Source organism: Macaca mulatta, chromosome 1 (genome assembly GCF_049350105.2).
Source record: "Macaca mulatta isolate MMU2019108-1 chromosome 1, T2T-MMU8v2.0, whole genome shotgun sequence".
NCBI lineage: Eukaryota > Metazoa > Chordata > Mammalia > Primates > Cercopithecidae > Macaca > Macaca mulatta.
In genome coordinates this window covers 224,385,756-224,528,469 of record NC_133406.1, presented here as the reverse complement: position 1 = coordinate 224,528,469, position 142,714 = coordinate 224,385,756, and the positions used below count along the sequence as shown (strand labels likewise).

At 46.3% G+C, this 142,714-nt stretch overlaps 2 protein-coding genes, 1 long non-coding RNA gene and 3 pseudogenes across 15 annotated transcripts; 3 read left to right on the top strand and 3 right to left on the bottom strand.

The window, feature by feature from the left end:
• Positions 1-2,737: 2,737 nt before the first annotated feature.
• LOC106996736 (NBPF family member NBPF1-like) lies at positions 2,738-32,062 on the top strand. 4 transcript variants are annotated; one of them, XM_077972714.1, is made up of 24 exons: positions 2,738-4,062; positions 4,165-4,374; positions 6,150-6,252; positions 7,085-7,299; positions 8,359-8,431; positions 8,892-9,103; positions 10,153-10,362; positions 12,113-12,215; positions 13,046-13,260; positions 14,302-14,347; positions 14,836-15,047; positions 16,093-16,302; positions 17,523-17,625; positions 18,461-18,675; positions 19,721-19,793; positions 20,258-20,463; positions 21,763-21,814; positions 25,330-25,382; positions 26,536-26,587; positions 27,233-27,405; positions 28,110-28,158; positions 28,781-28,953; positions 29,656-29,707; positions 30,307-32,062. In XM_077972714.1, the coding sequence occupies exons 2-24, from the start codon at positions 4,200-4,202 to the stop codon at positions 30,548-30,550; spliced, it is 3,219 nt and encodes a 1,072-aa protein (XP_077828840.1). In that variant the 5' UTR covers positions 2,738-4,062; positions 4,165-4,199; the 3' UTR covers positions 30,551-32,062. The 4 variants fall into 4 exon arrangements, with proteins under 4 accessions (XP_077828840.1, XP_077828833.1, XP_077828834.1 ...); XM_077972707.1 differs by having other exon boundaries at positions 2,753-4,062; positions 25,330-25,493; XM_077972708.1 differs by having other exon boundaries at positions 4,004-4,374.
• Positions 32,063-57,760: 25,698 nt separating this feature from the next.
• On the bottom strand, positions 57,761-58,416 carry LOC144335974 (keratin, type I cytoskeletal 19 pseudogene; annotated as a pseudogene).
• Positions 58,417-69,086: 10,670 nt separating this feature from the next.
• LOC106995464 (NBPF family member NBPF3) lies at positions 69,087-115,037 on the top strand. Of its 8 annotated transcripts, none has more exons than XM_077972741.1 (25): positions 69,087-69,226; positions 74,057-74,155; positions 87,182-87,391; positions 89,165-89,267; positions 90,098-90,312; positions 91,372-91,444; positions 91,905-92,116; positions 93,155-93,364; positions 95,114-95,216; positions 96,046-96,260; positions 97,302-97,347; positions 97,836-98,047; positions 99,093-99,302; positions 100,520-100,622; positions 101,453-101,667; positions 102,712-102,784; positions 103,249-103,454; positions 104,754-104,805; positions 108,292-108,455; positions 109,496-109,547; positions 110,197-110,369; positions 111,074-111,122; positions 111,745-111,917; positions 112,618-112,669; positions 113,282-115,037. In XM_077972741.1, the coding sequence occupies exons 3-25, from the start codon at positions 87,217-87,219 to the stop codon at positions 113,523-113,525; spliced, it is 3,330 nt and encodes a 1,109-aa protein (XP_077828867.1). In that variant the 5' UTR covers positions 69,087-69,226; positions 74,057-74,155; positions 87,182-87,216; the 3' UTR covers positions 113,526-115,037. The 8 variants fall into 8 exon arrangements, with proteins under 8 accessions (XP_077828867.1, XP_077828862.1, XP_077828876.1 ...); XM_077972736.1 differs by lacking the exon at positions 69,087-69,226 and adding an exon at positions 85,477-85,790; XM_077972750.1 differs by lacking the exons at positions 69,087-69,226; positions 74,057-74,155 and adding an exon at positions 85,600-85,790 and having other exon boundaries at positions 108,292-108,344.
• Positions 78,860-82,576, bottom strand: LOC100423473 (profilin-1 pseudogene; annotated as a pseudogene).
• Positions 100,804-132,807, bottom strand: LOC114675795 (uncharacterized). 2 transcript variants are annotated; one of them, XR_013407373.1, is made up of 4 exons: positions 132,585-132,807; positions 127,532-127,802; positions 122,603-122,701; positions 100,804-102,337 (listed from the first exon to the last, which is right to left on the bottom strand). It is a non-coding gene; the product is annotated as an uncharacterized LOC114675795 (long non-coding RNA). The 2 variants fall into 2 exon arrangements; XR_013407374.1 differs by having other exon boundaries at positions 101,073-101,157.
• A 5,863-nt stretch (positions 132,808-138,670) lies between these two features.
• On the top strand, positions 138,671-139,996 carry LOC698425 (keratin, type I cytoskeletal 19 pseudogene; annotated as a pseudogene). The gene has a single exon (XR_010456.5). The product of XR_010456.5 is annotated as a keratin, type I cytoskeletal 19 pseudogene (transcript).
• The last annotated feature ends 2,718 nt before the right edge of the window (positions 139,997-142,714 follow it).

Genomic DNA, 142,714 nt, shown 5'->3' with positions numbered 1-142,714 from the left:
GTGAATTTTGTGATATATGAATTATACTATAGAAATAATAACAGTAATAAAGCAAGGTGTCTTTCCACATCTCCATGTCCTGTATTTTCATTAAAAAAAAAAAAAAAAAAAGGGAAAAAAAAGGAAAAAGCATTTCAGGCCAGGCTCAATGGCTCACTCCTGTAATCTTTGGAGGCCTAGTTGGGAGGATCGCTTGAGGCCAGAAGGTCAAAACCAGCCTGAGCAACATAGCAAGACCTTGTCTCTATGAAAAATAAAAAATTAGCCAGAAATGGTGATGTGTGCCTAGAGTTCCAACTACTTGTAAAGCTGAGGTAGGAGGATCGCTTGAGCCCAGTATTTCGAGGTTGCAGTGATCTATAATCACCGGTGCACTCCAGCCTGGGTGATAGAACAAGACCCTGTCTCAAAAAGGAAAGAAAAAAAAAAAAAAAAGCATCTCACTTTAATAGTAAGTGACCAGAATGTGATGCTGGCAGCATGTTGTGAGGAAATGTATTAGATGAAAGAAGTTAAATTCCAGAAGTTTTCCTCTTTTCAGAAATGAGATATGGGGGAGAGAAACATGCACTTGGAAGGAACTGACCCGGCTGAATTGGAAAATGTGAGAAGGGAGTGGGGAAGAGGCTGCTCCACCTGAGATCTGGCTCCAGGACTTATAGCAAGGGGAACTTGGGCAAGTTACAGACTCTCTGTGCCTCAGTTTCTTCATCAGCAAAACAGAAAGAATCATCCCATCAACTGTAAGGTCAGTGCTATCAGTGGGTCCCCAAATTCAGTGCACATCCGAGTCATGTTAACAAACACATTCCAGGCCCCACCTGAGCCCTCTGAATCAGAATCCCTGCAAGGAGGACACTGAACTTGTATTTGCACTGACTTTCCCAGCTGTTTCTTACTTTGATGAAGTTGGGGGTAGGACCCATTGAGCTGCATCACATCATTCCGAAGCCAATACACAACAGCAGAACAAGAATATTTTCAGTGCAGTCTCTAAAGCAGAGGAGAAACTATTGAGGGAACCTAGAAGTAAAGGAGAAGGAGATCTGGTTTGCTGGGCTCCATTTAAACTTTATTTTGAGTACAGCAGAGCCACGAGCCCTTCGGGACACATGCCTGAGGCAGTGACCGTCCAACTTTGGAAGAGTGGAAGCCCTAGTTTCAAATTCAAGCATGCTTTGAGTAGAAATTCAGTTGACCTCTTTTTGCACAGCCACATGGCCAATCTTGCCTAAGCTGCTCCCCTTACAAGAAAAGGAATCATCCTGCTAGGAATTCAAACTTCAGCAGTCATGGGTAAGTAAGGAAGTCTTATGAATCTATTCTAGCCACCTAACAAGAAACCAGAAATTTAGCAAGCTCTTTCCATTTCAGGACAGTTATGTTCACTAGATCAGAGGCATGAAGAACAGACCCCTAAAAAGGGAAAGTGTTCCTTTCAGTTTTAGGACATCACTGGAACATTCGGGAAGTGGAAACACAGCTGCCTGCTCTACAGTATGGGTTGCCTTTGTGTCTGGAATGTGTCTGACGTCCTGATCCCTGTGTCCATTTCAGGGAGCCTTGGGAGGAGCCTGAGTCACTGATGGAATTGGACAGTGCATGGAGATGCTTCAGCAGGACGCGGGTAAGTGCAGGGGCAAGTCCAGGTCATACTGAGAGAGAATGAGTGGTGTTGATGGGGACAGACAAAGGTAAAATCCAAAGTTTGTGCTTCATCTTCAAAAACTCAAACTAATAACAAACTTGGCCTTATGAGAAATCATAAGTATTTTTCTATTTCCATGAGAATTTAATCTCAAAACAGGAATCAGAAAAATATTAAGTCCAGGGCATAAAACCTAAACCGTTGCTCATATTTATTCTTTCTAAATAGAGAAAAGTATAAAATCATCTCCGTAAAACATACACTGTGGATATAAAAAGGCAAAAGTCTTAGTGAGAATCATTGGTATTCCATAGAAGACTGAATTAAACACAGCCAAGGGAAGACCCAAGTCTCATACTTCTCTTGTATATTCCAAAGTTTCAGGGAAATTCCAGGTGATAGAGGTTATTTCCCATAATGTTAAAGCAAGGTTTCAGACACTTGAGAATTTTGGTCCCAGTACTCTAGGAGGGCACACCTCTGTCCTGGAAAATAATCCAGGTATGTATACTCTTCCTGTGACTCATTGTGGTCATTCTTCCAGCTTCACAGAAACCAAAAAATAGAAATATGTCCAAAGACATGATTTGCTATCCCTCTTCTTCAGGTTTCTTACCTGTTACATATGGATAATAGCATTACCTTAAGGATTATGGTGAAGATACAACATCCAAATATGAGCACAGTTTTGAGCAAAATGCCTTGTACAAATTCATCAGTGAATATCTACTAATTATGTGAATATTTACTGAATTATATGGATCCTAGGAATAATGACTGAATAATGACTGTGATTGCTTTTATTGGCAGTGCTGAAAACTCATCCCTGTGTGACCTCAAGTAAGCCATGTAACTTTGTGAACCTGCAGTTTTATCATTTTTAAAATGAAGAAACTTGACAGATTTTCATCATGACACAGAACGTCAGGTCTCCCAGACCCCGGAAAATACGTTAACTTAAAGCTGTTGATACATCTCAAAGCAGTATCCTTACAGTGTCATTGGAGGACAGTGCGGGCTGCAGTGAGGCACGCCTTCAAATGGGATTGATCCAGTCCTCGTTCCTTCACTTCCACATGAATGCTGAGCGGCCCAGGATCACACCCAGTGCACCCACAACTCAGGCAAGTCCAGCAGCCAATCCTAGGAGACCTGGGCTACAGAACAGTCTCCCAAGTTCCAGGCTCACAAAACCTTGGTGGGGATGGAAGCTGAGAAAGTGAGGAGGTGGCTCAGGGGATTGCTCTTTCCTACTCATTCCTCTCATCTCAAACTCACCTTCTGCTGCACCACTGAGGATCACCAGCCAACCCTGACCATAACCTTGACCTTGCCATGTTCTGTTAGTGAAATGAAACCAAAAATGAATGATGTTAGTCCAACTCAACAAAATATATATAAAAACATATTCCATAAGAGCCTCTCATGGCCCTGTTCTTTCCAGTATATGGGAAAACAAAAGGGAAACAACCAAATAGCATCAGGTTTATGAAACTTCCTAAGATAGATGGTCATACATGTTTTCAGGAGATCTCTATATACATGAATTTGATCACTTGATCCCTTGAAAAGAGCTCTTGAGGCACTAGAATGACATCCACAATTGACAAGTATGAAATGTGGTGCTCAGTGCCATGAAAATACAAATCAACCCACATAGAGGAAGAGCTTTGGACATAGGGATGTCAAACTGGTCTAGAGTGTAGTGAAAGCCAAGATGCTTTTCTTACTGGTGCCCCAGTAAGAAAAAAGAAATCAACATAACAATGAGATGCAGCAAGAAGAATACTGAGACAGGAAAGAAAACATTTTTAAAAAATGAATTATTCATTCACTTTCTAGTGGATACAGAAAAAACTGCAGAAGATGCAGAGGATATCAGTGCAGGCTAAAAGTTTCATATCTTACACTTGCAGAAAAGGCTTAAGATCTGTTTTAACTGGGAGCAGGTGGGGTGACTTCATGACTGCCCTTAAGAAAATATAACCTGTTGGGAAACTGTTTCTGACTTGATGATGTTGTACAGACAAGAGATAAACAGTGAGGAATGTGCTTAGATGTATTGGGAAAGAGACGGTCTGTGGCATTGTCACAAAGGTACATGAATATTGAGAGTGAATGCTGAAGGAATGAGCCCATTGGTGGTGACCCTCAGGTGAGACCAGGGTGCCTGTGTTTCAGCCAAGCCAGTGCAATTGGAACGCAGGCTCCTAAGATTCCATGACACCCTCACCTTCTAATTCTGTTATTGCAACTGCAGACCGTTACCTGGCACGCTGGCCACAATCTTCCTCACTCTTGTGAGACTCTGAGCGACTGGCAGTGCCTTAGCTCTGAACTCAGACACCTCGAACCTTGTTTTTGTGGTTAAGGATCCTAAAGTGCTGTGGGGACTGATCTCGTTTTTCTCAACAGTAAGTTAAGAATTTCAGTTACTGCCATCCCTCAGTCCTGATTCAACCTATTTGATTTCACCGGTTTGTAACCCATCATGTGTTTGGGTTTCTTCTCCCCAGTCCCTGACTCCACGTCTTCTGCCACACACGTCAGCATGGTGGTATATGCGGGCCCTTGGTCCAGTAAGAAGGCAGAGATGAACACTCTAGAAATCAATGAGAAATTGCGCCCCCAGCGGACAGAGAACAAACATCAGTTCCTAAACACCAAGGAGAAATATCTTGTAACTCAAGTGGCCTACTTTCTGACCAAGGGGCAGAACAGTTACAGTAAGTTCCATAGGCTCACCATCACAAAGGTGATGGATGATGTCCTGTCTTCTCTCTGAGAAACTGAATTCTCTCTCCATCAAAAATAATTTAATCCTTCCCTTACTTCTAGGAAAATAGAAATGGGTATTTTCACATTTTGTTAATATTAGAAGACAGAGGTACCAAAGTATTTTGAAACTTTCCCTGTTTGCTGTCAGGTGGGGATGGACCTAGAGGTAGAATAGCAGTTATTGATTTCGGACACAGGCACGGAACCACCTGTTTTCTCCAAGAGGCTAAATCATGTTTTCAAGAATCCTCTCTGTACCATATAAGATCCGGCAGACAAATGACATCTAGTCTGTTGTTCTAAATGTCTGGGACTAGTGAACTTTTATTCAGTTCAAGCTTCTGTTGAGGCCCAATAGGCAAATCTCTGTTCTAGGGACCCTGAGGGAAATTTGTTGATAGTACACAGTACCTGCTATGTGGGGCCTCAAGAGGAGTCTGCTTCTAATAGAACCCGTGGTATCTATAACCGACAGCATCAAGAGCAGGGAGTAGGGGCCGTGCAAGGTGGCTCAGTCCTGTAATCCCAGCACTTTGGGAGGCTGAGGCAGGTGGATCACGAGGTCAGGAGTTTGAGATCAGCCTGGGCAACATGCAGAAACCCCGTCTCTACTAAAATTACAAAAATTACGTGGGAAATGTTGGTGGGCACCTGTAATTCTAGCTACTCGGGAGGCTGAGGCAGGAGAATCCTTTGAACCCAGGAGACAGAGGTTGCAGTGAGCCAAGATCACAGCATTGCACTCCAGCCTGGGTGACAGGGCAAGACTCGTCAAAAAAAAAAAAAAAAAAAAAATTAAAGAAAAGAAAAGAAAAAGCAGAGAGTACCCTGGTGAGAGGGAAGTCCTGCTTCCTCGGGCACAGGCTTTTGTTCCTAAAAGGAAGAAAGATCGCACCCAAGAATGTGTGGAAGTAGTAGTGCAGTGTGCAGAGCAGGAACCCTGAGTCTGTCTCCTGGGCTGCATGCAACTTGCTTGTCCTGTCTGTCCCTCAGTTTCCTCATCTGTTCATAGGGTGCTACAGTAATACCTACCTCTGTAAATTGCTGCAATGAGTTACATGAGTTATTTCTTGTCAATCTCCTAGAACATTTATGGGCACAGATTAAACACTATCTATTAGTTCCTCATTCTACTGTTTGTAAATTAACACAAACTTTGTTAGTATTAGGGCATATTTTCTTCATGGTCTTGTGGTCTTATGTCTCATACTTTATGTTTCTGTTATGATTGTTAAAATCATATCTGCAGATACGATTTAAAAATCAAAGATTTTTAAGATCTTTGACATATTTGTCCTTGAAATTCCCAAATGGAAACCATCAGTCCCATAGTCCTAGGGGCCTTCCCAACTGTCCAAGAAATCTCTACTTCATGCCCCAGTGCAGTGTTTTAGATGAGAGGCTGCAAGGCTTGTGGAAGTGGCCCCGCATGCAGAGTCACACCTCAGGGGCTGTGAATTCTGACTCCACTTTATTGTGATTGAATCATCTTGTCAACTTCCTTGATGTGCCCTTGAGTTTCGGTTTGTTTGTCTCTAAATTTTGGAGGATGAGATGCCAGAAAGTCGGGAGACTGAAGAGTAAAGAGCTGCAATTCCCTGCCTAGAGCCTGGTACTGGGGTCAGTTATGTCCTTGGGACGGACCTGGCTCCTGCCCTGTAGGCAGTGACCACCACTCTGTGTCCAGCTTTTCACTGAGGCCAGTGTGTCTGTCTTTTCTCAGACTATGAAGAGTGCAAAGACCTCCTAAAATCTATGCTGCGGGATGAGCTTCAGTTGAAGGAGGAGAAGCTTGCAGAGCAGCTCGGGCAAGCTGAAGAGCTCAGGTGAGGGGGCCCTATGCAGGCAGGTGGGCAGGTGTGTAAATCTCTGAAGTACAGCCGCTCGGCGAGGTGAAGTAAGAGCTAAGCTGGGTCTGGGGAAGGGCAGGAATTGCCATGGCAGGCTCACAACACACAAAGATTTATGAAACAGAGAACAAGGATAATAATAAGTTATGGGTTGTAGTTGTTTCTCAGAGCCATGATTTCTCTTTCTGAAAGAAGTAATTGTTGAGGTAAAATTTGCATAACACAAAATTAACTAAAGGAGTGGGAACCACCCAACAGCATTCAGTGTACTCAAAATGATGCACCATCACCACCCCACTTACCCTTAGTCAGAATCACCTCCTGACTGACTGTGGCTTCTCATCCTTTCGGTCAATCAGTGTTGCCTTCTGGAGCCTGTCATTCTTTCCTTCTTTCATCTTTTCGACTGGTCCCCTCTGCACTGGGCCTCATTTCTGTCCATGGCTTTGCATCTAGAGACTGCGAGATGCACTATGTGTATTTCCACATGGAAATGTCCATGGCCAGAGTGAGGAACTGAAAGGATGAATGTCTTTTTGAAACTGAATAAGGAAGGCACCTACTTTTGTTTACAGAAGGGAAAGATGAATGGAACATTGTCGAGGATCTTACAGGAGCCCTCTCTGATACAGACGAAGCCTGTAAACCATTTTTTGTTCTTTCTCTTGGCCACAGACATTTGAAATATGTGCTGACCTTCTCCTTGGAGGTCTCCTTGAGAACATTGTCTCAGAAATCTCTGTCGCAATATTGGAACTGATCACTCACCCCTTTCCACTGTTCAATTTTCTCTACTATGTCACCTTAGGCAATATAAAGTCCTGGTTCAGTCTCAGGAACGAGAGCTGAGCCAGTTAAGGGAGAAGTTGCGGAAAGGGAGAGATGCCTCCCGCACATTGAATCAGCATCTCCAGGCCCTCCTCACTCTGGATGAGCCGGCCAACTCCCAGGGGCGGGACCTCCGAGAACAGCTGGCTGAAGGCTGTAGGCTGGCACAGCACCTGGTCCGAAAGCTCACCCCAGGTAAGGTTTCCATAGGATCTGATGACCCAGAACCCCAGGCTTATGAGAGACTCCAGACCTTCGTACTTTCACAATGACAGTTGTATCGGTGGTGTTTTTTTCCACTAAACATATGTGGCCATGACATGACCAGGACTTCCTGGGTGAGATCAGAGATGGGAAACCCTGCAACCCATGGGGTTGGAGGTCACAGTATTGGGAATGTCCCTCCTTCCTTGATGGAAGATGGTCTTTGGAGCCAGAGGCAACATCTCTCTAGTTGTAAAGGAGAGGAAGGAGGCTGTGACAGGAGGGTGCTTGTTAGAGTGAAAAGAGCTCTGGACTAAGAATGAAGGTTCCCAGGCTGTCTCTTTGGCAATGTTCTTAGTAAGTGTCGGTGAGTGAGTGATTTTTCCCTCGTTAGATTCTCTCTCTCCATCTGCAAAGGCAGGCACATTGTCTCTTGCAAGGTTCTGAAGCATCCAAATGTGGGAACACTTATGACTGCTTTTGAAAATGAGATAAAGCCCTTCGCCGTGTGGTGTTGGGGAAGTCACTTGATGTGGGAGCATTTGGTTTTAGGAGGTGCTTCAGACTGGAGCACTCCCCATGGAGAGCATGTCCCTGAATAACACAGGAGAAGCCACATGGAGGGCCTGTGAAGTCTCCTGATACATAGAGGACTGTGGGGCCAGTTTGTCCTCTCCTAAGAGAAAGAATTAGGTTCGAAATGCAAACTGTGACAGGACACCAAGCCTGTGCCTGGGAATCAGATTTCTGGTGGGATGATGGAGACAGCTGCCAAAGTCCTGAGAGAGGCTGTGCAAGTCCCCAGTGATATAGGCAACAAAGGGTCTTTTCAATATTTGGCCACATCTTGATGGTGGCCCTCCAGAGCAGAAATGCATTGCCTGATGGAACAAGAAACCATGCCAGGGCATTTTGTTAAAGTAAAACCTGAGGGCTTTCAGTTGAATGGTGACCCATGCCTAGATGTTCATGTCTCTGTGCACACTGGGCTGACTGTGCTTATAGAGTGTGAAGTGTGAAATATCTGAATGAACACTTCTGTATTCACAGAAAATGATGAAGATAACGATGAAGATGTTAAAGTTGAGGAGGCTGAGAAAGTACAGGAGTCGTGTGCCCCCAGGTAACCCTGAATAATCAGGAGCAAGTAATGGATTTTGACATATGAAAAAGGTCTAAGAGGCACACCCTCTCTGGCATCTATGATGAGCCAAAAGTCTGTATTCCCTTGGCCACAGTATGTGAAATTCAACCCAACTTAGACACAGGGTGTGGCAGCTGTTGTGTTTCTCTGTGTGTGGTGAGTGTCATATCTGTACCGAACAGGGATAGCTGAGTCTTCATCTTTCTCAGCTCCTATCTCTCCAGTGAAATGAACACCGGTTGGTCTCTTCCTCTCTGTCTCCCGTGGCTGCCATGCTGTGTTGCAGAGAGAAGAGGATTGCCTGTTCCCTCTTAAAGGGAGCCTCCTGTTTGCTTTCTGTGACCACTCTCCTAATGCCTCCTGTCAAAACCGGCTAGGTCTCCCTGGGGTCCAATCCCTCTGTGTTTAATCTTCTGGCATCTCTATCTCACCTCATCAGGGAGGTGTGGAAGGCTGAAGAAAAGGAAGTCCCTGAGGACTCAGTGGAGGAATGTGCCGTCACTTGTTCAAATATCTATGGCCCTTCTGAGTCCAACCAGCCTCACAAGAACTCCAAAATCACATTTGAGGAAGACCAAGTGGACTCAACTCTGCTTATAGACCGTGGATCGTCTCCAGATGGATGGCAGGATGCTCTAAACCTTGTCCCAGGTAGCCTCTATTTTCCTTGTGTCTCATACCTCTGTCTAGGCTATGGAAGATCCATTCTGAGTACAGGCCGTATAGGTACATATTGGTTTACTCAGAAACTAGGATGAAGCTAGCTGTGGTGACTGACATATATATTTGCAGCACTTTGGGAGGCCCAAGTGGGAGGATCATTTGAATTCAGGAGTTCAAGAGCAGACTGGAGAATATGGTGAAATCCATCTTTACAAAGAATACAAAACATTAGCCAGGCATGTTCCTTTGCCCCTATAGTCCCAACTGCTCAGGAGGCTTAGGTGCGAGGATTGGCTCAGATGATCCTCCCACCCTCATTCACTTTTCTCAGGCTAGACTCTCTCCTTTTCATTGGCTTGTCTTAGCTGTTAATAAGAAGTCTCTGGCCAGGGTCGCTGGCTCACATCTGTAATCCCAGCACTTTGGGAGGGTGAGGTGGGCAGATCACCTGAGGTCAGGAGTTCGAAAGCAGCCTGGCCAACATGGCGAAATTGCATCTCTACTAAAAATACAAAAAATAGCTGGCATGGTGGTTTGTGCCTGTAATCCCAACTACTTGGGAAGCTGAGCCACGAAAATCACTTGAACCCAGGAGGTAGAGGTTGCAGTGAGCTGAGATCGTGCCACTGCACTGCAGCCTGGGCGACAGAGTGAGACTCCCTCTCAAACAAAACATAAAAAACCAAAACCAACCAACCAGTCAAACGAAAAATTTAATGAAACAAAAAACAATCTCTTGAGCTACACAGAAACATTCGCCTCTCATGGGGTAAAAAGCTCAGAGCCCAGCCTTGCTTTATGGAAACTTTTAAGCAAGAAAAGGGTGGAAGTGTTTGTGTCCTGGTTTCAAGGTGACTGCGTAGCTCAGACACGTTGACTTAAAGGAGATCAAGAGTGGGGATGAGAAGAGTGAAACCAGGGAAACAGCATCTTCAAATCAGTGGACGAGGCTGTCAGTGACATCCCTCAATCCTGATTCAACCTATTTGATTTCACCAGTTATTAGCCCATCATGTGTTTGGATTTTTTCTCCCCAGTCCCTGGCTCCACCTCTTCTGCCGCAAACATCAGCATGGTGGCATCTGCTGGTCCTTGGCCAAGTGAGAAGTCAGAGATGAACACTCCAGAAATCAACGAGAAACTGCGCCCGCAGTTGGGAGAAAAGAAAGAACAGTTTAGAAACACTAGAGAGAAATTTCTTGTAACTCAAGTGGCCTACTTCCTGGCCAACCAGCAGAACAGTTATAGTAAGTTCTATAGGCTCACCATCACAAAAGTGATGATGTCCTGTCTTCTCTCTGAGAAATTTTGATCTTCTCCATCAAAAATAATTTAATCCTTTCCTTCCTTCTAGGAAAATAGAAATGGGTATTTTCACATTTTGTTAAAGTTGGAAGACAGAAGTACCAAAGTATTTCATAACTTTCCATGTTTGCAGTCAGGTGGGGATGGGCCTAGAGGTAAAATCTCAGTGATGGTTTCAGACACAGGCACAGAATGACCTGTTTTCTCCAAGAGGCTAAATCATGTTTTCAAGAATCCTCTCTGTACCATATAAGATCCGGCAGACAAATAACATCTAGTATGTTGTTCTAAATGTCTCGGGCTAGTGAATTTTATTCAGTTCAAGCTTCTGTTGAGGCCCAATAGGCCAAGCTCTGTTCTAGGGACCCTGAGGGAAATTTGTTGATAGTACACAGTACCCGCTGTGAGGGGCGTCAAGAGGAGTCTGCTCCTAATAGAACCTGTGGTATCTATAACCGACAGCATCAAGAGCAGGGAGTAGGGGCCGTGCAAGGTGGCTCAGTCCTGTAATCCCAGCACTTTGAGAGGCTGAGGCAGCTGGATCACGAGGTCAGGAGTTTGATTCCATCCTGGGCAATGTGGAGAGACCCCGTCTCTACTAAAGTTAGAAAAATTAGCTGGGTGTGGTGGCGGGCGCCTGTAATCCCAGCTACTCGGGAGGCTGAGTCCAGAGAATCCTTTGAACCCAGGAGACAGAGGTTGCAGAGAGCCAAGATCATGCCATTGCACTTCAGCCTGGGCGACAGGGCAAGACTCATCAAAAAAGAAACAAACAAAAAAGGCAGAGAGTAGCCTGGTGGGAGGGAAGTCCTGTTTCTTGGGGCACAGGCTTTTGTTCCTAAAGAGGAAGAATGATGTACCCAAGAATGTGTGGAAGTAGCAGTGCAGTGTGCAGAGCAGGAACCCTGGGTCTGTCTCCTGGGCTCCATCCAATTTGCTTGTCCTGTGTGTCCCTCAGTTTCCTCATCTATTCATAGGGTGCGACAGTAATACTTACCTCTGTAAATTGCTGCAGTGAGTTACATGAGCTATTTCTTATCAATCTCCTAGAACATTTATGGGCACAGAGTAAACACTATCTATTAGTTCTTCATTCTACTGTTTGTAAATTAACACAAACTTTGTTAGTATTTGGGCATGTTTCCTTCATAGTCTTGTGGTCTTATGTCTCATACTTTATGTTTCCGTTATGATTCTTAAAATCGTATCTGCAGTTATGATTTAAAACTCAAAGATTTTTAAGATCTTTGACATAGTTGTCCTTGAAATTCCCATTAAAAGGGAAACCATCAGTCCCATAGTCCTAGAGGCCTTCCCAATTGTCCGTGAAATCTCTACTTCATGCCCCAGTGCAGTGTTTTGGAGGAGAGGCTGCAAGGCTTGGGAAAGTGGCCCCGCATTCAGAGTCAGACCTCAGGGGCTGTGAATTCTGACTCTACTTCATTGTGGTTGAATCATCTTGTCAACTTCCTTGATGTGCCCTTGAGTTTCGGTTTGTTTGTCTCTAAATTTTGGAGGATGAGATGCCGGAAAGTCAGGAGACTCAAGAGTAAAGAGGTAGAAATCCCTGCCTGGAGCCTGGTATTGGGGACAGTTATGTCCTTGGGATGGACCTGGCTCCTGCCCTGTAGGCAGTGACCTCAGCAGCATGTCCAGTCTTTCACTGAGGCCAGTGTGTCTGTCTTTTCTCAGACTATGAAGAGTGCAAAGACCTCCTAAAATCTATGCTGAGGGATGAGCTTCAGTTGAAGGAGGAGAAGCTTGCAGAGCAGCTCGGGCAAGCTGAAGAGCTCAGGTGAGGGGGCCCTATGCAGGCAGGTGGGCAGGTGTGTAAATCTCGGATGTATAGCAGCTCGGAGGGTAGAAGTAAGAGCCAAGCTGGGCCAGGGGAAGGGCAGGAATTGCTATGGCATGCTCACAATACACAAAGGTTTGTGAAACAGAGACCAAGGACAGTAATAAGTTATGGGTTGCAGTTGTTTCCTAGAGCCTCGTTTTCTCTTTTTGAAAGAAGTAATTGTTGAGGTGAAATTTGCATAAGACATGATTAACCAAAGGAGTGGGAACCACCCAACAGCATTCAGTGTACTCAAAATGGTGCGCCATCACCACCCCACTTACCCATAGTCGGAATCACCTCCTGACTGACTGCGGCATCTTATCTTTGACCCAATCAATGTTGCCTTCTGGAGCCTGTCATTCTTTTCTTGTTTAATCTTTTCAATTGGCCCCGTCTGCACTTGGCCGCATTTCTGTATATGGTTTTGTATGTAGTCACTGCAAGATAGACTATGTGTATTTTCACATGGAAATGTCCATTGCCAGAGTGAGGAACTGAAAGGATGTCTTTTTGAAACTGAATAAGGAAGACAACTAATTTTGTTTAGAGAAGGGAAAGATGAATGGAACATCGTCGAGGATCTTACAGGAGCCCTCTCTGATATAGAGGAAGCCTGTAAACCATTTTTCCTTCTTTCTCTTGGCCACAGACATTTCTTTAAACGTGTGCTGACCTTCTCCTTGGAGGTCTCCTTGAGGACATTGTCTCAGAAATCTCTGTCGCAATATTCGATCTGATCACTCACCCCTTTCCACTGTTCAATTTTCTCTACTATCTCACCTTAGGCAATATAAAGTCCTGGTTCAGTCTCAGGAACGAGAGCTGAGCCAGTTAAGGGAGAAGTTGCGGGAAGGGAGAGATGCCTCCCGCGCATTGAATCAGCATCTCCAGGCCCTCCTCACTCCGGATGAGCCGGCCAACTCCCAGAGGCGGGACCTCCGAGAACAGCTGGCCAAGGGCTGTAGGCTGGCACAGCACCTGGTCCGAAAGCTCACCACAGGTAAGGTTTCCATAGGACCTGGAGACCCAAAACCCCAGGCTTATGCGAGACTCCCGACCTCCATCCTTTCACAATGTTGTATCATTGGTGTTTTTTTCCACTAAACATTTGTGGCTCTTCCAGGACTTCCTGTGTGATATCAGAGATGGGAAACCCATGGGTTTGGAGGTCACAGTATTGCAAATGTCCCTCCTTCCTTGGTGGAGATGGTCTTTGGAGCAAGAGGCAGCATCTCTCTAGTTGTAAAGGAGAGGAAGGAGGCTGTGACAGGAGGGTTCTTGTTAGAGTGAAAAGAGCTGTGGACTTAGAATGAAGGTTCCCAGGCTGTCTCTTTGGCAATGTTCTTAGTAAGTGTCGGTGAATGAGTAATTTATCCTTCTTGAGTTTCTCTGTGTCCATCGGAAAAGGCAGGAAAATTGTCTCTTGCAAGAGTCTGAAGCATCTAAATGTGGGAACACTTATGACTGCTTTTGAAAATGAGATAAAGCCCCTCACCATGTGGTGTTGGAGAAGGCACTTGACGTGGGGGTATTTGGTTGTAGGAAGTGCTTCAGACTGGAGCACTCCCCATGGAGAGCATGTCCCTGAATAACACAGCAGAAGCCACATGGAGGGCCTGTGAAGTCTCCTGAGGCATAGAGGACTGTCGGGCAAGTTTGTCTGCTCCAAAGGGAAAGAATTAGGTTCCAAATGCGAACTGTGACAGGACACCAAGTCTGTGCCTGGGAATCAGATCTGTGGCGGGATGCGGGAGACAGCTGCCAAAGTCCAGAGAGAGGCTGCAAAAGTCCCCAGTGATATGCGGAGCAAAGGGTCTTTTCAATATTTGGTGACATCTTGATGGTGGCCCTCCAGATCAGAAATGCATTGCCTGATGGATCAGGAAACCATGCCAGGGCATTTTATTAAAGATAAAACATGAGAGCTTTCAGTTTAACGGTGACCCATGCCTAGATGTCCATGTCTCTGTGCACATTGGACTGACTGTGCCTGCAGAGTGTGAAGTGGGAAATATCTGAACGAACACTTCTGTATTTACAGAAAATGATGAAGGTGAGGATGAAGATGTTAAAGTTGATGACACTGAGTAAGTACAGGAATCATGTGCCCCAGGTAACACTGAATAATCAGGTGCAAGTAATGGGTTTTAACATAGGAAAAAGATCTAGGAGGCACACCCTGTCTCTGGCATCTACAATGGGCCGCAAGCCTGTATTCCTTTGGTCACAGTATGAGAAATTCAACCCAGCTTAGACACCGCGTGTGGCAGCTGTTGTGTTTCTCTGTGTGTGGTGAGTGTCATATCTGTACCGAACAGGGATAGCTGAGTCTTCATCTTTCTCAGCTCCTGTCTCTCCAGTGAAATGAACACCGGTTGGTCTCTTCCTCTCTGTCTCCCATGGCCGCCATGCTCTGTTGCAGAGAGAAGAGGATTGCCTCTTCACTCCTAAAGGGAACCTCCTGTTTGCTTTCTGTGACCACTGTCTTAATGCCTCCCGTCAAAACCTGCTAGGTCTCCCTGGGGTCCAATCCCTCTGTATTTAATCTTCTGGCATCTCTATCTCACCTCATCAGGGAGGTGCGGAAGGCAGAAGAAAAGGAAGTCCCTGAGGACTCAGTGGAAGAATGTGTCATCACTTGTTCAAATAGCTATGGCCCTTCTGAGTCCAATCAGCCTCACAAGAACTCCAAAGTCACATTTGAGGAAGACCAAATGGACTTGACTCTGCTTATAGACCGTGAATCGTCTCCTGATGTACGGCAGGATGCTCTAAACCTTGTCGCAGGTAGCCTCTATTTTCCTTGTGTCTCATACCTCTGTCTAGACTACGGAAGATCCATTGTGAGGACAGGCTATATAGATACATATTGGTTTACTCAGAAACTAGGATGGAGCTAGGTGCGCTGACTGACACATATATTCGCAGCACTTTGGGAGGCCCAAGTGGGAGGATCATTTGAATTCAGGAGTTCAAGAGCAGGCTGGAGAATATGGTGAAACCCATCTTTACAATGAATACAAAACATTAGCCAGGCATGTTCCTTTGCTCTTAGAGTCCCATCTGCTCAGGAGGCTTAGGTGCGAGGATTGGCTCAGATGATCCTCCCACCCTCATTCACTTTTCTCAGGCTAGACTCTCTCTCCTTTTCATTGGCTTGTCTTAGCTGTTAATAAGAAGTCTCTGGCCAGGGTCACTGGGCTCACATCTGTAATCCCAGCACTTTGGGAGGACACGGTGGGCGGATCACCTGAGGTCAGGAGTTCGAAAGCAGCCTGGCCAACATGGCGAAATTGCATCTCTACTAAAAATACAAAAAATAGCTGGCATGGTGGTTGGTGCCTGTAATCCCAGCTACTTGGGAGGCTGACGCATGAGAATCACTTGAACCCAGGAGGCAGAGGTTGCAGTGAGCTGAGATCATGCCACCAGCCTGGGCGACACAGTGAGACTCCCTCTCAAACAAAACATAAAAAACCAAAACCAACCAACCAATCAAACAAAAAAATTAACGAAACAAAAAACAATCTCTTGAGCTACACAGAAACATTGGCCTCTCATGGGGTAAAAAGCTCAGAGCCCAGCCTTGCTTTATAGAAACTTCTAAGCAAGAAAAAAGTGGAAGTGTTTGTGTCCTGATTTCAAGGTGACTGCATAGCTCAGACACGTTGACTTAAAGGAGATCAAGAGTGGAGATGAGAAGAGTGAAACCAGGGAAACAGCATCTTCAAATCAGTGGACGAGGCTGTCCGTGACATCCCTCAGTCCTGATTCAACCTATTTGATTTCACCAGTTATTAACCCATCATGTGTTTGGATTTTTTCTCCCCAGTCCCTGGCTCCACCTCTTCTACCACAAACGACAGCATGGTGTTATCTGCGGGCCCTTGGTCCAGTGAGAAGTCAGAGATGAATACTCTAGAAATCAACGAGAAACTGCACCCCCAGCAGGCAGAGAACAAACGTCAGTTTATAAACACCAAGGAGAAATATCTTGTAACTCAAGTGGCCTACTTTCTGGCCAAGGGGCAGAACACTTACAGTAAGTTCCCTAAGCTCACAATCACAAAAGTGATGAATGATGTCCTGTCTTCTCTCTGAGAAACGGAATTCTCTCTCCAAGAAGTAATGTAATACTTTCCATACTTGTAGGAAAATAGAAATGGGTATTTTCACCTTTTGTTAAAGTTGGATGGGAAAGGTACCAAAGTATTTCAAAACTTTCCATGTTTGCAGTCAGCTGGGGATGGGCCTAGAGGTAAAATCTCAGTGATGGTTTCAGAGACAGGCACAGAATGACCTGTTTTCTCCAAGAGGCTAAATCATGTTTTCAAGAATCCTCTCTGTACCATATAAGATCTGGCAGAAAAATAACATCTAGTCTATTGTTGTAAATGTCTCGGGCTAGTGAACTTTTATTCAGTTCAAGCTTCTGTTGAGGCCCAATAGGCAAATCTCTGTTCAAGGGACCCTGAGGGAAATTTGTTGATAGTACACAGTACCCGCTGTGAGGGGCGTCAAGAGGAGTCTGCTCCTAATAGAACCCGTGGTATCTATAACCGACAGCATCAAGAGCAGGGAGTAGGGGCCGTGCAAGGTGGCTCAGTCCTGTAATCCCAGCACTTTGGGAGGCTGAGGCAGCTGGATCACGAGGTCAGGAGTTTGAGACCAGCCTGGGCAACATGGAGAAACCCCATCTCTACTAAAATTACAAAAATTAACGGGGCGTGGTGGTGGGCACCTGTAATCCCAGCTACTTGGGAGGCTGAGGCAGGAGAATCCTTTGAACCCAGGGCAGAGGTTGCAGTGAGCCAAGATCACACCATTGCACTCCAGCCTGGGCGACAGGAGAAGACTCCTCAAAGAATAAACAAAAATGCAGAGAGTACCCTGGTGTGAGGGAAGTCCTACTTCCTGGGGGAAGAGGCTTTTGTTCCTATAGAAGAAGAAAGATCGCACCCGAGAATGTGTGGAAGTAGCAGTGCAGTGTGCAGAGCAGGAACCCTGGGCCTGTCACCTGGGCTCCATCCAAGTAGCTTGTCCTGTCTGTCCCTCAGTTTCTCTTTCTTCCTCTCTAAATTTTGGAGGTTGAGATGCCATAAAGTGGGGAGACTGAAGAGTAAAGTGGTGGAAATCCCTGCCTAGAGCCTGGTACTGGGGACAATTATATCCTTTGGATGGACCTGGCTCCTGCCCTGTAGGCAGTGACCACCGCTGTGTGTCCAGCTTTTCACTGGGGCCGGTGTGTCTGTCTTTTCTCAGACTATGAAGAGTGCAAAGACCTCCTAAAATCTATGCTGCGGGATGAGCTTCAGTTGAAGGAGGAGAAGCTTGCAGAGCAGCTCGGGCAAGCTGAGGAGCTCAGGTGAGGGGGCCCTATGCAGGCAGGTGGGTAGGTGTGTAAATCTCTGATGTACAGCCACTCCTCTGGGTGAAGTAAGCGCTAAGCTGGGTCTGGGGAAGGGCAGGAATTGCCATGGCAGGCTTACAACACACAAAGATTTATGAAACAGAGAACAAGGATAATAATAAGTTATGGGTTGTAGTTGTTTCTCAGAGCCTTGATTTCTCTTTTTGAAAGAAGTAATTGTTGAGGTGAGATTTGCATAACACAAAATTAACTAAAGGAGTGGGAACCACCCAGCAGCATTGAGTGTACTCAAAATGGTGCGCCATCACCACCCCACTTACCCTTAGTCAGAATCACCTCCTGACTGACTGTGGCTTCTCATCCTTTCGGTCAATCAGTGTTGCCTTCTGGAGCCTGTCATTCATTCCATCTTTCATCTTTTCAACTGGCCCCGTCTGCACGTGGCCTCATTTCTGTCCATGGCTTTGCATCTAGTGACTGCAAGATGCACTATGTGTATTTTCACATGGAAATGTCCATGGCCAGAGTGAGGAACTGAAAGAATGAATGTCTTTTTGAAAGTGAATAAGGAAGACACCTACTTTTGTTTACAGAAGGGAAAGATGAATGGAACATCGTCGAGGATCTTACAGGAGCCCTCTCTGGTATAGAGGAAGCCTGTAAACCATTTTTCATTCTTACTCTTGGCCACAGACATTTCTTTAAACATGTGCTGACCTTCTCCTTGGAGGTCTCCTTGAGAACATTGTCTCAGAAATCTCTGTCGCAATATTCGATCTGATCACTCACCCCTTTCCACTGTTCAATTTTCTCTACTATCTCACCTTAGGCAATATAAAGTCCTGGTTCAGTCTCAGGAACGAGAGCTGAGCCAGTTAAGGGAGAAGTTGCGGGAAGGGAGAGATGCCTCCCGCGCATTGAATCAGCATCTCCAGGCCCTCCTCACTCCGGATGAGCCGCCCACCTCCCAGGGGCGGGACCTCCGAGAACAGCTGGCCGAGGGCTGTAGGCTGGCACAGCACCTCGTCCAAAAGCTCACCCCAGGTAAGGTTTCCATAGGATCTGATGACCCAAAACCCCAGGCTTAGGAGAGACTCCCGACCTCCATACTTTCACAATGACAGTTGTATCGGTGGTGTTTTTTTCCACTAAACATATGTGGCCCTTCCAGGACTTCCTGGGTGAGATCAGAGATGGGAAACCCATGGAGTTGGAGGTCACAGTATTGCAAATGTCCCTCCTTCCTTGGTGGAGACGGTCTTTGGAGCCAGAGGCAGCATCTCTCTAGTTGTAGAGGAGAGGAAGGAGGCTGTGACAGGAGGGTTCTTGTTAGAGTGAAAAGAGCTGTGGACTTAGAATGAAGGTTCCCAGGCTGTCTCTTTGGCAATGTTCTTAGTAACTGTCGGTGAGTGAGTGATTTTTCTTTCTTGAGTTTCTCTCTCTCCATCAGAAAAGGCAGGCATATTGTCTCTTGCAAGGCTGTGAAGCATCTAAATGTGGGAACAGTTAGGACTGCTTTTGAAAATGAGATAAAGCCCCTCGGCATGTGGTGTTGGAGAAGGCACTTGACATGGGGGTATTTGGTTGTAGGAAGTGCTTCTGACTGGAGCACTCCCCATGGAGAGCATGTCCCTGAATAACACAGCAGAAGCCACATGGAAGGCCTGTGAAGTCTCCTGATGCATAGACGACTGTGGGGCCAGTTTGTCCTCTCTTAAGAGAAAGATTTAGGTTTGAAATGTGAACTGTGACAGGGCACCAAGCCTGTGCCTGGGAATCAGATTTGTGGTGGGATGATGGAGACAGCTGCCAAAGTCCCGAGGGAGGCTGCACACGTCCCCAGTGATATGGGGAGTAAAGGGTCTTTTCAATATTTGGCCACATCTTGATGGTGGCCCTCCAGATCAGAAATGCATTGCCTGATGGATCAGGAAAGCATGCCAGGGCATTTTGTTAAAGATAAAACATGAGAGCTTTCAATTGAACGGTGACCCATGCCTAGATGTCCATGTCTGTGTTAACATTGGGCTGACTGTGCCTGCAGAATGTGAAGTGGGAAATATCTGAATGGACACTTCTGTATTTACAGAAAACGGTGAAGATGAGGATGAAGATGTGAACGTTGAGGAAACTGAGAAAGTACAGGAATCACATGCCCCCAGGTAACACTGAAAAATCAGGAGCAAGTAATGGGTTTTAACATAGGAAAAAGATCTATGAGGCACACCCTGTCTGGCATCTAGGATGGGCCAAAAGCCTGCATTCCTTTGGCCACAGTATGTGAAATTCAACCCAGCTTAGACACAGGGTGTGGCAGCTGTTGTGTTTCTCTGTGTGTGGTGAGTGTCATATCTGTACTGAACATGGATAGCTGAGTCTTCATCTTTCTCAGCTCCTGTCTCTCCAGTGAAATGAACACCGATTGGTCTCTTCCTCTCTGTCTCCCATGGCAGCCATGCTGTGTTGCAGAGAGAAGAGGATTGCCTGTTCCCTCCTAAAGGGAACCTCCTGTTTGCTTTCTGTGACCACAGTCTTAATGCCTTCTGTCAAAACCAGCTAGGGCTCCCTGGGGTCCGATCCCTCTGTGTTTAATCTTCTGACATCTCTCTCCCACCTGGCTCATCAGGGAGGTGCAGAAGGCTGAAGAGAAGGAAGAACCTGAGGACTCACTGGAGGAATATTCCATCGCTTGTTCAAATAGCCACGGTCCTTGTGAGTCCAACCAGCCTCACAGCAACACCAAAATCACATTTGAGGAAGACCAAGTCAACTCACGTCTCATTGACTCATCCTCTCATGATGAATGGGAGGATGCTGTATCCATTATCCCAGGTAGCCTCTATTTTCCTTGTGTCTCATTCCTCTTTCTGTGCTGAGGAAGTATAACCCCGAAGACAGACTCTATACACACAAATTGGTTTACATAAAAATCTGCGATGGGATTCTAAACCCAGATATCAGGGAGGTTTTCTGTCCTTCTCAGCTCATGTCATGCCTTTGTCTCCCGGTCCCCAGTGTGAAGTTACTGGACCCCAGGCAAGTGTGACAACCTCATAGTCACCTGAGTGCAGGAGGTGCATGGGAAGTAACTGTGAGGCTTCCTAGCTTCGATTCAGTATCTCTTGTCACCTGTGATTAAGTCATGTGTCCCTGAACAATGTCCATGGAGTTTCTATGCCTTTTGAAGGAGACTGGCAGCCTTGCCTTTGTATTTGGATATATTGCTCCCCAGGCTTCACTACTCTCAGCTTTAATCGTGATCTCTTTTAAGTCAGCTTGGTTAGCTGCACAGTCCCATTGAAATGTGGACGGAAACTTTTCTTGTTTAGTTTGCTGATACAGTTCCATAAAGCAAGGCTGGACCCTGGTTCTCCACCCCATCAATGCAATAGCTGATCCGATGTTTCTTTGTCGCATCATAGATTGTTGTTGTTGGTGGCGGTGGTGGGATTTTTTTGGCGATGGAGTCTTGCTCAACCACGGTGGAGTGCAGTGGCACCATCTTGGCTTGATGCAACCTCCGCCTCCCAGATTGAAGTGATTCTTCTGCCTCAGCATCTTGAGTAGCTGGTACCACAGGTACACACAACCACATCTGGCTAATTTTTGTATTTTCAGTAGAGATGGGGTTTCCCCGTATTGGCCAGGTTCATCTTGAACTCATGACCTCAAATGATTCACCTGCCTTGGCCTCCCGAATCCCAGATTCTTTTTAAAGCAAGAGTTGTTAGAATGCGTCTATCAGTTGGGTTTCATGTACAGATGCCTCTGAACATTTAATGTCCATGGTACCTGATGATATAAGTCAGTATTGCAGCAACACTCCTAGAAAATTGTTCGACTAATTTTTGGAGATTTTGGGGGGAAAATTTTATTTTCTTTGCATAGACGCAGGCAGGGAATATGGCATTATAGTCTACCCACAGAGGGAAATTTTGGCCTGTGGGACTGGAAAGCAGGGTCATCTACTTCTCACCAGACTTAATCTAGACCACCCTAGAATATTCATGTCAGAATCCATGTTCTTGCCCTGAGAATAGTTGGGTCCTTGTGCTATGACTGGACAGTGATTTGGTCATATGTGAAGTGTGAATTGCTTAATGTGACCTGCTTCTCTGAATGTATTTACAGAAAATGAAAGTGATCATGAAGAAGAGGAAGAAAAAGGGCCAGTGTCTCCCAGGTAATGCTGTGGAATTGTGAGCTGTGAATTCAGTAGTGACACCTGGAGATTGTAGATTTCGGGAAAATGAGGAAGCGATGAATAGAACGATTTCTTTCATTCACTCAGCTACAAATTGTCCTTATTAACAATGTTGTGCATGATTTGTGGCACTTGTATTGGTTTTAATTTCATAGTCCTCTGAAGATAAGTACTTGCAATCAGTTGAGCCAGGTGAACTAGCCAAAGAGGGATATCTTGTTCATCTTTTCAAGAAACCAGCTCCTGGATTCACTGAGTTTTTTTGTTTTTTTTTTTTTTTTTTTTTTTTTTTTTTTTTGAGACGGAGTCTCGCTCTGTCACCCAGGCTGGAGTGCAGTGGCCGGATCTCAGCTCACTGCAAGCTCTGCCTCCTGGGTTTACACCATTCTCCTGCCTCAGCCTCCCGAGTAGCTGGAACTACAGGCACCCGCCACCTCTCCCAGCTAGTTCTTTATATTTTTTAGTAGAGACCGAGTTTCACCGTGTTAGCCAGGATGGTCTCGATCTCCTGACCTCATGATCTGCCCGTCTCGGCCTCCCAAAGTGCTGGGATTACAGGCTTGAGCCACCATGCCTGGCCCATTGATTTTTTTGAAGGATTTTTTGTGTCTCTGTCTCTTTCAGTTCTGCTCTGATCTTAGTTATTTCTTGCCTTGTGCTAGCTTTTGAATTTGTTTGCTCTTGCTTCTCTAGTTGTTTTAATTGTGATTTTAAGGTGTTGATTTTAGATCTTTCCTTTCTCTTGTGGGCATTTAGTGCTAGAAATTTCCCTCTCCATACTGCTTTAAATGTGTGCCAGAGATTCTGGTATGTTGTGTCGTTGTTCTCAATGGTTTCAAAGAACATCTTTATTTCTGCCTTCCTTTCATTATTTACCCAGTAGTCATTCAGGAGCAGGTTGTTCAGTTTCCATGCAGTTGTTCAGTTTTGAGTGGGTTTCTTAATCCTGAGCTCTAATTTGATTGCACTGTGTTCTGAGAGACAGTTTGTTGTGATTTCTGTTGTTTTACATTTGCTGAGGAGTGCTTGACTTCCAACTATGTGGTCAATTTTGGAATAAGTGTGATGCGATGCTGAGAAGAATGTATATTCCGTTGATTTTGGGTGGCGAGTTCTGTAGATGTCTGTTAGGTCTGCTTGGTGCAGAGCTGAGTTTGCGTTCTGGATATCCTTGTTAGCATTCTGTCTCATTGATGTGTGTAATATTGGCAGTGGGGTGTTAAAGTGTCCCATTATTGTTGTCTGGGAGTCTAAGTGTCTTTTTAGGTCTCTCAGGAGTTGCTTTATGAATCTAGGTGCTCCTGTATTGGGTGCATATATCTTTAGGATAGTTAGCTCTTCTTGTCGAATCGATCCCTTTACCATTATATAATGGTCTTCTTTGTCTCTTTGGATCTTTGATGGTTTAAAGTCTGTTTTGCCAGAGACTAGGATTGCAATCCCTGCTTTTTTTGCTTTCCATTTGCTTGGTAGGTGTTCCTCCATCCCTTCATTTTGAGCCTATGTGTGTCTCTGCACGTGAGATGCATCTCCTGAACACAGCACACTGATGGGTCTTGACTGTTTATCCAATTTTCCAGTCTGTGTCTTTTAATTGGGGCATTTAGCCCATTGACATTGAAGGTGAATATTGTCATGTGTGAATTTGATCCTGTCATTAAGATGTTAGCTGGTTATTTTGCCTGTTAGTTGATGCAGTTTCTTCCTAGCATCGATGGTCTTTACAATTTGACATGTTTTTGCAGTGGCTGGTACTGGTTATTCCTTTCCGTGTTTAGTGCTTCCTTCAGGAACTCTTGTGAGGTAGGCCTGGTGGTGACAAAATCTCTCAGCATTTGATTGTGTGTGAAGGATTTGATTTCTCTTTCACTTATGAAGCTTAGGTTGGGTGGATATGAGATTCCGGGTTGAAAATTCTTTTCTTTAAGAATGTTAAGTATTGGCCCCCACTCTCTTCTGGCTTGTAGAGTTTGTGCAGACAGATGTGCTGTTAATCTGATGGGCTCCCCTTTGTGGGTAACCCGACCTTTCTCTCTGGCTGCCCTTACCATTTTTTCCTTCATTTCCACCTTGGTAAATCTGACAATTATGTTTCTTGGGGTTACTCTTCTGGAGGAGTATCTTTATGGTGTTCTCTGTATTTCCTGAATTTGAATGTTGGCCTGCCTTGCTAGGTTGGGGAAGTTCTCCCGGGTAATATCCTGAAGAGTGTTTTCCAGCTTGGTTCCATTCTCCCCATCACTTTCAGGTACACCGATCAAATGTAGATTTGTTCTTTTCACATAGTCCCATATTGCTTGGCAGCTTTGTTTGTTTCTTTTTACTCTTTTTTCTCTAAACTTTTCTTCTCACTTCATTTGGTTAATTTGATCTTCAATCACTGATACCCTTTCTTCCACTTGATCGAATCAGCTACTGAAGCTTGTGCATGTGTCATGTAGTTCTCATGCCGTGGTTTTCAGCTCCATCAGGTCATTTAAGGTCTTCTCTACACTGTTTATTGTAGTTAGCCATTCGTCTAATCTTTTTTCAAGGTTTGTAGCTTCCTTGCGATGTTTTCGCACATCCTCCTTTAACTCGGAGAAGTTTGTTATTACCAACTTTCTGAAGCCTGCTTCAGTCATCTCGTCAAAGTCATTCTCTGCCCTTTTTTGTTCCGTTGCTGGCGAGGATCTCTGATCCTTGGGAGGAGAAGGGGCGCTGTGGTTTTTAAAATTTTCAGCTTTTCTGCTCCGGTTTCTCCACCTCTTTGTGGTTTTCTCTCCCTTTGGTCTTTGATGCTGGTGACCTAGAGATGGGGTTTTGGAGTGGATGTCCTTTTTGTTGAAGTGGATGCTATTCCTTTCTGTTTGTTAGTTTTCTTGTTAACAGTGAGGTCCCTCAGCTGCAGGTCTGGTGGAGTTTGCTGGAGGTCCACTCCAGACCCTCAAACAGGGATTTCTTGGTGTCGCCTGTTCTCTCCCCTGCGTTTAAATCCAGGGAGAGAATGTACATATGCTTTCTGCTTATGTTTTGTTAGTATGTTTTCCAGTATTTGTGCAAGAAAAGAAACTGAAAAAATAAACATATTCTATCAAAATATTGGGAAAATGGGGCCCTTAGCACACAAGATCTGTGTCTGCACTGCCGCAAGAGCTCTGTTCACTTGAATGCTGCATGGAAAATTCAACGCAATTTATGCAAAGTAGTTGAAATCTTGTGTTAGTGTCTGTGCTGCAAGTCATGAGGGTAGTTTACAGGGAGAGTCGGGGTGCCCTACATTGGCTCATCTGTGGCAAGTGTACTGAGCACGTGCAGCCCATTTTTGGTCATTCCCCAGGGCAGTCACCCTCTGCCCTGCATTTAGAAGGATACTTTTATTTCCGTGGAAGGAAAACTGGCTTTGGTTTCTGTGACCACTCCATTCTGCCTCCCATCAGATCATCTGGGAGGTTTTGCTGTCTAATCTCTGTCGGTTAAATCTTCTGTCATCCCTGTCCTGCCTGTGTCATCAGGAATCTGCAGGAGTCTGAAGAGGAGGAAGCTCTCCAGGATTCCTGGGATGAAGGTTATTTGACTCCCTCAATTCCTCCTGACGTGTCTGCCTCATACCAGTCTTATAGCAGCACCTGTCACTCATTAGAGGAACAACAAGTGGACTTGGCTCTTGACGTGGGCAGTGAGTACTCCATTGTGAAGGTGATAAAGCTCCAGTTCATGTCCCAAGTAGACCCCGTAATCTTGGGGCTTTCCGTCCCTGGTTGGGCTGAGAGTTGCCATCACTGTGGGTTTAACCTATATATCAATGTAGATTTCAAGCACTCTAGAGTCGAGTCTGAAGTACAGGCATGGCGTGGTTCAGTGAGCTGTAATATCTTCCTAGTCTCAGGCCATGCCAGTGCCACCCTAGACTGACTGTCAGGACATTGAACTCAAGGCAGGTGTGGCAAACTCACACCAAGCCATGCAGCACATGCCCAGGTGTTGTCTGTCAGATCAGTTCATGTGAATTAAATGTGTCTTGCCAGCTACAAAATTCCTCATGAGTTTTGTTCCCAAAGCATTTCTGTGTGGTTCTTTACCTGTCCGAGGCCAGTGTCACCCTTGTCTGCCTCTGAATCGGAGATGTGACCCAGGTTTCACTGAATTTATCCCCATTTTCTATGTCTTCTCAGTTGGCTTGTTTTAGCTCATCTGTCCATCGTCTTGCTAGTATGTTTTCTAGATAAATGACTGACTTTTCACCCACAAAAGCCATATAATAGCTGATGCTTCTGTGTCGAACCAAGTCTCGTTGTAACAAGAGCTGGAATATTACACCCCTACATGAAATCTCAGTGTCCACAATCTCATAAACTATCAAATCCTGGGTATTTGATGTGAGAAACCTGAATATTGCAGTATCTCTCCTACGAGGTGTTAGAAGTATTTGCCTAGAATCTATTGGGAAAGTCATTCCTCATTTGTGTACACAAACCTAGGACAGATCACATTGGGAAGATAACATTCCAAAACAGGAGAATTTTGCCCAAGGCTCATGAAAGGAACCAAGTCAGTTCTCTCAAGACTTGACCTCATGCCTCTGGTTATGTTTCTCTCAAAGTCTTCTGTTCCCACACTGAGAAGACTGATGTCCCTGTGTTAGGATTGGACAGAGGAATGTTTCTGTGTGCAAGGAAGAACTGCTTCCTGTAAGAGGCCCCATCTGAATTTATTTGCAGGACATTGGTGTGATGAAGTGAAAAAGGAGGACCAAGAGGCCACAGGTCCCAGGTGAGTCTGAGAAATTGTGGACAGTTCATTTGCTGTTGACACCTAGAGACGCCAAGTGCAGGGAAAACAGTACATGCTGAAAAGAGTGATTTTGCCTTATCAGACAAGTCTGAATTATGCCTACTAATATTGCTTTTGGTTTTCATTACAGTAAATATTTAGGTTTCCATTTTTTCCCACCCTTATCATTTACTAACCTACTGAAGGTTGACCATGCCTCAAAAGCTGTATTCTCATGGTGACTGCAGGGAAACTTGAGCACATTTTATGCAAAATTATTGAGCCCACTGTTTTCATGATCACTGTTCATTGTTCGTCCTGAGGGCACAAATACAAAGTGTCCTTTGACTGCCTCATCAGTGTGTCACCTGGCCGATTCACTGAGCTCTTGCTCTCTCTGTCTATATCTGTCTCTCTCTGTGTGTGTGTGTGTGTGTGTGTGTGTGTGTGTGTGTGTTTCTTTCTCTTTCATCCTTTTCTACCTGGCCCTGATTGTGCCAACATTAAGGCAATAATCTGTTACCTCATTAATAGAGCTGTCCTTTTTCTTTCCAAACACTTCCTTATGTTACCTATGAAATCTAGCTGGGGCTGTGTGGTTTCTGATTCCCCCTGGCTTATTCTTTACTTTTCCTACTTTTCCAGGCTCAACAGGGAACTGCTGGATGAGAAAGAGCCTGAAGTCTTGCAGGACTCACTGGATAGATTTTATTCAACTCCTTGCGGGTATCTTGAACTGCCTGACTTATGCCAGCCCTACAGAAATGCCTTCTGCTCGTTGGAAGAAGAGCACTTTGGCTTGGCTCTTGATATGGACAGTGAGTTCCTTACTATGAAGGTGATAAGGCTCCACCTGGTCTTCCAGATAGGGGTGATATTCCTGTTCCAAGTGACCCTTCCTGACCCGAGAGATGTCATTGCTGCTGGCAGGACCAATGGACACATATAGGTTGTAATGCAACTGTAGTTTCAGTTGGAAGCCCAGATATGAAATGGGTCAGTGAGCATGGCTCTATTCCTAGTCTCCAGTCATGCCTGTGGCAACCTGAACCCACTCTCAGCACATTGGACCGAGGCAGATGTAAAAAATTCACAGAACTATGATTCGGACTCAACGTTTGTAGATTTCCTCCTTTATTCTAATTTCAGTGTCTTGCGACCATGAACGAGTTGGGAATTTGATGAGACAGGGCTGAATACAGCAGTTTTCCTCCTAGAAATCATCTGGGGCATTTTCTTTGAATTGATGGGAACAATAAGGCATAACTATTTGCACAAATTTGGGATAAATGATTTTGGGATAACTGTCTACCAGAATAGGGACATTTGACCCTTGGTTCTGAGATGTAAATCAAAGAATCTGTATCATGACCGGCTTTGAGGCCTCCTGCAGTGTATCTCTCACATTATCCTGTTCTCATGCTGAGGAGCCTGTGATCCCTGTGTGGGGATTAGACAGTGGACTGTTCTGGGTGTAGGTGAATTGGCTTATTTTGCCTGTCCCTGTCTGATTTTATTGCAGGAATTACAAAGGAAGAAGAGGAAGAAGACCAAGGCCCACCATGCCCCAGGTAACTCTGAGCAATTGACAGCAGCTAATTCTGTGTTGACACCTGGAGACTCCTGGTTCGGGGAAAACAGAGCGGGCCGACATTATTGATTACATCTTTTCAACCAAGCCTGAATTATTCCTACTAACATTGCTGTTGGTTTTCATTGCATTACATATTTAGGTTCCCATTTCTTCCTCCCCTTATCATTTACTAACCTACTGTAGGTGGACCATATCTCAAAAGCTCTATTCTCATGGTGACTACATGGAAACTTGAGCACATTTGATGGAAAATTATTGATCACAGCGTTTTCATGATCACTGTATGCTATGTGTCCTGAGGGCACTAACTCAGAGTGTCCTGTTACTCCCTCATCAGTGTGTCACCTGGACAACTCACCAAGCGCTCTCTGTCTCTCTCTGTCTCTCTCTCTGCCTCTGTTCTCTGTCTGTCTTTCTCTTTCATCCTTTTCCATTTGGCCCTGTTCTGTCCCAACATGAAGGCAATAATTTGTTACCTCATTCATGGATCTATCATTTTTCTTTCTTGACCACTTCCTTGTGCTACCCATGAAATCTAGTTGGGGCTCTGTTGTGTCTGATGTCTCCTGACTTATTCTTTACTTTTTCTGCTTTTCCAGGCTCAGCAGAGAGCTGCTGGGGGTAGTAGAGCCTGAAGTCTTGCAGGACTCACTGGATAGATGTTATTCGACTCCTTACAGTTATCTTGAGCTTCCCGATTCATGCCATCCCCAGGGAAGTTCCCTTTACTCATTGGAGGAACAACACGTTGGCTTTTCTCTTGGCGTGGATGGTGAGTACCTTTCTCTGAAGCTGATAAGGATCCACTGAGTGTTCCGTATAGAGATCATATCCTGTTCCAAGTGGCCGTTACTGAGCTGAGAGATGTCACTGCTGCAGTGAGGACCTATAGGCACATGTAGGTTCAATGAAACTCTAGTTCCACCTGGAAGCCCAGACATGGGATGGGTCAGTGAGCATGGCTCTCTCCCTAGTCTCAGGCCATGCCTGTGGCGCTCTGATTCTACTCTCAAGACATTGGACCTGGGCAGATGTGACAAATTCAGAGAACTATGATTTTGACTCAAGGGTTTCCAGATTTCCTTTCTCACTCTAATTTCAGTGTCTAAAATCCTCACAACCATGAACAATCTGAGGATTTGATGAGACAGGGCTGAATATTGCAGTTTTTCTCCTAGAAATCACTTGAGGGCATTTGCTTTAAATTGATTGGAAAAATATGGCATAACCATTTGCACAAACTTGGGACAAATGATATTGGGATAACGATCTACCAGAAAAGGGACATTTTACCCTTAGTTTCTGGGACAAAAACCAAGGAATCTCTATCATGACCAGCCTTCAGGCCTTCTGAAATATATCTCCACAGTGTCTTATTCTTATGCTGAGGAGCCTGAGGTCCCTGTGTAAGGATTAGACAGTGGATTGTTATGTGCGTAGGAGAATCAGCTTCATGTGTCTGAATTTATTGCAGAAATTGAAAAGTACCAAGAAGGGGAAGAAGATCAAAACCCACCATGCCCCAGGTAACTTTCAGCAATTGTGGACGCTTAATTCTTTCTTAATACCTGGAGACGACAGATCCAGGGGAAAGCAGTGTGTTTGGTTTCATGTTTACAACGAAAGCTGAATTACTCCTACTGACATTGCTGTTGCTTTTCATTGCAGTAGAGGTTTAGGTTTCCATTTCTTCCTCCCCTTATCATTGACTAATGTACCATAGGTTGACCATACCTCAAAAGCTGTACTCTCATGGCGACTGCATGGAATTTCAATCACATTTTATGGAAAACTATTGAGCTCACTCTTCATAATCACTGTTTGCTGTGTGTCATCCAGGCACTAACTCAGAGTGTCCTTTTACTCCCTTATCAGTGTGTCACCTGGCCAATTCACTCAGCTCGCTTTCTCTCTCTCTCTCTCTCTCTCTCTGTGTCTTTCTCTTTCATTGTTTTCTACCTGGCCCTGTTCTATCCCAACATAAAGGCAACAATGGTTTACCCGTTAAAAAGATGTATCCTTTTCCTTTTTTAACCACTTCCCTATGTGACCCCTGAAATCTAGTTGGGGCTCTGCAGTGTCTGATTTCCCCTGGCTGCTTCTTTAGTTTCATCTCCTTTTCCAGGCTCAACGGGGTGCTGATGGAAGCAGGAGAGCCTGAAGTCTTGCAGGACTCACTGAATGGATGTTATTGGACTCCTTCAAGTTACTTTCTACTACCTGACTCATTCCAGCACTACACAAGTGGCTTTTACTCACTTGAGGAACAGCACGTCAGCTTGGCCCTTGACGTGGACAATGGGTTTGTTACTTTGACGATGATAAGGTTCCACCTGGGTTTCCAGATGGGAGTCCTATTCCCATACTAAGCAGCCCTTCCTAAGCTGAGAGATGTCATTGCCGCAGGCAGGACTTACAGGCACATGTAGGTTTGAATGAAACTGTAGTTCCGTTTGGAATCCCAGATATAGGATAGGAAAGTGGGCAGAACTCTATTCCATTCTCAGACCATGCAGTGGCAACCTGTGCTCAGTCTGAAGACACTGGACCCAAGTTAGGTGTGACACGTTCACATAACTCTGCAGCACATGCCGGGAGTGAATGTGAGATATTCTGATTTGAACCAGGTATCTCTGGGTAGCTACAAAGTTCCTCAGGGATTTCATTTTACGCGCATGTCTCTGAGCTTCTATGCCTGCTCAAGGTCAGTGTCATCTTTGTGTTTAAGTCATCCAAAGGTGTTACCCTGGTTTCAATGAACCTCCCCCCATTCTTTGTATCTTCAGTGTTGGTTTGTTTTAGCTGATCCATCTGTAACACAGGAGGGATCCTTGGCTGAGGATTGTATTTCAGAACCACTGACCGCTCTTGACAATTGTTAACCCACTAGGCTCCTTTGGTTAGAGAAGCCACAGTCCTTCAGCCTCCAATTGCTATCAATACTTAGGAAGACCACAGCTAGATGGACAAACAGCGTGGAGAGCCCTTAGCCCTGCTCCTCTCAATTCCATCCTGTAAAGAACAGGAGCCAGGAGCCGCTGGCAGGAGACAGCATGTCACCCGGGACTCTGCTGGTGCAGAATATGAACAATGCCATGTTCTTGCAGAAAACGCTTAGCCTGAGTTTCATAGGAGGTAATCACCGGACAACTGCAGAATGTAGAACACTGAGCAGGACGACTGGCCTGTCTCCTTCACACAGTCCATGTCACCATGAATCTCACAACAAAAAGGAGAAGAGATATTTTGGGTTCAAAGAAAGTAAAAAGGGACTGTAGCTACATTTCTTTATTTTGAACCCCAAATATTTCCTCATCTTTTTGTTGTTGTCATTGATTGTGGTGACATGGACTCGTTTGTAGAGGACAGGTCAGCTGTCTGGCTCAATGATCTACATTCTGAAGTTGTCTGAAAATGTCTTCATGATTCAATTCAGCCTAAACGTTTTGCCAGGAACACTGCAGAGTCAATACTGTGACTTTCCAACCTCAGCCTGTCTATCTGCGGGCATAGAAGGTCTAGTTTGTCCATCACCATTATCATGATATCAGGACTGGTTACTTGGTTAAGGAGGGGTCTAGGAGATCTGTTGCTTTTAAAGACACCTTACTTATAATGAAGTATTTGAGAAAGTGGTTTTTAAAAGTATAAACGTCATGTATTCCAATCATCATCCTCTAAACACATAATCGTTTATTAATCATCCCTGTCTGTGTCTATTATTATATCCATATCTCTACACTGGAAATTTTCTGTCTCAATTTTTACTCTGCCTCTGTTTTGGCTAGTGTCTGCTGTTGAAAAAAAAACCATTCTCTGCCTGAGTTTTAATTTTTGTCCAAAGTTATTTTACCCTATACAATTAAAAACGTTTGCCTATCGCTCTGGACTGTTGGATTGTTTTTTACATTCAGTGTTAGAATCTTTTATTATGCTGATTGGTTTTGGTGGGTTCTGATACAAATTAGTAAAAAATTTTTCATTTCCCTGTTTATTTTCTAATCTCTTCCACATTGTAGACTATGTTTATCATATGTAGCAGAATATATTTACTATATTTCTTGATTCTAATTTTTTTATTCTTTGTGAGTGTGTGTGTGTGTGTCTGTGTGTCTGTGTGTGCCTTTGGCATTTAGGAAGGGTTGCATAGCTCCTGTTTAATATTGCACTAAAAATGTTTTTGATAGTTTTCCCCCCTTTGAACTAGACACACTTCTAATATTTGTTTTATATGTTTTAAATTATGACTTTCAACCTCAAAGATTTCCATAAGACAGCAAATTACATATGCGTTATCTTTTTTCTACCTCCCTTACATGCCACTTCTTTTTTTTTTTTTCTTTGTACTTTTTAGTAGAGACAGGGTTTCACCGTGTTAGCCAGGATGGTCTCGATCTCCTGACCTTGTAATCAGGCCGCCTCAGCCACCCAAAGTGCTGGGATTACAGGTGTGAGCCACCGCGCCCGGCCTGCCACTTCTCATAATAGTATTTGAACCTAAACATACACCAGTGACATTCTGTGATTGTCATCTTGGCCCCACCTTGGTTTTTGGTTAGATCCACAATTAAATATATTAATGCTCATGAGCTATTCAAAAGTGAATGTCACAGTCATCACTTGCTGAGTGGCACTCATCCTTAACAGAGTCCTCCTGAGGGAATCAGGTCTCGCTGAGCTTAGCATGTTTAATAATCTTTTCTCATGGTCTTGTATGGATCGCATGACTGGATATAAGGTACTTGCCCAAAATGATTTTTCTTGAGTTTTTAGGAGATAGTGTGTTCCCTAGGGGCATACACGGTGTATATTCTCATTGTGGGATTCAATTTTGTTCTACCAGGACCTCTAATTTCTGCCAGTTACTTCGTTCATGTGTTCTCTTCACCACGAGTCTCCAGAGGATGCTTCCTCTGTTCCTGCCTCCCCATCTCCCAGCAATTCTGCGTTTCCAAGATTGGCACCTCTGGTCCTCTGCACGGTGAAGCCCCTTCCTTTCAATTCCCCAGTAGCCAGTGCTCTAATCCACCAGGTCTGAGGCATGATCTGTTTCTCCACACGCTCTTTCTGAGGGTAGTTTTACCTGTGTTCTGTCATGAACAGGCCCGCCCTGCTGTTCTGGCCTCGATTTGCATAGTGTCTCCTGCTCCCTGTGCAGTTGTGTGGCTCTCAGACCCAGCTAAAGACAATCTCCTGAGGGCCACAGTGTTCCCTAGCCCAGGTGTTTAGGGCCAGGGTTACAGGTGGGAGTTTTGACTCTCTAACCCGTAGGGCTTTGAAGTGTCTGTTGAGAAATTCAGCGGTCATCATCCTAGGTGGACTTGCTCTCTCCTATCCTCCTACTTCTGCTATGCTTTTCTAGTATTATAGTTTATATTTAGTTGCATAATCCATTTTGAGTTAGTTTTTGAGTGAGTATTGAGGTTCAGGTGAATTTTTTTCCTTTGGGGATATGCATGTCCAGTTGTTTCTACAAAATTTGTTGACAAGGGAGCGCCTTCTCCACTGAATCATATCTGGAGGTTTGTCAATCCATTGGCTGGTTGAGACTGGTGAGAGGACTGTCCTGGTGTTTGGACAGAGAGACAGGGCATGAAGTCGGGTGGTTCTTAAGGGAAATATTAAGGAAGGCCCATTGTTGTATGAGGCATAGGAAAGCCCCAAGCACAACTGGGGTGCCATCTACCAGCATGTTGCAGCACACTCATCTCTGCTCTCTCCACCTCTCCTGTTGCAAAAGCTTGGGTGTGCACAGACACTGGGGTCGAGTGGTGTCTTTGGGCAGTTTTGAGCATTGACAGCGAAGCTCCAGCATCAAATCTTAGAATATCAAGCAGCCGGGTGGATCGCCTGAGGTCAGGGGTTCACGACCAGCCTGACTAGCATGGTGAAACCCCGTCTTTACTAAATCCAAAACAAATTAGCCGGGCATGGGGGCGCATGCCTGTAATGTGAGCTACTGGGGAGGCTGAGACAGGAGAATCGCTTGTGTACCTGGGAGGCGGAGGTTGCAATGAGCTGAGATCACAAAACTGCACTCCCGGCTGGGTACGAGAGCAAAACTCCGTCCCCCCAAAAATAAAGAAATAAAAATAAAAGAATATCAAGCAGCCAAAGAAGCAGGAAAACATGACACATAATGAAGAATCTAATGATCTAGTTGAAATTGAGACACATGTTGGAAATAGAAGAAAAGGACATTAAAACAGTATAATTTTATTTTAATTAAGTGGAGAGATTGAAGATTTTTTAAATATAAAATTCTCTAGATAAAAACTGATTTACAGTCTGAAATGGAGGAAGGCACTGGATTAAACATTGCGGAAGGGAAGATTATTGAACTAGAAGGAATAGAAGTTGGAACTAACATAAATGAAACACACAGTCACAAATGACTTGAAAACATAAAAAGACCATCAGTATAAAAACTTTAAACACCCTCTAGAGGGCTAAATGGAATCCCTGAAGGGCGTGTAGTGGAGAAGAGAGACAAAGATATTTAAAACATTGGATGGAAGATATAGAAGCTCCATGGAAAGCATAAACTTCCAATATTACAGAAATACAAATATTCTAAGAACAAGAAACATGAAGAAAAGTTCACCAAGGAACACCTGAATCAAATCCATCAAAACCAGTGCTCAAAAGGAAATCCTAAAAGTAATCAAAGGTGAAAGAACATGTTCCATACAGAGCACTGCCTAGAAGGATGGCATAAGATTTCTCATAGGAAACTTTACAAACAAGAAGTTTGCAATAAAGCACTTAGAAAAACTGTTGCCTTCAATTCTACACCTAGTCAAATGATCTTTCAAATATAAACATGAGATAAAATATTTTTGAACAGAAAACAAAACGATCTCAATTTGCAGATGGTGTGATCCTATGGATAGAAAATCCCAAATAATAATTACAAAGGCAAACACACATACATGCTCACAGACACCACACACCCACAGAGTTAATAAGTGAATTCAGCAAACATTCAGCAAACAATCCATTGTGTTAGCAATGAACAATCTGAGAAGAAAATTGACACAATGATTTCATTTATATTAGCATCTATAAGAATAATACACCTGGGAATAACTTTGTTTAAGAAGCTGCAGTAATTGTACACAGACAACTCCTGAACATTGCTCGAGGTCACGTGGTCCTGCACCCATGGGCAAAGTGATGGTCTGGGCTCAAAACACAGCCCCGCCCGTCCACACCAACCCATGAAATTGGTAGGAAACCTGACAGCCAAGTGGTGGATTGGCTTTTTTTCCCACTCTTCTTTTTCCTGGTGACCTTCCGTCACCAGGAAGCCGGCTTCCTGGGAAGAAAAGCAAAGTAAGGGAGGGGATTCCCAAACAACCTCCCTCCCTGGGGTCCAGGCAGCATAGGTCTAGGTCCCCCCAATAACGGAGGTCTCCTCTGAGTGAGCGATGTGAGCACATGAGCAGACCTGCTGGCAAAAGGGGACCAGCCTGGAATACCAGCACTTTGTTAGGCCGAGGCAGGAGGATCGCTTGGGCACAGGAATTTGAGACCAGCCTGGGCAACATAGAGACTTTTTTTGTAGAGACCCAGTTTCTACAAAAAAATTAAATAATAAAAAGAAATTAGCTGGACTTGGTTGAGCCTGGGAGGTCGAGGCTGCAGTGAGCCATGATCGTGCCACTGCACTCCGGCCTGGGTGACGGAGCAAACCAAAATGAAAACCAAAAAGAAGGACAGAAGATGCAGAGAAGATCCAGCACCATGCTAACCTCAGAGGCGGCGGCACAGGTTGGTGACCATCCCCTGTAGTTTTTTTCTTAAAGACCCTCATTCAGTCCAGGCACGGTGGATCACGCCTATAATCCCAGAGCTTTGGGAGGCCGAGGCTGGTTACCTGGCTTTGGGGTGATCGAATCCCTGCAGCACTAGGGGGCTGGAGCATCCTCAAGGGCAGCCTCTCTTTCAGCCCATTAGCAGCTCATGCATTTTGCTCTTAGATGACTCAGAGGCAGGAAATCAAATCATTTCACTAAAGTCACTAAAAAACTGTCGTTAAACTGGTAAAGATGCTGTGCTTTCGATCAGAGGACAGTGCATTTCTTCATTCACTGAACCCTGGCTGAGCCCTCCTGCTGTGGGAGGCTGCCCCTACAAGAAACGGAGCTCCTGCCCCCAGGTTCCCCTGAGTAGCTGAGGGACGAGGACAGGAAACCAGGCCTGCAGAGTGGAGGGTTCTGCAGAGAGCAGAGTCATCACCACAGCCCGTCCCCAGGGAGCCCCCCATGGAGGCTGCATAAGCAAACATGGCCCATGGCAGGCAGGATGTCCTCACACAGGCTTGAAGAAGGGGCTGGGGGCTGGGATGCCTGTGCCTTTAACAGGGCATGTAGCCCACCCCACACCTCACTCTCTTGGGTCTAGCTGCTGAGCTAACTTCCAGAATTCCAGAATCACAAACTCAACTCGGGTTGGAAACACTGCAGCGACTCAGTCACTGGTTCCATGAACTTGGGGTGGGGTCCGAGAATCTGCATTTCTCACAAGTCCCAGGTAACGCTGATGCTGGAATCCCAGGGACCATGCTTTGAAGACCCCTGGCCTGGAGGCGAGGTCGAGGGCCAGGAGTCTAAGCAGGCCAGAGCCAGCCTGCTGCCTATTTTTGTAAATCAAGTTTTGTTGGAACACCTCCATGCCCGTTTGTTTACAAATCCTCTCAGGCTGCTTCTGAGCTCCAAGGCCAGGGCTGAGGAGCTGCAACAGAGACTGCTTGGCTGGCAAAGCCTAAATTATTTACTATCTGGTCCTTTACAGAAAGAGTCTGTGGGCACCTGCTCTACGCCATCCTCTCTCCCAGGTTCAGGGGACACCTGGCCACTCCTCCCTTCCACCTCACCCTCAGCTGCCACTGCTGCTTCCCAGACCCCTGAGAAAACACAAGCAACCAAAAGTCACCTTCCCCACACAGGGACACGATCTATGTTCAAAGGCACCTTCCTTCCTGTGGCTACCCAGTGAACCGGCCCCACAGTGTCCCTGGCCACATGGCTGCTCCCAGCCCCACGCCCACTCAAGGGCATCCCAAGCCCATTCCTCCTTCTTCAGGAGGCACTGCCAGCTGCACCCAATGAGTTATTATTTCTCTCATCGCCCAAATAAAACAAAAAGCACAGTTGCTTTTTTTGTGTGAGACAGAGTCTCACTCTGTCGCCTAGGCTGGAGTACAGTGGCTCAATCTCGGCTCACTGCAACCTCCGCCTCCTGGCTTCAAGTGATTCTCATGCCTCAGCCTCCTGAGTACCTGAGATTACAGAAGTGTACCATCACACCTGGCTAATTTTTTTATTTTTAGTAGAGACAGGGTTTCACCATGTTGGCCAGGCTGGTCTAGAACTCCTGACCTCAAGTGACCCGCCTGCCTAGGCCCCCCTAAATGCTGGGATTACAGGTGTGAGCCACCTCACTCGGCCTAAAAAGCACAATTTCTTTGACCCACTTTCTTCTCCCCTGTTTCTCACCTTCCATTCACAAGAAAATTCCTCAAATTTTTCCTTCACTTGTCTGCGATTTGTCTCCTTCTTCCGGCTCATAAACCGACTCCAATGAGCCTCTGCCCTCACCACTCCGTGGGAGCTGCACTTGCCAAGGTCGCGGTCACCTTTTTGTTGCTAGGTCCAGCGGTGCCGGTTTTATCAGGGCGACAGAGGCTCTGCCTGCGGTTTCCCCAGCTGCCAGGACTCCATGCCCCCTCCCGTCCCTCCAGCCACTCCTTTTCAGTCTCCTGGGCTCTTCCTGCTCATCTCTGTCCTCCAGTGGCTGCCCTTGCTCAGGCCTTGAACCTCTTCTTTTCCCTCCCCACCACACCCCTCAGATTTCTGCCCATCTCGTGGCTCTGAACCCCGTCGCTATGCTGCAGACCCCACCCCCTCTACCTCTCCCCTGAACCCCAGAGCTGTTTATTTCCTGCCTGTGGTGCTCCGCTACGAGGGTGGGGAACGTGTGCCTCAGATTCCCGGGTCATACACTGAGCTTCCGACTGCCCTCACCCCAGCCGAGCTCTTCCCAGAGTGGCCCCCCACCCTCACAGGTGTCAGTCCCACTCCCAGGAGTCACCCCAGCTTCTCCCTTCCTCCACGTCCCGCCTCCCACATCCAGTCCATTACTGGGCCAGGGGCCCCATGCCTGTCCCTGTCTCCTCCCGGGCCCAGGCTCTTGTGCTGCTCCTCACAGCGTTCCCTGTGCCCACCTCGAACCCTGCCGGCAGACTCTACGTGGCCAGGGTGATCCTCGCAGAACATAAGTTCCATTATGTCATTGCTTTGCTCCAAACCTTCCTACGGCTTCCATTCCATTCAGAGCCAAAGTCCGATCTTAACAGTGGGTCCACAACCTTTCTAGCCACAGCCCCCCGCCAAGCCCCTCACACACTGGCCCCTGCCACACTGTCTCCCTGGGGGTCTGTGAACCCAGCAAACACACTCACTCCCACCTCAGGGCTTCATGCACTCCCCTCCGCCTGCCCGAATTCAACTTCTGACCACCATGGTCTGCCTGAGCCCCCTCCCATGTTTGCCTCTTTATGCCAAGGTCACCATCTGGGGGAGGTCTTCCCTGGACACCTCCCTTACATCGCAATCCCTGTCTCCCCCACACTCCCTGTTCCCGCCCCTGGGCTGTTTCTCCCCAGCGCCTGTCACCTGCTCACATGCCTTCTCCTCCACCTACTCGTCTGGCTTGTGCTGTCTGCCCACCAAGATGCCGGCTCCGGGAAAGCAGGGAGATTTGTCTGCTGGTTCCCAGCTGTGCCTGGCACCTAGTAGACACGGAACAGGTATTTGTCGAGTGAATGAATGAGTGGGTGGATGCCTCTGGGACCCAGCCTGCTGAAGGCGGGAGGAGAGAGAGCACTGGAGAGGCAGCCGGGGCTGGTGGTCTGCTTTACTGCAGGTAGCACGGCCCAGGGCGCTGGGGATGGGGCTCGCATGTGGAACAAGGCAGCCTTCTCCGGAGGGTGCAATCCCCGCTGTGTCCAGTGGGGGTGCTCAGGGCAGCTACCGGTGCAGGGGCAAGCGGCACCGCTGGCCACTCAGGGAGGCGTCCCTGGGAGGCCACCTGTCCCACTCCCCACCCCTCTGGACTCCGAGAAGTGTTGACCTGAGGTCAAGCTGTGTCTGTGCTAGCCGCCAGCTCTCCAACCTGCAGCCACAGGCGGAAAGTGTACACCGTTTGCTGACCACCTTACAAGGAACTGCGGGCCACCAACACAGCCTCTGTGTCTTTCCTCCCCAGGGGCCCAGCAGCACATCCCACCACCTTTGCCACCTCCCAGGTGAGGAGGGGTTGGTGAGGTTTCCCCACAGCCCCTGCTTTGCATTTCAGGATGCAAGACACACAGGCAGAGCCAACTGGCCCGGAGTCCACCTTCTCGAGCTGCAGATGCCACTGTCCAATCAGGAGCGACTGCATCTGCCAGGCAGCCAATCCCTGTGGAGCCGACATCCTTAGGGAGATAGTGTGAGTTCCAGGATGGGCGCAGTGGCTCCTTCAGTGCAGAGGGAAGCAGGCACGGCTAAGCTGGGTGGCCCCGGGGTCCCTGATACCTCCGGGACTGGGGAGAACAGGCTTCAGAAACCGTTTGCCAACCCACCGGACCCAAGAGGGGAGCCTAGCAGCTGAGGGGTTGCAGGGCCCAGGGTCCAAGCAGGGAGCCCACAGGCTAGGTCCCTCCCTTCAGCTCCACTTCCACTTGGTCTGCCAATGACCTGGAGCAAATCTTCCGGATTTAGATTTGGAGAAACGGAAGCATGGGGCATTTAGAAAGGCCTGCCCAACTTGTCACGGAGCAAAGAGAAGCGAGATGTGAAAATGCTTGGAGCCCAGGAAGGAATCCGGTCATTAAATCCTAGCTCTTCCCCTTGACGTGGTTGGCTGACAAGGACAGGGGACCCAGGAAGGTCGGGAGGCTCCCTCTATGGGCATTTACTTTCTTCCTACCAACTTACTACTTTGAAAACTTTCAAACCTCATAAAAATGGAAATAATTGGAATGGCAATAAATCCCCATATACTCTTCATCCCAATCACTCACCAATTGTTTCCCTCTTATCTCACTCGTATGCATTCCCGCTCCTCTCCTCCCTTTTTCCTCTCTCTCCATGCACACACGCACACACATGCCATGCATACATGCACAGGCACACACCTACATACGCACAGGCACACACATGCACACACCACCACATGCACACACACGCACACGTACAGACACACATGCAGTGCACACACGCGCACACATAGGCACACATGCACATGCACACACAGGCACACACACATGCGCACACACCCACATGCACACACACACTTTTCCCTGAACTGTTTGAAAGTGCGTTGCAATCCCCTGAGCTCCACCCCTCAATACCTCAGCACTTACCTGAGAGTTATGTCTTAACCGCACCACCAGCATTGTACCTAAGATACTTAGCTCAGTATCACTGGATCCTCTATTCGGTGTTCCCAATCATTCCAAAATAACTCCTACAGCTTTACAAAAATCTGGGATCCATTCAAGGCTCTCAAATGGCATTGGTTATTTCTCTCTCCTCTGTCTCAATCTAGAAGCAACCCCTCATATTTTTCATTTTTGTGTTTTATGACGCTGACCTTTTTTGAAAAGTTCAGGTCATCTGTCCTGCAGACCGTCCCTCGGTTTGGATTTGTCTGACTGTAGCTTTGGGATTCAATTTAGCTGAACCTTTTTGGGGAGGTCTTGTCCTTCCCATGCATCCAGGCAGGGCCAAAGAAGCAACTTTGGCCATCAAGGGCAAGACCAGGTCTGGCCATTTGGTTAAGGTGGTGTCTGCCAGGGCACAGCTCTTTCTTTCTTTTCTTCTCTTTCTTTTTCCTTTTCCTTTTTTTTTTTTTTTTTGAGAGAGTCTCACTCTGTCACCAGGCTGGACTGCAGTGGCATGATCTCAGCTCACTGCCACCTCTGCCTCCCGGGTTCAAATGATTCTCCTGCCTCAGCCTCCCAAGTAGCTGGCACTAAAGGTGTGTGCCACCATGCCCAGCTAATTCTTGTAATTTTAGTAGAGACGGGGTTTCACCATGTTGGCCAGGATGGTCTCGATCTCTTGACCTCGTGATCTGCCTGCCTCGGCCTCCCAAAGTGCTGGGATTACAGGCGTGAGCCAGCGCACCCGGCTACTGCTCTTTCTTTTCTTCATGATTAACCAGGAATCCCAGGGAGGGTTCTTGAAGGCTGTGTGAATACTCGGTTCCCCTATGACTCCCCAGTGGAGGTGTTTTCTCAACTGCAGTTTTTCTAGAAAGGCCAAATATGTTGCCAATTTGGGTTCTGAATGCAGAGTTGGTGAGAGGACAGGAAACCGAGTTTCTTTAAACACAGGAAGGAATCCTGGGGGTCTTGAACTGTCATCAAAGCCACAGCCCCAGGAAGGCATCGCTGGTGAGACTCTTTCAGGGACTGATAGAAGGTCCACATCGCCCCTTTATGGGACTCTGGCTCCTGGGGCAAGCCTGGGTCATGAGATTTAGGGCTGGCAGTTTCCTCCCCATGCTGCCCCAGGCCCCTCTCTCTTTCTTTCTTTTTTGAGACAGGGTCTTGCGCTGTTCCCCAGGCTGGAGTGCAGTGGCGTGATCCCTGCTCACTGCAGCCCTGATCCACGGGGCTCAAGGGATTCTTCGACCTCAGCCTCCCAATGAGCTGGATCACAGATGTGCACCACCGAGCCTGGCTAATTTTTTTTTTTTTTTATATATAGAGATGAGGTCTTACTCTGCAGCCCAGGCTGGTCTCAAACTCGTGGGCTCAAGCCATCCTCCTGCCTCCGTCTCCCAAAGGGTTGGGATTACAGGCTTGAGCCACTGCACTCGGCCAGGGCTGGCTGTTTTTTGGAAAAGGTGGACCCGTACATGATTGTAGGGAAGGACACACAAGGAAGAGCAGCCCCAGACTAAATGGAGAAATGGAGCAAAACTCCCTGGGGCACAGCCAACCAAGGCGAGGGCCTCTCTTGGAGCCTCAGTTTGCTCATCTGCAGAATGGGGGGCCCAGGACCAAAATTTCTCTGCTGGAGCTAATGGTAAATGACTGTTATTTTGGGGGCAAATGTGCCCTGGGGTATCTGAGTAGGAGCTTTGAGGACACTGTCTCTGATTCCTTCAACCTCAGCATCAAAGATGGAATCTGGACCCTGTCGGAGCTGCCTGCGCTGCTCGCATGAGCTGGGAAGAAGTCAGTGCACCCAGCTGAGAGCAGGAAGTAAATGAATGGCTTAAGCCAAGAAACCACTAGGGAAGGTCAGGACTGAGCCTAGGAGTCAACGACAGAGACACAAAAATAATAGAAGACACTTTCTGATTTGACCTGGTGTGGGGACAACCTGTTATGGCTACCCACATGTTCTGGTTGATGGAGCTGGTACCTCATTTGCATAGGGAGGGCATGAGGGTATGGGAGGTGGAGTTACTGACCCCCAATGCCTCACTTCTCCCAGCATCCATGTCCTTTGCTGTGTGACTTTGCTGCCTCTCCCAACACACACACACACACACACACACACCCCTACACACACATACAAACATATCTATTCACGTGCATACACACACCTACACATACATACACACACACACCTACACACACATGCCTACGCAGGCACACATATACACACATGAACGCACACACCCCTACACACATATACACACATACACAAACACACACACCTACACACATCCACACATATATGCACACATACACAAGCAAACACAGCTATACACATACATACATATACACACATACACACAAACACACTTGCATACACACATACACACACACCTATACACATACATACATACACACATACCTACACACACATACACACATACCTACACACACACACATACACACATACCTAGACACGTACACGAAGACATACATACAGATACACACATACTTACACATGCACACACATATAGACATACATACATACACACATACACATATATACACACATACGTACACACATATACACACATACGCAAAAAGACACACATACACACACACACACACACCTACACACGCACACACATATAGACATACATACGTATACACATACACATATATATACACACATACGTACACACATATACACACATATGCAAAAAGACACACATACATACACACAGGCACACATACGTCGGAGGGTGAACTCCTGGCCTTGCCCTCCTGTGCAGCCATGTGACTTGCTTTGGCCTCAGTCACAGGAGACTTGCCCCTGGGCCTCTGCCATCATCATGGGACACATACGCCCCAATCCACCCTGCTACATATGAAAGAGCCACCCCACCTAGACCAGGCAACCCCAGCTTCTCTGTGACGTGGAACCAGCTGCCCCATGAGTGTGTGATCAATAAATGCTCGCTGTAGCCGCCAACAGCATCGTTATACAGAATTCGTCCTAGCGCTTAACCCCAGGGCTCCAGGGAGCAAGTTCTGCCTCGATTTAATCTCCGGGGTCGTATTTATCAACACTGAATTACAAGTCCAGTAGGTACCTGGAAACCTACTTCCAGTTCCTGCAAAAGGCATTAACTGTCTCTTTATTGTAGATTCTGGAGTACAAGACATTTGAGCTGGCCAGAACCTTCCTTTAGTGAGAAGTCTTGATCCAAAGTCAGTTCTTTGAGGCTGGAGAGGATCTCTCTTTAAGCTTAAATTTTGCCAGTGCCGACTGCACATGCTCCTATCTTCTTCGGGAGCTGGTTGATGACATTATTCCTTCCTCTTTGGGTGCCCTGAGGTGATCATTCTGGGTTCCTAGGAAGGAGGTCAGGCCCAGTCAGTGGTTCCGATCTGGGCTTTGGGTTTGGCGTTGGCGGGAATCCTAACTCTGCCATGTGCTGGTCTGTGGCCTAGGGCAATTCTCTCAGTCTTCCCTGTGTTAGTTTCTCCGTCTGTCAAATGGGATGATGACGAGGGAGGACTCAGTGTGCTAACAGGTAGGGGTGTGCCACGGGGACCGCAGGTGCTGGGACTAGCTTGTGCCCTGCCCTGGTGTCACATGAGGCACAGGTGCAGGGCAGGCTCTGGCCCCAGGTCCAGGCATGCCTCCTGGGGAGTCACTGACCACAGCTGCTTCCTGGACATCTGTGCCAATACGATGGGGACCGTGGATACCAGGAGGCGGGGTCCCTGGAGGCCATCCTGGACGTCAGTGGCGCAATACCAACAATGGACTCTCCCCCAGATTCACCTCTGTACCCATATCCCATAAGACTGCTGGGAGGTCAGATCCTCCCGGCAGGGAGCTTCATCTCTTTCCTTCACACATGTGCCCCCGCACCCAGAGCGGCCACCAGCACGCAGTAATGCCTAGTGAACATCGTGGAAGGAATGCAAAGAGTGGGGCTGTTCTGGGCTGGGTGTGACGTCCTGGGGTGTCTTCCGGAAGGCCTGGGGGCAAGGACTCCAGCACCTGCTTGTTGAACTGATGTTATTTTGCATGTTGCTTCTGGAACCCTGGAGGTCCTCCCAGGGAGTCAGGGCTGCCGCAGGCTGCTCACTCAGTAGCTGGCTGGGCCTGTCCCCTGCGGAGGCAGCAGGAGCCCACGCACGCGCGCACACAAACAAACACACACACTAATGTGTCCCCCAGGAGGCTTACGGCCTCCTCCCTCCATGAACACACGCTGCACCCACATCCTGCCCAGGGGATGTGGAGGAGGCAAGTGAGAGGGGATGCAAGAAGCCATCACCAGGGAGCCCCTTGCCCTCCCCTCCGGGACAGTGACCTCAGGGTTGTGCAAGGGGTTGCAGGGTGGGGAAGGGATCTGAGGGGTCTTTATCCCCCACCACTGGCCTGTGCTCAGCCCCAAGGATGAGCGGAAATAGGGACTGGGGACCCACCAGCCGTCCATGTTCAAGGCAGGGGCCTTCACGCCTTCCACTCAGAGACGGGAATCCCCAGGCCAGGGCTTCCGGAAGAGAGCAGACAAGATGGACAGGGCTCTCCCCAGGAGCTCCCAGCCCTGCCCCCTGCAGAGGGACAGAGGTGGCCCCACAGGGCTCTGCATCCCCTGTGTCTCCCTCAACATCACCCCAGGGATGGAAGCAGAAGCCAGTGGAGAATGTGCGGCAGTCAGACGTCTCTGCTGGGTGCCAGGCCCACTCTGCCCAGCAGCAGCAACAGGAAGCAGTGAAGGGCAGGGCTGCATTGGGCAGAGTGTCTTTGGGGTCAGCTCACCCCAGGCTGAGGCCAATCCCTAGGGGGCACGCGGGGCTCAGGGGCTCAGGCTGGCAGTCAACACTGGACATTACGGGGGCACCTAACCCTGCTCAGGGAGCTGGGGCTGCCCACCCATCAGACAGAAAACCCAACCTGGAAAACGTGATCCCTGTAGCACCCCGGGTGCCTGCTCTTGAAGGGGGACGACCGGAGACAAGGCCATTTTCCGAGCACTCCGGGGAACGCCAAGTCACACATTTGCTGCAAAGCACGCGCCTTGGGACCACAGCACCCAATAGGAAGCTGGTGCAGCTCGTGCCAGAGCCAGGCACTGCTGCTGCAGGGCTGAGAAGCCTGGTGCGCCTGGACCAGGGCCCCGCGGGGTGCCGGGGCGTGGCCTTTGCTCTGAGGCAGGCCTAGCGCGTGACCCAGGAGGGAGGTCCCGACACCCCCGACCTTCCTGGATGAGCAGCGGCCAGATGGCGCAGGAGGCAGGCGGAGGACAGGGAGCAGGTGGCTGTGAGGAGACAGCCCGGGCCTGTCCCCAAGCGGCCCCTCCAGAGTAGGAGGCAGACCTTCCCTGTCGGACCAGGAGCCCCTTTCTGAGGGCAGGGGGTTCTGGTGATGTTGTAGAGTTCCCCTCACTGCTGCAGGCTCTGTGCCGAGATCGGCTCTGTGCCAGGATAGGCTGTGTGCCGGGATGGCCTGTGTGCCGGGATCCACTGTGTGCCGGCATCCGCTGGGTGGCGGGATCGGCTGTGTGCCGGGATCCGCTGGGTGCCGGGATCGGCTGTGTGCCGGGATCCGCTGGGTGCCGCAATCGGCTGTGTGCCGGGATAGGCTGTGTACAGAGGTGGGCTGCCCACCTTTTTACCTGAGCTCCTTCATCTGATCTTCCCTGCCGCCCTGGGAAGGGGTACTGCTGCCTCCCATGCCACAGGTGACAACACGGAGGGTCCGTGAGCCCTGCATTCAGGGCTGGCTGACTCCAAAGTGCGCTCTGAGCTGTGCACTGCTGAGAAGCCCAGGGCAGGCTCTGCCACTCCATCACATCATCTGTCTGCCAGGACACAGAGGGGGAAACCGCCTTGACGGGACAGGTGGCCCTGGGGAGGACAGGCCAGAGGTAAGAGCACCGTCTGTGGGGGTTTTTCTCCCTCTCTGTGGCCTCTCCCTGCTCTGCTATTCCTTCTTGGGGAGGCCCCTCCTCCCTTTCACGCCAGCTGCTGAGCCTGGGGCCAAGCTCTCTGGTGACTCACTCTGGGGACAGCCCAAGCTCTTCGGGGTGCCAGGCAAAGGGAGGACTCGGGTGGAACATTCCATCTCCCTTGGTGCCAGCCACCTGCACTGTGTTGAGTCCCTGGTCCCAGGCCACCCCCGTGTGATTCCCGGAGGGAGGCTGGCACCCCCTCTCCTGGCGTGGGCACACAGCTCTGAAGCCTACACCAGGGGTGCTGCTGTGTGTTCCCGGCAGGATAAAGATAAAGACTGTGGTTAGGGGAGGTAGAAGGAGGAAAAGGAAGGGAAAATAACGTAGTTTGGGTGCTCAGTAAGAAAGCAGAGGTGTCGAGAGACAAACAGGAGGGAGAAAGGAGAAGGAGGAAGGCAAACAAATGGGAAAATGAAAAAGAAAGAGAGAGGCACCATGAGGGTGAGCTGGGGGACAGCGACCCATGTTGAGCCAGCTCTGGGCCTTGCCCCCAGCCCTGGCAGTGACATGCTTTTTACAGATGGGGAAGTCGAAGTCCAAGAATGTTAAATAACATCCAAGGTCGCTTGGTGAAATTAGTGGCAAAGCTGGAACCAGAACCTGGGTGTATCCAGCTCCAAATCGGGGTTCTTTCCTCACACATACCTTGACCTCCCACCCTGGAGCCTCCCATGGACCTCTGGCTCTGGACAGGTGACCTCTACTGCCTCCCAGAGCCAGAGCACAGCCATTATCCTCCTGGCCCTCAGCACGGAGAGGTTGCCCTGACTCTGTGGGTCTCCAAACACAGGCTGTATTCACGACTCTCACAGACCACAGCTGTGGATGCTGAACCTCACAAGCAGAGGTAAAAGCTGGAGGCTGCGGAAGTAACCTCACTGGCTGCTTTGCAGTTTCAGACACACTGAACCAGCCCTCAAACCTCAGCTTCATTCCTGGCTCTTACAAACAAATTGTATTTTCAGATATTTGTCAACTCTTTTTTTTTTTTTTTAAGTTTCTTTGGACCAGGAAGGCAGGTGACTGGTAAATGCTGAGTGGCAAAGTTAAAGACACTTCATTTAAAAGACACTATTGACTAGGTGCAGTGGCTCACACCTGTAACTCAGCACTTTGGGAGGTCAACGTGAGAGGATTGCTTGAGGCCAGGAGTTAGAGACCAGTCTGGGAAACATAGTGAGACGCAATCTCTAACACAAAATTTGAAAATTAGCCAGGCAGCTGGGCATGGTGTCTCATGCCTGTAATCCCAGAACTTTGGGACACCGAGGCGGGTGGATCACCTGAGGTCAAGAGTTGGAGAGCAGCCTGACCAACATGGTGAAACCCTGTCTCTACTAAAAATACAAAAGTTAGCTGGGCATGGTGGTGGGCACCTTTAATCCCAGCTACTCAAGAGGCTGAGGCAGGAGAATCACTTGAACCCAGGAGGCAGAGGTTGCAGTGAGCTTAGATTGTGTCATTGCGCTCCAGCCTGTGCGACAAGAGTGAAACTTACCATCTAAAAAAAAAAAAATTAGGCACGGTGGTGTATGCCAGTGGTCCCAACTATTTAGGATTGCAGTTTGGGAGGATAAAAAGGTTCTGGAGATGGATGGTGGTGATGGTAGTGCATATATTATGAATGTACTTAATGCCACTGAACTATACACTCAATACCACTGAACTGTACACTCAATACCACTGAACTGTACACTCAATACCACTGAACTACACACTCAATACTACTGAACTGTACACTCAATACCACTGAACTACACACTCAATACCACTGAACTGTACACTCAATACCACTGAACTATACATTCAATACCACTGAACTGTACACTCAATACCACTGAACTATACATTCAATACCACTGAACTGTACACTCAATACCACTGAACTATACACTCAATACCACTGAAGTGTACACTCAATACCACCGAACTACACACTCAATACCACTGAAGTGTACACTCAATGCCACCGAACTACACACTCAATACCACTGAAGTGTACACTCAATACCACTGAACTGTACACTCAATACCACCGAACTACACACTCAATACCACTGAAGTGTACACTCAATACCACCAAACTACACACTCAATATCACTGAAGTGTACACTCAATACCACCGAACTACACACTCAATACCACTGAGCTACACACTGAATACCACTGAACTGTACACTCAATGCCACTGAACCATACCCTCAATACCACTGAGCTACACACTCAATACCACTGAACTGTACACTCAATACCACTGAACCATACACTCAATACCATTGCACTTTGCCCTCAATACCACTGAACTGTATACTCAATACCACTGAACTATACATTTAATACCATTGAATTGTATACTTAATACTGCTAAACTGTACACTTAAAAGTGGGTAAGATGGCACATTTTACATGTACTTTTACCACAGTAAAAAAAAAAAAACTGGGAAAAAAGAAAAAGAAACTTCTGCATCATGAAGTCAACAGCAGCTCCACATTTGGGTGTATGTGTTTAAGCCAAATATTGAAGCTGGATCAATAAACATGACACATGGTGGCTCACACCTGTAATCTCAGCACTTTGGGAGCCCGTGGTGGGTGGATTGCTTGAGCCCAGGAATTTAAGACCAGCCTGGGCAACATGGAGAAACCCTGTCTCTACACAAAATACAATAAAACAATTAGCTGGGCATGGTGGTGTGCACCTGTAGTCCAGGCTACTCGGGAGGCTGGGGCAGGAAGATGGCTTGAGCCTGGAAGGTCAAGGCTGCAGTGAGCTGTGATTGTACCACTGTACTTCAGCTGGGTAACAGAATGAGACCCTGCCTCAAAAAATATATATGCAAATAAAAATTTTAGGCCGGGTGTGGTGGCCTTACAGGTTTACAGGAGTGATTACACGCCTGTAATCCCAAAACTTTGGGAGGCTGAGGCGGGCAGATCACCTGAGGTCAGGAATTCGAGACCAGCCTGGTCAACATGGTGAAACCCCATCTCTACACAAAAATTAGCCGGGTGTGTTGCTGGGCGCCTGTAATCCCAGCTACTCAGGAGGCTGAGGCAAGAGAATCACTTGAACCCAGGAGGCAGAGGTTGCAGTGAGCCGAGATCGCACCATTGCACTCCAGCCTGGGTGACAGAGCGAGATTCCGTCTCAAAAATAAATAAATAATAAAAAGAGAAATTTTTTAAATGTGGTAGATACAGTTGCTGGCTGGCCCAGCTGTCACCCACGACCCCTATATTTCCTGAATTTTCTTCCAGCTGGGGTGGCCTGTGGCGGTCTGTAACCCGAGTCATGGAGGGTGGGGCTTCGGGAAAGTACTGCTTGGAAAGGGCAGCAATCCTGGTGCGTTCTTGTCATGGAAGAAGCTGAGTATCCAGTTCTGCTTCTGTTTTGAGCAGGGGTGGTGCTGGGGGCATCTCAGGCCGGATCGGGGGCAGGAGATGGCAGTCTGAGAGGCTGAGGTGGGAGGCTGTACTGCAGCAGGTGGTCCTAACCACAGAACGAGATCCCGAGCTGGCCCTGTCTGGGGACCACCAAAACTCTCCTCCAGCCTAATGGGGACCTCACAGTGGTTCTCCTTCTAGCTTCCAGTTATTTCTACAACATAAGGATCAACTACTGAATCAATCTGCTTTGATGCAACTTCATTCCTCTGGACCAGGACTGTGGGGAGGGGGCACATCCCCCAAGTGTTACCAAAGATAACTAGGTTCACACGTCGTGACACGTCCGAGCATGCAGAGACGGGAACCCAGGTGCAGGGCTGCGGGGAATGCAGGACCCCCTCCGCAAGACCCCCACATTGTAGGTCTCCCTGCCTCCACCTGTGGGAAACTCTAGGCAGATCATCCCACTGGGGACAACTGAAATGACAACATGGTCCTTTGCATGTTGATTGGAAACCAACTTCCACATCACTTTCACCTGCTGGGCCTGCTCTGCCCACTGAAGATTGACAACGAAGTGAGTCCCTCTGTTTAGGACAATCCCTGGAGCATCTGAGGACACCCGCCATAGCTCACCCCATCTACAAGTGGGCCCTTTGTTCTTGAGAGCAATCCTTGCTTCTTTCCCTCCTTCCACACAAGGCTCCTGATTTAAGCCCATGAATGTAATTTTGGCCGACGCTGTGCAACTCGTGCCGCACATAGGCTGTGACATCAGACCCTCGCCAAACCTTACAGGCCGGCCTCGGGGCAGTGCTGTACCATGGAAGATGCTCAGGTCGAGGTCACCAAGCTGGGCTTTGGAGAGTAGGAAGTCCGGTGCTCCAGTGCCTCACTCCAGAGGCTTAGTTAGCCATCATTGGGCACAGTTTCTTTCTGGAACATCAGCACCCTGCCACCCTCTTTGAATGGTGTTTCTGTTTGCCACATCCTTCCTAAAATGACAGAGGCACCCAGAACCTGAGCAGCATTGCACGCTGGCTGGCCAGCAGAGTGCAGCGCGACAGCTTCCCTCCTTGCTCTGGGACAGGGGTTGGCAAACTGGTGGACCAGCCTATCACCTGTGTTTGTGCAGCCCTCGAGCTAAGAATCATTTTTCCAGTTTTATTTAATTCATTTAATTTTTTTGGAGAAGGGAACTTGCTCTGTTGCCCAGGCTGGAATGCAGTGGCATGATGACAGCTCACTGCAGTCTTGAACTCGTGGGCTCAAGTGGTCTGTCTGCCTCAGCCTCCCAAGTAGCTGGAAATTTATGTGTGTGCCACCACCCCTGGCTAATTTTGAGATTTTTTTTGTACAGACAGAGTCTTAGCTGAGTGTGGTGACATGTGCCTGTAATCTCAGCTACTCTGGAGGCTGAGGCAGGAGAATGGCCTGAGCCTGGGAGTTGGAGGTTGAAGTGAGATGAAATTGCACCACTGCACTCCAGCCTGGGTGGCAGAGTGAGACCTTGTTTCAAAAAAAAAGAAAGAAAGAAAGAAAGAAAAGAAAAGAAAAGAAAAGGAAAAAGAAATAGCACAGATGACCCAAATCATGAGATGAAAAGCCAATGACTAATGTGTGGGAAATACCTGCCAAAGACGTAGAGAGACGGAGAGGGAACACCTGGGACTAGAGAACGCTCCCTGATAGAAATCACAGGGCCTTACTGCCTCATCTGCGCAACTCCTTGAAGGCCTGTGGGCTTCACAGTGGAACCGCGGGGCAGAAAGTGAATTCCAGGTCATGCTGTAGTTCTTTTTCCCTTTAAAACTAATTTTACACCCTTTTGTGAAGTGTGTCAGAGCTCCTCCCATTACAGGAAGTTGATCAGGAGAAGCCAGGGAGAGAACAGAACCAGGCTGGACAGTGTGTTCCAGGCCAGTCCTGGCAAGAGGATTTGATGGGGTCTAGACAGGGGACGTGCATCTGAAGATGTGTGTGCAGGTGCGTGAACACACATATGCACACATGAACACACACACGCACACATGTGCACAGACACACACACATGGACACCGCCGGACCCACTCAACCTGTTAGGGAGACTGCTTACGGTCTGCTGCCCGCTCATGTACCCAGCGAGCTGCTGGGGAAAAGCCGGACTCTGCACGAGTGGATGCCCCGCCCCATGCAAGGCCGGCCTCCTGCTGCTCTGGAAATCAAATACTCCAAGGGATAGATGCAGAGCAAGGCCCAGCACCCCCACAGAGGACGGGGTGGCCAGGGGGACTTGGAGAGCTGCATAGTGGTGCTGCATGACCCTGGCTCATGTCACCAGATGAGGATGTCCAGTCAGGGCCCACTTCAAACAGAGGCTCAGAGTGTGGCCCGCAGCTCCTGGGGGAGAGGGGTTGGACTGTGGGGTGCAGTGCACCCAGGAACACTTTTGCTTTGCTCTTTCCGGCCTGGATGTGCCCAATTTCCCTGCTTTACAGCTTTCCCTGCGGCTGCTCCCAGAGGAATGGCAGGGCTGCTCTGCGGCCTCACTGTGGGCCCAGGCCAGAGGCTTCGGACATCTCTCCACTCAGGCCCAAGACCTGAGATTCCCACGGAAACAAGTCCCCCAGGTGACCCCTCTCCATGTGGCACAGGGGGTCAAACTTGAGACCCCCGGGACCTGGGACAGAGCTCTGGGGCGGCGATTCAGGGGCCTCACTCCCTCAGCCACTTCCCTGATTGCAGCTTTGTTTTCATCAACTGCTGCAGGTCTGTTGATACCAGGAGCATTTCTCAGCCCATGTTGGTGTCCGGAGTGATTTTTTTTTTTTTTTTTTTTTTGTGATGGAATCTTGCTCTGTCTCCATGTAGGAGTGCAGTGGTGCAATCTCAGCTCATTTCAACTTCCACCATGCCACCTGAGTTCAAGCAATCCTCCTGCCTCAGCTTCCCAACTAGCTGGGATTACAGGCACACACCATCATGCCTGGGTAATTTTTGTATTTTCAGTAGAGACGGGGTTTCCCTGCCTTGGCCAGGCGGGTCTCGAACTCCTGACCTCAGGTGATCCATCCGCCTCGGCCTCCCAAAGTGCTGGGATTACAGGTGTGAGCCACGGTGTTTGGCTCTGAGTGATTCTTAAAGAGGATGAACAAAGGAACACGGGAAGCCTGTCCTGGGAGATGGCTGCTCTCGGGGCAGGCAAGCCACTGTCGGGGTGATGGGGGGCAGGTCCTTTCTGCCATGGAGGACACAGCGCAGTGGAACCCGACTTGGCTCGCCACCTGCCTCGTGAAATCCAAGCCCTGCCCTTCGCAACATGGAGAAAACAATCTGTGGATCTTAATGCCCCAGCTCCAGGATCTCCTCCTCATTGGTGCAGGTGAGGGGATGCCTGATGAGGCAGTGCTCCTGGCCCCCACACTCATCAGCTCCCTTGGGGGGAGCCATGTCAAACCAGACAGTTCCAGGCAGCTCCTGCAGGCCACACTGAACTGAGGGGAGCCAGACCCTGCCCCTGCACCTGCCTCAGCGTCTCCCACCCCTTCCAGGGCTGTGGCTGCAGCTGCCTCTACCTGGCTGCAGTGTCAGGGAGAGAAGGAGCCTCTGCATCTGGGGGGCTCATCAGTGAGGGACCAGGGAGGAGCAGGTGCAGGAACAGGGGAGGAGGTCCCAGGTTCTCCTGGCCAGGCCCTCCCTCAGGGGTAAGGAAACAGTGAGGCACACACACTGCGGCGCCCAGCTTCTCCCACTCCTTTCCGAGCATCCACAGTAAATGGGGATAAAGGAAATGCTGAGTCTCCTCTCAGAGCCAGATTGAAATTATAAGTGAGCCGAGGTAGGAAAATAACACAGGGGGATGGGGCCACAACAAGAACCACTTCCCAATGATGACCGCGTTTCAAAGCCTGACTCAGCATGGCGGGGGGCGCAGAGGAGGCCCAGCTCCCCATGGATGGGTGGCTCTGGCTCTGGCTCCAGCTCCAAGCTGCTGCCTTGGCTTCCTGGGCAGAGGTGGGGGGCTGTAACTCCTTAAATCCCAGGATGGGAGAAGGAAGGAGAGGCCAGTGTCCTGCTGTTTCCCAGATGGGCAATTTCAGAGAGATCGTTGCTTTGCTTTTCTGGTAAGTTTTCTTCTTCTCCTGTCAGGATAAAAGGTTTGCAGGGAGGAATCTGAGACCATCTTTCAAGTCTCAATTTCAATGTGATTGCCTCAGTAAATAGTTTTCTGATACCCCTGGCTAGGAGAAGTCTCGTATATGTCCTACGAAGCGAAGGCAGAATTCTAAGCGCCCCAACTGACTGGATGGACCCTTTCTCTTCACTAAGGGGCTCCAGAGACACTTGAAAAACTAGCTCAGGTCATGTTAGAAATAGAGGATCAGAAATGCCTCATTATACTCTCCTCCCTTTGGAATTCAAGCACAACTAGCCAGCATTTTCGTGAAAACAGAGAATTCAAGCCTCAGGAAACAGATTCTTCGTAGAAGTAAGATACCAAATTCCAACCTGACTCAAGAATAGCATCACATGACAGAGAGCCGGCCTTGAAATGAATCAAAGGCTTTTACCCTAAAATATATTTCTTTGACATATTTTCAAATTGCCCTGCACAGTTATCTTTTGTGAGAGAAATTTACATTTTGCAGAGAGTCTCCTTCCCTTTCCAGGTCTTTTGTTATACTGAGGGGATTAGCTGAGAGTCTAGCATCTTTTAAAGGTCTTAACAGAAAATATTTGCCATCTGTTTTCTCTAAGGGTGGCCACATAAGCAACTTCTTCAGGGGCCAGGCACGGTGGCTCACGCCTGTAGTCCTAGCACTTTGGGAGGCCGAGGCAGGCCGATCACGAGGTCAGGAGATCCAGACCATCCTGGCTAACATGGTGAAACCCCGTCTCTACTAAAAATACACAAAATTAGTCGGGTGTGGTGGCGGGCGCCTATAGTCCCAGCTATTCGGGAGGCTGAGGCAGGAGAATGACATGAACACAGGAGGGGGGGTTTTCAGTGAGCCGAGATCGCACCACTGCACTCCAGCCTGGGTGACAGAGCGAGACTCAGTCTAAAAAGAAAAAAAAAACAAAAAGAGACTTCTTCAGTAGTTTGAATCTTGTTCTCCAAAACCCATTATCTTAACTCAGACACTTTGTTATGCTGATTTCAAGTCTTTAGATAAAAAACTTGAGTCTTTGAATCAATTGCCAACTAGAAAATCTTTGAATCCACCTGTAAACTGTAATCCCCTCCCCACATTGCCTTACTTCTAGCAGTTTTGTCTTTATGGACCGAGTCAACATATATCTCACACATATCGATTGATGTTATTAAATTTACGCTGCCATCAAACCACTTGGGCACATGTTCTCAAGATCTTCTGGGGCTGCGTCACAGGGCACGGGCCTCCCATTTGACTCAGAATAAATCTCTCTAAATATTTTACAATGTTGGCTTTTTACCAATAGTTCCAATAGACCCTACTCTGTGGTCTTTGTTCCATTCATCAGCATGGTATCCATAAAGTATTAGTTATTAAAATAACCGCATGTTGGCAATTTCTTATGAAGTTATATGTGGACTAACTATGGGATCAAGTGTAAATGTTTCAAAGTATTTATGCAGTTATTTCAAAATTTATGTTCCACAGATACTCCTATCAGATTCCGGATGACAGCTAATTATTTGTTTTATAATTTTTGCATTTTTTCATAAATGCTCACACCCTATCTTTTCTAGGCCTTTATTGTAGAAAATTATGTGAAACTCCTCAGGGCTACATTTGAAAGTCATGACTGCGGTGGCTGCCGGAATTGAAGTGCCTCTCCCCTGCAGTCACCGGACACTCAGATTCCTCCAGTGACACCTTAATTTTGTTTCCCTCTTGGCTTTGGTCCTTAAATTGTGCTATCCAGGGAGACTCTGACTTTCATCTCCCCCAGTTCGTGCCAGAGCTACAAGGACCTGACAGTTGTCAATGTGGTGGGAAGGACTGCAGCAAACAAGCACTCTCTGTCCTCCTGAGGGAGCCATACTCCAGGCAGACATCGCAGTCCTGGCTCAGGGTGTGTCCTTCCAAGTATCCCTGTCCCTCCTGCAGGTGTGATGCTGATCCACGCATCTTCCTCCCATTCCTAGGTAGAGTGTCTCCTTGTTTTTCCCCAGATCTTCTTCCAGCAGCCACTATGTCTTACCACTGCTGTCTTCAGCTTCCTCTTTTCTGCCCTTCCCAGCAGGATGAGGCTGTTTTTCCTGAGGATAAAGAGAGGAGGTGGGACATGAGTCTGTCATTCCTGAGAGAATGGACAGAGCTTTGGAGCTTTTCTTTCTTCTAACACAGTTTCTATGAGTTGCTCCAGTGCCAGTGACACAGAGATGTTAGTGGCTTTGCCCCTGCATGTTAATTCTTTGGTAATGTAGTGGTGGCAGGGGAGGTGTGTCTGGATGCATTTCGGCCACAGCTCCTGTTCCCCTTGCCCAGGCAGAACCATCTCAGGAGGGAGAGCGTGGAGATTTTTGTGATGTGTCCCCAATCCCAGGAGAAAGGTTTCAATAGCAGTAGGAGTCCCTCAGTCGTATGTCCTCTGATCATTTAAACAACAGCTTCTTTATTATACTCAATTGTAAACAATTGAGTATATATGTCTAATTTAGTCTTGCATTAGCTTATCTGAATTTGCTGGACACTGCCCCAGATAAGGTCATATTCTCTTCCTGTTTATCCCTGAAAGTCACTGACTTTCTCAAGATGTAAAGGCTCTTTTTTGTCCTATAACATCAATAAACTCGTGTATTAAAGAAAATGTGCTGATTTGCAGCTCAGTAAGATTAGTTGTTGTAAAAATCATATAATTTTTATGGGATGCCTACATCTCCAGGCCAAGTAGAAGCTATATTTTTCATACTCAGAAACTGGAAATAACACAAATATTAAGGAGATTTATAAAGAAATAGTAAGGAGGCACTCATTAACTGGAATACTGTTCCTCATGAGAATCAACACATTCTTTGTTCACAACCAAATTACTGACTCATAGGTAATTATGCTGACCGAGAAGCCACACAAATGAAATGGAAACTATAAGATTTCACTTCAACAAAATCTTGAAAAATAGATCTGAGGTAACAAAGATGAGAGATTGACTCAGTATGGAGAGAGGAAAATGACTGGGACACAGGAATCACAGGAAGACAGGGAAGCTTTTAAGCGTAATTCATCGTTATCTGGATTGTTATATTGGATGCACAGGTGAGCACATGTGAAATTACATGTGTTTTCCTCTAGAGACATGGTCTTGCTTTGTCATCCAGGCTAGAGCTGAGTGGTGAGATCATAACTCTCTGCAGCCTCAGACCCTGGGTCTCCAGTAATCCTCCTCCCTCCAGCACGTGTAGCTGGGACTACGTGTACGCAGCATCATGCTCAGCTTCAGTGTGCATTACACTGCGCACTTGAATTATGCAATATTTAATACATAGCAATAATGCTTGAAAAAGAGTGTTGCAAATAAGTGGATAGATAATTTGCTCTATAAAGGTTAATGGAAAGATGGACACTAATGTGAGAAATGTTTTCTGCTTTTGTTGTCTGTTCTTTTAATGTGAAATAGAGGAAACCTTCTATAGAATAGAGGAAGGCTTCAGCATCCTTCCGGTTCTGCTTGGCCATGACATCGTATTGGCTTCGCACGTCACTCAGGATCTTGGCGAGATCAGTGCCTGGAGCTGAATCCACCTCCACACTGACCTGGCCTCCCACTAGGCCCCTCAGCACACTGATTCCTCCTCATGGTTCTTCTACAGGTAGGCCAGCTCCTCCTTCAGGCCCTCGATCTGCATCTCCAGGTCAGTCCTGGCCAGGGTCAGCTCCTCCAGCACCCTGCGCAGGCCGTTGATGTCGACCTCCACGCTCATACGCAGAGCCTGCTCCGTCTCAAACTTGGTTCGGAAGTCATCTGCAGCCAGACGGGCATTGTCGATCTGCAGGACAATCCTGGAGTTCTCAATGGTGGCACCAAGAATGTTGTCCCACAGGTCCTGGATGGTGGTGTAGTAGTGGCTGTAGTCGCGGGAGGGCCCGGGCCCCTGCTTCTGGTACCAGTCGTGGATTTTCACCTCCAGCTCGCCGTTGGCCGCCTCCAGGGCTTGCACCTTGTCCAGATAGGAGGCCGGGCGGTCGTTGAGGTTCTGCATGGTGAGCTTCTCGTTGCCCGCCAGCAGCCCGTCGGACGTGGCTAGGACGCCGCCGTAGCCGCCGCCGTAGCCCCCGGAGGAGGACGAAGACACGAAGCGGGAAGAGGACACGGACACACCGCGGCCGCCGGAGCCCCCGTGCATGCTGGGCGCGCGAAAGGCGACCCCCGGCCCAAAACGCACCGAGCCGCCGCCCAGGCCTCCGACAGACGACATAGCCGACGACTGGAAATAACTGTAGGAAGTCATGGACGGAGCGACCCTGGTGCCAGAGGCTGCGATTCGCGGAAGGAGCCGCATTCCTCCTTTTTAGAGTTTTTATTATGAAATCTTGAAATTTTAAAACGTTATTTTCTGTGTCTGATCAGAAGTTAATGGATTTTTTCCTTTATTCTCCTTTTTTTTTTTTTTTTTTTTTTTTTGAGACGGAGTATTGCTCTGTCGCCCAGGCTGGAGTGCAGTGGCAAGATCTCAGCTCACTGCAAGCTCTGCCTCTCGGGTTTATGCCATTCTCCTGCCTCAGCTTCCTGAGTAGCTGGGACTACAGGTGCCCAGCTAGTTTTTTCTATGTTTTAGTAGAGACAGAGTTTCACCGTGTTAGCCAGGATGGTCTCGATCTCCTGACCTCGTGATTCTCCCATCTCGGCCTCCCAAAGTACTTGGGTTACAGGCTTGAGCCACTGCGCCCAGCCTTCCTTTATTCTCTTAATTTAGCACTCCTAACTTACTGATTTGAAGATGTTGAATAATCAGTGCATCTCAAAAATCAATTTGAGTTTGTCATGTTGTATGATCCTTTTAAAGTCTTACAGAATTTGACTATTATTTGGGAGTAGTTTATTCATATGTACTAAGAAAATTTGTCTGAAGTTTAATTTTCTTCTTTCGCCATTGTCTATTACTTCTGATAAGGTAATTGTAGCCTCTTAGAAAGAATTTAGAAGGTTGGCACTTCACCCATTTTTGAAAAACGTAGAGAATGCTTGTCATTACTTTTTTAAATGCCGAGAGTCATTTTTTCTAATATATAACTTATCATGAAGAACATTTATGGTGTGCTCAGGAAGCAGGCATATTACGCTGCTCTGGGTTGGGATGTTCTGTAGATGTTTATTAGGTCCGTTTGTTCAACAGTGCTTAAGTCCACGGGATTCCTGAGAATCTTTCTGTGAGTGTTCTATACATTATTGAAGGCGAGGTATTGAAATCTCCTCGTTTTTTCATTGTTTTCTATTCCTCCCTTCATATCTCTTAAAGTTTGGCAAATGTAGTTATAGTTCTATTTTTTCAAATATGTAAAAGAGAAAGAAAACACTAATTGCTTAGTAATTTTAATGAGAAAATCACATAACAAAATATTATATTTTCCAAATGCTGCCATCAACACTAAACTCCTCCAGGGGTCTCACATCTGCCCTGGGCTCTGCTGTCTCCTCAGGCATCCCACCTCAGAGTTTGCTACAGAGGAGGGAACATGATAATAGGGTCCTCCCTCTCCTAACGAAAACTAGGAAAGCCCTGACCTGACAACTCTGGGAGAAGAGCCCCAGTCCAGAATTACCAGTAGTTTTGATTTGATGATCAGCTCTGAACACACATGGCTCACCATAGAGTTAGGGCTGAACTGGGTTTTCTTGTTGCTATTTTAAAAGGCAAATAATGGAGAACTAGAGATATTGAGCATGAGTGGATGTGAGTAAAAAACAGTGATGATGTGTGGCAGTTTCTTCCCAAAATGTCCTTATGTTTGTAGGTGTCTAGTGTGAGGTGCAGGTGGCGGAGTCTAGGGGAGAGGCAAGAGGCAGAAAAGTGCGCAGGAGGCCGGGTGAGGCTGCAGACAATGTCAGTCCGCTATGCCAATCTCACCACAAGTGCTGGAGAAGGGTGGGGGTCTGATGGAGATTCCTAACAACCCTGTGGTTCAAGCTAAGTCCATCAAGGCCATTGGTTCTTCCCAGAGCATGCTGTCCATCAGGAATCCCCCACGTGTCCAGCAGCAGCCACGCATTAGCATCTTCACTGTGCACAGTCATTGTTTGGGAGGAGCTCCAGGATGTGTTTCTTTGTCAAAAACTGGGTTATGATGTCAGAGGGCTATGCCGGGTGCCTGGTCCAGGTGCTCTCTGACGTTGGAGGTAGAGGAGGTGCGTTCTCAGGGTGGAAACACCGTTTTTGGATATGTACATAAGAAACATGATTTTCCTTGGTTCTCTTAGATGACATAGAAAAGCAAGCATGCAGCCTGCAAACAATTGTAATTTCCTACTTTGCCCCAAGTTCATGGTTTCTTGTAAACTTTGGTTTCTGTCCAAGTACAGAGATATTGATTAGAGTTAGTTTGCTTCTTTTCACACACTAACCCTCACCTCCCCCAGATAAAGAGCACATTGTCCTCACTCTGAGTCTGAGGGAGGAGCTGTTCCTGTACAACTAAGTGCCTGCAGAGACCACCGTGTGCAGCTCTGCAGAGTCAGATGAAATAGAAAGAGTCAGGGCTGGTGAGTCAGGAGGCGGGTACTCATCCTGGCTTCACGGCTGCCCCTCTATGGGGCCCTGGGCCAATGCCCCACCCTCTCTGCGCCCCAGTACCCCTTCTATAAAGGGGCAGCAAGAATCTAGCAGCCTGTGCCCTAAGACCAGCACTTCCAGCCAGCTCAGGGGGCCCGGCTCAGCTGCTCCACCCCTGGGCACCCTGTGCAAGGGGCTGAGGCTGTCAGCTGGTTCCATTTCCAGGGAGGCGGAGTCACTCCAGGGGGCTCATCTTTGTCCTGCACAAGCTGCCATGGCTGAGTGCACTCCAGGGCTGGAGGAAGTGGCCTGGAACCTCCTTTCTGGAGCTTAGTCAATGCCTTCAAATAAGGGTCCTACGGACTTTTGCCTTGAAAGGGTGACCAGGGTCCAGGTGCTTCTGGAGCTCCTCCCACCCCTCAGTGTTCACCTTTAGAGGGGAGTTCCTGCTCAAAACAAGTCTTCAGTCAGGAGGAGGAGTTGCCTTCCTGGCCTTTCTGAGCCTTCTGTCTGCTTCTTCTTAGGTCACTAGAAGGCATTCCTCTTGTCCGATTCCACTGGAAAATTAGGGCCCCTTTGCTGGACAAAGGTCCCCATCCACAAGGCCGGGGAGCAGCCCCAACCCCACTGGGCCGCAGTAAAAGTTTCGAGAGATTGTGTGAGCCACAGATGAGCCAAGGGGTGCTCCCAAGGGAAAAGATGCCTTTCAAGGTGGCTCCTACAGTCAGAGGCTGCTGGCCTGGGCCCTCCCAAATTCTTCTCCACACACACAGACAGCCCTTCTCCTTCAGCCATACGCTCCCCATCTTCCCTGGAGCTGCCCATCCATCAGACAGGAATGCCACCTCCAGGCTGGGTGGGAGGAATTAGGCTTTATGAACTCCAGGAGGTGGAAACCAGGCCGGAGCCAGCCTCCAATGCTGAACTGGAGGGAACTGTGAGTGCTGCTCAAAAGTCTGCAGCGCATCAGAAACTTATGTAAAACTCCAACAAACTCCCCATCAATCTAATAACACTCAGCTCTCTGGTGTTTCGGGGTTGGGGCTGGTGGAAGCAGAGCCACACACAATTACTCGTTGTGCGCGTGCGTTACTAGAACACTGACTCTGGGGTTATATTTCCTGGGTTAGAATCTAATCTTGGTCACTTACTGGTGATGCTACCCCAGGTGTCTGTGCCTTCATTTCCCCACCCATAGAAATAGGGACAGGATAGTGGAAGGTATTGAGATTGAGCTGGGACCATCCGCATAGAGCTGCATGAGAGCCAGGAGGGCGGGAGGTGCAGCGCCAGGAGTCAGGCAAGCTGCAGGGCAGTCTGGGCGACGGCGCCAAGGAGAGCGAGGCCCTGTGGAGCTCCAAGGAGAAACTTCGGGCCGCTGTGAAAAAGGCAGAGTGAGCACATCAGGTGGGGTGTCGTGGGGGGACCAGCCCTGAGTCCTCATGGAATCCCATCCCTGAAATCTAACTTCAACCCCAAGGTTCTGGCGAAATTGCCCAGATACGGATCCTCTGTCTCCTAAGCAGAGCCTGGCAACTGGCTCATTTTAGGAAGGTTTCCTCCCTGTTGATTGGGGAAAGGGGCAGAGGGGTAGCGGGCAGGGTTGGGTCCAGACTCAGACCCACCCGCCTCATCACCCTGGAAACCAGGTCCCCTCCTGGAGTCACTGGTCTACCCCTCCCAGCCGAGAGCCTGGGCCCCAGCCCCGGAGGGCTCAGTTCTTGGGAGAGGCTGCACAGGCAGGCAGTGCCTGACCCTCTACTGGAGGAGGCAGCTTTTGTGTAGAGCCACTGACTACTCCCAGGACCCAGGGCTGACCTCTGCCCTCTCCAGCCTGAAGCTTGCCAGTGAGGACAAGGAGCAGAAGCTGGCACTCCTAGAGGAGGCATGGACAGCCATGGGCAAGGAGGCCAGGGAGCTGCGAACTGGGCTGCAGGAGCTGGAGCGCTCATGGCTGGAGGCTCGGCAGCAGCTGCAGGAGCTCCAGCATCAGGTACTCTCCCTGTGCCACCCCTTGTCCTGGGGCTTGCTGTGTGTCCTAGGGCCAGTAGCTCCCCCTTTCTGGAATCACGTTTCCCCCTATGTAAAACCAGGGCCTTCAACTCTGACTCACCCTCTCACCTAACCTTCGTGTGAATGGATGGGCTTTGAGCAGTCCTTGAATCCCTGAATCTGTGCAAAAGTCTGCGTGCATTTGTGTGCACGCTCAGGCTCACATTTTTCCAAGGAGAGGAGCTGGTGTCCTCGTCCAGTTCCCAAAGGAATCTGCGAACAACAAAAGGTACAGATTTCATGAAGTAGGTCAGAGGTTGGCAAATTGTTTTTTGTAAAGAGCCCAAATGGTAAATATTTCCGGCTTTACCGGCCACACAGTCTCTGTTGCAGCTACTTGGCTCTGCTGGGGTAGTGAGAAAGCAGCCCGAAACAGCGCATGAACAGAGGGGTGTGGGTTCCAGTCACACTTTGCTTAGGGACACTGGAATGTGAATTTTCTGTCATTTTCATGTGTCAAGAAATATTGTTCCTCCTTTAGAAAAGGCCATTCAAGGCTTGGTTAGCTAGGAGGTTTCGTCTAAGAGAATGGGAAGGCGTTTAAGTGGTTTAGGCTGGGAAGTGACAGGGTCACATTATATTTTGAAAAACCACTCTGCCAGTTGTGTCGAGATTAGAGAGGCCATAAAGGGGATATGGGTAAACCACAAGAAGACTAGGTCAGTAGTCCCTCCACCCCCACTCCCCAGGTGAAGGTAGCCTAGACTAGGGTGCTGATAGAAGAGACAGAAGAGGACACATTCAAGGAAAATTTGGAAAGTAAAAACCAGTAGGACTTGCTGATGGATGGAATATAGGAGGGGAGAGGTAGATTATCAGGGATGTATCTTTGTTTGCTTATACACGATAGATTCAGTTGCAATGAAATTGTTAATTGAAATTGATTTTAAATAATGGCATGACCTAAAGTTATGGAAACATTTGCCTTAGATAAAACACCAAATTTTCAAAGTTTAGTTGGGTGGACGGCATGGCTTTATTTACTATTTCCTGGTATTTCCAATTCTTGTTTTAAAAAAAGGTTTTTCTTTTTCTCAAAGGCTTATTTCAGTGGAAGCCCATCTGCAGAATCTGTTATAAATTTAAATTGGAAAATAACTACAAGTGCCATTGACACGTTGGTTATTCTTTTTGCGAGTGACCTAAGGCGACCTGTCGGGGGAGCTGGGGGCTGCCTTCTGAAGCCTGGGCGTCTGCACCGCGTGCCCGGGCCTGGAAGTCAGACTCCGGGGCGGGGCGGCAGCGCGAGGCCTGCAGTGCTAAGCGCCGGGTCGCTTGGGGCCCCGAGGGGGTGTGTCTCCTGCCTCTTTAACCTGGCAGGGGCGGTTCAAGTGGCCGGGAAAATCAGCGATTTGCAGAGTGGAGGGCTGGTGCTTTGAAAGAGAGGCGGAGAGGAGAGAGGGATTTCCCCATCCCCGCTGCACTGGGTCCATCCCCTCCGTTACTCCTTTTCTCGGCCCGCGAGGACCCTAAGCTGCTGGAACCATTATGCAGTAGAAGCGGCCCGGTCCCTTTAAGACCCCGCCGCGCCTGCGCCTTGGGTTCTGACGCGATTCTGAGGAGCCAGTCGTGTGCGGGCGCGGGCGCGGGGCTGGCTGGCGGTTGAGACCGCGGCGGTACTGGGAGGGGTAGGTGAGGGTCGCGAGGCTGCCTGAGCTTCTGAGTGAGCATGGCGCTTTTCGAACGCGGGACTGGCGACCTGCTGCTCTAGGAGTGGGGCCGAGGCGGGGCGGCGCGGCTGCCGGCTGCTCTCTGGATGGGAAGTTACCGCGAAGTCCACCCAGCCTTTCCGAGGTGAGGACGCCCCGGCTGGGCGGGCGGTGAATCCGGGACTCGCGGGCGCACAGCTGGGTTGAGGCTTGGCGGTGGCAAGTTTTGTTGCGCGAGGGGTGGTGGGTGTGGGGGGTGCACGGCCGGGGCCTGAGTTCCCTGAGCTCGATTGTTCCCCTGCTGCTGCCGCCCGCAGCCCACCTCTGGTGCGCGCTGGGGAAGAAAGTCGCTGGCGGGTGTTCTGTGGCATGGCAGGCACTGGAGGGACGGAGCAGCTTCGGGGGCACGTCCTCCTATATCCTGTAGAGGACACTGACCCCGGACCCCACCTTCGAGGCCAGAATGGGTTCCCTCTGCTTGCAAAGTTGGAGTCTTTATTGGCCTCCGGGATTCTGCTCCTGGCGGTGCCTCCAGGCTGGCGATGGGCAAGCCAGGTGTGCCAGGTCCAGGATGCACATGAGGAGCGTTTGTGGCCATCACCGAATCACCTCATGACTAGCGGGGCAAGCCTCAAATTAACCGCAGGATTTCCAGTAGGATGGATTGTGGGGTTGGTGTTCGCACTGCAAAGAGTTGCTGTGATTTCCCTGTGTCTGTCTGTCTGTCTGTCTGGCTTCTTAGATCATCTCATTTGGCTTCCTTTCACTGAAGAGTTAACCGAGACGTTTGGCCTGGTTTCCTCGCTTTCCTCCTGTCTGTTGCTGCTGGAGCTGCTTTGGAAAAGAAGTCTTTTCTCAAGTGGTATCTTTTCTTTGGGTTACAGTGTTGTTCATCCTTTCTTTTTGTTTTTCAATTTTATTAGTAAAACTTCACCGGTGAACCGGAAGCTATTTTTCTCTATGCTGAAATGCTAGCTTTAAGATTTCTGAGAACTTTGTGTCAAAGAAATCTTTGAAAAGGTACTGAAGTATACAGAAGAAGTTGACTATTTTAAAAGTGCAGGTGGTCCGGGCGCAGTAGAGCACACCGTAATCCCAGCACTTTGGGACGCCAGGGTGGGTAGATCACTTGAGTCCAGGATTTCCTGACCAGCCTGGGCAATGTGGCAAAACCCTGTCTCTACTAAAAATACCAAAGTTAGCTGTGTGTGGTGGTGTGTGCCTGTAGTCCCAGCTACCCGGTAGGCTGAGGTGGGAGGATCACCAGAGCCCGGCTGAGATTGCAGTGAGCCATGATCATGGCATTGCACTCCCACCTGGATGGCAGAGTGAGACCCTGTCTCAAAAACAAAAACAAAAAGAAACCAAAAATCCAAAAGGGAATGAATTTTTACCAAGTGAGCCACCACAGATGAAGAAATAGAGCATGACTAGACTGGGGTCTATTTGTAGGAGTGGCATTGTTGGTTTCAGATGTATATAAATGATAAAACTTTAGTGTTACATATTGTTGAACATTTTCCCAAAATGGTTGAACCATTTAACAGGGATATTCTTGTTACCCCACGTCCTTGCTGATGCCTGGCAGTTACAAATGATTTTGCCATTCTTGTAGGGATGCAGTAACATATCAGTGTGGTTTCATTGAGACTGAGTATCTTCTATTGGCATTTGTATGTCCTGTTTTGTGAAGGGCCTGTTAAATCTTTTTATTCGGTTTTCACTGATATGCTTATTTTTCTGTTGATTTGTAATACTTTATTCTGGATACGCATCCTTTCTAGGATATATATGTATTGCGTTTCCCTTTTTTCAATCTGTAGCTTGCCTTTTTACTTTTTTAGTGGTGTTTTTTCATGAATGGAGATTCTCTTTTTTTGTTTGTTTTTGAGACGGGCTCTTACTCTGTTGCCCAGGCTGGAGTACAGTGGCACAATCACAGCTCACTGCAAGCTTGACCTCCCAAGGCTTAGGTGATGTTCCTGCCTCAGCCCGGAAGTAGCTGAGACCTCCAGGGGAGCACCAGCACACTCAGCTCTTTTCTGTAGTTTTAGTAGAGATGGGGTTTTGCCACCTTGCATAGGCTGGTCTGGAATTCCTAGGCTCAAGCGATACACCTGCCTCGGCCTCCCAAAGTGTTGGGATTATAGGCATGAGCCACTGCACCCGGCCTGAGATTCTTAATTTTAATGAAATTATACTTTATCAATCTTTTCCTTGATGGTTACTACTTTTTGTGTCCTGTTTAAGAAATCAATGCCTAACCTAAGAGTATGAACACATTTTTGTGTGTTAACCTTATAACAATTTTTTTTTAGTTTTTGCATTTTTTTTTTTTTTTCAGACAGTGCCTCACTCTATTGCCCAGGCTACAGTGTGGTGGCAACATGTCAGCTCACTGCAACCTCCACTTCCTGGCTCAAGCGATCCTCCCACCTCAGCCTCCTGAGTAGCTGCCACTGTAGGCGTGCGCCACCATGCCTGGCTAATTTTCGTACTTTTTGTAGAGATGGGGTTCAAGATGTTTCCCAGGTTGGTTTGAAATCTTGGGCTCAAGTAATCTGCCCACTTCAGCCTCCCAGAATGCTGGGGTTACAGGTGTGAGCCACCCCACTTGGCTATGATCACTGTTTACTACATGGATGTGTCTGCTTGATCCAGCAGCATTTATTGAAAAGACCATCCTTTTCCTTCTGCATTGTGTGGCACTTTTTTTCATAAATCGAATGACTGTATCGTCATCTGATTTCTGAAATTAGTGTGGGTCTGTTTCTGTTTCTGGATCAATCTGGGTAACAGTGAGATCCCATCTCTACAAAAAATAAAAAGAGTAAATAAATGAATAACATTTAAAAAATAAGTGCGTAGAGCTGATGAAGTCATAGGTGATAATTTAAAAATGATTGTCTGTTTCTTGGCTACATACGGGTTTTGGTCATTCAGATGTGTTGGGCATTTGAGCAAAATGTATTAAATGAATTATATGGTGTTCAGAATGATTGCTAGATGTTCATTGTGAGTTGAATGAGATATAATTTGAGACTCACAGAGCTACAGTTTTCATTCTTTTATTTATTTATTTGTCTTTTAAAAATTTTTGCATCTTCCTGTCAAGGCAATAACTCTTTCATACTGAATTGTTCTTAGGTGTACTTAGTTCCCAGGAACGCTTATGGATTGCACCGAAATAAGTGTTCAGCCATTGAAAGGGGTCACGTGATGTGATGTAAATAATAGTATTCTACATAATAGTTTGAGGACACATCAAATATATATATATTTTTTTTCTTGAGACAGTGTCTCGCTCTGTCACCCGGGCTGGAGTGCAGTGTTATGATCCTGGCTGTCTACAGCCTTGACCTCTCAGGCTGAAGCAGTCCTCCCACCTCAGCCTCCTTAGTGGCTGGGTCTACAGGAATGCACCACTATGCCCGGCTAATTTTCTATTTCTTTGTAGACAGGGTTTTCCTGTAGCGCCCCGACTGGTTACCAATTCCTGGGCTCAAATGATCCTCCCACCTTGGCATCCCGAAGTGTTGGGATTACAGGCATCAGCCATCACACGTGGGCCATTTTTGTTGTAATAATTTTTATATTTTTCTAATTTAAAAGATTTACTAAAATGTCTTACAGCTGTTATTTATGAATATTCATTGTTGTTATGATGATTGTGTTTAATGTTATTTTCAATATTAGCTCCTGGAAATTAGAGATTTTGTCTCATTTATTCACCACTGTCTTCTCAATACTTGACCTTGCCTGGCATGAAAGAGATATTGAATCCATATTTGTTAAATGAATGAATGAATGAACATAGTAATACCATATTCAGCAATCTCCAAGTATCACAGTTTTCACCATCTAACAAATAAAATAGCTTGTATAGAGCAGAGTCACAGTCAACCTGCCATAAGAGGAAATGTCAATGAAAAATAAACCTTTGTATGTGTAGCTGCTAAGATTTTGGGGCTTTTGTTACTGTAGCGTAACCTAGCGAAAGCTCAGCGAGACAGCATATACAATATATGTGTACAGATAGACCAGATAGAGCAGTAGATGAGATTCCAAAGATAGTTCAGTAAGCATTAACTTAACTACACCCACACTCTCTTAATTCCCTAACAGAAATAATCGAATTCTCGTTCACTAAGATGTGCCTCAAATATTACCTACTTTGTGAAAACTTCCCTGGCTACTCAAGTATTTAGTCAGGACTCTATTTATTTTCCCCCAGGCTGGAATGCAGTGGTGCCATCATAGCTCACTAACCTCTAACTGAAGGCTGAAGGAATCCTCCTGCCTCAGCCTTCCGAGTAGCTGAGACTCCAAGTGTGCACCACCATGCTGGTCTAATTTTTCAGTTTTCATTTCCAGAGACGGGTCTTACTATGTTGCCTAGTCTGGTCAGGACTGTTGATTACATATGACAGAAACCCAACCAACTCTAGTTCCCCACCACCTTTCAAGCTGCTCTTCCTGGGTCTTCCCAGTCTCCGTAAATGGCAGCTCCATCCTTCAAGTTGCCGAAGCCCCAAATCTCAATGTTAACCTTGATTTCTCTCTTTTATCTCACAGGCAATCTGAAGGCAAATCCTGTTTCGACCCAGGCGAAGGTTCCTGGTGATCCAGGCTCTCACCAGCCGATTGTCCCTTCCTGTCTTCCTGAGGGTGTCTGGAGCTTCAGTGTTGTGTGCTCTTGGCCTCCACGCTGGGGTGCCACCGACTCCCACTGTCCAGGGCTTCCGGTGGACTCTCCGAGGCACTGATGCAGAAACTTCCCCATTCGGTGCACCAAGAGCAGCCTCACACGGTGTGGGCCGACATGAAGAGCTGCCGGATCCAACAGGTGAAAATCCCGAGGCATTGCCAGCTCGATGGGGTCAGAGAGTCTTCTTTCTGTTGTGACTCAGATGTGAAGGGAAGATGCCAAGGTCCCTAAAGATCGCAGGGCCTTGCCTGGCATGAAACAGATATGAAATAAGTATTTGTTAAATGAATGAACAAATATTCCCAGCGTGTGCTGCCCACGACCTGCAGTGCCGTGGTCAGGTGGAAGTGATTTTACTTCAGGAGAGGACAGTGTTCTCTCCAGGACTTTTCCTCAGTAGCTAGATCTGCATCCCCCTCCTCACTCTTCCCCTCTCACCCCCCATTGTCTGCCCCCTTTTCTCTCTGTTTCCACCCTGCTGTCCCCTTTCACCTGCTTTCTCCTCTTCAGCTTTCTTGGCTCATCCCCTCCCTGTCCGCCTGCATCCCCCAGGCTCAGGCCCCTACTCTCTCCTGGATGGGGAGATGTGTCTGGTTTTAGGCGGTGCCCTCTAGATGTGTCCAGGATGGGGAAACATGGCTCAGTTGACAGTATAATGGGTTAAAAGAGTGGCCACTTTTGAAGGCCTATCCCATCTCCCATTCCAGAATCCTGTAGGACTTAGAATTTATGGGCCACAGTGGAATTCTTGGTTCCCCAGGACCTTGTGGTGGATGCCTTTTTTCCCTGAGCTTTCATGGGGTGACTGTTAGGTAGCAGGCCCTGCTCTGGGCTAGAGGCCCCATAATGAATAAATCTCAGGCCACTACCCCACAGAACCCACTACTGCAGGCATTGAGAAGGGGAGAAAGAAAGAGGCATGATTTGTTTGTGTCCTTCTTACGTGGCCGCCCACCAGGTCCTGGGGGAGTGGGAGCAAGTGCAAGGAGAGAAGTCCAGTGAGAAAGGCAAATGGATGACATCAGACCCGGGGGCTGAGGCCCCCAAATGCAGCCAGGTAGATTCTGGAGTCTCTGGCACCAGTGGGCGAGAGACAGAATGTTTCAGAGGAGGAGGAAGGGGTTGTACCCCATGGAAACAGTATATGATTTTACAGTAGTGCGTCTTTCTCTAATCACTAGTTCGCGTGTTCCTGTTAATGGAAAATATTGGTGGTGTAAGTTCCCCCGATGTTCTCATCTTCATGTATATTTGTTCCCTCCCTCCCTCCCTTTCTTCCTCCCTCCCTCCCTCCTTTCCTTCCTTCCTTCCTTACCTCCCTACGTCCCTCCAACTCTCTTTCTCTCTCTTTATTCTTTCCCTCCCGCCCTCCCTGCCTCCATCCCTTCCTTTCTCCTTCCCTCCCTCCCTTTCCTTTCTTCCTTTTTTCTTTTCTTTTTCTTTCTCTCTCATGCTCTCTCTTTTTTTTTCTTTTTTGTTCTCCCTTCTGTTTTGAGTCGATCACACTGTATTGAAACCCACGTTATTTACCAGAATCTCTGGAGCTGCTTCTGTGTTGCAGGCAGGGAGCTCATCCAGTGGCCCTTAGCTCCTCGCAGCGCCTCCTTTGATTTGTGGGTTCCACTGGGGCAGCTGCTGAGTCTCAGTGTTTTCTAGTCTTCACCAAGGTCTGCCCACCCAGATGGTTTGTACCTGTCCTTACCACAAACCTGCACTGTCTAGATTGCTGAGGCTGCTTCTCCCTAACTGATCTGCTGTTTTGTGGGGCACCCTAGGATTCGAGGTAAATGGCACAGGCCTGGAAATCTCCAACTGCTCTGACTCCAGGTTGGTGCACTTCAATGCCAAGTACTAACCACACAGGTACTAACTAACACTAACAGGATGCCACCAAAACCTTGATATGGGGCTGCTGCAACCTAATTTAAAAAAATTAATAGACATTATTATTATTATTATTTTTTGAGACAGAGTCTCGCTCTGTTGCCCAGGCTGGAGTACAGTGGCCGGATCTCGGCTCACTGCAAGCTCCGCCTCACGGGTTTAGGCCATTCTCCTGTCTCAGCATCCCGAGTAGCTGGGACTACAGGCGTCCGCCACCTCGCCTGGCTGGTTTTTTTGTATTTTTTAGTAGAGACAGCGTTTCACCGTGTTAGCCAGGATGGTCTCGATCTCCTGACCTCGTGATCCGCCCGCCTGGGCCTCCCAAAGTGCTGGGATTACAGGCTTGAGCCACCTCGCCTGGCCAATAGACATCATTTTTTAGAATAGTTATAGGTTCACAGAAAAATGGAGTGGATAGTACAGAGAATTCTCCTAGGCACCCCTGTCCTCCAGCACACAATTTCCCCTATAAGTATGTTGTATTAGTGTGGTCCATTCTTTCCAATTGATTAACCACTATTGATACATCATTATCAACTAAAGGCTATAGTTTACACAAGAGTTCATTCTTTGAGTTTCACAGATTATGTGTTTTGGCAATTACATAGTGTCCTAAATCCCCAATACAGCGTCATGCAAAATAGTTTCACTGCTGAAAATTCCCTGTGCTTCACCATTTTGTGCGTCCTCCTCTCTTCCAGTCCTGACAACCACTCATCATTTTACTACTTCTCTCTTTTTGACTTTCCAAGAATGTCCTAGAGTTGGAATCGTACAGTATGTAGGTTTCCAGACTAACTTCTTTCTAGCATTATGTATTTTAAGTTCCTGCATGTCTTTTTATGACTTGATAGCTTGCTTTTTAGAATCACTGAATCAGATTTCGTTGTGGGGCTACAACACAGTTTGCTTATCCATTCACTTGGTGAAAGACGTCTTGCGTACTTCCAAGTTTTGGCAATTATGAATAAAATTGCTGTAACTACTTATGTGCAGGATTCTGAGTGAACTTAAGTTTTCCAGAGTGACTGTACCCTTTTGATTTCTACTAGCTATGGAGAGTTCTGGTTGCTCCTCATCTTTGAGAGCATTTGGTGTGTTCACCTTTTTGCATTTTAGCCATTCTAATAGGTTTCCACTGATATCTCATTGTTGTTTCAGTGTGCAATTCCCTAACGCCAAATGATTTTGAGCATCTTTTTCATATACTTATTTGCCATCTGTATATCTTATTAATGAGGTGTACAGATATTTCACCTATTTTTTTTTTCTTTTTTTTTTTTGGCTTTGTGTTGTTTAGTTCTCAGAATTCTTCATATATTTTGGACAGCAGTTTTTCCATCAGATTATTTTGTAAATATTTTCTGCCAGTCTGTGACTTGCTTTTTCCATTCTCTTAACAGTGTCTTTCACAGAGCAGAAGTTTTTAATTTGAACGAGGCTCCACTTAATTTTTTTTCATTAGTAGATTGTGCTTTTTGGTTTTGTATCTAAGAAGCCATCATCGAACCCAAGATCCCCGAGACTTTCTCCGATGTTATCTCCTAGGATTCTTATGGTTTTGCACCTTACATTTACATGTGAGATTTATTTTATAAAGGGTATAACACGCATACCGGGATTTATTTATATATTTTTTGCATGTGGTTATCCAGCTGTTGTAGCACCACTAGTTGGAAAGGGTAACTTCCCTGCTTTAAGTTGTCTCTAAACCTTCATGGAAGATCAATGGACTGTAGGTAGGCCTGTTTCTGGGCTCTGTATTCTTTTCCATGGATCTATTTGTGTGTGTGTTTTCTCTTTTCACCAGCTTCACACTATTTAGGTTACTGTAGCTTAATGTAAGTCCTGAAGTTGGTAGTGCCAAACCTCAGGGGGGTTTTCAGAACTTCATCTTGAGAACCTGGTTGAGATCATTGTAGTAAACTTAGAAATATGTCAGATTCCCCCTTAGTCTGAAATCTCAAGGAGTTTTTAATGCGCTAACCAGGCCACCCTCAGCTTCTAGTGATCTGTCAATACCATTTAAGTTCTTCTCCCACTTGCTGTCCCCAGTAACTTCTCTTCCTGTGAGCTCTGACTCCTTGTGTGTTCGCCTGTCTGTCTCATTTTTAGGGTGGCAGTTTTCCCTGTGACTTCAATTCTCTGGTCCACCCTAGAAGGGTTGACTTTCAGTTCCTTCAGCCTTTTGCTAGCTGTGAGGACGAGTGATGACTGCCTAGCTCTTTCCATGTTGGACTAGAAACCCAAAAGTTCGTTTAAAGAATGACTTGTTATAAAAGTCACCCGTTCTCAACATACGACTCAATGATTTCAGCTGATTTATGGAATTGTGCAGCCATCGGCAGAGTTTCTACTTCAGCACATTTTGTCGCTTCCCCAAATTCCCTTGAACCTCTTTGTAGTCATTTCCTAATCCCTGGTCCCCATGACTGGGTCTGAATAGAATGAATATTTGGAAAGCAGACTTCATGGTGTTTACATTTTCATGTGTTTGGGACTTTATATAGTGGACTATTGTGTTCATTTTGTGACAAGTAGAGAACAGATTGCGTTCTAGGGATGGTTTTTTTGGGAAACATAACAGTAGTCCTGTTTATGGCTCTCCTTGAATTGGTTAATCTGTGTTGGTGAGCGGTATTTGCTACCAGACCTTGTCTGGTGAGCAAAAGAAAAGCAATTTAAAAAAATCTGCTATTAAAATCGAGATGATACATTTTCACATAATAATATGTGGAGTTAAGTAATGAACCATCTTTATTAATTAATTAATTTATTTTTGAGATGGAGTTTTTGCTCTATTCCTTGGGCTGGAATGCAATGGCGTGATCTCAGCTCACTGCAACCTCCACCTCCTAGGTTCAAGTGATTCTCCTGCTTCAGCCTCCTGAGTAGCTGGGATAATAGGCGCCCGCCACCATGCCTGGCTAATTTTTGTGTTTTTAGTAGAGACGAGCTTTCTCCATGTTGGCCAGGTTGGTCTCTAACTCTTGACTTCAAGTGATCCACCTGCCTTGGCCTCCCAATATGCTACGATTACAGACATGAGCCACGGCTTGACCTCAGCCATTTTTATTCTTTCAGAAATGTGATTGATAACAGTAAAGCCGCACTCCTCACGTGCCTGAAATATCCCTCATTGTCTTCTTCAGGTGGCAAGGGCTCTGGAACAGCCACATAAAGGTGAGGACAATTTTTTTTTCATTGATTGATTGGTTGGTTGATTTTTTTTCTGTTAGAGGGGTTAGCATCCATGTATCTGAAATTGAAATTCAAGAGGAGAGACAGACACCTGTACTAGTTTTCTCTTGCTGCCAATGATCACATTACCACAAATCAGTGGTTTGAAACCACAGAAGTCTGGAATGAAGTGGCCGGGTTCTCTGATCAGAGTCATGTGAGGCTAAAATCCAGGAATGGGCTGGCTGTGTTTTTTTAAAATCCCATTTAAAACATCCACACCAGATGTGGATGAGGCTTCTGAGGGTGTCCGTTAAGTACAGATCTTTGACATAATTCCCTTTCCTCCGTCGACCTGTGAAACTGAACGAACAGCTTATCTGCCCCTAATGTGAAATGACGGGACAGACACGGAATAACAACTACAGTGATTCTAGTTCAAAATGAGGGAACAAGGAAGGGATAAAGAAGTCACTGACCCACAATTGTTTGGAAATGGAGCTGGGCAAAATCCAGCAGGAGTTTTTAAACTAGGATCCACAGCCTGGGACCGACCGGCTGTCCTGTGAGTCTTTGCCTCTGGGCTCTCTGCTCTGCATTTCTTGAGACCATGATTGTTCATCTCTTTTCTCACACTCTTTTGTGTATGGCTCCTATTGCACTGAAAATGTTTTTGAGATTCATCCGTGTTGTTTTGTGTGTCAGCAGTTTGTTCCTTTAGGCTTTCCATGGAATGAATGTATCAGTTTATTGATCCATTGTTGTATTGACAGATGCTTGAATGTTTCCAGTTTTTCCTATTATGAATTAAAGTGCTATGAACATTCTTATATAAATCATTTTCTGGACATATGTTTTATTTTCTCTTGGATAAATGCTTAGGAATTACTGAGTCATAGAGTAGGTAGTTGTTTAGTTTTGTAAGAAGATGCCAGACATTTTTCCCCAAAGTGTTTATACTATTGTACATTCCAAGCCTTAATGTATGAAGGTGAGAAAGCTTTTGCTACTTGCAAAGAGGCCTGTCTATAGACATGTAATTTTTTCTAACTGGAGACAGGCTGATGACTTCAGGGACATGAGCATGGGATACAGGACACCTGTCATGACCACCAGCATGAAGTTGGGATTCAGGAAGGAGGTGAATCGTATAAGGAATCCTGGGACCAGCATGAGCTTCTGTCAGGGCACAAAGGGCACTGAAGTGAACAGGGCATAGGGCGCCCTGGTGTCATAGTAAGAAAGCGTCTCATTGGTAAATGAGACCTTTACCCTTGGGGAGGTAAATAAATTCCTTGTTCCTTCTTGGTTACCCCTGAAGATAAGGATGGCCAAACAAAATAATATCATATCTGCAGAAAGTCAGATCTTGGTAAGATTTACTGGTAGGGAATCCAATGTTAATGCCAAGAAGCAGCGGCCAGTTGGGATCCAGTGTGAGCCTGTGGATCAAGGTGCGTACTCAAACACAGAGAGCTTTTTGAAAGATGTTACCAGTGGTTTTTCCAGGGCAGAGATGGGTCCTCTATCTTTTTCTCTAACCTAGCCCATATGCTTAGCTGAGAAGGTTTCTTCATGTCACTTTAAATGATGATGTCCCTGTTCAGCAATTTTCTAAACATTCTTTAGACAGGAATTTTATGGGCATTCTCCATTGCATTAAGCTTAAATTTAAAGCATCTTATGGTTTTATTGCAAAGGGTCGCCTTGTTTCCTTTTTAAGATGATACAATTTATAACATGTAAGTTTGCTTGTTAAAAAAAAAAAGAAAGAAAGAAAGAGGGAGGTAAGGAGGGAGGGAGAGAAGAAAGAAAATCAACAAAATTTATGTACGGCAAGTACACCAAAAATTACAAAAAATTGCTTTAAGAAATTATGAAAGAACTAAATTAGTGGGGAGATAAACCTTGTCATGGATCAGAAGAGTTATGTTTAAAAAGTCAGCTTTTCATCAGTTGATTTCCAGATCCAATGCAATTCTAATAAAAATTGCAAGCAACATTGTGGTAGAAAATTACAAGTTGATTCTACTATTTATATGGTAATGTCAGTGATCAAGAATAATAAAGGAGCAATATTATAAGAGAATAATGGTGAATGAATTCACTACCTATTTCCAGAATTACTCTGCAGCTATGAAAATCATATGTTTTGTTGGAAAAAAATATATATATATCAGTGGAAGGAAAGAGAGTATCCAGAAATAGATACTCACATATATGTCTAATTAATGATTCTTAGGACATATGTATGTATACAAACGTGTGTGTGTATAGACACACACACACACACACACACCTTTTTGAAGATTATGTATCATTATGTCCAAATAGGGAACATTAAGAGAACATAAAAGGAAACTACAATATAGGAGATATCATATTTATCTCCAACAAAGGGTTTTTTAGAGTGTGTGTATATGTGTGTGTGTGTGTGTGTGTGTGTGTATGTGTATGTATATGTATATAGCACTCTGATTAAAGCATAATGAAACAGTTTCTCTAAAGACTTGAATAGATACTTCAGAAAAGAAGATACATGAATGGTCAATTAGCATAGGAAAAGATGCTCTACTGTTTAGTCATCAGGGAGATCAATCAATACAACAATGAGATACCAGTACATATCCATGAGAATGGCTAAAATTTAACAGGCTGAAAGTAGCACATGTTGGTGAGGATATAAAGCACTTACAAGTGTTATACTTGTAGGAGTGAAAAACGGTATGACTCCTTTGAAAGTCTAACAGTTTCTTAGAGGTTAAACATACACAAATCAGATGGACAGTCCTTCGATTCCTAGGAATTTACATACTATTGTCTGCACAACGATCTGTGTGTGTTTCCAGACTAAACTGAGGGGCGGGCTGCTATGTCTGGTGGCCCAGCAAGGAGATGCAGATGAACTGGGGAGGAAGAGAGTTTTTACTTCTGCAACTGGTTACAGGGAAAAGGCCTGGAAATTATCACCACACCAACTCAGAATTACAAAGCTCTCCTGAGCTTATGTGCCTTCTAAGCTATATGTGTATATGGAAGTTGCATTCATCTAAATACATAAGTGATTAACTTCTTTTAATCTAGAACTAAGTTCTGAGTCCTGAAGACCTTCCTCTGGAGCCTCAGTCAATTCACTTAATCTAAATGGGTCTAGGTGCTGGGGACCCTTATCTTGTCTTCTGCTAAATCACAGAGGTTTGGAGAGTTCCTTCAGACCTCCAATAAACTTGTTCGTGGAGGCCTGGGGAGTTTCTTCAGACCCGCAATAAAACTTGTTTAATGCTAAATGACTCCTTTAAAAGTGCCTTTGTAATTTTGTCATGCTTTAAGGCTCAGGAAAATCCTAGGCAAAACTCTTGGTGGGCTTTTGTTACATTCCAGCCTTTGTATAAGGGCACTGGCTTTTTGTTTGTTTGTTTGTTTCCTCTTAATATTTGATTGGACCACTCAGTTGGTATGAAACAGTTGTCAGGAGGCCTGTGGTAGTGAGACCTGGCCTGCCATGTGTGGATGCTCATGGTAGTTTCTTCATACTAGCCCAAACGTGGAGGATAGAAATTTCCAATAACAGGTTTTGAAAGGATAAACAAATATGGTATAGCCACACAAAGGAATACTACTTATCAATTACAAGGCATGAACTCTTGATGCAAATACTCATATGGATGGATTTTAAAATTACGTTGATGCATGAAAGAAGGCAGACACAAAAGAACACAGGTATAATTTCATTTATAGAAAATGGTTAAAAAGGAAATGGACCTGAAGTGGCAGCGGCTCCTTGGGGCCGAGGGTTGAAAGACTGATGAACTGCAAAGGGGTCCAAGAAACTTTGGTGTGTAGGGAAATTCCTCTATCTTGGTTGTGGCAGTAGTTCCATTAGTGTATGCATTTGTAAACATGCATTGAATTACACATTTTAAAGTGATGCAATCTGTTGTACCTAAATTGTAACTTAATAACATTGATTTCATCATCTTAATTTCTCCATACTAGCAATTAGCAGCTAGAAAATGAAATGCAATAAAACATAATAGAGATTAATAGCCGGAATCATTACATGCTTAAGAATATATGCAGTGAAGCAGGTACAAGGCTCCTAAAAGCAATTGGTGAGAAAAATGAAAGAAGGCTAAATAGAGAAATATATGTCATTTTCATTGATTGGAAGATTCCATGTTGTTAGCGTATTACATCAACACAATTCTGATTGCTATTTCTAGTAGGAGATTTTAAGGAAATTTAAAAGCTAATTTCAAAATGTATTTGAAAATCAAGGAACCTAGAATAGGCAAGTTGGTCTTGAAGAAGCAATAAGTTGAAGGACTTACTCTGCTAGATTTCAAACCTGATATTAAAGCTACAGTAATTTTAAAACGGTAGTACTGGTGTAAGTATTCATAAGTATATCAAAGTAAAAGAATACAGACTCAAACAATACGCCCACATATGAAGTTATTTAATTAGTAGAATCTTTTTTATTCATAAAAACATCCCTCAAAACAAAAAAGTTTTCCAACCACACACAGGAGGAGTATGAGTAGGGGAAGGTGTCTGTCCATCTATCCCTGGCCCCCAGCCCATGTGGTTTTGGCAGCAATGAGGGGTGTGGGGTAAGGGCTCCCGAAATTAAAATGGTATATGTGTGTATGAGAAGGAAAGGGGGGCAAACTGTGGGGAGCAGTGGAGGGGAAGGAACAAAGGAGGTCAGTACTGGGAACGCTGAAGGAGGGAGGACATTTCATAACATTTATTGTTGGTGAAACTGCCGTGGACACCTTCTTTGCCCATCAGCAGGCCTAGCGTCTTGGCAGTCATGGTGCCGGTGACATTGAAGGTGGGGGCTCCACCGATGCTCTTCGTTTGAAGATCCACAGTCAATTCCCCATCCTGCAGCAGTGAGTCCGGGACCACAGTACATTTCTAGCCCCCAGTGTCAGCCCATTCACAAAAAAGCTTGACCGGTCTTTGCCAACCAGGACACCAAGCTCAGCTGACGTGATGTTCATAAAGGTTTTCCCTGGGATGGTGGCCCAGATGGAGGGCGAGTCCTTGTTGCCCACGATGGCCGCGTCCTAACAGGTCCGGTCCGCCAGGAGGCTGTGGATAGAGGCATCCGCCTGGCCGTTGTGCTGCTGGGGGGGCTCCTCTGGTCGCTGCTGCTGGGGCCGCCTGGGCTGGCGGGCAGGGGAGGCGGAGAGCTCGGGGCAGGCGCTGCCGTCTTCACCATGGCTCTGCTAGCTGTGCAGCGGCCCTCGCACCGCCCTATATATATAATATATATATAATACTATAAGTTCTAGGGTACATGTGCACAATGTGCAGGTTTGTTACATAGGTGTACATGTGCCATGTTGGTTTGCTGCACCCATTAACTCGTCATTTACATTAGGTATTTCTCCTAATGCTATCCCTCCCCCAGCCCCCCACCCCAGGACAGGCCCTGGTGTGTGATGTTCCCCGCGCTGTGTCCGGGTGTTCTCATTGTTCAGTTCCCACCCGTGAGTGAGAATGTGGTCGCACCGCCACTTCTAAATGTTTTAAAAACAAAGTCGCCAATGCCCTTCATTGGGGAAATGAAAGACTTTTAAGTAAAACGATTTTGAGTGAAATAATATTTGTTGTTTTAAAAAGTTAATATTAACAACCACTCTCCATCATACTTTGAAATTAACATGTGAAAATTCAAATTAGAAACCTTGTAAAGGAAAATGAGAAATAGTTTCATGAACTTGAGATAGGAAAATATTTCTTAGACTAGATACTGTAGCACTCACCGCAATAAGAAATCAAGTGAATTGCACTTCATTTTTAAAAACCTTCTGCTTATTATGTTGTTGTTTAACAACTTAAAAGCTATCTGTAGACCAGAAATAGCAAATAATTTTAATATAGCAAAAAAATATATATTTGAATGGACGCATTCAAAATATATAAAGAACTCCTATAGATTACAAAGAAAATGACAAACACCCCAGTAATAAATGAACATAAAAATCTGAGAAGATATTTCCCATAAGAAGATGTCTAACTGAACATTAAGCGTGAGAAAACCAACATAGGATATCACTATACACCTGGTAGAATGGCTATAATTTAAAAGACCAAAAATATTAAGTGTGTGGGAAAGCAGAGCAACGGGAAATGGCCTACATCTTTCATAGCAATGTAAAGTACTACAATTACTTTGCCATAGTCTGGGTCTATTTTCTTCCCATTCACCAAGCAACTCCATCCCCAGCTATAGATACTCAGGAAAATAAGTACGTATCTTCACAGAAATAATTGTATGAGAATATTCATAGTTACTTATACACAGTAGCCAACAACTAAACCTGTCACCCATCAGAAAAATGGATCTCAAATTGTGTGATAATCATGCAATCAATAGGATATAACTTGGCCAAAACAAAGTGAAACAAGGGAAAAACACAAAGAAATTAGTGTCATATATAACCACCTGAGTAGGAGAAGTGAAAACAAGAGAACATAGTAAATGATTCCATTTGTTTATTTTTTTGAGATGGAGTCTCACTCTGTCCCCCAGGCTGGAGTGCAGTGGCACGATCTCGGCCTCTGACTCCCGGGTTGAAGAAATGTTCCCTGCCTCAGCCTCCCAAGTAGCTGTGATTACAGGCACCTGCCAGCGCGTCTGGCTAATTTTTGTATTTTCAGTAGAGACAGGGTTTTGCTGTGTTGGCCAGGCTGGTCTTGACCTCCTGACCTCAGGTGATCTGCCCACCTCAGCCTTGCAGTCTTGGGATTACAGGCATGAGGCACCAGGCCCAGCCAAAATGATTCCATTTTTATGAAGCACATGGTCAAGCAAAATTAATCTGTGGTGGCTGCTCTAGTTTAAATATTAGTCCCCTCCAAATCACATGTTTAAATGTGGTCCCCAGTGTTGGAGGTGGGGGTTAATCGTAGGTGTTTGGGTCATGGGATCGGATCCGTCATGAATAGATTAATCCCCGCCCTGGGAGAAGGTAGTGAGTGAATTCTCTCTTAGCTCCTGTAGGAGCCGGTTATTAAAAAGTGCCTCTCACCTTTACTTGCTGTCTTTTGCTTCCTCTCTCACCATATGATCTCTGCACACTCTGGTTGCTTTTCACCTGCTGCTGCAAGTGGAAGCAGCCTCAGGCCCTCATGAGGAGCAGATGCGGGTGCCATGCTTCTTGTGCAGCCTGCAGAACTATGAACAAAATGCACCTCTTTTCTTTATAAATTACCCAGCCTCTGGTCTTCCTTTCTAGCAGGACACAGAGACTAAGGCAGTGACAACATTCAGAATATCTTCTTCATTTGGGGGATGAGCATTGACTGGCAAGGACCACATCAGAACTTTGTGGCATGGAGGAAAATGTTCTCTGTCTTTAACTGGGTGTTATTATACAATGTATAATTATATTAAAATGTGTTAAGCTGTACTTTTAGGTTTTTTGCAGGATACTCTATGCAAATTATACCTCAGTGAAGAACTGTTAGCATACAACAAAGAGAGAGATAGAAACACTCAAAAATTGAAAATTGACAGAAAATAGGTAACAAATATTTAGCCTGGAAATAAGAGGGATCCATTGAGAAGAAACCAAAAGCAATGGAATAGAACAAAGATTTAAAAAAGTATAATACAAAAGAGTTTTAAATTTCAAAGTTTGAAATGGTATTAAAGTGGCACACTCTTTCCTTGGGAAAATCAAGTGAGAACCATAAATTCTGAGACGAATTCCAGCAAAGGTATGTAAATCAGTTTGATCTAATGGTACAAGAGTAGCTTTGAAGGCCAAAAGGAACTGGTTTCTAATTCTTATTCCTCTCCTCACTACTTTTGTGACCTAGGGAAATTTTCCAATCTTTCTGAGTTTGTTTTTTCATCAGGAACAGGATAATACCTAAGTGACAGGCTAGTTCATAGATTTAAATATGATCGCATGGCAGCAGACATGAACTATAATTAATTGTTAAGAATATATTTACACTGAACTCTCCTTTATCCATGTGAAAATTGTAGACAAACAACAATTGACAAAGGATAGACAGAATGTTCTAAGATAAATATTATTCCTTTGTTTCTGGAAAGAAGTCACACATATAGTAAAAATAATTAGAGAGGACCTAGTTCATATTGAACAATCTTCCCCAAACCCTGAAACAGGTCTACTTTCTAACACCAGAGATGTCTTGACTGAGTCCAACCCCTGGAATTTCCTCTGTCTGGAATAGACAGAGGAAGTTTGCTCCAGCCTTAGAACAGCATGGACTGGCAAGTGTTCTCAGAGAGGCTCTCAGCGTCAACTCTAAAGGGCCTGAGGAGTATGTGCAAGTGGGTCGGGTTAAGGCCAAGCTGAACCACACGACCAGGGCTCTTACCAGCGCCAAAGTCAGTGGAAGGATATCAGTCCCCAGAGCTCTGCTACAGGCCATGGATGCTGCATGGAGGGGTGGTGAGCCTATGAATAACAATCAGGAGAAACATCGGTAATGGACAGGAGGCATAAATAAACCATGTCCACCCTCCTCTACAACCCAGGAAAGTTCTCCTTCAAAAAACGATGTCTTGAAGAAAACAGGTACAAATCTTTGTGACTTTGGATTAGACATTTTTTAAGTAGGCACAAACAATCCAAAAATAGATGGAGAAATGGACTTCATTAAAATAAAAACTTATATGCTTCCAAGGACAGTGTCAAGGAAGTGAAAAGATAATCCACATCATGGGAGAACTATTTCCAAATTATATATTTGACATAGGTCTAGTACCTAGAGTATATAAGGAATTCATATAACAGAGCAAAAAATGACAAACAACCTAATTTAACAATGGGAAGAAAGCTGTGAGTAGAGGTTTCTCTAAGGAAACACACAAATGGCCAAGAAGCACATGCTAAGATGTTCAATGTTTTTCATCATTAGGAAAATGTAAATTTAAACCAAAATGAGATACCACTTCACACCCAGTACTATGACTTAAGAAAAAAATAAAGACAATATATGTTTGGAAAGTTATGGAGAATATGGAATTCTCATATGTTACTGTTGGGAATGTAAAATGGCATAGCTACTGAATTTGGTGAACAGTGTGTGAGTTCCTCAAAAAGTTTAACAACAACAACAAAAAAGTTAAACATAAGGTGACATATGATGCAGCAGTTGCACTCCTAGGCTTATAACCAAGAAAATGAAAAACAGGTGTTCACTCAAAAACTTGTACAAAGCTGCTCATAGCAGCATTATTCTTAATAGTTAAAAAGTGGAAACATCTTAAACCACCATCAGTTGATGAATAAACAAAATGTGGTGTAACCATATAGTGGCATATTATTGGGCCATAAAAGTTCATGTACTGATGCAGGTTACGAAGGATGAAACTTGAGAACAGTATGCTAAAAAACAGATGAAAAATGCCACAGTTTGTTATTCCATATAGAGGAGGTGCCCAGAACAAGTACATCTCTATCTAGAGAAAGTAGATTAGTAGTTGTCAGAGACAGCAAAAAGGGGGGAATTGAAGAGTGACTGCCCGTAGGTACAGGCATGGATTTTGGCATTATGAAAATATTCTGGAATGAGGTAGTGGTGATGGTTGTGAAACTTTTGAAATATGGTAAAAGACTGAAATGTGTGGTTAAAATGGTGAATTTTGTGATATATGAATTATACTATAGAAATAATGCTAACAGTAATAAAGCAAAGTGTCTTTCCACATCTCCATGTCCTGTATTTTCTTTTTTTTTCTTTTTTTTCTTTTTTTTTTTGAGACGGAGTCTTGCTCTGTCGCCCGGGCTGGAGTGCAGTGGCCTGATCTCAGCTCACTGCAAGCTCCACCTCCCAGATTTACGCCATTCTCCTGCCTCAGCCTCCCAAGTAGCTGGGACTACAGGCGCCCGCCACCGCACCCGGCTAGTTTTTTGTATTTTTTAGTAGAGACGGGGTTTCACGGTGTTCGCCAGGATGGTCTTGATCTCCTGACCTCGTGATCCGCCCGTCTCGGCCTCCCAAAGTGCTGGGATTACAGGCTTGAGCCACCGCGCCCGGCCCCATGTCCTGTATTTTCATTTAAAAAAAAAAAAAAGGAAAAAAAAAACATTTCAGGCCAGGCTCAGTGGCTCACTCCTGTAATCCCAGCACTTTTGGAGGCCTAGGTGGGAGGATCGCTTGAGGCCAGAAGTTCAAAACCAGCCTGAGCAACATAGCAAGACCTTGTCTCTATGAAAAATAAAAAAATTAGCCAGAAATGCTGATGTGCGCCTAGAGTTCCAACTACTTGGAAAGCTGAGGTAGGAAGATCGCTTGAGCCCAGGATTTCGAGGTTGCAGTGATCTATAATCACCGATGCACTCCAGCCTGGGTGATAGAGCAAGACCCTGTCTCAAAAAGGAAAGAAAAAAAGAAAGAAAAAAAAAAAAGCATTCACTTTAATAGTAAGTGACCAGAATGTGATGCTGGCAGCATGTTGTGAGGAAATGTATTAGATGAAAGAATTTAAATTCCAGAAGTTTTCCTTTTTTTCAGAAATGAGGTAGTTCAGTGCTATCAGTGGGTACCCAAATTGAGTGCACAAATCTAAGGTTTGTGCTTCAACTTCAAAAACTCAAACTAATAACAAACTTGGCCTTATGAGAAATCATAAGTATTTTTCTATTTCCATGAGAATGTAATCTCAAAACAGGAATCAGAAAAATATTAAGTCCAAGGCATAACACCTAAACCATTGCTCATATTTATTCTTTCTAAATAGAGCAAAGTGTAAAATCATCTCCATAAAACATACACTGTGGTTATAAAAAGGCAAAAGTCTTAGTGAGAATCATTGGTATTCCATAGAAGAGTGAATTAAACACAGCCAAGGGAAGACCCAAGTCTCATACTTCTCTTGTATATTCCAAAGTTTCAGGGAAATTCCAGGTGATAGAGGTTATTTCCCATAATGTTAAAGCAAGGTTTCAGACACTTGAGAAATTTGGTCCCAGTCCTCTAGGAGGGCACACCTCTGTCCTGGGTAATAATCCAGGTATGTATATTCTTCCTGTGACTCATTCTGGTCATTCTTCTAGCATCACAAAAACCAAAAAATGGAAATATGTCCACATACATGCTTTGCTATCCCTCTTCTTCAGGTTTCTTACCTGTTACGTATGGATAATAGCATTACCTTAAGGATTATGGTGAAGATACAACGTCCAAATATGAGCACAGTTTTGAGCAAAATGCGTTGTATGAATTGGTCAGTGAATATCTACTAAATAATTATGTGAATATTTACTGAATTATGTGGATCCTATCAATAATGACTGAATAATGACTGTGATTGCTTTTATTGGCAGTGCTGAAAACTCATCCCTGTGTGACCTCAAGTAAGCCATGTAACTTTGTGAACCTGCAGTTTTATCATTTTTAAAATGAAGAAACTTGACAGATTTTCATCATGACACAGAACGTCAGGTCTCCCAGACCCCGGAAAATACATTTACTTAAAGCTGTTGATACATCTCAAAGCAGTATCCTTCCAGTGTCATTGGAGGACAGTGCGGGCTGCAGTGAGGCACCCCTTCAAATGGGATTGATCCAGTCCTCGTTCCTTCACTTCCACATGAATGCTGAGCGGCCCAGGATCACACCCAGTGCACCCACAACTCAGGCAAGTCCAGCAGCCAATCCTAGGAGACCTGGGCTACAGAACAGTCTCCCAAGTTCCAGGCTCACAAAACCTCGGTGGGGATGGAAGCTGAGAAAGTGAGGAGGTGGCTCGGGATTGCTCTTTCCTACTCATTCCTCTCATCTCAAACTCACCTTCTGCTGCACCACTGAGGATCACCAGCCAACCCTGACCGTAACCTCGATCTTGCCATGTTCTGTTAGTGAAATGAAACCAAAAATGAATGATGTTAGTCCAACTCAACAAAATATATATCAAAACATATTCCATAAGAGCCGCTCATGGCCCTGTTCTTTCCAGTATATGGGAAAACAAAAGGGAAACAACCAAATAGCATCAGGTTTATGAAACTTCCTAAGATAGATGGTCATACATGTTTTCAGGAGATCTCTATATACATGAATTTGATCACTTGATCCCTTGAAAAGAGCTCTTGAGGCACTAGAATGACATCCACAATTGACAAGTATGAAATGTGGTGCTCAGTGCCATGAAAATACAAATCAACCCACATAGAGGAAGAGCTTTGGACATAGGGATGTCAAACTGGTCTAGAGTGTAGTGAAAGCCAAGATGCTTTTCTTACTGGTGCCCCAGTAGGAAAAAAGAAATCAACATAACAATGAGATGCAGCAAGAATAATACTGAGACAGGAAAGAAAACATTTTTAAAAAATGAATTATTCATTCACTTTCTAGTGGATACAGAAAAAACTGCAGAAGATGCAGAGGATATCAGTGCAGGCTAAAAGTTTCATATCTTACACTTGCAGAAAAGGCTTAAGATCTGTTTTAACTGGGAGCAGGTGGGGTGACTTCATGACTGCCATTAAGAAAATATAACCTGTTGGGAAACTGTTTCTGCCTTGATGATGTTGTACAGACAAGAGATAAACAGTGAGGAATGTGCTTAGATGTATTGGGAAAGAGATGGGTCTGTGGCATTGTCACAAAGGTACATGAATATTGAGAGTGAATGCTGAAGGAATGAGCCCATTGGTGGTGACCCTCAGGTGAGACCAGGGTGCCTGTGTTTCAGCCAAGCCAGGGCAATTGGAACGCAGGCTCCTAAGATTCCGTGACACCCCCACCTTCTAATTCTGTTATTGCAACTGCAGACCGTTACCTGGCACGCTGGCCACAATCTTCCTCACTCTTGTGAGACTCTGAGCGACTGGCAGTGCCTTAGCTCTGAACTCAGACACCTCGAACCTTGTTTTTGTGGTTAAGGATCCTAAAGTGCTGTGGGGACTGATCTCGTTTTTCTCAACAGTAAGTTAAGAATTTCAGTTACTGCCATCCCTCAGTCCTGATTCAACCTATTTGATTTCACCGGTTTGTAACCCATCATGTGTTTGGGTTTCTTCTCCCCAGTCCCTGACTCCACGTCTTCTGCCACACACGTCAGCATGGTGGTATATGCGGGCCCTTGGTCCAGTAAGAAGGCAGAGATGAACACTCTAGAAATCAACGAGAAATTGCGCCCCCAGCGGACAGAGAACAAACATCAGTTCCTAAACAGCAAGGAGAAATTTCTTGTAACTCAAGTGGCCTACTTTCTGACCAAGGGGCAGAACAGTTACAGTAAGTTCCATAGGCTCACCATCACAAAAGTGATGAATGATGTCCTGTCTTCTCTCTGAGAAACTGAATTCTCTCTCTATCAAAAATAATTTAATCCTTCCCTTACTTCTAGGAAAATAGAAATGGGTATTTTCACATTTTGTTAATGTTAGAAGACAGAGGTACCAAAGTATTTTGAAACTTTCCCTGTTTGCCGTCAGGTGGGGATGGACCTAGAGGTAGAATAGCAGTTATTGATTTCGGACACAGGCACGGAACCACCTGTTTTCTCCAAGAGGCTAAATCATGTTTTCAAGAATCCTCTCTGTACCATATAAGATCCGGCAGACAAATGACATCTAGTCTGTTGTTCTAAATGTCTGGGACTAGTGAACTTTTATTCAGTTCAAGCTTCTGTTGAGGCCCAATAGGCAAAGCTCTGTTCTAGGGACCCTGAGGGAAATTTGGTGATAGTACACAGTACCCGCTATGTGGGGTCTCAAGAGGAGTCTGCTTCTAATAGAACCTGTGGTATCTATAACCGATAGCATCAAGAGCAGGGAGTAGGGGCCGTGCAAGGTGGCCCAGTCCTGTAATCCCAGCACTTTGGGAGGCTGAGGTGGGTGGATCACGAGGTCAGGAGTTTGATTCCATCCTGGGCAATGTGGAGAGACCCCGTCTCTACTAAAATTAGAAAAATTACATGGGCATGGTGGTGGGCACCTGTAATTCTAGCTACTCGGGAGGCTGAGGCAGGAGAATCCTTTGAACCCAGGAGACAGAGGTTGCAGTGAGCCAAGATCACGCCATTGCACTCCAGCCTGGGTGACAGGGCAAGACTCGTCAAAAAAAAAAAAAAAAAAAAAGAAAGAAAATTAAAAGAAAAGAAAAAGCAGAGAGTACCCTGGTGAGAGGGAAGTCCTGCTTCCTCGGGCACAGGCTTTTGTTCCTCAGAAAGATCGCACCCCAGGATGTGTGGAAGTAGTAGTGCAGTGTGCAGAGCAGGAACCCTGAGTCTGTCTCCTGGGCTGCATGCAACTTGCTTGTCCTGTCTGTCCCTCAGTTTCCTCATCTGTTCATAGGGTGCTACAGTAATACCTACCTCTGTAAATTGCTGCAATGAGTTACATGAGTTATTTCTTGTCAATCTCCTGGAACATTTATTGGCACAGAGTAAACACTATCTATTAGTTCCTCATTCTACTGTTTGTAAATTAACACAAACTTTGTTAGTATTAGGGCATATTTCCTTCATGGTCTTGTGGTCTTATGTCTCATACTTTATGTTTCTGTTATGATTGTTAAAATCATATCTGCAGATATGATTTAAAAATCAAAGATTTTTAAGATCTTTGACAGATTTGTCCTTGAAATTCCCGAACGGAAACCATCAGTCCCATAGTCCTAGGGGCCTTCCCAACTGTCCAAGAAATCTCTACTTCATGCCCCAGTGCAGTGTTTTGCAGGAGAGGCTACAAGGCTTGGGAAAGTGGCCCTGCATGCAGAGTCACACCTCAGGGGCTGTGAATTCTGACTCCACTTTATTGTGATTGAATCATCTTGTCAACTTCCTTGATGTGCCCTTCAGTTTCGGTTTTGTTTGTCTCTAAACTTTGGAGGATGGGATGCCAGAAAGTCGGGAGACTGAAGAGTAAAGTGGTGGAAATCCCTGCCTGGAGCCTGGTACTGGGGTCAGTTGTGTCCTTGGGATGGACCTGGCTCCTGCCCTGTAGGCAGTGACCACCGCTGTGTGTCCAGCTTTTCACTGAGGCCGGTGTGTCTGTCTTTTCTCAGACTATGAAGAGTGCAAAGACCTCCTAAAATCTATGCTGAGGGATGAGCTTCAGTTGAAGGAGGAGAAGCTTGCAGAGCAGCTCGGGCAAGCTGAAGAGCTCAGGTGAGGGGGCCCTATGCAGGCAGGTGGGCAGGTGTGTAAATCTCTGAAGTACAGCCGCTCGGCGGGGTGAAGTAAGAACTAAGCTGGGTCTGGGGAAGGGCAGGAATTGCCATGGCAGGCTCACAACACACAAAGATTTATGAAACAGAGAACAAGGATAATAATAAGTTATCGGTTGCAGTTGTTTCTCAGAGCCATGATTTCTGTTTTTGAAAGAAGTAATTGTTGAGGTGAAATTTGCATAACACAAAATTAACTAAAGGAGTGGGAACCACCCAACAGCATTCAGTGTACTCAAAATGGTGCGCTATCACCAACCCACTTACCCTTAGTCAGAATCACCTCCTGACTGACTGCGGCTTCTCATCCTTTCGGTCAATCACAAGACTTCTGGAGCCTGTCATTCTTTTCTTCTTTCATCTTTTCGACTGGTCCTCTCTGCACCGGGCCTCATTTCTGTCCATGGCTTTGCATCTAGAGACTGCGAGACGCACTATGTGTATTTTCACATGGAAATGTCCATGGCCAGAGTGAGGAACTGAAAGGATGAATGTCTTTTTGAAAGTGAATAAGGAAGGCACCTACTTTTGTTTACAGAAGGGAAAGATGAATGGAACATCGTCGAGGATCTTACAGGAGCACTCTGTCGTATAGACAAAGCCTGTAAACCATTTTTTGTTCTTTCTCTTGGCCACAGACATTTGAAATATGTGCTGACCTTCTCCTTGGAGGTCTCCTTGAGGACATTGTCTCAGAAATCTCTGTCGCAATATTTGAACTGATCACTCACCCCTTTCCACTGTTAAATTTTCTCTACTATGTCACCTTAGGCAATATAAAGTCCTGGTTCAGTCTCAGGAACGAGAGCTGAGCCAGTTAAGGGAGAAGTTGCAGGAAGGGAGAGATGCCTCCCGTGCATTGAATCAGCATCTCCAGGCCCTCCTCACTCCGGATGAGCCGCCCAACTCCCAGGGGAGGGACCTCCGAGAACAGCTGGCCGAGGGCTGTAGGCTGGCACAGCATCTCGTCCAAAAGCTCACCCCAGGTAAGGTTTCCATAGGACCTGATGACCCAGAACCCCAGACTTATGAGAGACTCCAGACCTTCGTACTTTCACAGTGACAGTTGTATCGGTGGTGTTTTTTTCCACTAAACATATGTGGCCATGACATGACCAGGACTTCCTGGGTGAGATCAGAGATGGGAAACCCTGCAACCTTTGGGGTTGGAGGTCACAGTATTGGGAATGTCCCTCCTTCCCTGATGGAAGATGGTCTTTGGAGCCAGAGGCAACATGTCTCTAGTTGTAAAGGAGAGGAATGAGGCTGTGACAGGAGGGTGCTTGTTAGAGTGAAAAGAGCTCTGGGCTAAGAATGAAGGTTCCCAGGCTGTCTCTTTGGCAATGTTCTTAGTAAGTGTTGGTGAGTGAGTGATTTTTCCCTCGTGAGATTCTCTCTCTCCATCTGCAAAGGCAGGCACATTGTCTCTTGCAAGGTTCTGAAGCATCCAAATGTGGCAACACTTACGACTGCTTTTAAAAATGAGATAAAACCCTTCGCCGTGTGGTGTTGGGGAAGGCACTTGACGTGGGAGCATTTGGTTGTAGGAGGTGCTTCAGATTGGAGCACTCCCCATGGAGAGCATGTCCCTGAATAACACAGGAGAAGCCACATGGAGGGCCTGTGAAGTCTCCTGATACATAGAGGACTGTAGGGCCAGTTTGTCCTCTCCTAAGAGAAAGAATTAGGTTCGAAATGCGAACTATGACAGGACACCGAGCCTGTGCCTGGGAATCAGATTTGTGGTGGGATGATGGAGACAGCTGCCAAAGTCCCGAGAGAGGCTGCGCAAGTCCCCAGTGATATAGGCAACAAAGGGTCTTTTCAATATTTGGCCACATCTTGATGGTGGCCCTCCAGAGCAGAAATGAATTGCCTGATGGAACAGGAAACCATGCCAGGGCATTTTGTTAAAGTAAAACATGAGGGCTTTCAGTTGAATGGTGACCCATGCCTAGATGTTCATGTCTCTGTGCACATTGGGCTGACTGTGCTTCTAGAGTGTGAAGTGGGAAATATCTGAATCAACACTTCTGTATTTACAGAAAATGATGAAGATAACGATGAAGATGTTAAAGTTGAGGAGGCTGAGAAAGTACAGGAGTCATGTGCCCCCAGGTAACCCTGAATAATCAGGAGCAAGTAATGGATTTTGACATATGAAAAAGGTCTAAGAGGCACACCCTCTCTGGCATCTATGATGAGCCAAAAGTCTGCATTCCCTTGGCCACAGTATGTGAAATTCAACCCAGCTTAGACACAGGGTGTGGCAGCTGTTGTGTTTCTCTGTGTGTGGCGAGTGTGATGTCTGTACTGAACAGGGAGAGCTGAGTCTTCTTCTTTCTCAGCTCCTATCTGTCCAGTGCAATGAACACCAGTTGCTCTCTTCCTCTCTGTCTCCCGTGGCTGCCATGCTGTGTTGCAGAGAGAAGAGGATTGCCTGTTCCCTCTTAAAGGGAGCCTCCTGTTTGCTTTCTGTGACCACTCTCCTAATGCCTCCTGTCAAAACCGGCTAGGACTCCCTGGGGTCCAATCCCTCTGTGTTTAATCTTCTGGCATCTCTATCTCACCTCATCAGGGAGGTGCAGAAGGCTGAAGAAAAGGAAGTCCCTGAGGACTCAGTGGAGGAATGTGCCGTCACTTGTTCAAATATCTATGGCCCTTCTGAGTCCAACCAGCCTCACAAGAACTCCAAAATCACATTTGAGGAAGACCAAGTGGACTCAACTCTGCTTATAGACCGTGGATCGTCTCCAGATGGATGGCAGGATGCTCTAAACCTTGTCCCAGGTAGCCTCTATTTTCCTTGTGTCTCATACCTCTGTCTAGGCTACGGAAGATCCATTCTGAGTACAGGCCGTATAGGTACATATTGGTTTACTCAGAAACTAGGATGAAGCTAGCTGCGGTGACTGACATATATATTCGCAGCACTTTGGGAGGCCCAAGTGGGAGGATCATTTGAATTCAGGAGTTCAAGAGCAGGCTGGAGAATATGGTGAAACCCATCTTTACAAAGAATACAAAACATTAGCCAGGCATGTTCCTTTGCCCCTATAGTCCCAACTGCTCAGGAGGCTTAGGTGCGAGGATTGGCTCAGATGATCCTCCCACCCTCATTCACTTTTCTCAGGCTAGACTCTCTCTCCTTTTCATTGGCTTGTCTTAGCTGTTAATAAGAAGTCTCTGGCTCACATCTGTAATCCCAGCACTTTGGGAGGGTGAGGTGGGCAGATCACCTGAGGTCAGGAGTTCGAAAGCAGCCTGGTCAACATGGCGAAATTGCATCTCTACTAAAAATACAAAAAATAGCTGGCATGGTGGTTTGTGCCTGTAATCCCAGCTACTTGGGAAGCTGAGCCACGAAAATCACTTGAACCCAGGAGGTAGAGGTTGCAGTGAGCTGAGATCGTGCCACTGCACTCCAGCCTGGGCGACAGAGTGAGACTCCCTCTCAAACAAAACATAAAAAACCAAAACCAACCAACCAGTCAAACGAAAAATTTAATGAAACAAAAAACAATCTCTTGAGCTACACAGAAACATTCGCCTCTCATGGAGTAAAATGTTCAGAGCCCAGCCTTCCTTTATGGAAACTTCTAAGCAAGAAAAGGGTGGAAGTGTTTGTGTCCTGATTTCAAGGTGACTGCGTAGCTCAGACACGTTGACTTAAAGGAGATCAAGAGTGGAGATGAGAAGAGTGAAACCAGGGAAACAGCATCTTCAAATCAGTGGACAAGGCTGTCAGTGACATCCCTCAATCCTGATTCAACCTATTTGATTTCACCAGTTATAAACCCATCATGTGTTTGGATTTTTTCTCCCCAGTCCCTGACTCCACCTCTTCTGCCGCAAACATCAGCATGGTGGCATCTGCTTGTCCTTGGCCAAGTGAGAAGTCAGAGATGAACACTCCAGAAATGAACGAGAAACTGCGCCCACAGTTGGGAGAAAAGAAAGAACAGTTTAGAAACACTAGAGAGAAATTTCTTGTAACTCAAGTGGCCTACGTCCTGGCCAACCAGCAGAACAGTTATAGTAAGTTCTATAGGTTCACCATCACAAAAGTGATGATGTCCTGTCTTCTCTCTGAGAAACGGAATTCTCTCTCCATCAAAAATAATTTAATCCTTCCCTTACTTCTAGAAAATAGAAATGGGTATTTTCACATTTTGTTAAAGTTGGAAGACAGAAGTACCAAAGGATTTCGTAACTTTCCATGTTTGCAGTCAGGTGGGGATGAGCCTAGAGGTAAAATCTCAGTGATGGTTTCAGACACAGGCACAGAATGACCTGTTTTCTCCAAGAGGCTAAATCATGTTTTCAGGAATCCTCTCTGTACCATATAAGATCTGGCAGACAAATAACATCAAGTCTGTTGTTCTAAATGTCTTGGGCTAGTGAATTTTATTCAGTTCAAGCTTCTGTTGAGGCCCAATAGGCCAAGCTCTGTTCTAGGGACCCTGAGGGAAATTTGTTGACAGTACACAGTACCCGCTGTGAGGGGCGTCAAGAGAGTCTGCTCCTAATAGAACCTGTGATATCTATAACCGACAGCATCAAGAGCAGGGAGTAGGGGCCGTGCGAGGTGGCTCAGTCCTGTAATCCCAGCACTTTGGGAGGCTGAGGCAGCTGGATGACGAGGTCAGGAGTTTGATTCCATCCTGGGCAACGTGGAGAGACCCCGTCTCTACTAAAATTAGAAAAATTAGCTGGGTGTGGTGGCGGGCGCCTGTAATCCCAGCTACTCGGGAGGCTGAGTCCAGAGAATCCTTTGAACCCAGGAGGCAGAGGTTGCAGTGAGCCAAGATCATGCCATTGTACTTCAGCCTGGGCAACAGGGCAAGACTCATCAAAAAAGAAACAAACAAAAAAGGCAGAGAGTAGCCTGGTGGGAGGGAAGTCCTGTTTCTTGGGGCACAGGCTTTTGTTCCTAAAGAGGAAGAAAGATGTACCCAAGAATGTGTGGAAGTAGCAGTGCAGTGTGCAGAGCAGGAACCCTGGGCCTGTCTCCTGGGCTCCATCCAAGTTGCTTGTCCTGTGTGTCCGTCAGTTTCCTCATCTATTCATAGGGTGCTACAGTAATACCTACCTCTGTAAATTGCTGCAGTGAGTTACATGAGCTATTTCTTATCAATCTCCTAGAACATTTATGGGCACAGAGTAAACACTATCTATTAGTTCTTCATTCTACTGTTTGTAAATTAACACAAACTTTGTTAGTATTTGGGCATGTTTCCTTCATAGTCTTGTGGTCTTATGTCTCATACTTTATGTTTCCGTTATGATTCTTAAAATCATATCTGCAGTTATGATTTAAAAATCAAAGACTTTTAAGATCTTTGACATAGTTGTCCTTGAAATTCCCATTAAAAGGGAAACCATCAGTCCCATAGTCCTAGGGGCCTTCCCAATTGTCCGTGAAATCTCTACTTCATGCCCCAGTGCAGTGTTTTGGAGGAGAGGCTGCAAGGCTTGGGAAAGTGGCCCCGCATTCAGAGTCAGACCTCAGGGGCTGTGAATTCTGACTCCACTTCATTGTGGTTGAATCATCTTGTCAACTTCCTTGATGTGCCCTTGAGTTTCGGTTTGTTTGTCTCTAAATTTTGGAGGATGAGATGCCAGAAAGTCAGGAGACTCAAGAGTAAAGAGGTGGAAATCCCTGCCTGGAGCCTGGTATTGGGGACAGTTATGTCCTTGGGATGGACCTGGCTCCTGCCCTGTAGGCAGTGACCTCAGCAGCATGTCCAGTCTTTCACTGAGGCCAGTGTGTCTGTCTTTTCTCAGACTATGAAGAGTGCAAAGACCTCCTAAAATCTATGCTGAGGGATGAGCTTCAGTTGAAGGAGGAGAAGCTTGCAGAGCAGCTCGGGCAAGCTGAAGAGCTCAGGTGAGGGGGCCCTATGCAGGCAGGTGTGCAGGTGTGTAAATCTCAGACGTATAGCAGCTCGGAGGGTAGAAGTAAGAGCCAAGCTGGGCCAGGGGAAGGGCAGGAATTGCTATGGCATGGTCACAATACACAAAGGTTTGTGAAACAGAGAACAAGGACAGTAGTAAGTTATGGGTTGCAGTTGTTTCTCAGAGCCCCGTTTTCTCTTTTTGAAAGAAGTAATTGTTGAGGTGCGATTTGCATAAGACATGATGAACCAAAGGAGTGGGAACAACCCAGCAGCATTCAGTGTAGTCAAAATGGTGTGCCATCACCACCCCAGTTACCCATAGTCGGAATCACCTCCTGACTGACTGCGGCATCTTATCTTTGACCCAATCAATGTTGCCTTCTGGAGCCTGTCATTCTTTTCTTGTTTAATCTTTTCAATTGGCCCCGTCTGCACTTGGCCGCATTTCTGTATATGGTTTTGTATGTAGTCACTGGAAGATAGACTATGTGTATTTTCACATGGAAATGTCCATTGCCAGAGTGAGGAGCTGAAAGGATGTCTTTTTGAAACTGAATAAGGAAGACACCTAATTTATTTTAGAGAAAGGAAAGATGAATGGAACATCGTCGAGGATCTTACAGGAGCCCTCTCTGATATAGAGGAAGCCTGTAAACCATTTTTCCTTCTTTCTCTTGGCCACAGACATTTCTTTAAACGTGTGCTGACCTTCTCCTTGGAGGTCTCTTGAGGACAGTGTCTCAGAAATCTCTGTCGCAATATTCGAACAGATCACTGACCCCTTTCCACTGTTCAATTTTCTCTACTATCTCACCTTAGGCAATATAAAGTCCTGGTTCAGTCTCAGGAACGAGAGCTGAGCCAGTTAAGGGAGAAGTTCCAGGAAGGAAGAAATGCCTCCCGCGCATTGAATCAGCATCTCCAGGCCCTCCTCACTCCGGATGAGCCGGCCAACTCCCAGGGGCGGGACCTCCGAGAACAGCTGGCCGAAGGCTGTAGGCTGGCACAGCACCTCGTCCGAAAGCTCACCCCAGGTACGGTTTCCATAGGACCTGGAGACCCAAAACACCAGGCTTATGAGAGACTCCCGACCTCCATCCTTTCACAATGTTGTATCATTGGTATTTTTTTCCACTAAACATATGTGGCCCTTCCAGGACTTCCTGTGTGATATCAGAGATGGGAAACCCATGGGTTTGGAGGTCACAGTATTGCAAATGTCCCTCCGTCCTTGGTGGAGATGGTCTTTGGCGCAAGAGGCAGCATCTCTCTAGTGGTAAAGGAGAGGAAGGAGGCTGTGACAGGAGGGTTCTTGTTAGAGTGAAAAGAGCTGTGGACTTAGAATGAAGGTTCTCAGGCTGTCTCTTTGGCAATGTTCTTAGTAACTGTCGGTGAGTGAGTGATTTATCCTTCTTGAGTTTCTCTGTGTCCATCGGAAAAGGCAGGAAAATTGTCTCTTGCAAGGGTCTGAAGCATCTAAATGTGGGAACACTTGTGACTGCTTTTGAAAATGAGATAAAGCCCCTCGCCATGTGGTGTTGGAGAAGGCACTTCACGTGGGGGTATTTGGTTGTAGGAAGTGCTTCAGACTGGTGCACTCCCCATGGAGAGCATGTCCCTGAATAACACAGCAGAAGCCACATGGAGGGCCTGTGAAGTCTCCTGAGGCATAGAGGACTGTCGGGCAAGTTTGTCCGCTCCAAAGGGAAAGAATTAGGTTCCAAATGCGAACTGTGACACAACACCAAGTCTGTACCTGGGAATCAGATCTGTGGCGGGATGCGGGAGACAGCTGCCAAAGTCCAGAGAGAGGCTGCACAAGTCCCCAGTGATATGCGGAGCAAAGGGTCTTTTCAATATTTGGTGACATCTTGATGGTGGCCCTCCAGATCAGAAATGCATTGCCTGATGGATCAGGAAAGCATGCCAGGGCATTTTGTTAAAGATAAAACATGAGAGCTTTCAGTTTAACGGTGTCCCATGCCTAGATGTCCATGTCTCTGTGCACATTGGACTGACTGTGCCTGCAGAGTGTGAAGTGGGAAATATCTGAACGAACACTTCTGTATTTACAGAAAATGATGAAGATGAGGATGAAGATGTTAAAGTTGATGACACTGAGTAAGTACAGGAATCATGTGCCCCAGGTAACACTGAATAATCAGGTGCAAGTAATGGGTTTTAATATATGAAAAAGGTCTAGGAGGCACACCCTGTCTCTGGCACCTGCAATGGGCCACAAGCCTGTATTCCCTTGGCCACAGTATGAGAAATTCAACCCAGCTTAGACACAGGGTGTGGCAGCTGTTGTGTTTCTCTGTGTGTGGTGAGTGTCATATCTGTACCGAACAGGGATAGCTGAGTCTTCATCTTTCTCTGCTCCTATCTCTCCAGTGAAATGAACACCGGTTGGTCTCTTCCTCTCTGTCTCCCATGGCCGCCATGCTCTGTTGCAGAGAGAGGAGGAATGCCTGTTTCCTCCTAAAGGGAACCTCCTGTTTGCTTTCTGTGACCACTGTCTTAATGCTTCCCGTCAAAACCTGCTAGGTCTCCCTGGGGTCCAATCCCTCTGTATTTAATCTTCTGGCATCTCTATCTCACCTCATCAGGGAGGTGCGGAAGGCAGAAGAAAAGGAAGTCCCTGAGGACTCAGTGGAAGAATGTGTCATCACTTGTTCAAATAGCTATGGCCCTTCTGAGTCCAATCAGCCTCACAAGAACTCCAAAGTCACATTTCAGGAAGACCAAATGGACTTGACTCTGCTTATAGACCGTGAATCGTCTCCTGATGTACGGCAGGATGCTCTAAAGCTTGTCGCAGGTAGCCTCTATTTTCCTTGTGTCTCATACCTCTGTCTAGACTACGGAAGATCCATTGTGAGGACAGGCTATATACGTACATATTGGTTTACTCAGAAACTAGGATGGAGCTAGGTGCGGTGACTCACACATATATTCGCAGCACTTTGGGAGGCCCAAGTGGCAGAATCATTTGAATTCAGGAGTTCAAGAGCAGGCTGGAGAATATGGTGAAACCCATCTTTACAATGAATACAAAACATTAGCCAGGCATGTTCCTTTGCCCTTAGAGTCCCATCTGCTCAGGAGGCTTAGGTGCGAGGATTGGCTCAGATGATCCTCCCACCCTCATTCACTTTTCTCAGGCTAGACTCTCTCTCCTTTTCATTGGCTTGTCTTAGTTATTAATAAGAAGTCTCTGGCCAGGGTCGCTGGGCTCACATTTGTAATCCCAGCACTTTGGGAGGACACGGTGGGCGGATCACCTGAGGTCAGGAGTTCGAAAGCAGCCTGGCCAACATGGCGAAATTGCATCTCTACTAAAAATACAAAAAATAGCTGGCATGGTGGTTGGTGCCTGTAATCCCAGCTACTTGGGAGGCTGATGCATGGGAATCACTTGAACCCAGGAGGCAAAGGTTGCAGTGAGCTGAGATCGTGCCACCAGCCTGGGCGACACAGTGAGACTCCCTCTCAAACAAAACATAAAAAACCAAAACCAACCAAGCAATCAAACAAAAAAATTAACGAAACAAAAAACAATCTCTTGAGCTACACAGAAACATTGGCCACTCATGGGGTAAAAAGCTCAGAGCCCAGCCTTGCTTTATAGAAACTCCTAAGCAAGAAAAAAGTGGAACTGTTGGTGTCCTGGTTTCAAGGTGACTGCGTAGCTCAGACAAGTTGACTTAAAGGAGATCAAGAGTGGAGATGAGAAGAGTGAAACCAGGGAAACAGCATCTTCAAATCAGTGGACAAGGCTGTCAGTGACATCCCTCAATCCTGATTCAACCTGTTTGATTTCACCAGTTATTAATCCATCATGTGTTTGGATTTTTTCTCCCCAGTCCCTGGCTCCACCTCTTCTACCACAAACGTCAGCATGGTGGTATCTGCGGGCCCTTGGTCCAATGAGAAGTCAGAGATGAATACTCTAGAAATCAATGAGAAACTGCGCCCTCAGCAGGCAGAGAACAAACGTCAGTTCATAAACACCAAGGAGAAATATCTTGTAACTCAAGTGGCCTACTTTCTGGCCAAGGGGCAGAACAGTTACAGTAAGTTCCCTAAGCTCACCATCACAAAAGTGATGATGTCCTGTCTTCTCTCTGAGAAACGGAATTCTCTCTGCATCAGAAGTAATGTAATACTTTCCGTACTTGTAGGAAAATAGAAATGGGTATTTTCACCTTTTGTTAAAGTTGGAAGAGAGAGGTACCAAAGTATTTCAAAACTTTCCATGTTTGCAGTCAGGTGGGGATGGGCCTAGAGGTAAAATCTCAGTATGGTTTCAGACACAGGCACAGAATGACCTGTTTTCTCCAAGAGGCTAAATCATGTTTTCAGGAATCCTCTCTGTACCATATAAGAGCTGGCAGACAAATAACATCTAGTCTGTTGTTCTAAATGTCTCGGGCTAGTGAACTTTTATTCAGTTCAAGCTTCTGTTGAGGCCCAATAGGCAAATCTCTGTTCTAGGGACCCTGAGGGAAATTTGTTGACAGTACACAGTACCCGCTGTGAGGGGCGTCAAGAGGAGTCTGCTCCTAATAGAAACTGTGGTATACATAACCGACAGTATCAAGAGCAGGGAGTAGGGGCCGTGCAAGGTGGCTCAGTCCTGTAATCCCAGCACTTTGGGAGGCTGAGGCAGCTGGATCACGAGGTCAGGAGTTTGAGACCAGCCTGGGCAACATGGAGAAACCCCATCTCTACTAAAATTACAAAAATTAACGGGGCGTGGTGGTGGGCACCTGTAATCCCAGCTACTTGGGAGGCTGAGGCAGGAGAATCCTTTGAACCCAGGGCAGAGATTGCAGTGAGTCAAGATCACACCATTTCACTCCAGCCTGGGCGACAGGAGAAGACTCCTCAAAGAATAAACAAAAATGCAGAGAGTACCCTGGTGTGAGGGAAGTCGTACTTCCTGGGGGAAGAGGCTTTTGTTCCTATAGAAGAAGAAAGATCGCACCCGAGAATGTGTGGAAGTAGCAGTGCAGTGTGCAGAGCAGGAACCCTGGGCCCGTCACCTGGGCTCCATCCAAGTAGCTTGTCCTGTCTGTCCCTCAGTTTCTCTTTCTTCCTCTCTAAATTTTGGAGGTTGAGATGCCATAAAGTCGGGAGACTGAAGAGTAAAGTGGTGGAAATCCCTGCCTAGAGCCTGGTACTGGGGACAATTATATCCTTTGGATGGACCTGGCTCCTGCACTGTAGGCAGTGACCACCGCTGTGTGTCTAGCTTTTCACTGAGGCCGGTGTGTCTGTCTTTTCTCAGACTATGAAGAGTGCAAAGACCTCCTAAAATCTATGCTGTGGGATGAGCTTCAGTTGAAGGAGGAGAAGCTTGCAGAGCAGCTCGGGCAAGCTGAGGAGCTCAGGTGAGGGGGCCCTATGCAGGCAGGTGGGCAGGTGTGTAAATCTCTGATGTACAGCCACTCCTCTGGGTGAAGTAAGAGCTAACCTGGGTCTGGGGAAGGGCAGGAATTGCCATGGCAGGCTTACAACACACAAAGATTTACGAAACAGAGAACAAGGATAATAATAAGTTAAGGGTTGTAGTTCTCAGAGCCTTGATTTCTCTTTTTGAAAGAAGTAATTGTTGAGGTGAGATTTGCATAATACAAAATTAACTAAAGGAGTGGGAACCACCCAGCAGCATTGAGTGTACTCAAAATGGTGCGCCATCACCACCCCACTTACCCTTAGTCAGAATCACCTCCTGACTGACTGCGGCTTCTCATCCTTTCGGTCAATCAGTGTTGCCTTCTGGAGCCTGTCATTCTTTCCTTCTTTCATCTTTTCAACTGGCCCGTCTGCACGTGGCCTCATTTCTGTCCATGGCTTTGCATCTAGTGACTGCAAGATGCAGTATGTGTATTTTCACATGGAAATGTCCATGGCCAGAGTGAGGAACTGGAAGAATGAATGTCTTTTTGAAAGTGAATAAGGAACACACCTACTTTTGTTTAGAGAAGGGAAAGATGAATGGAACATCATCGAGGATCTTACAGGAGCCCTCTCTGGTACAGAGAAAGCCTGTAAACTATTTTTCATTCTTACTCTTGGCCACAGACATTTCTTTAAACATGTGCTGATCTTCTCCTTGGAGGTCCCCTTGAGGACATTGTCTCAGAAATCTCTGTAGCAATATTCGAACTGATCACTCACTCCTTTCCACTGTTCAATTTTCTCTACTATGTCACCTTAGGCAATATAAAGTCCTGGTTCAGTCTCAGGAACGAGAGCTGAGCCAGTTAAGGGAGAAGTTCCAGGAAGGGAGAGATGCCTCCTGCGCATTGAATCAGCATCTCCAGGCCCTCCTCACTCTGGATGAGCCGCCCAACTCCCAGGGGCGGGACCTCCGAGAACAGCTGGCCGAAGGCTGTAGGCTGGCACAGCACCTCGTCCGAAAGCTCACCCCAGGTAAGGTTTTTATAGGATCTGATGACCGAAAACCCCAGGCTTAGGAGAGACTCCCGACCTCCATACTTTCACAATGACAGTTGTATCGGTGGTGTTTTTTCCCACTAAACATATGTGGCCCTTCCAGGACTTCCTGGGTGAGATCAGAGATGAGAAACCCATGGAGTTGGAGGTCACAGTATTGCAAATGTCCCTCCTTCCTTGCTGGAGATGGTCTTTGGAGCCAGAGGCAGCATCTCTCTAGTTGTAGAGGAGAGGAAGGAGGCTGTGACAGGAGGGTTCTTGTTAGAGTGAAAAGAGCTGTGGACTTAGAATGAAGGTTCCCAGGCTGTCTCTTTGGCAATGTTCTTAGTAACTGTCGGTGAGTGAGTGATTTCTCTTTCTTGAGTTTCTCTCTCTCCATCAGAAAAGGCAGGCATGTTGTCTCTTGCAAGGCTGTGAAGCATCTCAATGTGGGAAGAGTTAGGACTGCTTTTGAAAATGAGATAAAGCCCCTCGGCATGTGGTGTTGGAGAAGGCACTTGATGTGGGGGCATTTCGTGGTAGGAAGTGCTTCTGACTGGAGCACTCCCCATGGAGAGCATGTCCCTGAATAACACAGCAGAAGCCACATGGAAGGCCTGTGAAGTCTCCTGATGCATAGACGACTGTGGGGCCGGTTTGTCCTCTCCTAAGAGAAAGAATTAGGTTTGAAATGTGAACTATGACGGGACACCAAGCCTGTGCCTGGGAATCAGATTTGTGGTGGGATGATGGAGACAGCTGCAAAGTCCCGAGGGAGGCTGCACAAGTCCCCAGTGATATGGGGAGCAAAGGGTCTTTTCAATATTTGGTCACATCTTGATGGTGGCCCTCCAGATCAGAAATGCATTGCCTGATGGATCAGAAAACCATGCCAGGGCATTTTGTTAAAGATAAAACATGAGAGCTTTCAATTGAACGGTGACCCATGCCTAGATGTCCATGTCTGTGTGCACAATGGGCTGACTGTGCCTGCAGAATGTGAAGTGGGAAATATCTGAATGAACACTTCTGTATTTACAGAAAACGGTGAAGATGAGGATGAAGATGTGAACGTTGAGGAAACTGAGAAAGTACAGGAATCATGTGCCCCCAGGTAACACTGAGAAATCAGGAGCAAGTAATGGGTTTTAACATAGGAAAAAGATCTAGGAGGCACACCCTGTCTGGCATCTAGGATGGGCCAAAAGCCTGCATTCCTTTGGCCACAGTATGTGAAATTCAACCCAGCTTAGACACAGGGTGTGGCAGCTGTTGTGTTTCTCTGTGTGTGGTGAGTGTCATATCTGTACCGAACAGGGATAGCTGAGTCTTCATCTTTCTCAGCTCCTGTCTCTCCAGTGAAATGAACACCGGTTGGTCTCTTCCTCTCTGTCTCCCATGGCTGCCATGCTCTGTTGCAGAGAGAAGACGATTGCCTATTCCCTCTTAAAGGGAACCTCCTGTTTGCTTTCTGTGACCACTGTCTTAATGCCTTCTGTCAAAACCAGCTAGGTCTCCCTGGGGTCCGATCCCTCTGTGTTTAATCTTCTGACATCTCTCTCCCACCTGGCTCATCAGGGAGGTGCAGAAGGCTGAAGAGAAGGAAGAACCTGAGGACTCACTGGAGGAATATTCCATCGCTTGTTCAAATAGCCTCGGTCCTTGTGAGTCCCACCAGCCTCACAGCAACACCAAAATCACATTTGAGGAAGACCAAGTCAACTCACGTCTCATTGACTCATTCTCTCATGATGAATGGGAGGATGCTGTATCCATTATCCCAGGTAGCCTCTATTTTCCTTGTGTCTCATTCCTCTTTCTGTGCTGAGGAAGTATAACCCCGAAGACAGACTCTATACACACAAATTGGTTTACATAAAAATCTGCGATGGGATTCTAAACCCAGATATCAGGGAGGTTTTCTGTCCTTCTCAGCTCATGTCATGCCTTTGTCTCCCGGTCCCCAGTGTGAAGTTACTGGACCCCAGGCAAGTGTGACAACCTCATAGTCACCTGAGTACAGGAGTTGCATGGGAAGTAACTGTGAGGCTTCCTAGCTTCGATTCAGTATCTCTTGTCACCTGTGATTAAGTCATGTGTCCCTGAACAATGTCCATGGAGTTTCTATGCCTTTTGAAGGAGACTGGCAGCCTTGCCTTTGTTTTTGGATATATTGCTCCCCAGGCTTCACTACTCTCAGCTTTAATCTTGATCTCTTTTAAGTCAGCTTGGTTAGCTGCACAGTCCCATTGAAATGTGGACGGAAACTTTTCATGTTTAGTTTGCTGATACAGTTCCATAAAGCAAGGCTGGACACTGGTTCTCCACTCCATCAATGCAATAGCTGATCCGATGTTTCTTTGTCGCATCATAGATTGTTGTTGTTGGTGGCGGTGGTGGTTTTTTTTTGGCGATGGAGTCTTGCTCAACCACGGTGGAGTGCAGTGGCACCATCTTGGCTTGCTGCAACCTCCGCCTCCCAGATTCAAGTGATTCCCCTGCCTCAGCATCTTGAGTAGCTGGTACCACAGGTACACACAACCACATCTGGCTAATTTTTGTATTTTTCGTAGAGATGGGGTTTCCCCATATTGGCCAGGTTCATCTTGAACTCATGACCTCAAATGATTCACCTGCCTTGGCCTCCCGAATCACAGATTCTTTTTAAAGCAAGAGTTGTTAGAATGCGTCTATCAGTTGAGTTTCATGTACAGATGCCTCTGAACATTTAATGTCCATGGTACCTGATGATATAAGTCAGTATTGCAGCAACACTCCTAGAAAATTGTTCGACTAATTTTTGGAGATTTTGGGGGGAAAATTTTATTTTCTTTGCATAGACGCAGGCAGGGAATATGGCATTATAGTCTACCCACAGAGGGAAATTTTGGCCTGTGGGACTGGAAAGCAGGGTCATCTACTTCTCACCAGACTTAATCTAGACCACCCTAGAATATTCATGTCAGAATCCATGTTCTTGCCCTGAGAATAGTTGGGTCCTTGTGCTATGACTGGACAGTGATTTGGTCATATGTGAAGTGTGAATTGCTTAATGTGACCTGCTTCTCTGAATGTATTTACAGAAAATGAAAGTGATCATGAAGAAGAGGAAGAAAAAGGGCCAGTGTCTCCCAGGTAATGCTGTGGAATTGTGAGCTGTGAATTCAGTAGTGACAGCTGGAGATTGTAGATTTCGGGAAAATGAGGAAGCGATGAATAGACCTCTTTCTTTCATTCACTCAGCTACAAATTGTCCTTATTAACAATGTTGTGCATGATTTGTGGCACTTGTATTGGTTTTAATTTCATAGTCCTCTGAAGATAAGTACTTGCAATCAGTTGAGCCAGGTGAACTAGCCAAAGAGGGATATCTTGTTCATCTTTTCAAAAAACCAGCTCCTGGATTCATTGAGTTTTTTTTTTTTTTTTGAGATGGAGTCTCGCCCTATCACCCAGACTGGAGTGCAGTGGCCGGATCTCAGCTCACTGCAAGCTCTGCCTCCTGGGTTTACACCATTCTCCTGCCTCAGCCTCCCGAGTAGCTGGAACTACAGGCGCCCGCCACCTCTCCCAGCTAGTTCTTTATATTTTTTAGTAGAGACCGGGTTTCACCGTGTTAGCCAGGATGGTCTCGATCTCCTGACCTCATGATCTGCCCGTCTCGGCCTCCCAAAGTGCTGGGATTACAGGCTTGAGCCACCATGCCTGGCCCATTGATTTTTTTGAAGGATTTTTTGTGTCTCTGTCTCTTTCAGTTCTGCTCTGATCTTACTTATTTCTTGCCTTGTGCTAGCTTTTGAATTTGTTTGCTCTTGCTTCTCTAGTTGTTTTAATTGCGATTTTAGGGTGTTGATTTTAGATCTTTCCTTTCTCTTGTGGGCATTTAGTGCTAGAAATTTCCCTCTCCATACTGCTTTAAATGTGTCCCAGAGATTCTGGTATGTTGTGTCGTTGTTCTCAATGGTTTCAAAGAACATCTTTATTTCTGCCTTCATTTCATTATTTACCCAGTAGTCATTCAGGAGCAGGTTGTTCAGTTTCCATGCAGTTGTTCAGTTTTGAGTGGGTTTCTTAATCCTGAGCTCTAATTTGATTGCACTGTGTTCTGAGAGACAGTTTGTTGTGATTTCTGTTGTTTTACATTTGCTGAGGAGTGCTTGACTTCCAACTATGTGGTCAATTTTGGAATAAGTGTGATGCGATGCTGAGAAGAATGTATATTCCGTTGATTTTGGGTGGAGAGTTCTGTAGATGTCTGTTAGGTCTGCTTGGTGCAGAGCTGAGTTTGCGTTCTGGATATCCTTGTTAGCATTCTGTCTCATTGATGTGTGTAATATTGACAGTGGGGTGTTAAAGTGTCCCATTATTGTTGTCTGGGAGTCTAAGTGTCTTTTGAGGTCTCTCAGGAGTTGCTTTATGAATCTAGGTGCTCCTGTATTGGGTGCATATATCTTTAGGATAGTTAGCTCTTCTTGTCGAATCGATCCCTTTACCATATAATGGTCTTCTTTGTCTCTTTGGATCTTTGATGGTTTAAAGTCTGTTTTGTCAGAGACTAGGATTGCAACCCCTGCTTTTTTTGCTTTCCATTTGCTTGGTAGGTGTTCCTCCATCCCTTCATTTTGAGCCTATGTGTGTCTCTGCATGTGAGATGCATCTCCTGAACACAGCACACTGATGGGTCTTGACTCTTTATTCCATTTTCCAGTCTGTGTCTTTTAATTGGGGCATTTAGCCCATTGACATTGAAGGTGAATATTGTCATGTGTGAATCTGATCCTGTCATTAAGATGTTAGCTGGTTATTTTGCCTGTTAGTTGATGCAGTTTCTTCCTAGCATCGATGGTCTTTACAATTTGACATGTTTTTGCAGTGGCTGGTACTGGTTATTCCTTTCCGTGTTTAGTGCTTCCTTCAGGAGCTCTTGTAAGGCAGGCCTGGTGGTGACAAAATCTCTCAGCATTTGATTGTGTGTGAAGGATTTGATTTCTCTTTCACTTATGAAGCTTAGGTTGGGTGGATATGAGATTCCGGGTTGAAAATTCATTTCTTTAAGAATGTTAAGTATTGGCCCCCACTCTCTTCTGGCTTGTAGAGTTTGTGCAGACAGATGTGCTGTTAATCTGATGGGCTCCCCTTTGTGGGTAACCCGACCTTTCTCTCTGGCTCCCCTTACCATTTTTTCCTTCATTTCCACCTTGGTAAATCTGACAATTATGTTTCTTGGGGTTGCTCTTCTCGAGGAGTATCTTTATGTGGTGTTCTCTGTATTTCCTGAATTTGAAAGTTGGCCTGCCTTGCTAGGTTGGGGAAGTTCTCCCGGGTAATATCCTGAAGAGTGTTTTCCAGCTTGGTTCCATTCTCCCCATCACTTTCAGGTACACCAATCAAATGTAGATTTGTTCTTTTCACGTAGTCCCATATTGCTCGGCAGCTTTGTTTGTTTCTTTTTACTCTTTTTTCTCTAAACTTTTCTTCTCACTTCATTTCCTTAATTTGATCTTCAATCACTGATACCCTTTCTTCCACTTGATCGAATCAGCTACTGAAGCTTGTGCACGTATCATGTAGTTCTCATGCCATGGTTTTCAGCTCCATCAGGTCATTTAAGGTCTTCTCTACACTGTTTATTGTAGTTAGCCATTCGTCTAATCTTTTTTCAAGGTTTGTAGCTTCCTTGCGATGTTTTCGCACATCCTCCTTTAACTCGGAGAAGTTTGTTATTACCAGCTTTCTGAAGCCTACTTCAGTCATCTCGTCAAAGTCATTCTCTGCCCTTTTTTGTTCCGTTGCTGGCGAGGATCTCTGATCCTTGGGAGGAGAAGGGGCGCTGTGGTTTTTAAAATTTTCAGCTTTTCTGCTCCGGTTTCTCCACCTCTTTGTGGTTTTCTCTCCCTTTGGTCTTTGATGCTGGTGACCTAGAGATGGGGTTTTGGAGTGGATGTCCTTTTTGTTGAAGTGGATGCTATTCCTTTCTGTTTGTTAGTTTTCTTGTTAACAGTGAGGTCCCTCAGCTGCAGGTCTGGTGGAGTTTGCTGGAGGTCCACTCCAGACCCTCAAACAGGGATTTCTTGGTGTCGCCTGTTCTCTCCCCTGCGTTTAAATCCAGGGAGAGAATGTACGTATGCTTTCTGCTTATGTTTTGTTAGTATGTTTTCCAGTATTTGTGCAAGAAAAGAAACTGAAAAAACATATTCTATCAAAATATTGGGAAAATGGGGCCCTTAGCACACAAGATCTGTGTCTGCACTGCCTCAAGAGCTCTGTTCACTTGAATGCTGTAAGGAAAATTCAACGCAATTTATGCAAAGTAGTTGAAATCTTGTGTTAGTGTCTGTGCTGCAAGTCATGAGGGTAGTTTACAGGGAGAGTCGGGGTGCCCTACATTGGCTCATCTGTGGCAAGTGTACTGAGCACGTGCTGCCCACTTTTTTGTCATTCCCCAGGGCAGTCACCCTCTGCCCTGCATTTAGAAGGATACTTTTATTTCTGTTGAAGGAAAACTGGCTTTGGTTTCTGCGACCACTCCATTCTGCCTCCCATCAGATCATCTGGGAGGTTTTGCTGTCTAATCTCTGTCGGTTAAATCTTCTGTCATCCCTGTCCTGCCTGTGTCATCAGGAATCTGCAGGAGTCTGAAGAGGAGGAAGCTCTCCAGGAATCCTGGGATGAAGGTTATTCGACTCCCTCAATTCCTCCTGACATGTCTGCCTCATACCAGTCTTACAGCAGCACCTTTCACTCATTAGAGGAACAACAAGTGGACTTGGCTCTTGACGTGGGCAGTGAGTACTCCATTGTGAAGGTGATAAAGCTCCAGTTCATGTCCCAAGTAGACCCCGTAATCTTGGGGCTTTCCGCCCCTGGTTGGGCTGAGAGTTGCCATCACTGTGGGTTTAACCTATATATCAATGTAGATTTCAATCACTCTGGAGTCGAGTCTGAAGTACAGGCATGGCGTGGTTCAGTGAGCTGTAATATCTTCCTAGTCTCAGGCCATGCCAGTGCCACCCTAGACTGACTGTCAGGACATGGAACTCAAGGCAGGTGTGGCAAACTCACACCAAGCCATGCAGCACATGCCCAGGTGTTGTCTGTCAGATCAGTTCATGTGAATTAAATGTGTCTTGTCAGCTACAAAGTTCCTCATGAGTTTTGTTCCCAAAGCATGTCTGTGCGGTTCTTTACCTGCCCGAGGCCAGTGTCACCCTTGTCTGCCTCTGAATCGGAGATGTGACCCAGGTTTCAGTGAATTTATCCCCATTTTCTGTGTCTTCTCAGTTGGCTTGTTTTAGCTCATCTGTCCATCGTCTTGCTGGTGTGTTTTCTAGATAAATGACTGACTTTTCACCCACAAAAGCCATAATAGCTGATGCTTCTGTGTCGAACCAAGTCTCGTTGTAACAAGAGCTGGAATATTACACCCCTACATGAAATCTCAGTGTCCACAATCTCATAAACTATCAAATCCTGGGTATTTGATGTGAGAAACCTGAATATTGCAGTATCTCTCCTACGAGGTGTTAGAAGTATTTGCCTAGAATCTACTGGGAAAGTCATTGCTCATTTGTGTACACAAACCTAGGACAGATCACATTGGGAAGATAACATTCCAAAACAGGAGAATTTTGCCCAAGGCTCATGAAAGGAACCAAGTCAGTTCTCTCAAGACTTGACCTCATGCCTCTGGTTATGTTTCTCTCAAAGTCTTCTGTTCCCACACTGAGAAGACTGATGTCCCTGTGTTAGGATTGGACAGAGGAATGTTTCTGTGTGCAAGGAAGAACTGCTTCATGTAAGAGGCCCCATCTGAATTTATTTGCAGGACATTGGTGTGATGAAGTGAAAAAGGAGGACCAAGAGGCCACAGGTCCCAGGTGAGTCTGAGAAATTGTGGACAGTTCATTTGCTGTTGACACCTAGAGACGCCAAGTGCAGGGAAAACAGTACATGCTGAAAAGAGTGACTTTGCCTTAGCAGACAAGTCTGAATTATGCCCACTAATATTGCTTTTGGTTTTCATTACAGTAAATATTTAGGTTTCCATTTTTTCCTACCCTTATCATTTACTAACCTACTGAAGGTTGACCATGCCTCAAAAGCTGTATTCTCATGGTGACTGCAGGGAAACTTGAGCACATTTTATGCAAAATTATTGAGCCCACTGTTTTCATGATCACTGTTCATTGTTCGTCCTGAGGGCACAAATACAAAGTGTCCTTTGACTGCCTCATCAGTGTGTCACCTGGCCGATTCACTGAGCTCTTGCTCTCTCTATCTCTCTCTCTGTGTGTGTGTGTGTGTGTGTGTGTGTGTGTGTGTGTGTGTGTGTGTGTGTTTCTTTCTCTTTCATCCTTTTCTACCTGGCCCTGATTGTGCCAACATTAAGGCAATAATCTGTTACCTCATTAATAGAGCTGTCCTTTTTCTTTCCAAACACTTCCTTATGTTACCTATGAAATCTAGCTGGGGCTGTGTGGTTTCTGATTCCCCCTGGCTTATTCTTTACTTTTCCTACTTTTCCAGGCTCAACAGGGAACTGCTGGATGAGAAAGAGCCTGAAGTCTTGCAGGACTCACTGGATAGATTTTATTCAACTCCTTGCGGGTATCTTGAACTGCCTGACTTATGCCAGCCCTACAGAAATGCCTTCTGTTCGTTGGAAGAAGAGCACTTTGGCTTGGCTCTTGACATGGACAGTGAGTTCCTTACTATGAAGGTGATAAGGCTCCACCTGGTCTTCCCGATAGGGGTGATATTCCTGTTCCAACTGGCCCTTCCTGATCCGAACGATGTCATTGCTGCTGGCAGGACCAATGGACACATATAGGTTGTAATGCAACTGTAGTTTCAGTTGGAAGCCCAGATATGAAATGGGTCAGTGAGCATGGCTCTATTCCTAGTCTCCAGTCATGCCTGTGGCAACCTGAACCCACTCTCAGCACATTGGACCGAGGCAGATGTAAAAAATTCACAGAACTATGATTCGGACTCAACGTTTGTAGATTTCCTCCTTTATTCTAATTTCAGTGTCTTGCGACCATGAACGAGTTGGGAATTTGATGAGACAGGGCTGAATACAGCAGTTTTCCTCCTAGAAATCATCTGGGGCATTTTCTTTGAATTGATGGGAACAATAAGGCATAACTGTTTGCACAAACTTGGGATAAATGATTTTGGGATAACTGTCTACCAGAATAGGGACATTTGACCCTTGGTTCTGAGATGTAAATCACAGAATCTCTATCATGACCGGCTTTGAGGCCTCCTGCAGTGTATCTCTCACATTATCCTATTCTCATGCTGAGGAGCCTGTGGTCCCTGTGTGGGGATTAGAGAGTGGACTGTTATGGGTGTAGGTGAATTGGCTTATTTTGCCTGTCCCTGTCTGATTTTATTGCAGGAATTACAAAGGAAGAAGAGGAAGAAGACCAAGGCCCACCATGCCCTAGGTAACTCTGAGCAATTGACAACAGCTAATTCTGTGTTGACACCTGGAGACTCCTGGTTCGGGGAAAACAGAGCGGGCCGACATTATTGATTACATCTTTTCAACCAAGCCTGAATTATTCCTACTAACATTGCTATTGGTTTTTGTAGCTTTACATATTTAGGTTCCCATTTCTTCCTCCCCTTATCATTTACTAACCTACTGTAGGTGGACCATACTTCAAAAGCTCTATTCTCATGGTGACTACATGGAAACTTGAGCACATTTGATGGAAAATTATTGATCACAGCCTTTTCATGATCACTGTATGCTGTGTGTCCTGAGGGCACTAACTCAGAGTGTCCTGTTACTCCCTCATCAGTGTGTCACCTGGACAACTCACCAAGCACTCTCTGTTTCTCTCTGTCTCTCCCTCTGCCTCTGTTCTCTGTCTGTCTTTCTCTTTCATCCTTTTCCGTTTGGCCCTGTTCTGTCCCAACATGAAGGCAATAATTTGTTACCTCATTCATGGATCTATCATTTTTCTTTCTTGACCACTTCCTTGTGCTACCCATGAAATCTAGTTGGGGCTCTGTTGTCTCTGATTTCTCCTGACTTATTCTTTACTTTTTCTACTTTTCCAGGCTCAGCAGAGAGCTGCTGGAGGTAGTAGAGCCTGAAGTCTTGCAGGACTCACTGGATAGATATTACTCGACTCCTTACAGTTATCTTGAGCTTCCCGATTCATGCCATCCCCAGGGAAGTTCCCTTTACTCATTGGAGGAACAACACATTGGCTTTTCTCTTGGCGTAGATGGTGAGTACCTTTCTCTGAAGCTGATAAGGATCCAATGAGTGTTCCGTATAGAGATCATATCCTGTTCCAAGTGGCCATTACTGAGCTGAGAGATGTCACTGCTGCAGTGAGGACCTATAGGCACATGTAGGTTCAATGAAACTCTAGTTCCACCTGGAAGCCCAGACATGGGATGGGTCAGTGAGCATGGCTCTCTTCCTAGTCTGAGGCCATGCCTGTGGTGCTGATTCTACTCTCAAGACATTGGACCTGGGCCGATGTGACAAATTCAGAGAACTATGATTTTGACTCAAGGGTTTCCAGATTTCCTTTCTCACTCTAATTTCAGTGTCTAAAATCCTCACAACCATGAAGAATCTGAGGATTTGATGAGACAGGGCTGAATATTGCAGTTTTTCTCCTAGAAATCACTTGAGGGTATTTGCTTTAAATTGATTGGAAAAATATGGCATAACCATTTGCACAAACTTGGGACAAATGATATTGGGATAACGATCTACCAGAAAAGGGACATTTTACCCTTAGTTTCTGGGACAAAAACCAAGGAATCTCTATCATGACCAGCCTTCAGGCCTTCTGAAATATATCTCCACAGTGTCTTATTCTTATGCTGAGGAGCCTGAGGTCCCTGTGTAAGGATTAGACAGTGGATTGTTATGTGTGTAGGAGAATCAGCTTCATGTGTCTGAATTTATTGCAGAAATTGAAAAGTACCAAGAAGGGGAAGAAGATCAAAACCCACCATGCCCCAGGTAACTTTCAGCAATTGTGGACGCTTAATTCTTTCTTAATACCTGGAGACGACAGATCCAGGGGAAAGCAGTGTGTTTGGTTTCATGTTTTCAACGAAAGCTGAATTACTCCTACTGACATTGCTGTTGCTTTTCATTGCAGTAGAGGTTTAGGTTTCCATTTCTTCCTCCCCTTATCATTGACTAACGTACCATAGGTTGACCATACCTCAAAAGCTGTACTCTCATGGCGACTGCATCGAATTTTAATCACATTTTATGGAAAACTATTAAACTCACTCTTCATAATCACTGTTTGCTGTGTGTCATCTGGGCACTAACTCAGAGTGTCCTTTTACTCCCTTATCAGTCTGTCACCTGGCCAGTTCACTCAGCTCGCCCTCTCTCTCTCTCTCTCTCTCTCTCTCTCTCTCTCTCTCTGTCTTTCTCTTTCATTGTTTTCTACCTGGCCCTGTTCTATCCCAACATAAAGGCAACAATGGTTTACCTCATTAAAAAGATGTATCCTTTTCCTTTTTTAACCACTTCCCTATGTGACCCCTGAAATCTAGTTGGGGCTCTGCGGTGTCTGATTTCCCCTGGCTGCTTCTTTAGTTTCATCTCCTTTTCCAGGCTCAACGGGGTGCTGATGGAAGCAGGAGAGCCTGAAGTCTTGCAGGACTCACCGAATGGATGTTATTGGACTCCTTCAAGTTACTTTCAACTACCTGACTCATTCCAGCACTACACAAGTGGCTTTTACTCACTTGAGGAACAGCACGTCAGCTTGGCCCTTGACGTGGACAATGGGTTTTTTACTTTGACGATGATAAGGTTCCACCTGGGCTTCCAGATGGGAGTCCTATTCCCACACTAAGCAGCCCTTCCTAAGCTGAGAGATGTCATTGCCGCAGGCAGGACTTACAGGCACATGTAGGTTTGAATGAAACTGTAGTTCCGTTTGGAATCCCAGACATAGGATAGGAAAGTGGGCAGTACTCTATTCCATTCTCAGACCATGCAGTGGCAACCTGTGCTCAGTCTGACGACACTGGACCCAAGTTAGGTGTGACACGTTCACATAACTCTGCAGCACATGCCGGGAGTGAATGTGAGATACTCTGATTTGAACCAGGTATCTCTGGGTAGCTACAAAGTTCCTCAGGGATTTCATTTTACGCGCATGTCTCTGAGCTTCTATGCCTGCTCAAGGTCAGTGTCATCTTTGTGTTTAAGTCATCCAAAGGTGTTACCCTGGTTTCAATGAACCTCCCCCCATTCTTTGTATCTTCAGTGTTGGTTTGTTTTAGCTGATCCATGTGTAACACAGGAGGGATCCTTGGCTGAGGACTGTATTTCAGAACCACTGACTGCTCTTGACAATTGTTAACCCACTAGGCACCTTTGGTTAGAGAAGCCACAGTCCTTCAGCCTCCAATTGCTATCAATACTTAGGAAGACCACAGCTAGATGGACAAACAGCGTGGAGAGCCCTTAGCCTGGCTCCTCTCAATTCCATCCTGTAAAGAACAGGAGCCAGGAGCCGCTGGCAGGAGACAGCATGTCACCCGGGACTCTGCCGGTGCAGAATATGAACAATGCCATGTTCTTGCAGAAAACGCTTAGCCTGAGTTTCATAGGAGGTAATCACCGGACAACTGCAGAATGTAGAACACTGAGCAGGACGACTGGCCTGTCTCCTTCACACAGTCCATGTCACCACGAATCTCACAACAAAAAGGAGAAGAGATATTTTGGGTTCAAAGAAAGTAAAAAGGTACTGTAGCTACATTTCTTTATTTTGAACCCCAAATATTTCCTCATCTTTTTGTTGTTGTCATTGATTGTGGTGACATGGACTCGTTTGTAGAGGACAGGTCAGCTGTCTGGCTCAATGATCTACATTCTGAAGTTGTCTGAAAATGTCTTCATGATTCAATTCAGCCTAAACGTTTTGCCAGGAACACTGCAGAGTCAATACTGTGACTTTCCAACCTCAGCCTGTCTATCTGCGGGCATAGAAGGTCTAGTTTGTCCATCACCATTATCATGATATCAGGACTGGTTACTTGGTTAAGGAGGGGTCTAGGAGATCTGTTGCTTTTAGAGACACCTTACTTATAATGAAGTATTTGAGAAAGTGGTTTTTAAAAGTATAAACGTCATGTATTCCAATCATCATCCTCTAAACACTTCATCGTTTATTAATCATCCCTGCCTGTGTCTATTATTATATCCATATCTCTACACTGGAAATTTTCTGTCTCAATTTTTACTCTGCCTCTGTTTTGGCTAGTGTCTGCTGTTGAAAAAAAAACCATTCTCTGCCTGAGTTTTAATTTTTGTCCAAAGTTATTTTACCCTATACAATTAAAAACTTTTGCCTATCGCTCTGGACTGTTGGATTGCTTTTTACATTCAGTGTTAGAATCTTTTATTATGCTGATTGGTTTTGGTGGGTTCTGATACAAATTAATAAAAAAATTTTCATTTCCCTGTTTATTTTCTTATCTCTTCCACATTGTAGACTATGTTTATCATATGTAGCAGAATATATTTACTACATTTCTTGATTCTAATTATTTTATTCTTTGTGAGCGTGTGTGTGTGTGTGTGTGCCTTTGGCATTTAGGAAGGGTTGCATAGCTCCTGTTTAATATTGCACTAAAAATGTTTTTGATAGTTTTCCCCCCTTTGAACTAGACACACTTCTAATATTTGTTTTATATGTTTTAAATTATGACTTTCAACCTCAAAGATTTCCATAAGACAGCAAATTACATATGCGTTATCTTTTTTCTACCTCCCTTACCTGCCACTTCTCTTTTTTTTTTTCTTTGTATTTTTTAGTAGAGACAGGGTTTCACCGTGTTAGCCAGGATGGTCTCGATCTCCTGACCTTGTAATCAGGCCGCCTCAGCCACCCAAAGTGCTGGGATTACAGGTGTGAGCCACCGCGCCCGGCCTGCCACTTCTCATAATAGTATTTGAACCTAAACATACACCAGTGACATTCTGTGATTGTCATCTTGGCCCCACCTTGGTTTTTGGTTAGATCCACAATTAAATATATTAATACTCATGAGCTATTCAAAAGTGAATGTCACAGTCATCACTTGCTGAGTGGCACTCATCCTTAACAGAGTCCTCCTGAGGGAATCAGGTCTCGCTGAGCTTAGCATGTTTAATAATCTTTTCTCATGGTCTTGCATGGATCGCATGACTGGATATAAGGTACTCGCCCAAAATGATTTTTCTTGAGTTTTTAGGAGATACTGTCTTCCCTGGGGGACATACACGGTGTATGTTCTCATTGTGGGATTCAATTTTGTTCTACCAGGACCTCTGATTTCTGCCAGTTACTTCGTTCATGTGTTCTCTTCACCACGAGTCTCCAGAGGATGCTTCCTCTGTTCCTGCCTCCCCATCTCCCAGCAATTCTGCGTTTCCAAGATTGGCACCTCTGGTCCTCTGCACGGTGAAGCCCCTTCCTTTCAATTCCCCAGTAGCCAGTGCTCTAATCCACCAGGTCTCAGGCATGATCTGTTTCTCCACACGCTCTTTCTGAGGGTGGTTTTACCTGTGTTCTGTCATGAACAGGCGCGCCCTGCTGTTCTGGCCTCGATTTGCATAGTGTCTCCTGCTCCCTCTGCAGTTGTGTGGCTCTCAGACCCAGCTAAAGACAATCTCCTGAGGGCCACAGTGTTCCCTAGCCCAGGTGTTTAGGGCCAGGGTTACGGGTGGGAGTTTTGACTCTCTAACCCCTAGGGCTTTGACGTGTCCGTTGAGAAATTCAGCGGTCATCATCCTAGGTGGACTTGCTCTCTCCTATCCTCCTACTTCTGCTATGCTTTTCTAGTATTATAGTTTATATTTAGTTGCATAATCCATTTTGAGTTAGTTTTTGAGTGAGTATTGAGGTTCAGGTGAATTTTTTTCCTTTGGGGATATGCATGTCCAGTTGTTTCTACAAAATTTGTTGACAAGGGAGCGCCTTCTCCACTGACTCATATCTGGAGGTTTGTCAATCCATTGGCTGGTTGAGACTGGTGAGAGGACTGTCCTGGTGTTTGGACAGAGAGACAGGGCATGAAGTCGGGTGGTTCTTAAGGGAAATATTAAGGAAGGCCCATTGTTGTATGAGGCATAGGAAAGCCCCAAGCACAACTGGGGTGCCATCTACCAGCATGTTGCAGCACACTCATCTCTGCTCTCTCCACCTCTCCTGTTGCAAAAGCTTGGGTGTGCATAGACACTGGGGTCGAATGGTGTCTTTGGGCACTTTTGAGCATTGACAGCGAAGCTCCAGCATCAAATCTTAGAATATCAAGCAGCTGGGTGGATCGCCTGAGGTTAGGGGTTCACGACCAGCCTGACTAGCATGGTGAAACCCCGTCTCTACTAAATCCAAAACAAATTAGCCAGGCATGGCGGCGCATGCCTGTAATGTGAGCTACTGGGGAGGCTGAGACAGGAGAATCGCTTGTGTACCTGGGAGGCGGAGGTTGCAATGAGCTGAGATCACACAATTGCACTCCAGCCTGGGCAGGAGAGCAAAACTCCATCCCCCAAAAAATAAAGAAATAAAAATAAAAGAATATCAAGCAGCCAAAGAAGCAGGAAAACATGACACATAATGAAGAATCTAATGATCTAGTTGAAATTGACACATGTTGGAAATAGAAGAAAAGGACATTAAAAACAGTATAATTTTATTTTAATTAAGTGGAGAGGTTGAAGATTTTTTAAATATCAAATTCTCTAGATAAAAACTATGATTTACAGTCTGAAATGGAGGAAGGCACTGGATTAAACATTGCGGAAGGGAAGGTTATTGAACTAGAAGGAATAGAAGTTGAAACTAACATAAATGAAACACACAGTCACAAATGACTTGAAAACATAAAAAGACCATCAGTATAAAAACTTTAAACACCCTCTAGAGGGCTAAATGGAATCCCTGAAGGGCGTGTAGTGGAGAAGAGAGACAAAGATATTTAAAACATTGGATGGAAGATTTAGAAGCTCCATGGAAAGCATAAACTTCCAATATTACAGAAATACAAATATTCTAAGAACAAGAAACATGAAGAAAAGTTCACCAAGGAACACCTGAATCAAATCCATCAAAACCAGTGATCAAAAGGAAATCCTAAAAGTAATCAAAGGTGAAAGAACATGTTCCATACAGAGCACTGCCTAGAAGGATGGCATAAGATTTCTCATAGGAAACTTGACAAACAAGAAGTTTGCAATAAAGCACTTAGAGAAACTGTCGCCTACAATTCTACACCTGGTCAAATGATCTTTCAAATATAAACATGAGATAAAATATTTTTGAATAGAAAACAAAACGATCTCAATTTGCAGATGGTGTGATCCTATGGATAGAAAATCCCGGGCGCGGTGGCTCAAGCCTGTAATCCCAGCACTTTGGGAGGCCGAGACGGGCGGATCACGAGGTCAGGAGATCGAGACCATCCTGGGTAACACAGTGAAACCCCGTCTCTACTAAAAAAAAAAATACAAAAACTTAACCGGGCGAGGTGGCAGGCGCCTGTAGTCCCAGCTACTCGGAAGGCTGAGGCAGGAGAATGGCGTGAACCCGGGAGGCGCAGCTTGCAGTGAGCTGAGATCCGGCCACTGCACTCCAGCCTGGGTGACAGAGCGAGACTCCGTCTCAAAAAAAAAAAAAAAAAAAAAAAGAAAATCCCAAATAATAATTACAAAGGCAAACACACATACATGCTCACAGACCACACACACACACACACACACACACACACACACCCACAGAGTTAATAAGTGAATTTAGCAAACATTCAGCAAACAATCCATTGTGTTAGCAATGAACAATCTGAGAAGAAAATTGACACAATGATTTCATTTATATTAGCATCTATAAGAATAATACACCTGGGAATAAGTTTGTTCAAGAAGCTGCAGTAATTGTACACAGACAACTCCTGAACATTGCTCAAGGTCACGTGGTCCTGCACCCATGGGCAAAGTGATGGTCTGGGCTCAAAACGCAGCCCCGCCCGTCCACACCAACCCATGAAATTGGTAGGAAACCTGACAGCCAAGTGGCGGATTGGCTTTTTTTCTCACTCTTCTTTTTCCTGGTGACCTTCCGTGACCAGGAAGCCAGCTTCCTGGGAAAAAAAGCAAAGTAAGGGAGGAGATTCCCAAACAACCTCCCTCCTTGGGGTCCAGGCAGCGTAGGTCTAGGTCCCCCTAATAACGGAGGTCTCCCCTGAGTGAGCGATGTGAGCACACGAGCAGACCTGCTGGCAAAAGGGGACCAGCCTGGAATACCAGCACTTCGGGAGGCTGAGGCAGGAGGATCACTTGGGCACAGGAATTTGAGACCAGCCTGGGCAACATAGAGACTTTTTTTGTAGAGACCCAGTCTCTACAAAAAAATTAAAAAATAAAAAAAAATTAGCTGGACTTGGTTGAGCCTGGGAGGTCGAGGCTGCAGTGAGCCATGATCGTGCCACTGCACTCCAGCCTGGGTGACGGAGGAAACCAAAATGAAAATCAAAAACAAGGACAGAAGATGCAGAGAAGATCCAGCACCATGCTAACCTCAGAGGAGGCGGCACGGGTTGGTGACCATCCCCTGGAGTTTTTTCTTAAAGACCCTCATTCAGTCCAGGCACGGTGGATCACGCCTATAATCCCAGAGCTTTGGGAGGCCGAGGCTGGTTACCTGGCTTTGAGGTGATTGAATCCCTGCAGCAATGGGGGGCTGGAGTATCCTCAAGGGCAGCCTCTCTTTCAGCCCATTAGCAGCTCATGCATTTTGCTCTTAGATGACTCAGAGGCAGGAAATCAAATCATCTCACTAAAGTCACTAAAAAACTGTCGTTAAACTAGTAAAGATGCTGTGCTTTCGATCAGAGGACAGTGCGTTTCTTCATTCACTGAACCCTGGCTGAGCCCTCCTGCTGTGGGAGGCTGCCCCTACAAGAAACGGAGCTCCTGCCCCCAGGTTCCCCTGAGTAGCTGAGGGACGTGGACAGGAAACCAGGCCTGCAGAGTGGAGGGTTCTGCTGAGAGCAGAGTCATCACCACAGCCCGTCCCCAGGGAGCCCCCCATGGAGGCTGCATAAGCAAACATGGCCCATGGCAGGCAGGATGTCCTCACACAGGCTTGAAGAAGGGGCTGGGGGCTGGGATGCCTGTGCCTTTAACAGGGCGTGTAGCCCACCCCACACCTCACTCTCTTGGGTCTAGCTGCTGAGCTAACTTCTAGAATTCCAGAATCACAAACTCAACTTGGTTTGGAAACACTGCAGCGACTCAGTCACTGGTTCCATGAACTTGGGGTGGGGTCCGAGAATCTGCATTTCTCACAAGTCCGAGATAACGCTGATGCTGGAATCCCAGGGACCATGCTTTGAAGACCCCTGGTCTGGAGGCGAGGTCGAGGGCCAGGAGTCTAAGCAGGCCAGAGCCAGCCTGCTGCCTATTTTTGTAAATCAAGTTTTGTTGGAACACCTCCATGCCCGTTTGTTTACAAATCCTCTCAGGCTGCTTCTGAGCTCCAAGGCCAGGGCTGAGGAGCTGCAACAGAGACTGCTTGGCTGGCAAAGCCTAAATTATTTACTATCTGGTCCTTTACAGAAAGAGTCTGTGGGCACCTGCTCTACGCCATCCTCTCTCCCAGGTTCTGGGGACACCTGGCCACTCCTCCCTTCCACCTCACCCTCAGCTGCCACTGCTGCTTCCCAGACCCCTGAGAAAACACAAGCAACCAAAAGTCACCTTCCCCACACAGGGACACGATCTATGTTCAAAGGCACCTTCCTTCCTGTGGCTACCCAGTGAACCGGCCCCACAGTGTCCATGGCCACGTGGCCACTCCCAGCCCCACAGCCACTCAAGGGCATCCCAAGCCCATTCCTCCTTCTTCAGGAGGCACTGCCAGCTGCACCCAATGAGTTATTATTTCTCTCATCTCCAAATAAAACAAAAAGCACAGTTGCTTTTTTTGTGTGAGACAGAGTCTCACTCTGTCGCCTAGGCTGGAATATAGTGGCGCAATCTCGGCTCACTGCAACCTCCGCCTCCTGGCTTCAAGTGATTCTCATGCCTCAGCCTCCTGAGTACCTGAGATTACAGAAGTGTACCACCACACCTGGCTAATTTTTGTATTTTTAGTAGAGACAGGGTTTCACCATGTTGGCCAGGCTGGTCTAGAACTCCTGACCTCAAGTGACCCGCCCGCCTCGGCCCCCCTAAATGCTGGGATTACAGGTGTGAGCCACCTCACTCGGCCTAAAAAGCACAATATCTTTGACCCACTTTCTTCTCCCCTGTTTCTCACCTTCCATTCACAAGAAAATTCCTCAAAATATTTCCTTCACTTGTCTGCGATTCCTCTCCTTCTTCCGGCTCATAAACCGACTCCAATCAGCCTCTGCCCTCACCACTCCGTGGGAGCTGCTCTTGCCAAGGTCGCGGTCACCTATTTTTTGCTAGGTTAAGCAGTGCCCATTGTATCAGGGCGACAGAGGTGCTGCCTGCAGTTTCCCCAGCATATTAAAACATATGTCCAGAAAATGATTTATACAAGAATGTCCATGGCACTTTAATTCATAATAGGAAAAACTGGAAACATTCAAGCATCTGTCAATACAACAATGGATCAATAAACTGTAATACAGTCATTCCATGGAAAGCCTAAGGGAACGAACTGTTGACACACAAAACAACATGGAAGAATCTCAAAAACATTTTGAATGCAATAGGAGCCATACACAAAAGAGTGTAAGAAAAGAGATGAATAATCATGGTCTGAAGAAATGCAGAGCAGAGAGCCCAGAGGCAAAGACTCACAGGACAGCGGGTCGGTCCCAGGCTGTGGATCCTAATTAAGAAACTCCTGCTGGATTTTGCCCAGCTCCATTTCCAAACTATTTTGGGTCAGTGACTTCTTTATCCCTTCCTTATTCCCTCATTTTGAACTAGAATCACTGTAGTTGTTATTCCATGTCTGTCCCGTCATTTCACATTAGGGGAAGATAAGCTGTTCGTTCAGTTTCACAGGTCGACGGAGGAAAGGGAATTATATCAAGGATCTGTACTTCATGGACACCCTAGAAGCCTCATCCACACCTGGTGTGGATGTTTTAAATGGGATTTTAAACTTTTCATCTGATGTGGTCTATATGACATTTTTCATGTTGAACTAATGCTTTAATGACATGAGATTGGGAAACCTTAAGGGAGAGGGTGAATGCATTTTGCAATTGGGGGAATGTGAATACTGTGGTAGATGGAATTTCTGAAATGGTCCCCCAACATGCCACACCCTTGTCTCCAATGCCCGTTAAAGTGATGAGACACCATTCCTGTGATTATGTTGTTATATGCCAGTTATATGACTTTAAGCTGGTGAGGTTACCTGCATGAACTGGATCTAATCACATCACTCCATACATGACAACTTTCTGGGGCTGGTTGGAGAAGCTGAAGTTAGAGAAGATAGGAGCTTGAGAAGGACTCCATGAGCTGCTATTGGTTGATAAAGGAAAAGACAGATAAGGAGGAAAGCAGGGGACCTCTGAAGTCAGAGTGTCTCCTGGCTGACAGTCAGCAAAGATGAAGGGCCCTCAGTCCCCCACAAACAAGAATAGTAACTCTTTCAATATCTGTAGTGAACTTTGAAACAAATTGCTTGAGCTCTAGAAAAAAACACAGCCCGCCCATTCCTGGATTTTAGCCTCACATGACTCTGATCAGAGAACCCAGCCACTTCATTCCAGACTTCTGTGGTTTCAAACCACTGATTTGTGGTAATGTGATCATTGGCAGCAAGAGAAAACTAGTACAGGTGTCTGTCTCTCCTCTTGAATTTCAATTTCAGATACATGGATGCTAACCCCTCTAACAGAAAAAAAATCAACCAACCAATCAATCAATGAAAAAAAATATTGCCCTCACCTTTATGTGGCTGTTCCAGAGCCCTTGCCACCTGAAGAAGACAATGAGGGATATTTCAGGCACGTAAGGAGTGCGGCTTTACTGTTATCAATCACATTTCTGAAAGAATAAAAATGGCTGAGGTCAAGCCGTGGCTCATGTCTGTAATTGTAGCACTTTGGGAGGCCAAGGCAGGTGGATCACTTGAAGTCAAGAGTTAGAGACCAACAGGGCCAACATGGAGAAAGCTTGTCTCTACTAAAAACACAAAAATTAGCCAGGCATGGTGGCGGGCGCCTATTATTCCAGCTACTCAGGAGGCTGAGGCAGGAGAATCACTTGAACCTAGGAGGTGGAGGTTGCAGTGAGCGGAGATCACGCCATTGCATTCCAGCCCGAGGAATAGAGCAAAAACTCCACCTCAAAAATAAATTAATTAATTAATAAAGATGGTTCATTACTTAACTCCACATATTATTATGTGAAAATGTATCATCTCGATTTTAATAGCAGATTTTTTTAAATTGCTTTTCTTTTGCTCACCAGACAAGGTCTGGTAGCAAATACCGGTCACCAACACAGATGAACCAATTCAAGGAGAGCCATAAACAGGACTACTGTTATGTTTCCCAAAAAAACATCCCTAGAATGCAATCTCTTCTCTACTTGTCACAAAATGAACACAATAGTCCACTATATAAAGTCCCAAACACATGAAAATGTAAATACAATGAAGTCTGCTTTCCAAATATTCATTCTATTCAGACCCAGTCATGGGGACCAGGGATTAGGAAATGACTACAAAGAGGTTCAAGGGAATTTGGGGAAGCGACAAAATGTGCTGAAGTAGAAACTCTGCCGATGGCTGCACAATTCCATAAATCAGCTGAAATCACTGAGTCATACGTTGACAACGGGTGACTTTTATAACAAGTCATTCTTTAAACGAACTTTTGGGTTTCTAGTCCAACATGGAAAGAGCTAGGCAGTCATCACTCGTCCTCACAGCTAGCAAAAGGTTGAAGGAACTGAAAGTCAACCCTTTTAGGATGGACCAGAGAATTGAAGTCACAGGGAAAACTGCCACCCTAAAAATGAGAAAGACAGGCAAACACACAAGGAGTCAGAGCTCACAGGAAGAGAAGTTACTGGGGACAGCAAGTGGGAGAAGAACTTAAATGGTATTGACAGATCACTAGAAGCTGAGGGTGGCCTGGTTAGCGCATTAAAAACTCCTTGAGAACCAGACTAAGGGGGAATCTCACATATTTCCAAGTTTTACTACAATGATCTCAACCAGGTTCTCAAGATGAAGTTCTGAAAACCCCCCTGAGGTTTGGCACTACCAACTTCAGGACTTACATTAAGCTACAGTAACTTAATAGTGAGAAGCTGGTGAAAAGAGAAAACACACACACAAATAGATCCATGGCAAAGAATACAGAGCCCAGAAACAGGCCTACCTACAGTCCATTGATCTTCCATGAAGGTTTAGAGACAACTTAAAGCAGGGAACTTACCCTTTCCAACTAGTGGTGCTACAACAGCTGGATAACCACATGCAAAAAATATATAAATAAATCCCGGTGTGCATGTTATACACTTTATAAAATAAATCTCACATGTAAATGTAAGGTGCAAAACCATAAGAATCCTAGGAGATAACATCGGAGAAAGTCTCAGGGATCTTGGGTTCGATGATGGCTTCTTAGATACAAAACCAAAAGCACAATCTACTAATGAAAAAAAATTAAGTGGAGCCTCGTTCAAATTAAAAACTTCCGCTCTGTGAAAGACACTGTTAAGAGAATGGAAAAAGCAAGTCACAGACTGGCAGAAAATATTTACAAAATAATCTGATGGAAAAACTGCTGTCCAAAATATATGAAGAATTCTGAGAACTAAACAACACAAAGGAAGAAAAAAAAAGAAAAAAAGAAAAAAAGTAGGTGAAAGATCTGTACACCTCATTAATAAGATATACAGATGGCAAATAAGTATATGAAAAAGATGCTCAAAATCATTTGGCGTTAGGGAATTGCACACTAAAACAACAATGAGATATCAGTGGAAACCTATTAGAATGGCTAAAATGCAAAAAGGTGAACACACCAAATGCTCTCAAAGATGAGGAGCAACCAGAACTCTCCATAGCTAGTAGAAATGAAAAGGGTACAGTCACTCTGGAAAACTTAAGTTCACTCAGAATCCTGCACATAAGTAGTTACAGCAATTTTATTCATAATTGCCAAAAGTTGGAAGTACGCAAGACGTCTTTCACCAAGTGAACGAATAAGCAAACTGTGTTGTAGCCCCACAACGAAATCTGATTCAGTGATTCTAAAAAGCAAGCTATGAAGTCATAAGAAGACATGCAGGAACTTAAAATACATAATGCTAGAAAGAAGTTAGTCTGGAAACCTACATACTGTACGATTCCAACTCTAGGACATTCTTGGAAAGTCAAAAAGAGAGAAGTAGTAAAATGATGAGTGGTTGTCAGGACTGGAAGAGAGGAGGACGCACGAAATGGTGAAGCACAGGGAATTTTCAGAAACTATTTTGCATGACACTGTATTGGGGATTTAGGAACTATGTAATTGCCAAAACCCATAATCTGTGAAACTGAAAGAATGAACTCTTGTGTAAACTATAGCCTTTAGTTGATAATGATGTATCAATAGTGGTTCATCAATTGGAAAGAATGGACCACATTAATACAACATACTTATAGGGGAAATTGTGTGCTGGAGGACAGGGGAGCCTAGGAGAACTCTCTGTACTATCCACTCCATTTTTCTGGGAACCTACAACTATTCTAAAAAATGATGTCTATTGGCTGGGCGCGGTGGCTCAACCCTGTAATCCCAGCACTTTGGGAGGCCCAGGTGGGCGGATCACGAGGTCAGGAGATCGAGACCATCCTGGCTAACACGGTGAAATGCCGTCTCTACTAAAAAATACAAAAAAACCACCCAGGCGAGGTGGCGGACGCCTGTAGTCCCAGCTACTCGGGATGCTGAGACAGGAGAATGGCCTAAACCCGTGAGGCGGAGCTTGCAGTGAGCCGAGATCCGGCCACTGCACTCCAGCCTGGGCAACAGAGCGAAACTCTGTCTCAAAAATAATAATAATAATAATAATGTCTATTAATTTTTTTAAATTAGGTTGCAGCAGCCCCATATCAAGGTTTTGGTGGCATCCTGTTAGTGTTAGTTAGTACCTGTGTGGTTAGTACTTGGCATTGAAGTGCACCAACCTGGAGTCAGAGCAGTTGGAGATTTCCAGGCCTGTGCCATTTACCTCGAATCCTGGGGTGCCCCGGAAAACAGCAGGTCAGTTAGGGAGAAGCAGCCTCAGCAATCTAGACAGTGCAGGTTTGTGGTAAGGACAGGTACAAACCATCTGGGTGGGCAGACCTTGGTGAAGACTAGAAAACACTGAGACTCAGCAGCTGCCCCAGTGGAACCCACAAATCAAAGGAGGCGCTGCGAGGAGCTAAGGGCTACTGGATGAGCTCCCTGCCTGCAACACAGAAGCAGCTCCAGAGATTCTGGTAAATAATGTGGGTTTCAATACAGTGTGATCGACTCAAAACAGTAGGGAGAACAAAAAGGAAAAAAAAGGAGAGAGCATGAGAGAGAAAGAAAAAGAAAAGAAAAAAGGAAGAAAGGAAAGGGAGGGAGGGAGAAAGGAAGGGATGGAGGGAGGGAGGGTGGGAGGGAAAGAATAAAGAGAGAGAAAGAGAGTTGGAGGGACGTAGGGAGGGAAGGAAGGAATGCAGGGAGGGAGGGAGGGAGGGAGGGAGGAAGAAAGGGAGGGAGGGAGGGAACAAATATACATGAAGAGGAGAACATCGGGGGAACTTACACCACCAATATTTTCCATTAACAGGAACACGCTAACTAGTGATTAGAGAAAGATGCACTACTGTAAAATCATATACTGTTTCCATGGGATACAACCCCTTCCTCCTCCTCTGAAACACATTCTGTCTCTCGCCCACTGTTGCCAGAGACTCCAGAATCTACCTGGCTGTATGTGGGGGCCTCAGTCCCTGGGTCTGATGTCATCCATTTGCCTTTCTCACTGGACTTCTCTCCTTGCACTTGCTCCCACTCCCACAGGACCTGGTGGGCGGCCACGTGAGAAGGACACAAACAAATCATGCCCCTTTCTTTCTCCCCTTCTCAATGCCTGCAGTAGTGGGTTCCGTGGGGTAGTGGCCTGAGATTTATTCATTATGGGGCCTCTAGCCCAGAGCAGGGCCTGCTACCTAATACTCACCCCATGAAAGCTCAGGGAAAAAAGGCATCCACCACAAGGTCCTGGGGAACCAAGAATTCCACTGTGGCCCATAAATTCTAAGTCCTACAGGATTCTGGAATGGGAGATGGGACAGGCCTTCAAAAGTGGCCACTCTTTTAACCCATTATACTGTCAACTGAGCCATGTTTCCCCATCCTGGACACATCTAGAGGGCACTGCCTAAAACCAGACACATCTCCCCATCCAGGAGAGAGTAGGGGCCTGAGCCTGGGGGATGCAGGGGGACAGGGAGGGGATGAGCCAAGAAAGCTGAAGAGGAGAAAGCAGGTGAAAGGGGACAGCAGGGTGGAAACAGAGAGAAAAGGGGGCAGACAATGGGGGGTGAGAGGGGAAGAGTGAGGAGGGGGATGCAGATCTAGCTACTGAGGAAAAGTCCTGGAGAGAACACTGTCCTCTCCTGAAGTAAAATCACTTCCACCTGACCACGGCACTGCAGGTCGTGGGCAGCACACGCTGGGAATATTTGTTCATTCATTTAACAAATACTTATTTCATATCTGTTTCATGCCAGGCAAGGCCCTGCGATCTTTAGGGACCTTGGCATCTTCCCTTCACATCTGAGTCACAACAGAAAGAAGACTCTCTGACCCTATCGAGCGGGCAATGCCTCGGGATTTTTACCTGTTGGATCCGGCAGCTCTTCATGTCGGCCCACACCGTGTGAGGCTGCTCTTGGTGCACCGAATGGGGAAGTTTCTGCATCAGTGCCTCGGAGAGTCCACCGGAAGCCCTGGACAGTGGGAGTCGGTGGCACCCCAGCGTGGAGGTCGAGAGCACACAACACTGAAGCTCCAGACACCCTCAGGAAGACAGGAAGAGACAATCGGCTGGTGAGAGCCTGAATCACCAGGAACTTTCGCCTGGGTCGAAATAGGATTTGCCTTCAGATTGCCTGTGAGATAAAAGAGAGAAATCAAGGTTAACATTGAGATTTGGGGCTTTGGCAACTTGAAGGATGGAGCTGCCATTTACGGAGACTGGGAAGACCCAGGAAAGAGCAGCTTGAAAGGTGGTGGGGAACTAGAGTTGGTTGGGTTTCTGTCATATGTAATCAACAGTCCTGACCAGACTGGGCAACATAGTAAGACCCCGTCTCTGGAAATGAAAACTGAAAAATTAGACCAGCATGGTGCTGCACACTTGGAGTCTCAGCTACTCTGGAGGCTGAGGCAGGAGGATTCCTTCAGCCTTCAGTTAGAGGTTAGTGAGCTATGATGGCACCACTGCATTCCAGCCTGGGGGGAAAAAAATAAAGAGTCCTGACTAAATACTTGAGTAGCCAGGGAAGTTTTCACAAAGCAAGTAATATTTCAGGCACATCTTAGTGAATGAGAATTCGATTATTTCTGTTAGGGAATTAAGAGAGTGTGGGTGTAGTTAGTTAATGCTTACTGAACTATCTTTGGAATCTCATCTATTGCTCTATCTGGTCTATCTGTACACATATATTCTATATGCTGTCTCGCTGAGCTTTCGCTAGGTTACGCTACAGTAACAAAAGCCCCAAAATCTTAGCGGCTCCACATACAAAGGTTTATTTTTCATTGACATTTCCTCTTATGGCAGGTTGACTGTGACTCTGCTCTATACAAGCTATTTTATTTGTTAGATGGTGAAAACTGTGATACTTGAAGATTGCTGAATATGGTATTAGTATTTTCATTCATTCATTCATTTAACAAATATTGATTCAATATCTCTTTCATGCCAGGCAAGGTCAAGTATTGAGAAGACAGTGGTGAATAAAAGAGACAAAATCTCTAATTTCCAGGAGCTAATATTGAAAATAAGATTAAACACAATCATCATAACAACAACAATGAATATTCATAAATAACAGCTGTAAGACATTTTAGTAAATCTTTTAAATTAGAAAAATATAAAAATTATTACAACAAAAAAGGCCACATGTGATGGCTGATGCCTGTAATCCCAACACTTCGGGATGCCAAGGTGGGAGGACCATTTGAGCCCAGGAATTGGTAACCAGTCGGGGCGCTACAGGAAAACCCTGTCTACAAAGAAATAGAAAATTAGCCGGGCATAGTGGTGCATTCCTGTAGACCCAGCCACTAAGGAGGCTGAGGTGGGAGGACTGCTTCAGCCTGAGAGGTCAAGGCTGTAGACAGCCAGGATCATACCACTGCACTCCAGCCCGGGTGACAGAGCGATACACTGTCTCAAGAAAAAAAAAATACATATATTCGATGTGTCCTCAAACTATTATGTAGAATACTATTATTTACATCACATCACGTGAGCCCTTTCAATGGTTGAACACTTATTTCGGTGCAATCCATACAGCGTTCCTGGGAACTAAGTACACCTAAGAACAATTCAGTATGAAAGAGTTACTGCCTTGACAGGAAGATGCAAAAATTTTTAAAAGACAAATAAATAAATAAAAGAGTGAAAACTGTAGCTCCGTGAGTCTCAAATTATATCTCATTCAACTCACAATGAACATCTAGCAATCATTCTGAACACCATATAATTCACTTAATACATTTTGCCCGAATGCCCAACACATCTGAAGGACCAAAACCCGTATGTAGCCAAGAAACAGACAATCATTTTTATATTATCACCTATGACTTCATCAGCTCTACGCACTTATTTTTTAAATGTTATTCATTTATTTATTCTTTTTACTTTTTGTAGAGATGGGATCTCACTGTTACCCAGATTGATCCAGAAACAGAAACAGACCCACACTAATTTCAGAAATCAGATGACAATACAGTCATTCGATTTATGAAAAAAAGTGCCACACGGTGCAGAAGGAAAAGGATGGTCTTTTCAATAAATGCTGCTGGATCAAGCAGACACATCCATGTAGTAAACAGTGATCATAGCCAAGTGGGGTGGCTCACACCTGTAACCCCAGCACTCTGGGAGGCTAAAGCGGGGAGACTACTTGAGCCCAAGATTTCAAACCAACCTGGGAAACATGTTGAATCCCCATCTCTACAAAAAGTACGAAAATTAGCCACGCATGGTGGCACACGCCTACAGTCGCAGCTACTCAGGAGGCTGAGGTGGGAGGATCGCTTGAACCAGGAAGTGGAGGTTGCAGTGAGCTGACATGCTGCCACCACACTCTAGCCTGGGCAATAGAGTGAGGCCCTGTCTGGAAAAAAAAAAAAAAAAAAAGCAAAAACTAAAATAAAATTGTTATAAGGTTAACACACAAAAATGTGTTCATACTCTTAGGTTAGGCATTGATTTCTTAAACAGGACACAAAAAGTAGTAACCATCAAGGAAAAGATTGATAAAGTATAATTTCATTAAAATTAAGAATCTCAGGCCGGGTGCAGTGGCTCATGCCTATAATCCCAACACTTTGGGAGGCCGAGGCAGGTGTATCGCTTGAGCCTACGAATTCCAGACCAGCCTATGCAACGTGGCAAAACCCCATCTCTACTAAAAATACAGAAAAGAGCTGAGTGTGCTGGTGCTCCCCTGGAGGTCTCAGCTACTTCCGGGCTGAGGCAGGAACATCCCCTAAGCCTTGGGAGGTCAAGGTTGCAGTGAGCTGTGATTGTGCCACTGTACTCCAGCCTGAGCAACAGAGTGAGAGCCTGTCTCAAAAACAAACAAAAAAAGAGAATCTCCATTCATGAAAAAACACCACTAAAAAAGTAAAAAGGCAAGCTACAGATTGAAAAAAGGGAAAAGCAATACATATATATCCTAGAAAGGATGTATATCCAGAATAAAGTATTACAAATCAACAGAAAAATAAGCATATCAGTGAAAACCGGATAAAAAGATTTAACAGGCCCTTCACAAAACAGGACATATAAATGCCAATAGAAGATACTCAGTCTCAATGAAACCACACTGATATGTTACTGCATCCCTACAAGAATGGCAAAATCATTTTTAACTGCCAGGCATCAGCAAGGACGTGGGGTAACAAGAATATCCCTGTTAAATGGTTCAACCATTTTGGGAAAATGTTCAACAATATGTAACACTCAAGTTTTATCATTCATATACATCTGAAATCAACAAGGCCACTCCTACAAATAGACCCCAGTCTAGTCATGCTCTATTTCTTCATCTGTGGTGGCTCACTTGGTAAAAATTCATTCCCTTTTGGATTTTTGGTTTCTTTTTGTTTTTGTTTTTGAGACAGGGTCTCACTCTGCCATCCAGGTGGGAATGCAATGCCATGATCATGGCTCACTGCAATCTCAGCCTCCCGGGCTCTGGTGATCCTCCCACCTCAGCCTACCAGGTAGCTGGGACTACAGGCACACACCACCACACACAGCTAACTTTTGTATTTTTAGTAGAGACAGGGTTTTGCCACATTGCCCAGGCTGGTCTGGAAATCCTGGACTCAAGTGATCTACCCACCCTGGCATCCCAAAGTGCTGGGATTACATGTGTGCTCTACTGCGCCCGGACCACCTGCACTTTTAAAATAGTCAACTTCTTCTGTATACTTCAGTACCTTTTCAAAGATTTCTTTCACACAAAGTTCTCAGAAATCTTAAAGCTAGCATTTCAGCATAGAGAAAAATAACTTCCGGTTCACTGGTGAAGTTTTACTAATAAAATTTAAAAACAAACAGAAAGGATGAACAACACTGTAACCCAAAGAAAAGATACCACTTGAGAAAAGACTTCTTTTCCAGCCGGGCGCGGTGGCTCACGCCTGTAATCCCAGCACTTTGGGAGGCCGAGGCGGGCGGATCACAAGGTCAGGAGATCGAGACCACGGTGAAACCCCGTCTCTACTAAAAAAATACAAAAAATTAGCCGGGCGCGGTTGTGGGTGCCTGTAGTCCCAGCTACTCGGGAGGCTGAGGCAGGAGAATGGCGTGAACCCGGGAGGCGGAGCTTGCAGTGAGCCGAGATCGCGCCACTGCACTCCAGCCTGGGCGACAGAGCGAGACTCCGTCTCAAAAAAAAAAAAAAAAAAAAAAAAAAAAAAAAAAAAAGACTTCTTTTCCAAAGCAGCTCCAGCAGCAACAGACAGGAGGAAAGCGAGGAAACCATGTCAAACGTCCTGGTTAACACTTCAGTGAAAGGAAGCCAAATGAGATGATCTAAGAAGCCAGAAAGACAGACAGACAGACAGACAGACAGACAGACACAGGGAAATCACAGCAACTCTTTGCAGTGCAAACACCAACCCCACAGTCCATCCTACTGGAAATTCTGCGGTTAATTTGAGGCTTGCCCCGCTAGTCATGAGGTGATTCGGTGATGGCCACAAACGCTCCTCATGTGCATCCTGGACCTGGCACACCTGGCTTGCCCATCGCCAGCCTGGAGGCACCGCCAGGAGCAGAATCCCGGAGGCCAATAAAGACTCCAACTTTGCAAGCAGAGGGAACCCATTCTGGCCTCGAAGGTGGGGTCCGGGGTCAGTGTCCTCTACAGGATATAGGAGGACGTGCCCCCGAAGCTGCTCCCTCCCTCCACCGCCTGCCATGCCACAGAACACCCGCCAGCGACTTTCTTCCCCAGCGCGCACCAGAGGTGGGCTGCGGGCGGCAGCAGCAGGGGAACAATCGAGCTCAGGGAACTCAGGCCCCGGCCGTGCACCCCCCACACCCACCACCCCTCGCGCAACAAAACTTGCCACCGCCAAGCCTCAACCCAGCTGTGCGCCCCCGAGTCCCGGATTCACCGCCCGCCCAGCCGGGGCGTCCTCACCTCGGAAAGGCTGGGTGGACTTCGCGGTAACTTCCCATCCAGAGAGCAGCCGGCAGCCGCGCCGCCCCGCCTCGGCCCCACTCCTAGAGCAGCAGGTCGCCAGTCCCGCGTTCGAAAAGCGCCATGCTCACTCAGAAGCTCAGGCAGCCTCGCGACCCTCACCTACCCCTCCCAGTACCGCCGCGGTCTCAACCGCCAGCCAGCCCCGCGCCCGCCCACGACTGGCTCCTCAGAATCGCGTCAGAACCCAAGGCGCAGGCGCGGCGGGGTCTTAAAGGGACCGGGCCGCTTCTACTGCATAATGGTTCCAGCCCCTTAGGGGCCTCGCGGGCCGAGAAAAGGAGTAACGGAGGGGATGGACCCAGTGCAGCAGGGATGGGGAAATCCCTCTCTCCTCTCCGCCTCTCTTTCAAAGCACCAGCCCTCCACTCTGCAAATCGCTGATTTTCCCGGCCACTTGAACCGCCCCTGCCAGGTTAAAGAGGCAGGAGACACACCCCCTCGGGGCCCCAAGCGACCCCGCGCTTAGAACTGCAGGCCTCGCGCTGCCGCCCCGCCCCGGAGTCTGACTTCCAGGCCCGGGCACGCGGTGCAGACGCCCAGGCTTCAGAAGGCAGCCCCCAGCTCCCCCGACAGGTCGCCTTAGGTCACTCGCAAAAAGAATAACCAACGTGTCAATGGCACTTGTAGTTATTTTCCAATTTAAATTTATAACAGATTCTGCAGATGGGCTTCCACTGAAATAAGCCTTTGAGAAAAAGAAAAACCTTTTTTTAAAACAAGAATTGGAAATACCAGGAAATAGTAAATAAAGCCATGCCGTCCACCCAACTAAACTTTGAAAATTTGGTGTTTTATCTAAGGCAAATGTTTCCATAACTTTAGGTCATGCCATTATTTAAAATCAATTTCAATTAACAATTTCATTGCAACTGAATCTATCGTGTATAAGCAAACAAAGATACATCCCTGATCATCTACCTCTCCCCTCCTATATTCCATCCATCAGCAAGTCCTACTGGTTTTTACTTTCCAAATTTTCCTTGAATGTGTCCTCTTCTGTCTCTTCTATCAGCACCCTAGTCAGGCTACCTTCACCTGGGGAGTGGGGGTGGAGGGACTACTGACCTAGTCTTCTTGTGGTTTACCCATATCCCCTTTATGGCCTCTCTAATCTCGACACAACTGGCAGAGTGGTTTTTCAAAATATAATGTGACCCTGTCACTTCCCAGCCTAAACCACTTAAACGCCTTCCCATTCTCTTAGACGAAACCTCCTAGCTAACCAAGCCTTGAATGGCCTTTTCTAAAGGAGGAACAATATTTCTTGACACATGAAAAAGACAGAAAATTCACATTCCAGTGTCCCTAAGCAAAGTTTGACTGGAACCCACACCCCTCTGTTCATGCGCTGTTTCGGGCTGCTTTCTCACTACCCCAGCAGAGCCAAGTAGCTGCAACAGAGACTGTGTGGCCGGTAAAGCCGGAAATATTTACCATTTGGGCTCTTTACAAAAAACAATTTGCCAACCTCTGACCTACTTCATGAAATCTGTACCTTTTGTTGTTCGCAGATTCCTTTGAGAACTGGACGAGGACACCAGCTCCTCTCCTTGGAAAAATATGAGCCTGAGCGTGCACACAAATGCACGCAGACTTTTGCACAGATTCAGGGATTCAAGGACTGCTCAAAGCCCATCCATTCACACGAAGGTTAGGTGAGAGGGAGAGTCAGAGTTGAAGGCCCTGGTTTTACACAGGGGGAAACGTGATTCCAGAAAGGGGGAGCTACTGGCCCTAGGACACACAGCAAGCCCCAGGACAAGGGGTGGCACAGGGAGAGTACCTGATGCTGGAGCTCCTGCAGCTGCTGCCGAGCCTCCAGCCATGAGCGCTCCAGCTCCTGCAGCCCAGTTCGCAGCTCCCTGGCCTCCTTGCCCATGGCTGTCCATGCCTCCTCTAGGAGTGCCAGCTTCTGCTCCTTGTCCTCACTGGCAAGCTTCAGGCTGGAGAGGGCAGAGGTCAGCCCTGGGTCCTGGGAGTAGTCAGTGGCTCTACACAAAAGCTGCCTCCTCCAGTAGAGGGTCAGGCACTGCCTGCCTGTGCAGCCTCTCCCAAGAACTGAGCCCTCCGGGGCTGGGGCCCAGGCTCTCGGCTGGGAGGGGTAGACCAGTGACTCCAGGAGGGGACCTGGTTTCCAGGGTGATGAGGCGGGTGGGTCTGAGTCTGGACCCAACCCTGCCCGCTACCCCTCTGCCCCTTTCCCCAATCAACAGGGAGGAAACCTTCCTAAAATGAGCCAGTTGCCAGGCTCTGCTTAGGAGACAGAGGATCCGTATCTGGGCAATTTCGCCAGAACCTTGGGGTTGAAGTTAGATTTCAGGGATGGGATTCCATGAGGACTCAGGGCTGGTCCCCCCACGACACCCCACCTGATGTGCTCACTCTGCCTTTTTCACAGCGGCCCGAAGTTTCTCCTTGGAGCTCCACAGGGCCTCGCTCTCCTTGGCGCCGTCGCCCAGACTGCCCTGCAGCTTGCCTGACTCCTGGCGCTGCACCTCCCGCCCTCCTGGCTCTCATGCAGCTCTATGCGGATGGTCCCAGCTCAATCTCAATACCTTCCACTATCCTGTCCCTATTTCTATGGGTGGGGAAATGAAGGCACAGACACCTGGGGTAGCATCACCAGTAAGTGACCAAGATTAGATTCTAACCCAGGAAATATAACCCCAGAGTCAGTGTTCTAGTAACGCACGCGCACAACGAGTAATTGTGTGTGGCTCTGCTTCCACCAGCCCCAACCCCGAAACACCAGAGAGCTGAGTGTTATTAGATTGATGGGGAGTTTGTTGGAGTTTTACATAAGTTTCTGATGCGCTGCAGACTTTTGAGCAGCACTCACAGTTCCCTCCAGTTCAGCATGGGAGGCTGGCTCCGGCCTGGTTTCCACCTCCTGGAGTTCATAAAGCCTAATTCCTCCCACCCAGCCTGGAGGTGGCATTCCTGTCTGATGGATGGGCAGCTCCAGGGAAGATGGGGAGCGTATGGCTGAAGGAGAAGGGCTGTCTGTGTGTGTGGAGAAGAATTTGGGAGGGCCCAGGCCAGCAGCCTCTGACTGTAGGAGCCACCTTGAAAGGCATCTTTTCCCTTGGGAGCACCCCTTGGCTCATCTGTGGCTCACACAATCTCTCGAAACTTTTACTGCGGCCCAGTGGGGTTGGGGCTGCTCCCCGGCCTTGTGGATGGGGACCTTTGTCCAGCAAAGGGGCCCTAATTTTCCAGTGGAATCGGACAAGAGGAATGCCTTCTAGTGACCTAAGAAGAAGCAGACAGAAGGCTCAGAAAGGCCAGGAAGGCAACTCCTCCTCCTGACTGAAGACTTGTTTTGAGCAGGAACTCCCCTCTAAAGGTGAACACTGAGGGGTGGGAGGAGCTCCAGAAGCACCTGGACCCTGGTCACCCTTTCAAGGCAAAAGTCCGTAGGACCCTTATTTGAAGGCATTGACTAAGCTCCAGAAAGGAGGTTCCAGGCCACTTCCTCCAGCCCTGGAGTGCACTCAGCCATGGCAGCTTGTGCAGGACAAAGATGAGCCCCCTGGAGTGACTCCGCCTCCCTGGAAATGGAACCAGCTGACAGCCTCAGCCCCTTGGACAGGGTGCCCAGGGGTGGAGCAGCTGAGCCGGGCCCCCTGAGCTGGCTGGAAGTGCCGGTCTTAGGGCACAGGCTGCTAGATTCTTGCTGCTCCTTTATAGAAGGGGTACTGGGGTGCAGAGAGGGTGGGGCATTGGCCCAGGGCCCCATAGAGGGGCAGCCGTGAAGCCAGGATGAGTACCCGCCTCCTGACTCACCAGCCCTGACTCTTTCTATTTCATCTGACTCTGCAGAGCTGCACACAGTGGTCTCTGCAGGCACTTAGTTGTACAGGAACAGCTCCTCCCTCAGACTCAGAGTGAGGACAATGTGCTCTTTATCTGGGGGAGGTGAGGGTTAGTGTGTGAAAAGAAGCAAACTAACTCTAATCAATATCTCTGTACTTGGACAGAAACCAAAGTTTACAAGAAACCATGAACTTGGGGTAAAGTAGGAAATTACAATTGTTTGCAGGCTGCATGCTTGCTTTTCTATGTCATCTAAGAGAACCAAGGAAAATCATGTTTCTTATGTACATATCCAAAAACGGTGTTTCCACCCTGAGAACGCACCTCCTCTACCTCCAACGTCAGAGAGCACCTGGACCAGGCACCCGGCATAGCCCTCTGACATCATAACCCAGTTTTTGACAAAGAAACACATCCTGGAGCTCCTCCCAATGACTGTGCACAGTGAAGATGCTAATGCGTGGCTGCTGCTGGACACGTGGGGGATTCCTGATGGACAGCATGCTCTGGGAAGAACCAATGGCCTTGATGGACTTAGCTTGAACGACAGGGTTGTTAGGAATCTCCATCAGACCCCCACCCTTCTCCAGCACTTGTGGTGAGATTGGCATAGCGGACTGACGGTGTCTGCAGCCTCACCCGGCCTCCTGCGCACTTTTCTGCCTCTTGCCTCTCCCCTAGACTCCGCCACCTGCACCTCACACTACACACCTACAAACATAAGGACATTTTGGTAAGAAACTGCCACACATCATCACTGTTTTTTACTCACATCCACTCATGCTCAATATCTCTAGTTCTCCATTATTTGCCTTTTAAAATAGCAACAAGAAAACCCAGTTCAGCCCTAACTCTATGGTGAGCCATGTGAGTTCAGAGCTGATCATCAAATCAAAACTACTGGTAATTCTGGACTGGGGCTCTTCTCCCAGAGTTGTCAGGTCAGGGCTCTCCTGGTTTTCATTAGGAGAGGGAGGACCCTATTATCATGTCCCCTCATCTGTAGCAAACTTTGAGGTGGGATGCCTGAGGAGAGAGCAGAGCCCAGGGCAGATGTGAGACCCTTGGAGGAGTTTAGTGTTGATGGCAGCATTTGGAAAATATAATATTTTGTTATGTGATTTTCTCATTAAAATTACTAAGCAATTAGTGTTTTCTTTCTCTTTTACATATTTGAAAAAATAGAACTCTACATTTGCCAAACTTTAAGAGATATGAAGGGAGGAATAGAAAACAATGAAAAAATGAGGAGATTTCAACACCTCACCTTCAATAATGTATAGAACACTCACAGAAAGATTCTCAGGAAGCCCGTGGACTGAAGCACTGTTGAACAAACGGACCTAATAGACATCTACAGAACATCCCAACCCAGAGCAGCGTAATATGCCTGCTTCCTGAGCACACCATAAATGTTCTTCATGATAAGTTATATATTAGAAAAAATGACTCTCGGCATTTAAAAAAGTAATGACAAGCATTCTGTACGTTTTTCAAAAATGGGTGAAGCGCCAACCTTCTAAATTCTTTCTAAGAGGCTACAATTACCTTATCAGAAGTAATAGACAATGGCGAAAGAAGAAAATTAAACTTCAGACAAATTTTCTTAGTACATATGAATAAACTACTCCCAAATAATAGTCAAATTCTATAAGACTTTAAAAGGATCATACAACATGACAAACTCAAATTGATTTTTGAGATGCACTGATTATTCAACATCTTCAAATCAGTAAGTTAGGAGTGCTAAATTAAGAGAATAAAGGAAGGCTGGGCGCAGTGGCTCAAGCCTGTAATCCCAGTACTTTGGGAGGCCGAGACGGGCGGATCACGAGGTCAGGAGATCGAGACCATCCTGGCTAACACGGTGAAACTCTGTCTCTACTAAAACATAGAAAAAACTAGCTGGGCACCTGTAGTCCCAGCTACTCAGGAAGCTGAGGCAGGAGAATGGCATAAACCCGAGAGGCAGAGCTTGCAGTGAGCTGAGATCTTGCCACTGCACTCCAGCCTGGGCGACAGAGCAATACTCCGTCTCAAAAAAAAAAAAAAAAAAAAAGGAGAATAAAGGAAAAAATCCATTAACTTCTGATCAGACACAGAAAATAACGTTTTAAAATTTCAAGATTTCATAATAAAAACTCTAAAAAGGAGGAATGCGGCTCCTTCCGCGAATCGCAGCCTCTGGCACCAGGGTCGCTCCGTCCATGACTTCCTACAGTTATTTCCAGTCGTCGGCTATGTCGTCTGTCGGAGGCCTGGGCGGCGGCTCGGTGCGTTTTGGGCCGGGGGTCGCCTTTCGCGCGCCCAGCATGCACGGGGGCTCCGGCGGCCGCTGTGTGTCCGTGTCCTCTTCCCGCTTCGTGTCTTCGTCCTCCTCCGGGGGCTATGGCGGCGGCTACGGCGGCGTCCTAGCCACGTCCGACGGGCTGCTGGTGGGCAACGAGAAGCTCACCATGCAGAACCTCAAGGACCGCCCGGCCTCCTATCTGGACAAGGTGCAAGCCCTGGAGGCGGCCAACGGCGAGCTGGAGGTGAAAATCCGCGACTGGTACCAGAAGCAGGGGCCCGGGCCCTCCCGCGACTACAGCCACTACTACACCACCATCCAGGACCTGTGGGACAACATTCTTGGTGCCACCATTGAGAACTCCAGGATTGTCCTGCAGATCGACAATGCCCGTCTGGCTGCAGATGACTTCCAAACCAAGTTTGAGACGGAGCAGGCTCTGCGTATGAGCGTGGAGGCCGACATCAACGGCCTGCGCAGGGTGCTGGAGGAGTTGACCCTGGCCAGGACTGACCTGGAGATGCAGATCGAGGGCCTGAAGGAAGAGCTGGCCTACCTGAAGAAGAACCATGAGGAGGAAATCAGTGTGCTGAGGGGCCTAGTGGGAGGCCAGGTCAGTGTGGAGGTGGATTCAGCACCAGGCACTGATCTCGCCAAGATCCTGAATGACATGCGAAGCCAATACCAGGTCATGGCCGAGCAGAACCGGAAGGATGCTGAAGCCTGGTTCACCAGCCGGACTGAAGAATCGAACCGGGAGCTGTCTGGCCACACGGAGCAGCTCCAGATAAGCAGGTCCTAGGTCACTGACCTGCGGCGCACCCTCCAGGGTCTTGAGATTGAGCTGCAGTCCCAGCTGAGCATGAAAGCTGCTTTGGACGACACACTGGCAGAAACCGAGGCGCGCTTTGGAGCCCAGCTGGCGCATATCAGGGACTGATCAGTGGTGTTGAAGCCCAGCTAGGCGATGTGCGAGCTGATAGTGAGCGGCAGAATCAGGAGTACCAGCGGCTGATGGGCATCAAGTCGCGGCTGGAGCAGGAGATTGCCACCTACCGCAGCCCGCTCGAGGGCCAGGAAGATCACTACAACAACCTGTCTGCCTCCAAGGTCCTCTGAGGCAGCAGGCTCTGGGGGCTTCTGCTGTCCTTCGGAGGGTGTCTCCTGGGTAAGGGGATGGGAAGGAAGGGACCCTAACCCTGGCTCTTCCCCTGACCTTCCAATAAAATTTTATGGTCCAAGGAGGGGGGGGAAGGAGGAATGCAAGACTATAACCTGTACATAATAAAAGTCGTTATTTAAAGCCACACTTTTATCATACTTAAGAGCTAAAAGTTAAAACATTTTGCTATAGTATTTGTAGAAATGCCAGAATAAACTTGATGACATTTTACTGCCAGATTTCACAATAATCACAAAAGCAGAGTAATAAAATCAGGATAGTATTGGCCTAAATGTGTAGAATGAGCTGAAAAATAAACTGATATATTGACGGCAAACTGATTTTCATCATGAGAACCAACAATACACAGTGGATAAACCAAAGTCTCTCCCTAAGAGGGTGTTAGAAAAACTGAATCTACACATGCAAAGAATTGAGAATTTTAGGTGAGAATAAACACAAAAATCCCTCTGAATGGGCTAAATATTTCAATATATGGCTTGCAATTGCAAAATTTCCCCCACCCAAAACATAATATTAACTATGGTTTCCTCTATTTCACATTAAAAGAACAGATAACAAAAGCAGAATTGAACAAGTGGAACTACATCACAACCAAAATATTCTGCTAAGCGTAGAAAAAAGTCCAGCCTACAGAACGGGAGAATTTAATAGCAAGCCATGCATCTGAAAATGTGTTAATATCCACAAAACGCACGCAACTTCTACAAGTCATTAGCCAAATCATATTTGCCCGATTGGATAGTGGTCAGTTTTTCACCTTAAAAATTTAATCACATAGATTTCATGTTAAAGGTTCTTCTCTATTGGTAATGGGAAGCTTCATGGTACACTTGGTTATGGTAGACTTTGGAGTTCGTCCACCCAACACTAATATGGCTGGTGCTGTGAATTTACCTAAGACATGTTATTAACCCTGTCACTAGCTGACTCTAGGTTAGCTAGATTGTCAATGATAAAATGGCTGGTCCTGATTCCATCAGCAGAACTGGAAAAAGTGAAATTCCATGGTGATTCAGCAGCTTCGCCTCTCTCTGGGACTTCCAGCCTGTACTTATTGATGGATGATCTTATGGACATTGGATATTCCTAGACATCTCCAAAAACTTTTATCCTCTACGTCTCACAGAAAAGTGGCATGTCCATCTGTAGCTTGGTCAGCCCTGAATAACAGACAGAAAGAGAATCTAAAATATAATAATATTTATTCTAGGATGTGTATTGCATTTGAAATATGTATGGGTGCATTCAGGTTGGAAAAGGAAGATAAAGAATTAAGGAAAAATGAGGAGGGTTACATCAGCTGTTTTAAGACAATTATCCTGGGCTAGAAGGATCAGTATCAGGGGTGTCACAGGTGTAAGGTTGAACAAGCAGTTGCTGGGCAGATGTACTTGGAGAAGTTATTCTTTTAAGGTATGGTGGCCTCCGTGCAAGGCTGTGGTTGTGCAGAGTCTATTTATGGTAGTTCCTGTTATGAGGACTATGTGTGTTAGAACCCTCCTTCATGGCCTTCCCCAGCTTCATTCATTAGGGTTTTAACACAAGTGGCTCCATCTTGATTCTAATAAATTTCACGAGCTCTTTTCAACACTACTTCTGAAGCAGATGACTCTGACAGTTTGAACAGGGTTAATTCCACATCCACATCCCATTTTGATCAAATTGGTTTCTCCCCTTTGAACAGGTGTCCTGCCCCTCCACGTCTGTGGATATTTCTTGTTGGGTGTGACGAGAGACTGAGAAAAGAAATAAGACACAGAGACAAAGTATAGAGAATGAACAGTGGGCCCAGGAGACCGGCGCTCAGCGTACGGAGGACCTGCACCAGCACCGGTCTCTGAGTTCCCTCAGTATTTATTGATCATGATTTTCACTATCTCAGCAAGAGGAATGCAGCAGGAGACCAGGGTGATAGTGAGGAGAAGGTAGCAAGGAAACATGCCAGCAAAGGAATCTGCATCAGAAATAAGTTCAAGGGAAAGTCTTATGCCTGGATGTGCACGTAGGCCAGATTTATGCTTCTCTCCACCCAAACATCTCAGTAGAGTAAAGAATAACAAAGCAGCATTGCTGCCAACATGTCTCTCCTCCTGCCACAGGACGGTTTTTCTCCTATCTCAGAATTGAACAAACGTACAATTGGGTTTTATACCGAAACATTCCATTCCCAAGGGGAGGCAGGAGACAGAGGCCTTCCTCTTATCTCAACTGCAAGAGGCCTTCCTCTTTTACTAATCCTCCTCACACAGCCCCTTCACGGGTTGTGGGCTCGAGGATGGTCAGGTCTTTCCCTTCCCACGAGGCCATATCTCAGGCTATCACATGGGGAGAAACCTTGGACAATACCCGGCTTTCCTGGGCAGAGGTCCCTGCAGCTTTCCGCAGTGCACTGTGCCCCTGGTTTATCGAGAATGGAGAATGGCGATGACTTTTACCAAGCATACTGCCTGTAATCATTTTGTTAACAAGGCACATCCTGCACAGCCCTAGTTCCCTTCAACCTTGATTCCATACAACACATGTTTTTGTGAGCTCAGGTTGGGGCAAAGTTACAGATTAACAGCATCTCAGGACAAAACAATTGTTCAGGGTACAGGTCACCATGAAGTTTCTTGTGTCTTCCTTTTCTACATAGACACAGTAACACTCTGATGTCTCTTTCTTTTCCCTACACCCCTTCACTACTAACGGCCAATCGCATTCCCAGATGATCCTACACACAACACACTGGAGGGTTCTGAGCAAACGGGGAGAGAAGGAAGTCCCATCAGCCTC

Bases quoted from the DNA above. Each gene is read 5' to 3' on its own strand.
- LOC106996736 (XM_077972702.1), top strand. From the start codon at position 4,140: ATGTGTTTGGGTTTCTTCTCCCCAGTCCCTGACTCCACGTCTTCTGCC. The intron at 10,363-12,112 runs GTAAGTTCTATA...GTCTTTTCTCAG, and splicing joins CAACCAGCAGAACAGTTATA to ACTATGAAGAGTGCAAAGAC. The intron at 13,261-14,301 runs GTAAGGTTTCCA...CTGTATTTACAG, and splicing joins GGTCCGAAAGCTCACCACAG to AAAATGATGAAGGTGAGGAT.
- LOC106995464 (XM_077972741.1), top strand. From the start codon at position 87,217: ATGGTGGTATATGCGGGCCCTTGGTCCAGTAAGAAGGCAGAGATGAAC. The intron at 93,365-95,113 runs GTAAGTTCTATA...GTCTTTTCTCAG, and splicing joins CAACCAGCAGAACAGTTATA to ACTATGAAGAGTGCAAAGAC. The intron at 99,303-100,519 runs GTAAGTTCCCTA...GTCTTTTCTCAG, and splicing joins CAAGGGGCAGAACAGTTACA to ACTATGAAGAGTGCAAAGAC.